This window comes from Acanthaster planci, linkage group LG01 (assembly GCF_054643075.1).
Source record: "Acanthaster planci isolate LZ-2023a linkage group LG01, COTS_SCS, whole genome shotgun sequence".
NCBI classification, from domain to species: domain Eukaryota; kingdom Metazoa; phylum Echinodermata; class Asteroidea; order Valvatida; family Acanthasteridae; genus Acanthaster; species Acanthaster planci.
The window spans coordinates 17,372,608-17,494,503 of NC_141777.1; the positions used below are offsets into that span (position 1 = coordinate 17,372,608).

Consider the following 121,896-nt stretch of genomic DNA (forward strand, 5'->3'; position numbering starts at 1 on the left):
TAAAAGAGAAGTAAAGTGCTCATTCATGATGAGGAAGTAACGAGTAGCCCCACTCAAGCCAGTGACAATATCAAGAATGGAACTGACAGCAGCGACAGTAGCTGTTAGAGTTGACCATATACTCAACAAAGAGCTCAAAATTAAAGTTGACGATACTTACTTCTGGACCGATAGATTGTCTGTGCTACGGTACATCAAAAGTACTCCATCGAGGTTCAAGACATTCGTCACCAACAGGCTAGCAGTAATCTTTGATGGTTCGAACCGAAAGCAGTGGTGTCATATTGAGTCAGCGCTAAATCCTGCTGATGTCTGTTCGAGAGTCAAGAAAGTTGAGAAGTTCCTACAGATGGAAGAATAGGCCAGAATTCCTGCTGAATCCAGAAGATGAATGGCCAGAAACATCAGAGCTTGGCACGGCCGAGGTGTCAGAAGACCCTGAAGTAAAAAGGGCTATTCTTGCCCGTAACGTCAAGCCAAATGAAACAAGGGACCTGGCACTTGACGAGGTCATCGAGCACTTCTCTGATTGGATGCGACTAAAGAAAGCAGTTTGCTAGCTGTTGAGATTTGGAAGATGGCTAAAAACCAAGCACCAAAGCAGGAAATCTGAACAAAATCTACCTGGAGCTCTGAGTTTGAAAGAATTACAAGAGGCAGGAAAGAAAATCCTGCAGTACGTGCAGAGTCTAGCATATGCTAATGAAACCGAGCTCTTGCCCAGGATAAAGGAGAGGGAGAAATCAATAAGAATGGAAGTTCACCAAGTTCTCGATGGAGAGCTGTTAAGAGTTGGAGGAAGGCCGAGCTGTGCCACAATACCAGGTGACGCTAGGCACCCTGTCATTCTTCCCCAAGCCAACCATGTGTCAACCCTGATCCTAAGACACATTCATGAGACATCTGGGCATAACAGAAGGAATTGTATACTTGCATGCCTTCAGAAAAAGTATGATGCCTGGTGCCAACTCGGCAATCAGAAGAGTAGTTGGCAAGTGTGCGATGTGCAGACGTCACAGATCGAAGGTCATGGAGCAAAAGATGGCAAACTTGCCAGCACATACAGTCAAACTTGGTGAACCCCCCCCCCTTCACCGGGGTAGGAATGGATTACTTTGGTCCACTGGAAGTAAAGAGGGGCCGGAGTGTGCTGAAGCGGTACGGCGTAGTCTTTACATGCTTGACATCCCGTGCCGCGCACATTGAAAAGGCTGATTCCTTAGACACTGAGTCATGCATTGATGCCATTCGGCGATTCATTGCTCGTCGGGGTAATGTAACAGAGTTGAAACCGACAATGGAACCAATCTAGAGGGTGCTGAGAGGGAGCTCAGGAAAGATATCGACAATTGGAACCAAACACAGCTGAACAATGCCTTGTTACAGAACATTCAATGGACCTTCAATCCACCAGGAGGGTCTCACCATGGAGGTGTATGGAAAAGGCAGGTAAGAACTGTGAGAAAACTGCTTTTCTCTCTGTTGAAGCAGCAGACGTTGACAGATGAGAGCTTGCAGACTCTACTTTGTGAAGTTGAGCCCATTATCAACAACAGACTCCTGACAAAGGTGTCAGATGATGCAAATGACCTTGAAGCATTGACCCCAAACCATTCACTTTTACTGAAGTCCACACTCTAGCTACCCCCAGTAGTCACCCAAGACACGGATTATATGCACGGCGGAAATCGGCAAGTCCACTATCTGTCAGATGTGTTTAGGCGCAGATGGATGAAGGAGTACTTACCGCAGTTGCAGGAGAGAAAGAAGTGGGCCGGACAAGGAGGCTTCGTTCGGAGCGTGGAGGTGAAGACCAAAACAAATGTCTACATCAGGCCGACCCGTGAATGCAGTTTATGGTCCAGACAGATCGCAAACAGTGCAACTTTTGTGTTTCAATATTCCACAGATTACTTGAAGAATTTTGCAGCCAGTAGCAGAAACGTCTGTTCTTGTAATACAGCCAGTTTGAGGTGCGAGCTAAGTGCTGCTTGGTTTTCAGTAATGATTTATATTGTGCAAGTTGCATTTTATGAAACGAAATTTTATTGGTTTATTGTGATCAGTTCCAGTGAGTGAGTCAAACGTCTCCTTGTCTATGTACCTTTGTGTAGAGGGAAATGTGGATTCAGAATGTAGATTTTTAAGTTAACACCAAAAAAATAGTTTATATTTCCATCACTCAGATGATGCTAAGATGTTGACTGTATCAGCGTTAAGAATCAATGTAAAGTGGTGTTGAACTTTGTCATTGGAGTTCAGGTCTTAAGAACTGGAAAGCGAATCTCTGATTCAGTAACAATTAACTGCAGAATACATGTAGTTGTGTATGGAATTCATGATGAACCATTTAAGTAAATGTTAATTGTGTTCAGCTTACATGTCTTGTTTGCCAGTATGTAAATTTATTTGTGTTAATTCAATTCACATGAGTAGTAGGAAATGGCCGATTCTGGACCACACGCCCTTTTCACCCCCTTTCACCCATCACACTCACCGGGGATTCCCACTCACCTTTTGACCCCGGCGCACTTTTCCTGTAAACAACTCGTGACTAGCACCGGGGATTTCCACTTCACTGACCTTGACCTTTTGACCCCGGCTGTAAACAACTCGTGACCGGCACCGGCCTGCACCAGCAATCACTCACAAACAAAAAAGGGACTTCCCGTCGCTACAAGTCGAGACTTGCCCGACCTGAACTCGTGACCTCTACTTAAAACATGGCTCTGTTCAAAGCAAAACACGCTATATTTACAACCGCCTTAAATAAATGACCTATATATAAAAATAACAATATATAAAAAACATGTCAAGTCAAGTTGATAGAAAAAATGATGAAAATTTTAGAAACCTATATATAAATGGAGACATGAGCAACCTTCTACACAGACCAATACTAAAATAGGTGTTTTTAGAAGATTTTGTCAAACGGTATAACATTCTGCTACCGGCACCTAAAAATAAACATCATACACGAATTGAACTAATAAACGCTATCAAAGAGGATCAAAAACAATTTAGGTACCTCCCGCGTCAGTCATATCGGCAGCTGTTGAAAACGGTACAAAAATATAATATTCCTTTTGCAAAGAAAGACAGATACGTCAAACAGGACTTTATAGCTTACACTCAGCCCGAGAAAATTGCGGAAGTCAACATTAGAAACGTAAGGCGCTTTCAGGGTAATTTTCGCAATTGGGAATTGATACCCCATTTCTTTGAATACGACCTAATACACTTTTTTGATTTTTACAAAACTTTCATCGAGAAAAAAGCTTTGGAAGAACTAAAAGAAATTGGTTCGTACAAATTGCAAACGGCTCTGAAAGTTCAGTTTAGATTGGAAAAACCTGAAAAAACTGAATTTGGCGTATTCCCCTTTCTGAGCGACAACGATGCCGTTGCAAATAAAGCCGATGTTAAAAACGCACTCACTGAACAGAGGAAAAACAAATAAAAGAGGTGGAGGCTCATACGCAAAAAGGCTCGGGTTGGATCTTTGACAAAGTTGTCGCTTTTTACATCAACGTGGTTAAATATAATCCAGTGGGTTCTTCTTACATTCCGTTGCCTAAGGAACTGTTAGACAAAAAAGCAATCATAAACGTCAAAAATAAAGATCAAGAATGTATCCGATGGGCGTTGCGGGCATCTTTAAAGTTATATTCAGACGACGTCAAAAGACAGTTGGAAACAAATCCAAAATATAAAATACATGACGAGCGGCCTTCAACTTACATGCCGAAGGCGTCAGATGGTTAAAATTTTACAAACATAAGCTTTCCAACACCCATATCTCAGATCCCACGTATCGAATCGCAAAATAAGTTGGCGATTAATGTGTTTGGTTACACCAAAAAAGACGGTCTTTACATTCTTTACAAAAGCAAGCGCCCAGAAGAACCGATCAATTTACTTTATTTTACCAGAGATGAAGAGAATCACTACTGTTGGATTAAAAACTTTTCTCGGTTGACGAGTGATATCGATCATCACGAGCATAAGAAACACTGGTGTTTTAATTGCATGTTGCATTTCCAAACGGAACAAAAGTTAACCAGACACAAAGAAGATTGTCAAGGATTAAACGTTCCCACATGTACGGTCGAGTTGCCGGTCAAAGGCGAAAATATACTCAAGTTTAAAAATTATAAAAACAAACAAGATGCTCCTTTTGTCATTTATGCCGATTTTGAGTCTGTTTTAGAAAAATTACCGCCGACCGATACAAACACTCTCAAAACACAGATTCACAAGCCTTGTGGCTACTCATACGCGGTCGTCAGATGCGATGGAGTTTGTACCAGCCAAAAGACTTACAGAGGTCAAGACGCAGCTGTTAATTTTGCAGGGTCACTTTCTCAGGAAGCAGAGAATATCAACGAAACGTTTAAAAATAAAGCAAAGTTGATCTGGTCACCCAAGTTACAAAAAATCTACGAAAAATTTAATAGATGTTGGATCTTCGAAAAGTTGATAGATCGGGCGAAAGCGAACAACGAGGGAAGCGAGTGCCAATGTGATATTCCAAATGAACCAAAAACAAAATCTGACAAAATTGATTTCTGTCATGAAAATGAAGCTGGGTTCAGAGAATGGGTATGTTTAGATTGCAAAAAGCCCATCAATAATTTTAGACAGGTTCGCGATCATTGTCACGTGACAGGGAAGTACTGAGGTCCAGCGCACGCCAGTTGTAATCTCAAGTTAAGAAAAGTGGTCGATCAAACACCCATTCCGGTGATTTTACATAATTTAGAAAAATACGACGCAAATTTAATCATGCAAGGCGCCCGCAAATTTTACGGGAAATCAATTAAGTTGATCGCTAAAAATACTGAAAATTACATTTCGTTTTCTTTTGGCCAACTCAGATTTTTAGACTCATTTCATTTCATGGCAGCTTCGCTAGATCGGTTGGTTAAAAATTGTTCACCCGATGATTTTAACTTACTTTGCAAAAGGTTTCCAAATAACAGTCACTTATTGTTGGAAAAGGGAATTTACCCCTATGAGTATATAGACTCATTCAATCGGTTCCAAGAGAGAAAACTCCCGCCTATAGACGCTTTCTATAGCTCTCTGGAGCAGGGAGGAATAACCGAGCAAGAATACGCTCGTGCAGAGACAGTATGGCAAGCCTTTGGCTGTAAAAACCTGGGAGACTACCACGACCTATACGTGGAAACGGACGTGTTATTGCTAGCGGCTGTTTTTGAGAACTTTCGTAAAGTCTGTAAACAACACTACGGCCTTGACCCAGCCAACTATTATACGTCACCGGGCCTGTCGTGGGATGCACTCTTAAAGCATTCGGGTATACAATTGGAACTACTGACAGACATTGATAAGCACTTGTTCTTTGAAAGGGCAAAAAGAGGTGGGATTTCGAGTGTGGGAGCCAAACGATATGCAAAGGCCAATAATCCAGAACTACCTGACTACGACCCCAATAAGCCAGAGTCACAGATCATGTACCTAGACGCAAATAATTTATACAGCTGGGCGATGAGCAAATATCTGCCTGTAGGGGAATTTACCTGGGAAACAGACTTAGAAAAATTTACTTACTATTACATCCAAGAGTTGCGACTAACTGACGACTACGGTTACATGTTTGAGATTACTATGGATTACCCGGAACGTCACCATGACAAACATAATGACTTTCCACTTGCACCCGAAAATATGTCGGTCCCGAATGAATGGTTTTCGAGCTATCAACAGGATTTAATTGGTAATGGCGAAGTGAGCGAAGTGAGCTCGGTAGACAAACTCGTTCTACTTTGGACACCAAACGAAAATATGTGTGCCATTATCGTACATTGCAAAAATATCTCAAACTCGGGTTGTGGATCAAAGAAGTTCACCGAGTATTAAAATTTCGTCAAAAGCCGTGGATGAAAAGCTATATTGACAAAAACACAAAATTGCGCAAATTGGCCAAGTCTGATTTTGAGAAAGACTTTTTCAAATTGATGAACACTCGGTCTTTGGCAAGACGATGGAAAATGTCAGATATTGAATTGACGGTCATTTATTGAGGGATGTACAGGATTCCGATAAGTACAGAAAATTAACTTATAAACCAAATTACAAATCGACGGTACCATTTGAGGAGTGTGAGCTTTCGTTTGTGGAGATGTACCGAACCAAAACAAAATTAAATAAGCCAATCTATTGCGGTGTAAGTATTCTGGATATCTCAAAAACGTTGATGTACGATTTTTATTACAACGAACTAAAAGCCAATTTTGGTGAGGGGGTACGCTTACTTTACACGGACACTGATTCTCTATTAGTTCAAATCGAGCGAAGCGAGTATTCCTTGGTCGACTACCTAAACGAAAAGCGCAATTTATTTGACTTTAGTAATTACCCGCCCGATCATCGACTTTACAGCACCAAAAATAAAAAAGTCATCGGTAAAATGAAAGACGAATTTGGCGGCAAAACAATTTTAGAAGCCGTTTGCATCAGACCAAAAATGTTTTCGATTCTGACGGTCGATCAAAAGCGAGCGGCAGCGAGCAACGAGCGAAGCGAGTACTTTTCTTTAAAGAAGGCGAAAGGGGTTTCCAAAGTAGTAACCGAGAAACGGTTAACCCGTGAGATGTATAAAAGCTGCCTATTTGACCGGGTTTCTTATTTCAATAAACAGCAATTATTTAGATCGGACAAACATCAGATGATTACTCTGTCGCAAAACAAACTTAGTCTATCACCTTTAGATACAAAGCGCTACATATTATCAAATGGAATCGACACATTAGCTTACGGGCATAAGGACATAAGCTAATTCGGTAATTCGGTGTCTTCGGGTACTACCTGAAGTTCCTCTTTGACGAAACTCCTATTTGGTCCGTTTAATAAATAGTACAAAGTTGGACCCGTTTTGACCCTCTTGCCTTTCACTCGTTTAAATTGACTCGTGCGCTTTTCAATTTGGTAGACGTCCACTGACCAGATCGGACCTTTTGCCCTTCTGACGGTGCCGCCCTCTTGCTCGCCCGGGTGATAGAGGTACCTAACAACCACGTCTGGAGGAAGTTCTCTTTGGGTAGTTCTTACAGGTGCACTCGGTTTTTGTTTCACTCCGCTCGGTAATTTGACGGCTTCTGCAGGAACGGCATCTATTAACTGTGTTTTTTCTTCGTTTAACGATTTTATAACTTGAGGCAAACGTTCTACCCATTCCACGTTTCGCTCACCCACGTTTATCATTTCTTGAGCGTATTGGTGGCCGAATAAACGCTCGGCTAAGGTGCGGTTAAACCTTTCCACGATTCCTTGAGATCTGTGTACCCCAGGTTCACCCACTTGAATTTCTACCCCTTGTTTTGCCATTAACTTTTTAAACTCGCCTTTGAATTCAGATCCCAAGTCTACCATTACGAATTTGGGCCAGGTTAGAGGTGATTGCTCGTAAATTTTCTTGGTCGCTTCACTCACTTGCTCGGCGGTTTTACTGGTCAAAGGCTCGGCTTCTTTATACCAAGAACCCACGTTTACCACGGTCAAAGCGTACTTAAACGTTTTTCTTTTAACGCGGTCCCAGGGTAAATACAAAACGTCCATTTGATGCGCGTAATTAGGTTCGACCGATTCTGATTGCAACATTGTAGGTCTGGGTACATAATGTGGTGCGGGTAAATATATTTGCCAAACGGCCTGCTTTTTTAGCCAGTTTCTGATAACTGATTTGTCAGCACCGGTCTTTTCGTGTAGATGATCGACCGCGCTTTCTCCTCGCCAGTAACCCTGCGGGCTGTAAAATAGTTTTTTAAAAGTTTGGTCCATTCTAAAATAAGTTACGCAAATCGATAAGCTACCAACCCCACCAAGGCCGTCCCGGATATAATCCAAACAAACTCGCAAATTTTTTGATCTTCGGAAGGCTCGTAAAAATCGGACAAGTTAGGCTCTGGCGGTAACGGCGTGATACTCTTACCGGTCAATTCCGAATAAGCCCGTAGGGCTTCGTCTACGTTTACAAATGTCTGCTGACTCGTGCGTTCTTGTCGCATTCGTTCGTTTAAAAACATGTGTACGCGGTTTTGTTCCCACTCTTGTTTCGCTTGATCTAATTGCTCCAACGCGAGGTCGTGCCGCTTTCGTTCTTCGTCGACTTTACTTTTTGATAAACTGCTAAATAAAAAATTTGAGCCCGTGAATGCCAAGGCGTTTACTATCGCTCCTCCCACCATCATCAAAGCACTAGCCATTTTTAAAATAAGGTTAAATTAAATTAAATGAACGAGCGAAGCGAAGCGAGCAACGAGCGAAGCGAGTGTTACCGAAAATAAAGATCAATTGTCGGAGATTCAAGCAGACCTAAGCAACATCGAGCAGATGTTTGGCGACATGCGCACCGATATAGATCATGTCGGTGATATGGTTTCAGAGTCCCAAAGTGAAAAATACGAGGATCTGTTTTTTGCAGCGGGTTTAACGTTAGTCGTGTTTTCTTTTCTTTTTAAAATGATAAAATAAGAATCGTAAATAAGAATAGTATTAATAAAACTACTATATATTAAAAGTAAATATGTCGCAACAATACACCAAAAAGCTAAACCCGAGTCGCAGACTTAAAGTTCCTCGCGCGATCAAAGGCGAAAGGAGGGAGGTAACCACTACGCACAACCTGAGCACCATAGCCGCAGGTCACACGTTAAACGTAAAAAATTCCAGCACTAGGCACGGACGAAGTCATGGTACCCGGCACGGCAAAGTTGGCTTTTAAACTGGATCTAGACGGCGCCTCGGACGACAACAGGACAGTTTATAACAACGTGGCGCAAAACCTGGTTTCGGAAATAAACGTGAGTCTACAGGGAAACAAGATCGTAAGTTACCGGGATGCAGACGTATTTCACAATTTCAAGGACAGTTGGTTGCCGTTGTCGCAGACTAAAAACATGGCGTACTTTGGACTAGAGAAAGAAAACGTGGCCAAGATACGTCTCGGTGCTGGTGATAAAAGCGAAGCCGCAAACAACGGCAAAGATAAAGCGATTGTCGATGCTTTTAAAAACAGGTATGCGATTTCGCTGGACACGCCGATGTTGACGGATCACGCTCTGTTTTATCCTTCGTGGTTTAAAGAGCCTCTGACGTACCAACTAACTTTTAACGGGCACGACAAAGTGGTCAACTCGTCAGATACCGCGGCTGAATACTCCATTTCAGACCTGACCTTGGAATACGAAGTTGTTACTAATCGAGACTTGGCCCAAACCTTGAAAAACAAAAAAACGATGTATTACCTATTTGACCGAGTGCATTCCTGGAAAAAACAGGTCGTAAACAAGAGTGACACGCTATGGAACATCAGCATCGACCAGACGATCAAGAGCTTGAAAGGAATTTTGATCCTGTTTAGAGACCCGACAATCAAATATCCCCAGAGATTTTATAATCCGCATATCACTAAAACGGTCGTCGCGGTCGAAGGTAAACCGAATCAACTTTATTCGCAGGGTTTGTTTGAATATCAACATATTGATATATCGGATAACGAGTCAGCGAGAGCGGTGGCCAAAGATTTAAACTTAACCGGAGTAGATATGGCCGAATATTTGAAAGACAAATATGGTTTGTGGCTCGACTTCCGCAGTTCTGACGACAATTCTGCTCACGGATCGGGTAGGCCTCTCGGCGGGGGTGGAGACATTTCTATGCAGATGGAACGAACGGCCAAAACAGCGGGGGCGCTGACGATATACGTGTTTTTTGGTGATGGATTCTCAACTCACGGTGGAAGACGGAAACTTTAAGAGTTTGGTTTATCAAAATTAAATGAACGAGATGTTTAAGAATCCGCACTGTGCCTTAATCGTGGGTAAGACGGGCAGCGGGAAAACCAACTGGATTTTAAATCTTTTAGAGACTGAATATAAATTCGCACTTGAAGCTATCGTAATTATATGTCCGACGCTTTTTAAGAATAAAACTTATTTAGAACGGCTGTGGATATACAGCGACGAAAATGTTTACTTGTGTAATTTAGATCGGGAAAGACTAGAATTAAACGAAGCAATCGAGCTTTATCAAAAAATATTCGACGGGGTGAACACGTTGTTTATTATCGACGACTGCGCGGCCGATCAATTTATTAAGTACCGAAAGAGGTCCAAGGCGAGTAACACTTGCGCTCTCAGTAAGATGGCGTTCTCGGGCCGACATTACAACCATTCGTGCTGGCTACTTACGCAAAAGTACAATTCGGTGCTAAAAGACTTTCGAGAGAATACGGCTTGGACCGCGATATTCCAAGATAGATCGTCCTTTGACCAATGTCTCGACGAAAACAACGTAGTTTCCGACAAAAAACGAGAGGAAATTAAAAGGTATTTACGAGACGTGAAATTTAGCAAGCTAATTTTAAATACAGAACCGCCGGTTAGCTATTTCGTTCATTAACTATATAAGCGAGCGGAGCTTATTGGAAGAAAGCTTTTAACTAGTTACTAATTACTTACTTTTTGTTATAACTGGGCTATGTCAGCCTGGTTATAATTAATTTTATTTTAGTTATAACAAATGATAACTGTGCTACAATACGTACAGCTAGTTGCTCAGCTAGTTATAGCAGCTAACTTAACTTACTACACAGTTGAGTACCTACGCCTAAAGCACACCTACAACAAATTTAAAGCATTCTCACCGAGCGAAGCGGAGCGAGCAGCGACCCAACTGAAACCAACCACAAAGACAGACTCTGCTCGATAGTTGCGTCAGGTGAAAGTAAGAAGTACCTAGGTAAAGAATACTCGATCAAAGAAATTGAAGCTCTGTCACCCAAAGACCAAGAGAAGCTTTTTAATTTGTACGAAGTTAAATTTGGCAAAGAGATCGTTAAAACTCTAGGTAACGCTATTTTGAGCCTCTACTCTCGCTTACTCGGTATAGCTACTCCGATCGATCTACTCGGTTCAACGTCAACTTAACGTCCGAAGAAGCGCTGACCAAAGACCTAAGCAACGACCCGATTATCAGTCAAACGATGGGACACCTACTCACTGAAGTTTGTTATAAGTACGGTGTATACTTGTCACCACTTACAGCCGCGTTGATTACCACTAAGCATCTAGAATTCAACAAAAGCTCTGTTATATTAAAAGAGGATGTCAACAAACGAAGCGAACCCGACACCAGCGAACACTCCGGTAAAGACGAGCGAAGCGAGACCTCAGACGGTAACTAAAAATAAAGTAAACGTTAAAAATCCGAAGCGTGTAGAACAAAGTAAGAAATTAGCCGAGCATAACAAAAACATGAAGCAGCAGCTCGCCAAGATGAAACAAAGCGAAGCGAGCGAAGCGAGCGAAGCAAACAGCGAAGAGATGAACCAAAATAAAATTTATCAAACGGTTACAGAGAACAGAAACTTGATATTTGGTGGATTGGCTATCTCTGGGGTTCTTTTCTATTTAATTTGGAAAAACAAGTTGAAAGCCGAAACGAACAAGAACCAATTAGTTCAACCAAAAAGCGAGCGAAACAAAGCAAACTCGAGCCAAGAGAATAAAATTGAAGAACAGATTTTAGACATGGAATAAATTTAAGATTCCTTATTATTAAATATGAGTATCGCTAAATCAATCGACGTAAACGGAATTTCAAATACGGTTTACCACGGTGCGGTCGTTTCGGTACTATTGCTAGGTTACGCCATGCTATCGAGCAAGCTGTTCAAAGTCAAACCGCCGGATTTCAATAAGTTGTCTGCCGAAGACGCCTTGAAATTGACCGCGTTGTCTAGCGGTGCATTGGCTACCCAGGGTTGGTTGGTAGCGCAGGGTATCTTGCCCGCGAGTTTTCATATGAGTAGCAGTTAAGTTTTCTTATTTTAAAGTTAAAGTAAAATGGCAGAAGGTGGATTCGATCTGGAGGAATATCCATGTTAGAAAATCAAGAAAGCGAGCAAAGCGAGCGCGACCAAGATTTTGTTGAGAATGATCGACAAGAAACGTCCTTTATAGAAGGTACAAATGAACCTGGATGGGACGATACTAACACTTCATTACATGAACTAAGAGTAGAAACAAAACCGATTGAACCAAAATTGACCATAAACTCAAGACCAGCAACATCATCCGGTAATACATTAGAAAGAGGGAGAGCGGCATTAATAACTAATCCAATTGTAAAGACTTTTACCGATATTCTAAACTCGCCGGAAGAAAAGATGTACCATCAGTACCTCACTATGAAAGGTTTGATTACCGCAAAGGCAAAGGTTTATTTTACAAACGTGAAGGCGAATACGGTGATGTGCTATTAACCGACAAAAGAAACCCAGATGTAGTTGTCGATCTTGACACAATCATCAAAAACGCCAAAGCTGCTGGATACACCGGAGGGGGTGAAGACACCATGTCAGCGCAAGATTTAATTAGATTCAAATTGGGATTTGGCAATTATGGAAGATCGGTGCAAAGAGCTGAATCAAAGTTAAAATCCATTAAACCAGAGAGCATTCAAATGGAAGAGCTTCCCCAAATATCAGACCAAGTCAGTGACATCGTGGAAGAGCTCACCCAAGATACAAACGTTCAAACAGAAGGATTAAACTATAGAGAGCTCTTAGGATTAGACAAACAATTGCGAACGATTAGAGGACAGATACGATTAAACGAAGCTAAAATTACAGAAATTCAAGAAGAAATAAGTAGTCTCGAGACTTCTGAAGATTCGGGTCGTTTACGTGACTTGCAAGATCAACTCGAAGGACTTCAAGCTCAAAGAGACATATTAAACGGTCAACTCAAAAGCCAAATATCGCGAGTTACAGATTTAATTAATTACGCTTTACATTCGGATGACACCCTGGGTGATAAGATTCGAACGATATTTAGAGAACAAAGCGTCACGATCGTAAGTATTTTAACGGCTTTTAGTTTAGCCGTGAGTACCATCGTTAGTAGTATCGTGGCTAGCGTCAGAGCTGTTGGAACTCCTAGTGTAACGCCTGAACCGACACCTCCTTCCAAAGGTGGAATTACCGATTGGATCAAACGTCAACTGTGGAACCTGGCAAACGTGTTGAAGAAACACGGGTTGAAAGCTTTAGGCGCTTTGCCCCGAGGTCATCGGTTGCGTTTTGAGTTGGATTTTTAACGCGGCGAGTAAAGCGGTCGGGTGGGTGGCAGAGCACGTGTGGACTTTGTTTGTAGGCTTGGGTGTTTTGATTTTGACGTACGTGCCAAAAAGGGTAAAAAGGACAAAAAAATTAAATCTCACCTCAAATTTGGGGTGAGATTTTTTTACGCCTTAATTCAAGATTCGGCTCGTTTCAGTAATACTCGCTTCGCTCGTTGCTCGCTTCGCTCGTTTAAGTTGAAATTTTATGTGAAAACCTTGTATAACGTAAAACCGATGACACCCACGGCAACGGCTCCAACGGTTAATGACAGTTTTTCTTCGTTGTGCGCGTCTAAGGGTTTGCTTAAAACTGGCTTTACAATTGGCTTTACAATTGGCCTCGGTAATTCCTCTTCATTAAAATCAGCTTCGCTATTTAAACTCGGTACGTATCCAGTCTTCATATCCGCAGTCGCGACTTGTAAATTATTGTTATAACCCTCAAACGTGCCGATGCGTAAGTCCATGACCGAGGGCACCAGGTACAAACCCGGGGCAACAACGAAGTTTAAAGGCGTTTTTGCGTATTGTAGCGAATCTTGAAATTGGTCGATCGACTGTTCGAGATCGGGGTCCGAATTAATTAAAGATTCCACGATCGTAATAAATTGCCGTTGCGCGTCGAATCCGGTGCCGGTGGCCAAAACGCTGGTCTTGGTCTGTGCCTGTGCCCCGAGTAACGCGTAGACGTAAGCTCGAATTGATTCGTTTACCTTGGTGATTCCCACGTCCGTCAACCGAGACTTTTTAGGAACGAAATCCCACCAGGCCAAAGTAACCGCGTCCGACTGTGAAATCCAGGTGACCGTGTAGGTACTCGCGTGACCGAAGCTTTCCCATCCAAATCCCATGTAAGTCGGGTCTACTCCGTATTATAAAAGACACGTGTCCGTAAACTTCCGATGGTCGTAATTATTGTGTAACGCGTCAAATACGTCGTCGTTCGGAATGGGCATCACGCAGTCGTAAAATATTTTTCATACGGTGTAATACACGTGAAAGTTAAATAAAGCCGAGACGTATGGATTAGGGTCAGACAGCAGATCAAAGCCCACACCGCAGGCCGCCGTCGCGCAATAGACCGCGAAATTAAATTGATTTTGGTAAAACGATATCGACTCGGTAGACCAGCGATTTACCGCTTCGTCCGTGGTTACTTTCGGTCATTTATACGCGTGCGTTAAATTTGGAAACTCGGCTGTAAAGGAATTGTCTTCGTTGACTACAATATTTAGACTACTAAAATTGCCTCCCATTTATTTTAAAAGACTTTTAAAAAGGAGGGGCCGTTGGAAAGACCAAGTTTTGATAAGTGGGTGGAGATTCTGGTTTCTCTTTGTATTTAACCGACTTTGTTAAAGTTACTCGCCAAGTTTTTTCATAAGATCTTTTTTTAAAGACGCCGCCCGTTCGTTGGCTAGCGCTTCTGCTTTTTCGTTGACTTGACGTTCGAATTCTTCTTTAGTGCACGCTTCGCTCGCTTCCAATTTTGTAGACGTACGCGATCTGATCTTTTTTTTCATCTCGTTAAACTTTTTCAGCTCGGATAAAATAAGGACAAATTCTTCCTGGGATATGTCACCGTCTTCAATCGCGTGAGATACGTATTCCTCGATGGTGTTTAATTTAGCGTCTGCCAACATTCGAATTTGGTCGTGTTTTTTAGTTTTGTGGGTGAGTCTACGGGAGGCGTACTTTAGAACCGCGTAAGCGCCAAACGCACCGATAGCAATGCCTTCCATCATAGGTCCGACGGGCCCGGTAACGACTCCCAAAATGGCGGGAATGCCGACGGCTGCCGAAGACGCGCCCAGGGCTTCCAAGCCGTACTCCACGTATCCGAGCGCGGTTAAAAGTCGTTTAATCTTTTTATAACTAATTTTCCTCGCGTCGCGTTCTCTTTGGATTTGAGATTTAATTTCTTCAATCTTCCCGAGTCTGCATATTTTGGTTTCCGCTTGTTCAGCCGAGTTTAAAGTCAACTCCGGGTGTTTACTTAAATCCGGGTATATCACCTTTTATAATTAAGATTTTTTAAACGATATTCACCTCAAGCAAAATTCTATCTCCTTTACCGCTTACTAACCTACCCGTGTCGTTTTTTAAAGAAAAGGTGAGTTCGTCTATGTTCCGATCTATAAGCCTTTTACAGGTGGGGTTGACCTCTAAATTACATAAATCTGTATCTCGGGTAGCGAGTATCGTTGAAGACTTCCCATCATAAAAATTATAATGTGGGTCGAGCTGCTCGCAGTGTATAAACAGATATTTGATACTATCAATGTCATAGCTGCCTTTGTGTACAACTAGGCTTTGTAGTTCGTCTTTGGGCAGGCCAAGCAATTGACCCACGTGTTTGTTTACTTTTAGTTTAAAAAAAGGGTCAAAAAGGATCAGGGTAACTATTTGAGACTCTTTGTAAACTTTGTAAAAATAACACCCAGAATGGCGTTTAAAATAAAATCAAACTAATCGATTCCGTAGTACCCGGGTTCAAGGGCAATACTACTACCAGACAATCTAGAGACACTTACTGACTTGTAGCGGAAGGGTTTCAGCAACAAATAAGTTCCAGTATTAAGCACGTACACATTTGACTATTGAACTCGTTGGTAAATTGTATTTATATCACGAGAGGGCGCTCCGTTGTTCTAAATTGAGTACCTGGTATCTGTATGTATGTTCTAAAAATAGACCTTGTATCTGGGAAGACGGTGTGTGACCTCAGGTCAGGGAGAACAATAGAATTGGGGTCTTCCGTTGGAACGTACGTAAAAAGTTGTCGTTTTGGGGAGTTGGGTTGTTGTTACGTGTTGCTAACACTGGAAAACGACATGGCGCCCTGAGTGTCACGAGGGAAGACTCACCACTATATGTTTGCCAGGGGATAATTCTTGAATCAGGGGGGACACTCATCACTTTCACATCATTTATTACCTGTACCTGCTGTGACTGACTGGAAGTCTACTCAAATTTTGGGAGAGCTGGAATAAATGCCAGAATCATCAAAATCAGACAGCCGTGTCTCAGGGCATCTGTTCGTCTGTCAAGAGACAATTGATACCCCAGCTCTACGCGGAGCCCCCTCAACATACTACAGACTCAAACGCTTGCTTGGCGTAAAGTCGGCCAAACTCAAGACTCGCTTGGTCCGTAGTAATGGGTTTCACGGTAGAAGTCACAGTATCCCAAATGAACACCTGGTTTTCTTCGGTTGACGGTGGTGGTCCATCTGTGAGATAATTTCCGTAGTCTAATCTATAAAAAATTACATTAAAGACTTGAAAAAAGGACGCTAGTGTTATTTGATAAGTATAAGCGATACCACGATTTATTTCTATTTCAACAACATTATGTGGGAAATGAAGATAACTTGTCTTAAAAAACCGTCATAATGACCTTCATCAACCATTTTTAACTTCAAATCTTTTTCCGCATGTATATAATCTAAACGAAATAAAGTGTCAGAAATATGATCTTCTCTTAGTGGGTAATTAAAAACTCCGAGTACATAAAGTATTTCACCAAAATAAAAAGACAAAAATCAACAAATTTGAGTTTTATTGCTTGTATTATAGATAACATGTGTGATTTATAGATTTTTATTCGTTTAATGTTGTATTCCCAATTTGAGGTATTTTTTTGTATGTTTCTAAAAAAAAATTTCGGTAACATGATAAAATCCCCAAAAAACATCTAGTAAGCGCAAAGTCGGTTCTTCAATCTCATATCTTTTACCTGTATATATATCGCTATATTTTTGCACAAAGTCAAAATTAATTAACCCATCATCACCGGGTTCGTTAGGTAAGAACTCCCTCAACTTCCACTCGATCTCTGTCTCCCTCATAATGTTTAAAAACTTTTTTTCAAGCTGAATATTTCTAACACAAATACATTTGGTCCCTTCTTCATTTTTGATCTTGTTTTTAAGTTTAAATGTCTGCGGATTTTTAGTCAAGTGAAATGTGTAGGTCTCAATATCTTTCTCCATTTTATTAATAGATATTTAATTCAATCAAAATTTTGCTGGTGTTGTTCAGGAGTTCATATCGCTCGTTTCTCAAAGAAAAGGTCAATTTGTCGATGTTGCGAGATATCAGCTTTTTAGGTGTTTTATTCGTTGAGCCGTAAGGGATAACGTCAAGCAGGTTAGAAGACTTTCCGTTATAAAAATTGATGGAATGCTCCAATTGTTGGCAGTGAATAAACGTAGGAGTTGAGTTATACTCACCTATGTAAATAACGTTAGGTGAAAGTTTGTTTTAGGGCAAGTTTAACAAGTTAGCCACCTCTCTATTGAGTCGCAATTTGAGATTGGGATCCGTAATGGTTAAGGTCACCCTTTTCGATTCCGAGTGCACCTTAAAAGATACTCCAGGGATGGCGTTTAAAATAAAATCAAACCAATCGATTCCGTAGTACCCGGTAGACACCACGATGCTTCCTCTTTGCGGCTCGGGCAACGGTTGAGCCAAACTTGGAGCTAGCAAAGCATATATAGGTTCTTTCATTCCCGTCAAAATAAGTTTGGGAGTCGTCTCTTTTCTTCTTTTTTGTTTCTGTCCAAATTTGTATCCCATTGAATGTCGGTGTCTTGTGTTACGTATGAATATTCAGCTTCAAACTGAATGTTTTTGACTCGCACTACTTTATCGCCTTTAATGTTGTTAATCTCGTTTTTTAATTCAAACGTTTGAGGATTTTCAGTCAAGTAAAACGTATGTGTCTCAATATCTTTCTCCATTTTTATATTAAACTATTTTTAAACTTCTCCATAGCGTTTTCCCAGTGCTTATCCAAAACTTGAAATAGATCTTTCACTTTAGATGCAGTTTCCCCAGTTGTGTCTTGATAACACACCGCGATTAAAGCCTTCAACGGTTTACCTCTGGAGATCTTACCATTTAAAACTTGGTTTAACTTATATTCTATTTCACCAGCTTCGCCGTTTTTAAAACAAATGTTGTACTTCTGCAACGTTTTTCTCGATTTTGGTGGTGGTGGCTTTTTCCAAACGTGATGTTTGTAGTATCGATCTCCCATGTCTGCAGGGGTATATGAATTTAACGAATCAAACCCAAAAGTTAGACCGCAGTGTTTACAAGCGTATCTTTCATCTATTTGGAGTATTTGGTGGTTACAAACGGGTATCGGTTTACTTTGTTTTTGAGATCCCGCTATGTGTACTTCCTTTAGATTCAGCAAGTGACAAAGTTCCGCATCAGTCATTTTATATAAGTGTTTATTTATTTAAGATAAAAAAATTTAACCCTGAGATAACTAAGGTTAAATTTTGATAATACTCGTTTCTCCTTACATCTCTTCATTATCCCCTAACGCTTCCCAAAAGCAAGGTTTTTCTTCAACCGTGAGCATAGTCGACGTGACTCGATATCTAACGCTCGCTCCGCAAGAAAGTGAACCGTGGGCACCAAAATAAATATCTTTAGGAGAGATCAAAGAGACTGCGTGACATTTCTTATTTGCAAAAAGAGCGCGGTCGATTTCTTTAAATGACTTATCCAACAAAGAGGCATCATAGTCGATCTTAACATACATCCTACTTTTATCGGTAAAAGCCGGTTTAACTAAGCAATTGATCCTGTCGGGTAGGTCGTCTAGTTTTTGTGACACCTTAAAAGAGTTACGCGTACTCGCGGGGAGATCTTCTAGCATCTTATCCGTTAGGTTTTCAAAATAATTATAAACTTCGTCAATTACACGTAATAGCAACGACTCAGTCTCGGGAGATATCTGATAACAAATTTGATCTTGACCGGTAGGTTCCTTAGTACCATATTTATAAACTGGGTTGACTCCGTAACAAGGGTCTTCGAGTCTAATCAACAGTCGTTTGTTTTGCCCCTCGTGGTGATAGGCGATCTTAGAAAAAGACTTTGTTGGTCTTAAGATGACTAAATTTTCAGAGTCAAAGGGACCATAGGTAACTTTTGGGTTACGGTTGCCGGCATTTAGACGCTTGTGGTCATTTGTGACGATATATATTTGAATTGACATGTTCTATTTATATATATGTTTTTAAAATTTTTATCATTTTTATTCAAGTAAAATTTCGACATCTGTGTCATATTTAATAATTAATCCAACTTTATATAAGTCCGCGTCGATTTTAGTCGATGAATCGGGCAGTGACTCGTTCTCTCGTGTGTGTCTTAACTTCTTATACTTACCGTCAACGCGCACCTCGTGATCCATTCCTTCCAACTCGACGCAATTCACGCAGCAGGTACAAAAGATACAACCAAAACATTTCATACAATGAGCACACTCATAACAATCCTCGCAACTGTCCAAGGCATTTGAATTTCTGCAGTCGTATGAATTAAAACAAGCCACACAATTAATGCATCTACCACCATCTACGCTGTTAGAGCAGTCCTTACATCTAGCGCAATCGTTACATTGGCGACAATTGCGACATTCTTTACAATCGGCGCAATTGCGTAAACCTTTAGATTTTAAACAACGAAAGCAATCGTATGAATCTACCAATTCAATCGAATTTCTCGTGCCTTTGCAAAAATAACAATTCACGTTTGTAGTTTTATCTACTATTTATTTTTATGTATTTTTATTATTGTTTGTTTATTTATTTTTTCGTTTTTTATAACGGGCAAGTCTCGACTTGTAGCAAGGGGAAATCCCTTTTTGTTTGTGAGTGATTGCAGGTGCAGGTCGGTGCCAGTCACGAGTTGTTTACAGCCGGGGTCAAAAGTTCAAGGTCAGTGAAGTGGAAATCCCCGGCGCTAGTCACGAGTTATTTACAGGAAAAGTGCGCCGGGGTCAAAAGGTGAGTGGGAATCCCCGGTGAGTGTGATGGGTGAAAGGGGGTGAAAAGGGCGTGTGGTCCAGAATCGGCCATTTCCTACTACTACATGTGATACAGGATTGATGTATATGTATTTAAGTATCCCAGCCTGAAAATGAGTCTGAGCTAAAGCTTCATTTTGATGTGATTCAGAATATTGTTTTTTAATGACCCATCTTGATCACACGTGTGAAGTGTAGACTCGAAATTGTCTAGATAACCAGTCTATTTCAGTAACATAGATCTATGTGGCCAGGTGTTTAAACTTGACAAAACTGCATGCACTAGCTGAATGTGTGGATTGTTAAGGCATTTGGATTTTGGGTCCACTTCAATAGGATTTACAATGCACAGTGAAATTGTTAATCTTTGACATTCATGTGCTGTGAGAACTATATGTTGATTGTGTAAATAAGTTGATTCATAATTTTTGTTGGGAACTTGGGCATCTGTAAGAAGTTTGTATTGATGAATTGTTGGAATGAACAGAATCTGGGATTTACAGTCATTTGCAGTTTTCACCTAAGCAGTTTTTTCTTTGGTTCTCAAGGAATAATTAGAATGCATTGTGTAAATATGAAAAGGGCTTGTATGAATTTGCTGTAATTCTCTGTAATTTCCAGGACCAGGTTAATTTTGTTGGATTGTTAGTTTTTCAAATTGTAGCACACGTAAGAACTGAATGTTTGTTACGAGATCTTGAGACCTTCAAGTGTACTTTTTTCTCATGGATATATAGTCAGAGTGTATAGTACATGTACATTTGATGATTGGTGGATATTGCACATGCTCAGCTATAGCTTGAATGTGTTCGGTACTTGGATGCTCACTCCGCACATGTAACTACTTAAACTGAAGTATCTTGCATTGAAGTAGATCAAGTACATGTGTTAATTTTTTGGCATGAACATGATTGATTGCACCAAGCATTGAGCTCAGTTTCATACTTATGAAGTTTAATCGGAAGTGTGGAAAGACTATTTGGTAACTATAATATGTGAAGTCAGCATTACGTGCGTTTTGATAATGTGACATGCAGATGATGTCAATTAGAATCCTTAAGTATGGTGCATATGTACTAACTAAAGGTATCTATTAGGTCTGACTAGTGAAGTGCTATGCAAGCTCCAATTTGTTGTTAGATGCGAATTTGTTTATTCAACTTTGCCTTTAATTATTCATAGGTAAAAGGGTTATCACCAGGATGATGTATAAGCTTTGGATCTTATGAGACAGGTGTCTAAAGTTTTTGCAGTTTACCATAGCTTGCAGAACCACATTGTTTTGAAGTTAAGCTCAGGACTTTTGCATGTTAGTTGCATGTTATAGTTGAAAGGAAACAAGTGTTCAGTGTGTTTTATCCATATTGTTTATTGTATCTAAGAGGGTAATTGTATCACTGGAGTTTGTACAATTAAGGGGCCAGGACACCCTCGTATTTAGGCCAGAAATATGTCTGCCGAGCTCATTAATAAAAGCTATAGACTCAAAATATTCTATATTAGAGGGTCCCGAGAGCCATGGAACTGGGGAATTGAAGAAATATGAGACTGAACCTCTGGGCCAGACTCGGGGCTTCCAATTCTGAGCAATTTGGATGCAATAGGGTCCGAAAGTGGCAGTATTTGAGCCATTTTGCAGAGTGATGGCTTTTCAAAATGGCTACTTTTCTGGACAGGGGCATTTTCTTCATTTTCGGGGTGGTCAGCTTCTGGTGAAAATTTCTCAAAAATTCATTGGTCAACCCCCCAAAAATTGAAAGGAAAATGAAAGGAGACATGTGAAACATCATTTTTCTGTGCAGCCTGAACACCTGTGAGAGTTGTATTTTTAAAATATTTGTGAAGTATGGGGATTTATCACTGCTGTCTATGGGAATTTATTTGTAGTGGTACACCCTTAGTGCCAAAATCAATCCCGTGAAAGCATTGTAGCGCCCTCTGTTGTTCATAAGCATTTAGGCTGTAATGACGGGGTGTCAACATCAACACAGGCCATTGCTCGCTTTTTCATGAGTCGAGTGGAATGGAGGAAAAAAGGTTTTTTTCAACCTCTGCATCTTTCATCTAGGTTAATTTCTTGAAAGGAATTGAAGGGAAAATTTGGAAGCCTCTGTAAGACTAAGAGCTTTGTAACCCTTTGTACAAGGAGTTTTATAAACGTTTAACTAGTGTTTATCACGTGTATGGAGTTTTGACAAGTTACGTAGAATTACAATTTTGTAAGAGACAGTTGAAACATACACCAGCGTGAACTCTTGCCTTTACTTGAGTGCATATTGTAGGCTGACATAGCTTCAAAGAACTACTACGAGCGTTGGAAACTTCTTGATATACTTTGAGGCCCAGTGCATTCTCTCAGTTACCAGATGTACATGAAATAGTGAGAAGGTGGGCAACAATAGATGAGACGATAAAAGGGCCCATGAACTGATAACAGGGCACGTACAATTGTTTTTGCTGTTAAGATTTTTATGCTGTTTTGGTTTAGTTAAATCGCATCGATGTTGTCTTTACGCTTATAACGTCATTTTTTAGAAATAGTGATATCATAATTTTCTATACACATTTTAATCTGTAAGCAATCGTTGTGTTTGTTTATGATTTGGGTACGGTTGTACTATTTTTATATAGCACAACATAAGATTATAACATTTTTATTCACTTTAAAAGCAATTTAACACCGTTTCAACGCGAAACGGGGGTTAATTTTGTTCAGGCTTTACACAACTTACATTGCATTTTATATCTTTATGGTTTGCACGACAATCATTGCAATTTCTTTTCATTTGTCCATGTGGGCAAATTGGTCTACACTCTTTGCACAGATGTATCAATCAACCGTGTTTACAACTTGCGAGCCACTCAAGTCGCTTTTCTAAGCAACGTTTACAATAAGACGTGTATTCACCCGTTTTAACTTTAATTTTAAACTTGGTGAGCAGCTTTTCTTGGTGGCAATTTTTACACTCAGTATCGAGTTGAGTCTTCCATTTGGTTTGATTTATGGGGGTCTCTTCAATAAGTGTCATTTTTCTCATTAAGCAAGAGACCACAGAAACCCTTCATTTGATCAACATTTTTAAACTTGAGCGGGTTCAAAAAGTCAACAGTAGGTATACAATCTCGCCCTACATGTACCCTCGACCCGTCAGTCTACAGAGGAAACCGTTAAAGAGATTTAAAGACTAAAAGTGATTTAAAGGTTTATAGGGGTTGGGTATGTACCCAGGAAAGGGTCCGGTAGGTGAAGGACCACTAATAGTCTCCAAGATTGGCATTATACATGTACATACTACACTGTACTACTTGCAACCAAAATGGATATTTTCAACCAATGAAGGGGGAGGGGGTTTCCACTCAGGGCGAACAATAGGGATCACTAGATACAAGACAGTTTAATCCATTCCTACTGACCAAGAGTGTGTTTCTGGTATTTCTTGAACTAGGAACACCACTTTCAGCTGGCTTTTTGTAAAGGTTTCCCTGACTACTCGCCTTCCCTTTACGACAGATGACCCCTACCCCAAAAATGCCGCAAAACTGCTTTTTCGGAGAAGGGTAAAAGTCCTGTGGACATGTGTCAGCCCACAGAACGTCTTCCTTTCCTGCATTGTGTGGACATCTTTTGTTCACAATTCCACACTAGGTATGTTAGGTTAGTGCACACTGGAAAATTTGCATTTTTAATGTACACAAATGATTTTTGCAACTCCATTTTTACAAATATTGTTTACACATGGTTTGGGGGAAAACAACTCATAACAAAAACATCTGCTATCTTCGTGTATTAAATGCTGTGAAATGCTGTAATTATTTTTAGTCATATTAGGCCTTCTATTAAAGTAGACCCTGTTACTAAGCTTTATCAAAATATCACAGTCATAACTTTTACAAGCCAGTGTAAATAAAATGTAATTTCATGTGTGTGAAGTTAAAAACAAAAAATACTATAGTCTTTCACTTTTCAGCAGCTCAATTTGCTGAAAAAAGTGGCAATACACAGTTTACAATCCTCAAATGACAGGAACGAAATGACTAAATCCTTACCAATTTCGTGCATGAAAATCATAAGTACATGCAAAATTTATTAAATTAATCAACAGCCTCAACTATTATTATTTCACTGGACTGGTCTTGATGGTCAAGCATGAGGTCTAACAAAATCCATGAAATTCTATCCATTTTGGTTGCCTTAAGACTGAAGAAAATAAAAGGATTGTGTATGTATGTAAGTCGAATGTGGATAAAAAAATTCTTGTCACACCATGTTGACATACGACCTAGTACACAGCGTGAGAGTACACACTGTCACACTGAAGAATTGGGCATGCAAACACTACTTCCTTGGGCTCCAAGCCTCCCGCTAACGGAGTGCTTCGGAAAATGTCTGGACAACAGTTGGACCTGCATCACCTTGCTGTTCATCACATGCTGGACAATATCACGAACATGCCAGTACTTCCTTGTCTTCACATAGACCATCTTTCTAGTGCCATTATGGGTTACAATGACCTGATTTTCCTGTGTTCAATGAACAACACATGGGTCTTCACTGCAGAGAAAAATCCAAAACCTTCAATCAATTCTTGGAAATATGTTAACCACTTATTTACACAAAAGTACAAGCATGATTACTCTTTTTTAATCCCTCAGCCCCAACTTTTGAAAAAACAGAATTCCTTCTTTATACACTGTGGCCATAGGCATGCAGAGCCTCAATCTTGTAATTCTGCACTTGCTGTGTCAGTTCTTATGCAATGCAATTTGACAAATTTGAAAAGCTGCATCAACGCGATTATGACGCGATTCTACAAGCTGCCAGATTGAGGCTCTGTATGCCTTTAGCAGCAGCGTGCAATGAGCAAATAGCCTGTTCCAAGGTTGTAATAAGAAGATAAATGTTACAAACCTCAGGTTTTTTTTAATTATTTGTTTATGGTGGACAGGTAGACAGGTTGATTGATGATACTAGATTCTGTGACTTGTAAAGTTATTACAGAGAATTATACACACTTAGAATTCTTATCTCTATGTATGTATGATTTTTCAACACATTTTTGCAACAGCTTTTCCACATCAGCTATTAAGCAACAAACCCCCGGAGCATAGGTGTATGCAGATCCCACATAGCGAGGCAACTGCTCAAATGTATACAGAATACATGTACATGTATACCAGTACGCATTGGGAAGGAAGAACCCAAAACAATTTTTAACCATTTCTAAGCATCTTTGGCTGCATTAACACAATGTAACTGTGAATGTCTTACCAATATGGTCATAACTGCGAAGAACCAACTTATCCTTGAGGCGATTTCGCTTGGCTACTTTTTCCACGCCTGTTCCAGCTGAACTCCTCAACATTACTAGTATGTTCCTTGTTATGTGCAATAAATAAGTAAATGAAGATGAAATAAAGGGGTTGCAGTTGAAGTTCCAACAGAGAGCCATTACAGCAAGTACCAATTGCTTCAAATATTGTTCCCTCTGACCGTGCTGACTTAAAAACCAACTGTGACTGCATTTCAATTACTCTACATCAAAGCTGACCCTTTTTGCAAAACAAAATGTGCACATTTCTCCTTTTTTGTGAAACAAATTTTAGCTTTGAAAAACAAATTATGGTACAAATTGACAAGAATTTTTTTTTCTAGTTAATTCTTTCATTCTGAAAAAAACATACTTACTTGCTTTTTGCCACTGTTAAAAAGAGAAAAGAGAAATGAGGGGTGAGCAAATCAAACCGATATTAAAACTGTAAATTCTTTATTTCAAAGTGTAAATAATATTTCACAATACTTCACTGAATTAATGTGTAGAAACATAAGTTGGATACCCAAAAACTCATCCGGGTCACATGTACATGTAGGAAGCCACCAAAATAGTACAATGTTCGCTTCAATGTAGTGCTACACGTGTACTGGTAGAGTACATACATATGTAAACCTACATGTAGATTCAAAACTGGTTTCTGGATCCTATTATTACATACATGTACATGTATATCTTTCAATAATACATGTACTGTATATTGGCAAACTTTTCTTCTTTGGGGAAAAATAATCAATTGGTAAAACATACAGTTTGAACCGAGTGCCTACCAGTATCATTGTAAATTCCAAAAGAATGCTATTTTCCAATCAAACTCTTCTTTAACATGGGCAATTCACAATGCAGTGCACCACCAAGGAGAGAGCCCTTTTGACAGTGCATTATGGGACAAATAGTGGACGAAGTCTTATTCTCTGACTGCACTGTGTGTGGAAAACTGCCTTAATTATTAAGGCAGTTTTAATTATGTACACATGAAGTGCGCTTAATCATGGCAGGGAGTCAACCGTGAACTTGAAAAGTGGCCTGTCTGCAGGAACTCTTGGTGGCACACTGCACTGTGAATAGCCTGTATTGCTGGATTTTTCTTTTTCTTCGGGGATGTGTGATTCTGGAGGATTTTTCATGAGAAACGAAATCCAATAGTACACTCGGCCTGAATTATATAATGATTCTGTGTCTCTCTTGGACACAAATTCACTATGACAATGTCAGCATGGAAACAAACAAAGAGTGGTCACAGAAGAAACTTTTGTCCCCCAAACACTCACTGTCTATGCTATGCACATACATGTAGTATAGGCTCTAAAGGAGTTGCATTTTGATACCAATATTTGTGATAAAAATACTGTGATACAAATACCCTGGTATTCTTCTGGTTAGGTATGTAAGCAAAGGTACATGTCATAATATTTTATTAGAATTTATCAACTTCTTAAATGTTTTTGTGGGATTTTCTGATATTTCTTCAAGCTGATTGTTTCAGAAGTGCGAAATGAATTCTTTCAAAATGCACCAAAAATTACAAAACCATTTTCTAACAAACTTCTGGTTAGGTACATGTATGTAAGCAAAGGTACATGTCATAATACTTCATTCGAATTTTCCAACTTCTTAAATGTTTTTGTGGGATTTTCTGGTATTTCTTCAAGCGCGCCTCTTTGTAACTTTGGGGAACACTCACCCAGTTGAATTCTTGCCCAATTTTTGGATGCCACTGTTTTTTAATTTCAGACAAAATTTCATGACTCTGAACTTTGTAAAAAACTGACAAAGCAGGTCGAGAAAAAGTATGTACAGCATATTATGAAAAATACAACCTGTGGGCATAGTTCAACCAAAAATGAATTTGACGTTTTTTAACCAGACACGCTTAGCATGTTCAGCAACACTGAGGAAAGTCATATAAAAGTTGTTAGGCATGTTAGGTGACTCTATTTACCCTAGCCAAAATCATAAATGTACGGAAGCATATAACAGCCCCTTGCAAAAATATTTTTCCAAGATACTACATGTACCTTGCCACGGCGAGTTACTATCTTGCAGCGGCGAGTTAAATTATTGAATGTGTATTTTCATTTCACTCTTAAGACACATTTGTACGGCACGCTGAATTGGACTTAAGAAACTATTGAAATATTTGCAATGGCAGGGTATCGATTTGATGCCATGGCAAACTCTTCTTACTTGCTGCGCCAAGATAAAAACAGTTTAACTCAACACGATGAGATAGTAACTCGCCAGGGCGAAAAAGAAACTCACTAGGGCAAGATACATGTACATGTAGTACTAGTAGTTCGCCGGAGCGAGACGGTAACTCACAATATTTTTTCAAGGGGCCCTTAATGCACTTCTGTATAAATGCACATGTACAAGTAGGCTGCAGTCATAACAGTCATAAGCACGTTGGCGTACAAGCCTGCATGCAGTACATGCCGCCTTGTAAGTTGTATGTGCAATGTACATGTAGGCCTACTGTACTGTATGTGTACATTGATATGGCATGATAGAGGAATGTTCTTGTTCTTATGCCTCCATGACATTACTGCACATTCATGCCGTTACTAGGAGAACTACAAAATACTCACATCTGTAAAGCGACAAAAACATTTTGACAAACTACGTAACTTATGTTATTTTTTCCGTTGTGGAGCTATGTTTGACCTGCTTCATTACACAGCCACCCTCGCTTATAGCGCCCTCTATTGCACAAATTGAGCTATTGTAAAAAGGTGAACGGTCAATTACATCATTTTAAGTGAGGGAACTCATTGACAGCTTGCAAAAAGGTTAGCGGCCAAATAACTAATTAACGGAAGGTAAACATAATAAACAAGATCATATTTGATGTGAATGATATTCTGGTTTTTATATTTATTGAAAGTTTAACTTGAACTTGATGACATCGACAGAAAAGTTATAGGTATATGTTTTAAAAAAATACGTCTATTTCATATCAAATTATTGAAAAATAGTATTCCTGCAGCTGCAGGCCTTGATAGTTACACATTGTTTAGACGATTTCATCAATGAAAGTAGTGAATTATTTGGTAGGAGCATGCTGCATCACTGACATTTAGGCCTATTTAAATATTCCTTGCTGAGAATTTACTAGTGAAGAATACAGATTTTTTTTCTGAGCATTCCCTCCCCCTTTTTCCCCTGAAAGAATGCCAAGAGTACTCCAGGCTTATGCACATTCAGGCACATGAGCTATATACGAGGATGTGAAATGTGGTCGGTCATACTAATTACCGTCAACACACCATCAACACACCGTCAACACAGTGTCAACACCTCCAAAACACGTAAAAAAAAATTCAATAGTAAAAAGTGTTCGAAAGGATATTTTGGCTAAAGATCAACAAGTTAAACTCTGGAAAATTGCCGTTTTATTTTTGCCGAAATCGAAATCAGCAGTCATGTTGCCTCTGGGGCAGCTGGGACCGTACCATTACGTTGGAGGGGCGGTAATATATGTTAAAGAAACATAGCACAGTCAGTCGGGTCATCCACAAAACGTACAGATTTCATAATAGGAAGTGATCGTAGTCACAAATAAAAAAGATTGAAATTTACAAAATACTAACTCACAACATGATCCAAGCAAGGCACAAACCATCTGCAGCAGACAAGATGGCGGCGAACCGCTACGCTGCTAGAGATTTTTTTTTTTTTCGTGTGGAAAAAAACTCTATTTCGAAAATTAATTTGTGACCCCTAATTACTGGAAAGTCTCTCTCAGTCCAAGAATTACACTTCTATGCCTCTTTTGTCGATTAAACTTGTGTGTTGGAGGAGTTGGCGGTGTGTTGACGTTACTATCGGGTGTTGACGGTAATTAGTAAGACCCCTTTATGGGAATGGTGCGATTCGGGAAAGGGAGAGGAAACCACTCTCCAAGTTCCAAGCAGGAATACTTCAAGGTGATGATCTGCTTAGGACTAAGGAATTCTGCTGTCGTACGTGGAAAAATATGATGACATTTTGTAAATAAATTCATGTATCGTGCCCTATCTGGTAAACCATTTAAACAAGTCAAAAGTTTGTCAGCGTTCTTCAAAATTATTGACAATGGTTTCCAACAAAACATTGTGAGTGATAAGCCTGATTTTTTTAACCTTGAGAACAGAATCTAACACGTGATTTAAATGGCGTTTTCTCCCTCCCATTACTTTTTGAATGCCAGTGTACACTTTCTGCAAGTCATTTTCTGCTTCCTTTAGAGCATTTTGCTTTTCTGTCGGTTCTCTTTCAGCATTGCATAACATTCACCTTGCCACCGGAGGACATCGTCTTGCTGCTGCATTGAATGTTGACACCTTGGGCACTTGAAAACAAATTCTTCTGCTGAACAATCCACCCCCCTCAGCCCTACACAATCTATGTGATACCAGCAACCGTCAGTTGCAGAATCAACTTATATATTGTGCATGTAGATTAAAGCCCCTTTCATTGGCAGGTTTAACCAGCTCATCCCTCTGTACATAACGCCACAAACATGGATATAATGCATTTGGCCCATTGTGACCCAGCAATTTGGTCGAGAATTCATAATCTCCAAATAAGAAAAATGCGTACATCCCCCCCCCAACTTCTACATAGGTGTCAGTTTGTTGATCACTAAACTGCTTTCGGTACGGTCCAAAAATCTTAGCCATTTTTGAATATGTGTCAACAGCTTCATACAAAGCCAACATTTCTGTAGTTTTTGCAGAATTTGGTTTGGATATGTTTACAACTTGTGCAACTAACTTCGTTGAAACCCCTCCTTGTCCCCCCCCCCCATTTTAACCCAGACTTCATTGTTGAAATTACTGTCCGTTTGTATGTTTCCATGCTCCTCATGGATGGCCAGCATAACGCTGAGATACGGCAAGATGTCCTTCACCTTGACATATAAAGCAACATACGAAGGTTCTGCCGATGCTGTCTTCGGAAGGGTGATAGAGCCTACCACAACAACATCGTCAGATAGCCTGCGGCGTGCTTAGAAATAAAAGTGTAAAAATTGTTCCAGTAAATCAAAACACTGTGACACTTATGTAACCCTTGCACCTGGCTGCTGGAACTCTGGCCAAATTCGAAGCTCAAATTCATAGAAACATGTACGTACCTCTCAACTCCTTGTAGATTTGCCTGTCACTTGCCAAAGACTGCGATACCATGATTTAAAAGGTATGGGGAAGTTCGCAAATCTCTAAACTTCTGCATAGGAAGTCTCAGCAGCAAATTCATGTCCAGTGAATCGCCTGCAGACATCTCTGCACTCAGCAAGGAAAGGAATACAATTGCAAAATAGGTCGTGTTTTCAATAAATGGCTTTCATTCGCCGTATACATTTTAGAATTTCCTCAGACCGCTTATTTTAGTTTCATTAAAAAATGAGTAAAATGCAATTGTCAGATTGGTGATTTGTTGCCATTCAGCATATCTTGCCGTGCATTGTTTTATCCTTTATTTATGTTACTCAATTTTGAAAAGGGTAGAAACAATTACTGTTTGTAAATACAGTCGAACTTTGTCAATCACAGTTCCTTCGGACTTGGTAAATAACCTTGTTATAACGGGAACCCAGTATTATCAGGAGTGAAAACAAAGAAAAACAACAGCTCGGGACTTAAAATTTCCTTGTAAGCAGAATCTTGTATTAAAAGTGCTCATATTAATGAAATTTGACTGCTGGTGTTTCAGGCTACCACTATGTGGGATCAGGTCAACTCAGACCCAAACCAACTCGGACCCACTCCAACTCGAACCCATGTCAACTCGGACCCACAACCAACTCGGACCCAACTCGAGTCAACTCGGACCTACTGAGCTTATGGTTGCAGTACACCAAATACGTGCCCATAGACCGAAATAGCGCTGACTCTTTAACCTCATGAAGAGGTTGGCCTCAGTTTTTTTTTCGCTGGAAATTCAAGATTATGGCCAGAGGATCACTTTTCGTTTCAATTTTATTTTTTTTTAAATTATTCGCCATTTCCCGAAGATAACCCCCAAATAGTTGTAAAACTATGCGTCCAGCTCTGAATCAATGTACCCGCTCGCCTCTATCCAAAAGAGGCCCGGAATGCGGGGGGTTTTGTGAGAGAAATACCCCGAACTGGGAACTATCAGTCCCAAATTCGGGATTCATATAAATATTTCTATGATCCGTCCTGATTACAGCATGTCTTATTGTAAAAACCCCGTGGAATCACAAAATATTAATGACCTTGCGAGCATAAATACAACCATTATTTTGGTGGAATACAGTCTTTTGCGAAAGCTACAAGAGATGAAAAGTGTCATTTACAAAATGCGAAAATATAAAGCGGACTAAATTTAAAATGCAATAAGTTAATCACGCTCCTTGGGCTGGGTCCGAGTTTGGTTGTATATTGTGGCGGGACAACTGACACCTTTTGTGGCGGACCAGCAGACTGGCCTGATTGGAGATAGAATTGACCTGGCCTAACCCCACAAATAGATTTATTTAACCTTACGCAAGAATGAGCGGCTGTCCAAACGCAAGGGGGGGTGCCTCAGAGGCTGTTCGTTTGGTGGAAGTTTACCACTGCTCTGTGGTTAGGTAAACTGATTCCAATGTCAATATAAGGTAACAATAAATGTCAATTCAAGTGATACAGAACTGAACTAAATCTCACGGTGACCAGTGATTTCTAAGGCAATTATATGATTGATTTATTCATTGTCAGTGCTTCAGTTATCCCTTATATACAAAAGCAATTAATTATGTACAAAATGATCCTCACAGGTAGGTAGTCCTACGTGGTCAACTGCACCACGAACGAGATCAGTTAAACCTATCCTCAGCCTACACCAGGGCAACCCTCCCAGTGATCAGGGTAACCCTCACGGTGATCAGGGTAACCCTCACAATAACCAGGTAACCCTCAATGACCAGGTAACCCTCACGGTGATCAGGGTAACCCTCACAGTAACCAGGTAACCCTCAAAGACCAAGTAACCCTCAAGTCAACAGGTAACCCTCACAGTAACCAGGGTAACCCTCAAGTCTAAATAAATAATCTACTGATGGCTTATAACTGATAAGTCTTGACTACACAAACAAAGACAATCTTCGTAATTATATAGCACAATGGGCCTAGGGTAGACTTATACAACAATTATCTCTACTGCCTTACGAAGCAACACTGTTCCCAAACTGCAACAAGGTTCAAGATGACTTAAATAGCCTCACTCACTTCAAGTTATTATGAATTAATACAGGTAAGTTGATTAAGAAGGCGATTAACGGAAACCTGCACCCAGTAAACCTCAACGAGGAAAGCAAGCTCTCAGACCAGGACTGTAACCAACCGTCGCTATGTATACCAACAAGCATGGAACAACGGCACGCAATCCTCCTAGTCTAAAATTCGCTAATTCCCCAATTAACTGGTTCACACGGGTTCCCTAACCCTACAATCCAACACTTCTTAAATAAACGAGACTGTCTTACAATCCCCCAATCTTTAATGAGATCTGATATAATCGGCAGCTCCCGCAACTGAGAACAAGCACCACACTGGACGATCGCACCAGGCACACTTGAGGTAGATCCCCAACCATCAGCGGTCGTTCGTCGGATTTACACTTGCAACTCAGTATACTACGGAAGCGTATATAGGACATAACTGAAAAAAATGGGCCTGATATTTTTATTCGTATTTCGCCCGGGTGGATTAGTATTTCGCCCGGGCGAAATAGTGATCCACCTGGGGAGTGGCGTAGATTTGTGTGTCAGAATGCAGGATGATTTCCTTTTGAAGAGGGGTTGACTCAGATAGACCGTTCTGACATTTTTGCGCGCCATTGTGTCGAAGATGCAAAGTGACTGATGAAGTGCGCTCTCACTCCTGCATTTAGCAAAGGCAGAGATACTCTCCTAATTAATCACCTTTCCCCCGCAGATTCAGTTAATGGGAATGTCAATAGAACTCACTGAAAATTACCCTTATGAATCTATCAAACATTTTAGCCATAAAACCTGAACAAAAGCGCATCAATCCTCTACTCTGATCGAGTCCGGTCAAATAATTTTCTTTTGGAGAAATGGAGAGAGTTTAACTTAGGCTAGTTTATCACATTATATCACGGACACTTTTATCTGAAGAAGGGAGGCAGTTTCATAAAATGAAGCCAATTGTTTAAAAGGATATAAAGCACCTTAAATTGTTAGTACTTATATTCAAAGGGACTGGAATTGACAATTTCACTAAATTTATATGAATCAAGTTTCTAGACTTTCAGGATCTTTTTTAATACTTATATGGTAATTTTAATGCAGTAATTGGTAACTTAAATGGCAATGAAATGTACACTTGGTGCTTTCGTTTTTTGTTAGTTTGTAATGAACTTGTTTAGTTTGTGGAGTCCCCAGGAAAATAAACATGTTTGGGGCTATCCCGGATTAAATCAACCCACTTTATTTAATGTTTATGTTTTCCTTTTACGTGTATCAATTTCTTCTGAGTAAAATCTGCATTATTTTGGGTGGCCGCGACGGAACGAATCTATTACTTGGATAAGTCTTTGACGCATCAGAACAAGCTATGTACATATTGTTTAAGAGCCTTTTGTTTATCCTAAAAAGGGGGACTTACTCGTGACAGACAGAGAGTTTCAAATCGAGACTGAATTGGCATCGTAACGCATGGGTAAATGTGCGCCGCAAGGAGGGAGGGCTCTTGCCTTCCCACAAGAATAATAAAAATATAATTACAAAATACGAAAGATATGACAAAAAATAGATTATAGGAAATAAAAAAACACTATACCTAGCTTTAAAAATCAAAGCTTTTCCTCCCTGTTTTCTCGTTTGTTTTTGTCCCTTTCCCCATCTTCAGCCGTTTTCCTCGATAGTTTACAATGGGAGGACCAACTGCATCCCCCTGACGTTCATGATCGATTCGTAGTTTAGTTCTATGTACCCTCCTGGAAACCCCTTTTCCCCTCTTAGATAAAGTGCAGTGGCGTATTCAGTATTCAAGCGGGGAATTAAGGGACACGGGAACAGATTCACCCCTCCCACCATTTTGTGACAATGTTTAAAGCCGTTCTTTTTCCTTGCAGCCAAGGGGGCGGATTCCACCCCCGCCCGAACTCGGCCATCCCATACACGAGTTTAATGAAACTCTGCATGCATGTAAAGACAATCATACTCGATACGAATAATCAATAGATCAGTACGTTTTCAGTTCAACTGAAAATGTTGCTATGGCCATTTGAAGTTTGGGCAAAGTGTGCGCGTGGAAAAGTGTACTTTTAGGCTGCTTCGGGAAAATGAACACTGGGTGATGCGCGAGAACAGCAGGCCCGATTCTCAAAAAAAAAAAAAAAGTGAAAAATGACTGTAATGAGTTGCTTAAAAAGTCTGGAAGACCCAAAGCGTGCCTTATTTTGGGGCGGGGGACAGACCAAAGAAAGATTGACTGCCATTTGTGGGAAAAAAGCATTTTGCCCTTTCCCCAAACCCCAATCTGTGGTCCTCCCCCCCAAAGCAAACTTCATGAGAAACTTTGCAATTGAATTGATTTTGAACGAAAAAGTTTTTCCTTTATACAAAAACGTTGGGGATGACCCATTCCCCCCTCCCCCTCAAAAAAGTGAGCGATTATATACGCCCAGTCTCCTGGGATAATAATCCGCCGGGGCGAAATAGCAACCTGCCCCGGCTAATAGTTACCCGCCCGGGCGAAATACCAGGCACAATTTTTTTCAGTCATGTCCTATAATTATACGCTACCGTAGTATACGCCATAACTCCGCAGAGCTCTTGTTAGCAAGCTTCCATCTTGAGAAGTCCTGGCAACCCACCACGCGCCAGCGCCCGGACCTAAGGTAATGTGCGCTTCTGATTGGTTGCCGCGGACATGTTTAATGCATGTTTACACGCGCGTGAATTATTAATTACAAGTCTGCACAGTCGGCAGTAACTGTATTTGGCTGTCTTAGAAGTGCAGGTGGCGTGTTTCGCGTAAACACTGATTATTGGGGGGTCTGGAAAAATACACTTTTTTCAAACGTCAGACTTCTTGCCAGCTGCAAAATACCCGTAACGATACCAGCAAGTATTGGTCCTTTGGGCAGTATGAGAAATATTTCAAAAGGGAATTTCACATGTTGCATACTCAACGAATTAGTTGAAACGATTAGTTTTCGTGAAAATCCACTTTTGTTTTAATTTACTTTTTAGGCCGTTTTCCAATACTCGAATTGGGCTCCGTCTCAGGCTTCAACTGTTTTTTACTTCCCGACTTTGAAGTTGTAAGTGCAATAGTAAGTCTGATAGCGCCGCCAATCATCAAGTAAGATGCAAAAGAGCCAAACATTACAGTATTTCAAATTAAGTTAAATGCTTCAGGCCCAAGTGACAATCGAGGATTGGTTTCCTACACGAAGCCTCAGATGGAGACAAAGTTGAGTATTGGAAAACAGCCTTATATAAAAAAAAATCTGGACTCGCAATGCCCTTAATCAGCTTATAGAGATCATTGAATCCACTAGCAGCCATTTTACTGAGCCGAATACAAAGCTTGCCGGCAATGCCCGCCTTTGTTCTCCCTAGAGTCAATAGAGGCAACGGCTCATTGGTATTCGGCTCGGTAAAATGGCCGCTGGTTGGCTCCTTTTTCTCAAGGCGTTGCAAGTCCAGCTTTTTTTTAGCTTACGTCCGTGAATAGACGTCCCCAATTTCAGTCATATTCTCAACGTAGTGTATTTATTTGAAAACGTTAAATTCAAAGAACCAGACCACATTCTACTATTTCATTCCAAAAGGGTCCGTCTGTGTACCTCCACGACTGGGCCCCGACTCCACAACGGGGACCTCCACGCTGGGGCCCTTTACTATGTGATACCGCGGCTGTAGGCGTCGCAAGGTGGCGCTTCTGGCACATGCTGTGGCATGGTACGCGTTACGCGAAAGATCTCGTCAATTAAGTTGTTAAATTGTCGGATTGTATTCTGTCATGGGTCCCTGTCCATTTGAAATGTATAGACTTTCGCCATGGGTCACTGTCCGTTGAACAAAATTAGGAGGCGGCCAGGCAGCAGAAATTAGCATGTAAAATCCCATTTTCATTCAATTTAATTTTTCCCGTCGTTTCATGTTGTTTAATTAAAATAAATTTTAGGACACTGACATGGAAGCAACTAGTTTATTTTCAGATTACAGGCACAAAATGGTTATGGCAGCACCCTGTTAATCCCATTTTTTACATAATTACAATTTCTGAATATCATATTTCCCAAACAGTGTGCATTTTTGTACCTAACAAATCTTGTTGACTACTTGGTAACCAATTTAGAGAGGAATACCATTGAGAGGAAAAATAGCTATTGTTGAGAATAAGTTTATGGGGTTTTTTGAGAGTAATGTTGATTTTTTTTTTTAGAATTCTTTCTAGGTGAATCTTTAAGTTTTGTGATTTGCAGTGGGTATATTCCAGCTACCTGTATTTTTTGGGGTGTGGAGTTTTTTCCTGGACCGTTGTCTGGTAGGGAATTTCAATTGCCGAACTGTAATGTTTTGGTTAATGTGCTATTGCTTGACGGCCATCTGTGGTATTTATAAACATTTCTCAAACCTTCCTGTTCTTTACTTTTGTGGCTTATTTGACCATTATTTTTGTTCAGAAATATTATAGGTACCATCTGGGTACGTATAACATTTATGTGAGTTACAAGAAAACGAGTGGTGGAAAGAATGAAACATTGCATTTTTACAAAAGCACTTTATTCAAGAACCATATTGTAGCAGAAATTGTGTATAATACATGTATTAATCATTTGATATTCATCTTTTGGGTTCCATTTGATTATCCTTAAAATCTTGTTGAAAATTTAATCTACTTTAATTTCATGCAGTTTTAGAACACTGACAATTTTTGTTGTCTAGTAGATCCCTTGGCCCTAGTCCTGATCCGTAATGACTTTGCCTCCTGCTCCACATTCGTTTCTGGCCTGGGTGGCAGTACTTACAGCAAACTTCCTTTACTCTTGCTGACCAAGTGTTCCCCTAGGGTATTAAACCCCTCTCCCCCTTCAAGGTCCCTGCATATGCTAACCACAGTTGCCACAGTTTCTCAATTCTGTTGCCGGACATCAAGTTCGACACAATGCACCATTAGTTACTCTGATACTTCTGTGCTTTATCCATCCATGTGTTCTTCATAAAATAACCCAACTAAATTTGTGTTAGGCAACACCCCCAGCGTAGTGAGTAGAATTTCTCTTTACTATTTTTCTTATGGCTTAATTACTAGTTGTTTACTCTTTTGTATTTCAATCTAAACCTTTCAAATTCCATTAGCTTATAGTGTACACATTTTGGTATTTTCGGCAAAACCTTCCGACTTCCATCTCAACTTCCGAATTCCATTTCAAGTTCCGGATTCCATCCTCTAAACTCCATCTTCCAAATTCCAACTTTTGTTTCAACCACTTCAATTCTACCCTATCTTGAACTACAACAGTTATTCAATAAATCAGTAAGTGTGTGTGTACAATGGGAAAAAAATACTAGCATTAGTCTATAGCAATAGTCAGCTATAAATATTACTGCACTGACATGTAACATCCTTTGCAACCTTGATGTGTCACTTACATAAAATACATGTTTCACATGTATTTGTAATAGAACTCAATTGATGATGAACTTTACAACCTTTTCCATCTTTTCTAATCACAAATTGGTAGTCTACTTCAAATACATCTACCTGTACATGTACATAAACAAAAGGTGGTTCCATTCAGGTGTAAATCTTTGTTCAAGCTTGAAAATGATTGGTTTTAGATAAGAACTTGGGTTTTATGTGCTAATACATGATTTCACACCTCTAGTAAAGAGTCAGTCCTTTCCCAAACTGTTTTGCTAGAGAGTTACAGATTCATTTTTTTTTTCATTTTGTGAATTTAGCCACACAAGCTTTTCCTTAATGTCCTCTACATTAATAGCTACTCATCTTCTCACTTACTAGTAGGAATATGTTGCAGGTTAAGCTGGCAATAATTTTGTTGATGGTACAGCTAAAAGCTACATCTGTCTGTAGTTTTGTTACAATCCTAACAAATGTTTCCATTTAACATACACACCAAGTCGTACAAAATGTTCATTTTTAACGCTGGACAAATTAAGTTGACCAAATTTGCTGCACGTTCCGTTTGCACAGTAGCGTAACTGTTCCTTTCAGAGTTTCAGACACTGCTTTACAACTCCAACTGTGAATTGCATTCTCTTAAATTGAGAGCTTTTTAAAATATTTGATATGGCCCTACTTCTTGAACACTTGAAAAATACTCTAACGATTGAGGAACATTGTGACATGTAATGCTCCTGCTGTGACTGTACCAGGACAACTTTCATCCAGTAACTTCACATTGTGGTGTATTCAATTCATTTTTTGTGTAAAATGCATAATATTCTAGTGTACCAAACATTAATTTTTCATTCAAGATTTGACTATGCTGGCTTACTGAAATGGCTGTTAACATCTGGGACTCTGTTCTTCTGGTTCCATTTATAAAATAACAAAGGTCATCATTAACATCTTCATATGGAAAGCAGGATTTACACCAGCCGAAGTCTGAGGTCGGCAACCTAATCCCATCTTTGTGATAAGCTGTGAACATTGGAGGTGTAATATCTGTCACCATACAGTGCACAGAGTTTAAAACTAAAACTTTGAGAAGACCTGTTAATTCAAATCAACAATACTTTTAAAGTCACTGTCAGATAATATAAAATATACTTTGTACAAGTAAAATGAAGTGCAGGAATCACTCATTTTGCACAATTTCCCAAAGGCAGGGGACTGCATAAAACAAAAATCTCTACATGTATACCCAGATGCTTTCCAAAATTTGATAAGCGACTGCAGAAGGGAGATTGTAAGTCTGGCTAAGATGAAGATGATGCTGAAATGAGACACACTTCCCTATGAGTGGAAAGCACAAGGTACAAGCCTTGGTGAACCCTCTACAACAGTCTACATCAGCAAGATGATGAAGAAGATAAGGGAAAGAGGAATGTCACGGTGAAGAAAGGTTGCTGCGCCAGTCTTCCATGCTGTGCTCATACCAGAGCCTCTGATGAGTCGATGACAGTGGTGTTTGAAGCAGAGATGAAGAACAACCATGGTCAGATGGCTTGGAGATAGCAGCTTCAGTTGTGAAGCTTGTGTCACTTTACATCCTAGTGTGTAATTCTACTGGCCTTGACATTACCATTGGAAGGAACACCAGCCTTGGTACTCTACAGACAATAAGATTAGTCCTCTCTGAGGTCCAAGCCATTCAACAACATACAGCCACAACGGACCCTGACAGAGGACTCTCCGTAGATGGGTCCAACCTCAAAGCTGACAGTACATGTAGTTGGGACACTCTTATTGACCTGTTGGAGGAAAGAGGGGGAAAAATCATTGCCATATCGATATTTCAAAAAAAATACAGATAGATGTAGATACAGTCATGCAAACCATACATGTACTTTGCCAAAATATTACATTATAAAAAGGGATTCACTGGTATACCGAGTAATTGTACTGGGGATTTTTCTCAAGTTCAATAAGCACACACATGTGGCTGATGAAAGGGAGAGGACTGAGCACGCAGTCCGAAACGTTGAGTATACTCCCCGTTCTTTTCAGAACCACGCATACTCATAAGAGATATTCCTTCACATGGTGCTACCGCAAGCCTTTCCACCTACGGCATAGTGTTGTAAGTATATGTTAGGACTCACCTCCACACTAGGGCCCCTAAAAACATGTACATGTACTTTGATAATGCAATGACAAACTACAAGATGTACCGCCAAAGTGTTGTAAGTACATGCTTGGACTCGCCTCCTCACTAGTAGTAGGAAATAGAAAGTTCAAGCGCACCTCCCCTTTCCTCCCCTTTCACCCACCATCCGCGCCGGGGATTTCCACTTCACTGACCATGACCTTTTGACCCCGGTGCACTTTTTTGTCAACAACTCGTGACATGCACCGACCGCACAAACAATCACTCTCAAACAAAAAAGGGAATTTCCCCTCGCTACAAGTCTCGACTTGCTCGGCCTGAACTCGTGACCTCTACTTACGGCTCTGTTCAAAGCAAAATAGGCTATGTTTACAACCGCCTTAAATAAATGGCCTATATATAAAAATAACAATATATAAAAAACATGTCAAGTCAATTCGATAGAAAAAATGAGAAAAATTTTCAAAACCTATATATAAATAGAGACATGAGCAACCCACAACACACACCTCTACTATCGACCTTTAATCGATTTAAGAAGGCGTTTTTAGAAGATTTTGTCAAGCAGTATAACATCCCATTACCGGCACCCAAGCGTACATTTGACACTAAACCCGAGCTCATTGAAGCCATACGGGCAGACCAGAAACAATTCAGGTACCTCCCGCGTCAGTCATATCGCCAGGTGTTGAAAACGGTTCAAAAATATAATATTCCTTTTGCACACTAGACAGATATGTTAAACAAGACTTTATTGAAGCGATTAAAGCTTACACTCAACCCGAGGAAATTGTGGAAGTTGACATTAGAAACGTCCGACGCTTTAAAGGTAACTACCGCAATTGGGAATTGATACCCCATTTCTTTGAATACGACCTCGTGCACTTTTTTGATTTTTACAAAACTTTCATCGAGAAGAAAGCATTGGAGGAGTTAAAGGAAGTGGGTTCTTACAAATTGCAAACGGCTCTAAAAGTGCAGTTTAGATTGGAAAAACCTGAAAAAAACTGAATTTGGCGTATTCACCTTTCCGAGCAAAAATAAAACAGTTGCAACCAAAGCTGACGTGAAAGAGGCACTCGTTGAACAGAGGGAAATCGAGGACGTGGAGGCTCATACACAAAAAGGTTCTGGCTGGGTGTTTGATAAATTAAAAGCTTTTTACATCAACGTGGATAAATACAATCCGGTGGGTGCAACTTACATTCCATTACCTTTGCAATTGGGGCACAAAAAAGCGATTATAAATGTGGAAAACAAAGATCAACAGTGTATCCGACGGGCACTGAGAGTGGCTTTAAAGTTATGTTCAGACTACGTCAAAAATCAGTTAGAAACAAAACCGAAATTTAGAATAAATAACGAGCGCACCTCGACTTACACAGAAGCAGATGGCCTAAATCTTACGAACATAAGCTTTCCAACACCCATATCTCAGATCCCGCGTATCGAATCAAGCGATCAATGTGTTTGGTTATGACAAAAAAGACGGCCTTTATATTCTTTATAAAAGCAAAAAAATGTCTGAACCTATAAATTTAGTTAATTTACCCAAGGTGAAAAGAGTCACCACTGCTGGATTAGAAACTTTTCTCGGTTGACGGGCGATATCGATCAACACAAAGGCCAAAAACACTGGTGCTTTAACTGCATGTCGCATTTTCAAACAGAAAAAAGTTCAGCAGGCATAAAGAAGATTGTCAAGGGTTAGATGCGGCTCCCTGTTAAGTCGAATTACCCGCCAAAGTCGAAAATATTCTCAAATTATAAAAACAAACAAGCCGCCCCTTTTGTCATTTATGCTGATTTTGAGTCGGTTTTAGAAAAATTACCGCCAACAGATGCAAACACGGTCAAAACACAAACCAATAAACCTCGTGGCTACTCATACGCGGTCGTCAGATGTGACGGGATTGTCACTTTATATCAAACTTACAGGGGTGTTGACGCGGCGGTTAAATTTGTACAGTCGCTTTCTGAGGAAGCAGTCAAGATCGACGAAACGTTTAAAAATAAAGAGCCGATGGTCCGGTCACCAGAGTTACAAAAAATCTACGAAAATTGTAATCGCTGCTGGATCTGTGAAAAGCTTATCGGAAAAACAAAAGAATATCAGTGTCAGTGTCCAATTCCAAATGAATCAAAGACAGGTGCCGAGTTGATTTGTTTAACTTGCGAAAAACCCATCAACAAATTTCGAAAGGTAAGAGATCATTGTCACGTGACGGGAAAGTACCGGGTCCAGCACATGCCAGTTGTAATCTCAAGTTAAAAGTTGTCCCGAATCAAACGTCCATTCCGGTGATATTACACAATCTCGAGAAATATGACGCTCATCTGATAATGCAGGGCGCTCACGAGTACAACGGGGAAGAAATAAAATTAATTGCGAAAAACACAGAAAACTACATCTCGTTTTCATTTGGCCAACTCAGGTTCTTAGACTCCTTTCATCTGGCGGCTTCGCTAGATCGGTTGTTTAAAAACTGTTCACCCGACGATTCTAACTTGCTTCATGAAAGGTTTTCAGAAAATACAAATTTAATGTTGGAAAAGGGAATTTACCCTTACAAATATATCGATTCCTTTGATCGGTTCCAAGAGACGAGCAGTAGACGCTTTTTATAGCTCTCTGAAGCAGTCCACCGTGACCGAGCAAGAACATTTAAGAGCACAAAAAGTATGGCAAGCCTTTGGTTGTAAAAACCTAGGTGACTACCACTACCTATACGTGGAAACGGACGTGTTATTGCAAGCTGCTGTATTTGAGAACTTCCGTAAAGTCTGTACACAGAACTACAGCCTTGACCCGGCCAACTATTACACATTACCGGGTCTCTCTTGCGATGCATTGTTAAAACATTCAAGTATACAACTGGAACTACTGACGGACATTGATAAGCACTTGTTCTTTGAAAGGGCAAAAAGAGGTGGTATCTCTAGTAAGGGTGCAAAGCGATATGCAAAGGCGAACAATACGAGTTTACCTGACTACGACCCAAATCAACCGGAGTCTGATATCATTTTCCTAGACGCCAATAATTTATACGGTTGGGCCATGAGTCAGTATCTACCCACGGGTGAGTTTCAGTGGGTTGAAAACTTAGACAAATGTACTCTCGAGTTTATTTCCAAGTTACGAGCCGAAGACACGTGTGGTTACATGTTTGAAGTGACTTTAGACTATCCGCAGCACTTACACGATTTCCACAACGATTTCCCACTCGCCCCTGAAAATATGTCAATTCCCAATGAATGGTTTTCAGGCTACCAACAAAATTTAATAGCAACGGAGAGCAAGTGACCTCGGTAGACAAACTCGTGACCACTTTAAGCACTAAACAAAAATATGTGGTTCACTATCGCACGTTGCAAAAGTACCTGGAACTCGGCCTTCAGTTACAAGAGGTACACCATGTCATGTCGTTTAAACAATGACCTTGAATGAAAAGCTACATCGACAAAAATACCGAGTTACGCAAATTGGCCAAATCTGATTTGGAGAAGGATTTCTTCAAATTAATGAATAATTCTGTTTTTGACAAGACGATGGAAAACGTGCGATATTGTATGGACGGTCATTTATTGAGGGACTTACAAGACGCTGAGAAATATAAAAAAAATAACTTTTAAACCAAATTACAAATCGACGGTACCATTTAAAGAGTGCGATCTTTCATTTGTGGAAATGTATCGCGTAAAGACCAAGCTAAATAAGCCGATCTATTGCGGAGTAAGCGTGCTTGACCTATGTAAAACTTTAATGTACGATTTCTATTACAGCGAACTGAAATCAAATTTTGGTGAAAAAGTAAATTTACTTTACACGGACACTGATTCTCTGTTAGTTCAGTCCAAACTGACGATTTAAACAGCTACCTGAGTAAAAAGCGCACATTATTGGACTTTAGTAATTATCCGCCCGATCATCGACTTTACGATTCAAAAAATAAAAAAGTCACCGGAAAATGATAGACGACTTTGGCGGCCAAACAATTTCAGAGGTCGTTTGTATACGTCCGAAATGTATTCGATCTTAACTACCGATCAAAATTTAAAGAAGGCGAAAGGGGTAACAAAAGTAGTAACTCAAAAAAACCTAACCCACGAGATGTATAAAAACTGCCTATTTGAACAAAAGCAGCACTTCAATAAACAGCAATTATTTAGATCAGATAAACATCAAATGTACACCGTGTTGCAAAATAAGTTTAGTCTCTCGCCGTTAGACACAAAGCGCTATATATTACCAAACGGGGTTGATACGTTGGCTTACGGGCATTGTCAATCGAGAATTAGAGCATTTAAAGCAACTGACCTCGAGCGAGCTAAGCAATCTGTTAAGCTTAAGTGAGCGGAGCGAGCACAACGCGAATCGTTTATTTATCACTGGGTTTACAACTCTAATTTTAAAGACAAAGAAAAAGCCCTCAATTTGGTTTTTGCGCAGTTAAGACTCGGGCGGTAATTTGGTATCCTCAGGTACGACTTGAAGTTCCTCTTTGACGAAACTCCTATTTGGCCCGTTTAACAGATAATACTAAGTGGGACCCGTTTTTATCCGCTTGCCTTTCACTCGTTTAAATTGACTGGTGCGCTTCTCCACTTGATAAACGTCCACTGACCAGACAGGATCTGTCGCCCTTCTGACGGTGCCGCCCTCTTGCTCGCCCGGGTAATATAAATACCGAACGACCACGCTTGGAGGTAATTCACGCGATGCGCTTTTAACAGGTGCACTCGGTGCTTGTTTCACTCGGTCTAATTTGACGGCTTCTGCAGGAACGGCATCAATTACACGCGTTTTTTCCTCGTTAACAATGTTATGACCTGGGGCAAGCGTTCTACCCATTCCACGTTACGAACTCCTACGTTTAACATTTCTTGAGCGTATTGATGAACAAATAAACGCTCGGCTAAAGTGCGGTTAAACCTTTCCACGATCCCCTGCAACCTATGAACACCCGGATCGCCCACTTGAATTTCTACCCCATGATTAATCATAACCATTATGAATTTGGGCCAAGTCAAGGGCGACCTTTTATAAATTTGTTTGCTCGCTTCGCTCACTTGCTCGGCCGTTTTTAACGGTTCTGCTTATTTATACCGCGAACCCACGTCTACTACGGTTAAAGCGTATTTAAACGTTTTTCTTTTAACACGGTCCTAGGGTAAATACAAGATATCCATTTGATGCGCTTCGTTTGGTTTGACTGATTCTGATTGCAACATTGTAGGTCTCTGTACGTAATTTGGTGCGGGTAAATATATTTGCCAAATAGCCTGCTTTTTTAGCTAGTTCCTAATAACTGATTTGTCCGCACCGGTCTTTTTGTGTAGATGATCGACCGCGCTTTCACCCCACCAATAGCCCTGTGAACTATAAAACAACTTTGAAAATTATTGCTCCATTTTTAAAATAAGGTTACTCAAATCGATAAGCTAAGAAACCGACCAAGGCCGTCCCACCTATAATCCAAACAAACTCGCGAATTTTTTGATCTTCGGAAGGCTCGTAAAAATCGGCTAATTTAGGTTCTGGCAGTAACGGCGTGATATTTTACCAGTCAATTCGCTGTAAGCTCGTAATGCTTCGTCCACGTTTACAAATGTTTGCTGACTCGTGCGTTCTTGTCGCATTCGTTCGTTTAAAAAATCTAGCATATGTACGCGGTTTTGCTCCCAGGATTCCTTTGCTTGCGCCAATTGCTCTAACGCAAGGTTGTGACACTTTCAATCTTCGTCGACTTTACTTTTTGATAAACTGCTAAATAAAAAAATTGAGCCCGTGAATGCCAAGGTGTTTACTATTGCTCCTCCCACCATCATTAAAGCACTAGCCATTTTTAAAATAAGTAAATTAAATGAATAGCGAAATTAAAGATCAACTGTTGGAAATTCAAGCCGACCTAAGCAACATCGAGCAGATGCTGGGTGACATGCGTGCCAATATAGATCACATCGGTAATATCCAATCCGAAACGTTTAGAAAGGAATACGAAGACCTATTTTTTGGCAGCGGGTCTAACGTAATCGCATTTTCTTTTCTTTTTAATTAAAATATTTCAGTAATATAAAAACCGTATAATATAAAACTAATATGTCACATCCATCACATCCAGCCAAAAAACTAAACCCGAGTCGCAGACGCGGAATCGATACGCAATTCTTTTAGACACGCCAATGTTGACGGATCACGGGCCTTTCTATCCGTTGGATTTTAAAGAACCACCGACGTATCAATTGACTTTTAACGGGTACGATAAAGTCGTCAACCCGTCAGATACTGTGGCTGAATATTTAATTTCGGACCTTACCCTAGAATACTAAGTCGTCACCAGTCGAAATCTGGCCCAGAGTTTGAGACAAAAGCATAAGGGGCTCGTCTATTACCTATTCGACCGGATTCGTGAAACTCGTGAAAAAAACAAGCGGTAAACAAGTAGGACACGTTATGGAACATTAGCATCGATCAAACGATCAAGAGCTTAAAAGGCGTTTTGATTTTGTTTAGAGACCCGAATATTAAAAACCCCCAAAGATTTTATAATCTGCACGTCACGAAAACGGTCATCACGGTCGAGGGTAAGCCAAATCAACTTTATTCGCAGGGATTGTTTAAAAACCAACATTGGAACGAGGTGACAAAGTACTTTGGCGATTCGGATACCGAGTCGGCGAGAGCGGTGGTGAAAGATTTAAACTTAACCGGAGTAGATATGGCCGAATATTTAAAAGATAAGTACGGCTTGTGGTTGGATTTCAGAAGTTCCGACGATAACTCGATTTACGGGTCGGGTAGACCACTTGGGGGTGGGGGAGATATATCGATTCAAATGGACGTCAAGCCAAAACCGCGGGACCATTGACGTACGTATTCTTGGTTATGGATGCCCAACTGACGGTGGAAATGGGAATTTTAAAAGTTTGGTTTATTAAATCGGGGTTAAATTAAATGAATCAGATGTACAAGAACCCTCACTGCGCCTTAAATATCGGTAAGACCGGGTCGGGTAAAACAAAATGGATTTTAGATCTTTTAGAAAATGAATACTGGTTTATATTTGAAGCTATCGTAATTATTTGTCCCACGTTATTTAAAAGCAAAACTTACTTGGACCGTTTATGGGTTTACACGGTCGACAACGTTTTTCTTTGTGACCTGGATCGAGAAAAGTTGGAGTTAAACGAAGCGATTGACCTTTATCCAAAAATATTTGACGGTGTAAATACGTTATTTATTATCGACGACTGTGCAGCCGATCAATTTATTAAATATCGCTAAAAAATCGAAGGCAAGTAACACGTGCGCTTTGAGTAGGATGGCCTTTAGCGGTAGACACTTTAATCATTCTTGTCGGTTATTAACTCAGAAATATAATGCCGTATTAAAAGACTATCGGAGCAAAACTGCATGGACCTCGATCTTTCATTGTCAAGATCGAAATTCTTTTAACCAATTTTTGGACGAGAACGATTTAATCCCAGACGAGAAACAAGAGGAGATTAAAAAACACTTGCGTGACGTTAAATTTAGTAAATTGGTGTTAAATACGGAACCGCCGGTGTCGTATGATTTATCGTGCGAAAAAATGAGAAATAATTTATCGATCTAACCAAAGATGAATATGGTAGAAGACAACAAAAAAACGTGTAGCAGATGTCGTTACATTAGAGATCTCTCAAACTTTAAAATTCAAAAAAGACTGGTAAGGCGAATAAACTCTGAAACGACTCTTTAAGTAAAATGAAAGCAAGTAAACAACGAAAAGTTTGTGCGCATGGGAAAGAGAAATATCATTGCGTTGAATGTAACGGAAATGGAATATGCGAACACGGCGAATAAGATACCCTTGTAAAGACTGTAACGGTTCTGGCATTTGCGGGCACGGTAGGCGAAAATCACGGTGCGTTGATTGTGACGGTTCTGAAATATGCCCTCATAAAAAAACATAGATTAGCGTGCAAAATTTGCAGCGACTCTATTCAAGTTACGATTAATCGTTGGTTATGTAGTTATAAACATTACGTTAAAAAAATAATTTATTTAACCCCGAAAAATTTATCGACCAAGAATTTGTACAGGAATTGGTCGACGACCATGAATTTTGTTATTACGATGACTGCAACGTAAAATTGCAATATATCGAGTCAGGAGACGATCAAGCAACGATTGAGAGATAACATACAGACTTTGGACACGTGAAATGGAATTGCGTATTAGCTTGTCGTAAGTGTAATTTAATGCGCAAGTGCAATATGGTTCCCTAGTCAACTGACTTGTAAGCTAGTTAATAATTACTTATTAATTACTTATCCTTAGTTATAGCTGGGCTAACGGAGTCTGGATATAACAATTTAACTTATTACACCTACGTGTATGAATATCTGTGCTTTAAACAAACTTTCAACAATTTTAAAACGTATATAGACATTAAATCAATACCGGCCAATTCAAAAAGCGAATCAACAGCAGAATCAACAGCAGAATCAAAGACCAACGTCAAAGATAGACTTTGTTCAGTTGTAGCATCAGGCGAAAGTAAAAAGTACATGTATTTCGGCAAAGAGTTTACGGTTACAGAAATCGAGTCTCTTTGCCCAAAAGACCAAGAAAAACTTTTCAATCTGTACGAAGTTAAATTTGGTAGAGAAATCGTGAAAACCCTCGGTAACGCGATTCTAAGCCTGTACTCACGTAATTGCAACCTTGATCGATCTCCTAGGGTTTAACGCCAACTTAAAATCCGAAGAAGCGCTGACCAAAGATCTAAACAACGACCCGATTATTAGTCAGACGATGGGTCACTTACTTACCGAAATTTGTTATAAGTACGGCGTGTACCTATCGCCATTGACAGCCGCGTTGATTACGACTTAACACCTGGAGTTCAACAAGAGTCCCCTTATTATAAAAGAAGATGACAACAACCGAAGAAGGGAGCCCGAGCAAAGCGACCCTAGCGAACAGCCCGGTAAACACTCAAATCCAAACGGTGACTGAAGTCAAAAATCCAAAACGAGTGGAACAGGGTAAGAAATTAGCCAAGCACAACAAAAAGATGAAGCAGCAGCTCGACAAATGAAATTAGCGAGCGAAGCGAGCGAACCAAATTTAAAACCAGAAGTCTCAGGAAATAAAATTTATCAAATGGCCATAGAGAACAGAAATTTAATCTTGGATGGATTGGCGATTGGTGCGCTTGCGGTCTATTTAATCTGGAAAAACCGACCAACTAAATTACAAGAACCAATTAGATCAACCAAATTACAAGAACCGATTAAAAGCGACCGACCCGAAATTTTGGTTATGGATTAAATTTAAAAACTCCTTATATTAAATCAATCTAAATCAATCGACGTAAAAGGAATCGCAAATACTATCGAGTAAGCTATTTAAAATTGAACCGCCAGACCTAAATAAATTATCTTTCAAAGACGCGTTAAAATTGACCGCGGTGTCAAGCGGTGCGTTTGCTACCCAGGGTTGGCTAGTGGCGCAAGGTATATTGCCCACGATTTGCCCACCACTTAAAGTTGTTTTTTAAATCGTAAATTTTAAAGTTAAAGTAAAATGGCTGAAGGATTTGATCTGGAGGAAATACCTCTTCAAAATCTAGATAACAAACAAACAAATTAAAATGATTTAGAGTGGGATTATTCGTTGTTTGAAGAAGATCCTATTGACGTTGGGCCGGACGAAGAAGAAATATATGGTGGTTTAGATATCGAAGAAGAAATATATGGTGGTTTAGATATCGAAAAGCGATATAACGAGTTAAAAAAGACGTCCATCCTTCATACGAGCTTAGGCGATGGATGCGCGAATCTAAAGTGAACGACTTTTACTCAGCTATTCAAAAAGAAACTGGTTACGAAATAGAAATTAAAGACCCAAATATTTTTAATTTAGATAGTAAAGATCGCCTGTACGTAAAGTTCGAAGGCAAAAAAGTTCTTTTAACCCAAGAAAATAATAGTAAAGTATTTCTTAGCCTAAATACTGTTAGACAAAGAACAAACATGGGTTTTATAAGACGCGTCTTATCTAGTGAGCGACATTGTAGACGACCTCACCCGTGACATACATGTAGACGTTCAAACCGAAGGGTTAAATTACAGAGACCAAGTGGCTTTAGATAAATCGTTACAAACAATAAAAGGAGAATTAATTAAATCAAGGTAAATTAGATCAGTTAGACGTAAAAATTCAAAAGGTCGAAGCCGAGTTGGAAGAAGCGGCATCTGAAGGAGAACGTACGGAACTTCAACGGCAATTAGACGACTTACAAGTCGAAAGACAAGGTAGATTAGAAGTCATCGATAGAAACACCGATCAATTGAGGAGCCAAATTAATGACTACAATTGAAAAGATCATGAATTCCGACAAAACTTTACGCGAGAAAATTCGAACGATATTTAGAGAGCAAGGCGTCACGATCGTAAGCATTTTAACAGCTTTTAGTTTGGCTGTAAGTACGATCGTAAGTAGCATCGTAGCTAGCGTCAGAGCTGCTGGAACGCCTACGCCTGAACCTGAACCTGCACCAGCGCCGACGCCAGCTCCTCCTTCCAAAGGTGGAATACCGATTGGATCACACGTCAATTATGGTATTTGGCAAACGTCTTGAAGAAACTCGGGTTGAAAGCTTTAGGCGCTTTGCCCGGAATCATCGGTAGTGTTTTAAGTTGGATTTTTAATGTGGCGAGTAAAGCGGTCGGATGGGTAGCAGATCACGTGTGGACTTTGTTTGTAGGCGTGGCTGTTTTGATTTTGACGCACGTGCAAAAGATGTAAACGGGTTTAAAATAGGCAAAAAAAATAAACCTCACCTCAAATTTGAGATGAGATTTTTTTAAGCCTTAAATCAAACCGTTTAAGTTAAAACTTTAAACAACATAAAACCGATGACACCCACGGCAACGGCTCCAACGGTTGAGGACAGTTTTTCTTCATTGTGTACAAGGTTTGCTCGCTGGTTGTTGAAGTTGCTTTGGTTTGGGTAACAGTTCTGGGTTGCTCGGTTCGCTCTCTGGTAAAAGTTCTTGGTGCCTTGGTTCGCTCGCTTTGGGGCTTTCTCCCAAATTTAAACTCGGTACGTATCCAGTCCTCATATCCACAGTCGCGATTTGTAAATTATTGTTATAACCCTCAAACATACCGATGCGTAAGTCCATGTCCGAAGGCACCAGGTATAACCCCAGAGCGACTACAAAGTTTAAAGGCTATTTTACGTATTGTAGCGAATCTTGGAATTGGTCGATGGATTGTTCTAAATTTGGTTCTGAGTTGATAAAAGACTTCACGATCATAATAAATTGCCTTTGCGCGTCTAATCCGGTGCAAGTGGCTAAAACGCTGGTCTTGGTTTGTGCTTGTGCCCCGAGTAACGCGTACACGTAAGCTCGAATCGATTCGTTTACCTTGGTAATTCCCACGTCTGTCAACTGAGACTTTTTAGGAACAAAATCCCACCAGGCCAAAGTGACCGCGTCCGTAATAATGTAATGTCGTAATAATAAGCGGTACCTAATCAGTTTGACAATGTATCGCGGGTTTGTTTATATGATTTATTCGGTTCGACCCCGTATAAAAGGCACATGTCCGTAAACTTCCCATGGTCATAATTATTGTGTAACGCGTTAAATACGTCGTCGCTCGGAATGGGCATTATGCAGTCGTAAAATATTTTTCGTACGGTGTAATATACGTGAAAATTAAATAAAGCCGACACGTACGGATTGGGGTCGGATAACAAGTCAAAACCTACGCCGCAGGCCGTCGTCGCGCCATAGACCGCAAAATTAAATTGATTTTGATAAAACGATATCGGCTTGGTCACCCAGCGATTAACAGCTTCGACCGTGGTTACTTTCAGTAATTTATACGCGTGTGTTAAATTTGGAGACTCGGCTGTAAACCAGTTGTCTTTGTTGATTAAAATCGTTAAACTACTTAACTTGGCTCCCATTTATTTTATACGTATTTTAAAGGAGGTGCCGTCGGTTGGGTCGCTTGATAAGCAGTTGGTAGGTCTTCGTATTTAACCGACTTTGTTAAAGTTACTCGCCAAGTTTTTTCATAAGATTTTTTTTAAAACCGCCGCCGGTTCGTTGGCCAGCGCTTCTGCTCTCTCGTTTACTTGGCTTTCAAATTCTTCTTTCGCTCGCTTGCAATTTGGTGCTCGTGTTGGACCTAATTTTTTCTTTCATTTCGTTAAACTTGTTCAGCTCGGACAAAATAAGTACAAATTCTTCCTGGGATATATCATCGTCTTCAATCACGTGAGATACGTATTCATCGATGGTGTTTAATTTAGCATCTGCCAACATTCGAATTTGGTCGCGTTTTTTGGTTTAGTGGTTGAGTCTACGGGAGGCGTACTTTAGAACTGCGTAAGCACCGAACGCACTGATAGCGATGCCTCCCATCACAAGTCCGATGGGTCCGGTAACGTCGCCCAAAATGGCAGGAATGCCGACGGCTGCCAAGGTCGCGCCCAATGCTTCCACGCCGTACTCTACGTACCCGAGTGCGATGACTACTCGTTTAACCTTTTTGTAGCTACTTTCCCGCGCGTCGCGTTGTCTTTGAATTTGGGATTTAATTTCTTCGATCTTTCTGAGTCTGTAAATTTTCGTGCTCGCTTCGCTCGCCTCGCTTGTCCCTTTCTGCTTGTTCGGCCGAGTTTAAAGTCAAATCGGGATAAATGTTAGTCGTCATCTTTTTATTATATACGCGTTTTAAAAAATGTCTGACTCGATTAAAATTTTGCCGATATTATTCAAGAGCTCACCTCGATCGTTTTCAACAGAAAAAGTCAACTCACTGATGTTCCTGTCGATTAACTTTTAGGCGTTTCACACGTCATGGGTGTTGAGGTGCAAGGTTCGGTCGCAATTATGTATAGCAAGTCTAAAGACTTGCCGTTATAAAAGTTGTCAAATGTATTTAATTGTTTGCAATACTTAAGCACAAGTTTCAAGGGGTTTAAATTGTACTTGCCTTCATAAATTCTTCTCCTGAAGACGAACAGAGCACACTGTTCGAAATGTTGAGTGGACCCCGGTTCTTTTCAGAACCTCACACACTCAAAGAGAGAATTTGTTTACATGGTGTCACCGCAAACTTCACATAGTTAGATAGTTTCATAAATAACGTTGGATAAAAGTTTTATTTTGGGTCAGTTCAATAGCTTAGACACTTCTTTATTTAGTCGCAACTTGAGATTGGGGTCCGTAATGGCCAAAGTCACCCTTTTAGATTCTGAGTGAGCCTTAAAAGAAACATCCGGAGTCGAGTTTAATAAAAAGTCAAACCAGTCCATGTTATAATAACCGGGAGATACCACGATGTTTCCTCTTTGACACTCGGGTAATGGTTGAGATGAGCTTCGCGAATGAAGTCTGTCGTATATAGGTTCCGTTAGCCCCGTCAAAATCAGTCTTTTAGTTAATTCTCTTCTGGGTCTTGTGGGTTGTACGGGGGCGTTTGTGGTAGGTCGAGTTGGGGGATTCCCTTCGTAAATTTCATCCAAGGCTTGTCTTTGTCCCTCGAACAGTGAAGCTGATTTGACGTTTTTATCGTTGACATCATAAGCTAAACGAGCTCGCGTTTCTAATGGTTGTCTTTGGTTTAACTGATCTTCTAAAGTTGTGATTTCTTTGTTTAGCTGCTCAATTTCATCAGCGATGATGTTGATTTCTCCGGCTAAATTGCCTCTTTTATTTGCTTGGATCAATCTGTTTTTAGCTGTTTTTACTAATTCTGAATTGGGAGATACATCCGTTCTTTCCTTTGAAGGTATTCCAGGCGGTCGTTCGCCAAGTACCCCCACGGGCCTACCATCCAAGTTTGTATCCCACTCAATTTCAGTCGCGTTTGTTACCTTAAAATATCCAGCTTCAAACTTGAATATCCTTTACTCGGACGCCTTTGGTGTTGTTGCTCTTGTCTTTCAATTTAAACGTCCGCTCGCTCTCGGTTAAGTAAAATGTGTGAGTCTCCATTTTATTATATACGTTTGAAAAATCTTGTTTGGCGAGGTTTAATTTGTCGAGGGCGTTTTCCCAGTGCTTATCTGAAACTTGAAATAGATCTTTTACTTTAGATTCGGTTTCCCCAGTTACGTCTTGATAACATACCGCGATTAAAGCCTTCAACGGTTTACCTCTAGAGATCTTGCCATTTAGAACTCGGTTTAACTTATATTCTATTTCGCCCGCTTTGCCGTTTTCCAATTGAACGTTTAACTCTTTTAAAGTTTTTCTCGATTTTGGTGGTGGCGGTTTTTTCCAAACGCAATGCTTGTAATATCTATCTCCCATGTCTACAGGAGTGTGTGAGGAAGCCCACCCAAAAATTAGACCGCAATGTTTACACGCGTATCTTTCGTCCATTTCTACTACGTAATGATCACACGTGTTCCCGGGTCGTCGTGGTGGGGTTGGCCATTTAGGTAATGAGCCGGTTAAACGATAAATCTCTGCGTCCATCATTTTTTATTAATAGTCCATTTATTTAAGGAACGAGTGACGTAAAAACAACCTCAGTTATTCCGAGGAATAACCGAGGTTTAAGTTAAGCATGCAAATTTAATCGACTTCTAGTTCCACGGGAGATTCAAATCTAGATCCGTTAAACGCTTGCAACGCCGACTTGTTTGAAATTAGTCCGTCGTTTCTAATTTTTAACATTGCCGCTGTCACTCTATACCGAATGCTAGCGCCGCACGACAGTGAACCATGGGTACCGTCGTATACGTCTTTTGGACAAATGAATGATTGTGCGTCGCATCTCTTATTGATAAATTTATCGATATTTGACGAGTCAATGGATCTTTTTTGGTCATCAAATAGGGAAGCATAGGGATCTATTTTAACGTACATTTGGTTTTTAGCCGTATAAGGTGGTTTAACAACACATTCGATCTTGCTCAATTCATCAATATCGCGACTGGCTTTGTAGGCGTTTACGGTGTTAGACGGGAGATTAGACTCTTGAGACTCGATAAATTTATAAACGGCCAAATTTATGTGATCAGGTATGCTTGTCGTAGGTTGTTGTATCTGATAGCAAATTTGACGGCCTTTGATGTTTTCGGGGGGTTTATCTCGAGTGCCGTATTTATAAAGTGGGTTTATGCCGTAACATGGTTCTATCGTCATAATCAACAAGCATTTATTTTGGCTGTTGTGATGGTAAAAAATGGGTGAAGTGTAATGAACCCCTTCTTTAAACAAGGGTTTTGAAATAATTAATTTACTCGGGTCAAAGGGACCGTAGGTAACATTGGGGTCGCAGTTGTCGGCATTGCGACGCTCGTGGTCATCTGAAACGATATATACTTGGGCTGACATGGTTCTAATTTTCCCGGCTTTGTTGTAAATTCTTTTTCATTTTTATTCGGGTGGGATTTCTACTTTAATTAAATGTTCAACGTCAACGTCGTATTCAATAATTAGTCCAATTTTGTATAAATCCGTGTCGAGTACAGTCGCTGAATTGGGCAGTGACTCATTTTCTCGCGATGCCGCAGCTTTTTATGCTTACCATCTACGCGCACCACGTGATCCATTCCTTCCAACTCGACACAATTTACGCAGCAGACACAATCTGTACAACCAAAACATTCGATACAATTGCCACACTCGTAACAGTCCTCGCAACTGTCCAAGGCATTTGAATTTTGACAGTCGTATGAATTAAAACAAGCCACGCAATTTATACATCTACCGCAAAAGTCTCAAGTGGAGCAGTTATTACATCTGGCGCAGTCGTGGCATTCCTGACAATCGTGGCATTCTGTACAATCCATACATTTGCATAAACGGTTGGAATTTAAACAACGAAAGAAATTGTACGAATCTATCAAATCGATTGAATTTCTCGTGTCTTTGCAAAAATAACAATTCACGTTTGTAGTGTGATCTACCATTTCTTTTTATGTAGTATTTATTTTTTTTGTTTTTATAACGGGCAAGTCAAGACTTGTAGTGAGGGGAAGTCCCTTTTTTGTTTGAGAGTGATTGTTTGTGCGATCGGTGCACGTCATGAGTTGTTTACGGAAAAGTGCGCCAGGGTCAAAAGGTCAAGGTTAGTGAAGTGGAAATCCCCGGTGCGGATGGTGGATGGCGGAAATAAGGTGAAAGCGGGGCGAAAGGGGAGGTGCGCTTGAACTCTCTATTTCCTACTACTACACTGGGCCCCTACAAACATGTACATATACTTTGATAATGCAATGACATACTACGTGATACAGTAAAAAGATAATCGATGACTCGCGGTGTCGTGTTGCTGGTAGCGACGTTTTGGCTGCTGGTGCTGCTAGCCTTCATCAGGCAACTGAAGTCTGGATGCTGCAGAGTCCGCTATATACCGCTGGACCACGTCCTCCGCGTGTCCCCCGCCGTGTATTGCGGACGCAGCACGGGTGACCTCAGCGGGCGACGCACACTCCACTCCATGGGCGTGAGGGGGCTTGTCCTCGTGTGGCTCCATTGCGCTCCGGTGCTCCGGTGGTTGTGTTGGCTGATGGTGGGGAGCCAGAATCCGGGGATGTCGATGCCGCTGTCTCTGTTGATGTTGTGTCCATTCAGGCGGATGTAGATGGCCTCCTTGACGCGTCTTGTGTACCAATGCTGGTCTTGGTCCATGCACTGCACGCTGTCCCAATTGGGGTGGTGACCAGCTCCCCAGGTGTGCTCGGCTACCGCTGACGACTCCACACGGGAGAGTCTCACGTCGCGCTGGCGCTCCTTGATTCTCTCGCCGATTGGTCTGCCAGTTTCGCCGATGTATACCTTGCCACAGTCACCGCATGGTATCCTGTAGACCACTCCTCCGCGTCTTCCGGGTGGGATGGGATCCTTAGGGCGCACGAGTTGGTTCCTCAAGGTGGTGGATGATCGGAACACGGTACGGACGCCGTGGTCCTCCAGGATCCTCTTTAGCCGTCCGGAAATACCGTCCACAAAGGGAAGAATGGTGAAAGCCTTGTACATGTACTTCGGTCGCTCCACTTTGGCGCTGGTCTTGGGTCTTGATGATTGCCGGATGAAGGATGCTGGATACCCGTTCGCCGTGAGGGCAGCGGTGACTCGGCGTCTCTCGGCGGCTGTGTGGTGCGGTCTGGTGACTAGGCGTGAGGCGCGGTCATGTAGGCACTTGGCCACGCCCCTCTTGACGGACACTGGGTGGTGTGAGTCAAAGGCCAGGTACTGGTCGGTGTGGGTAGGCTTGCGATACACGGTGCTGGTCAGGCTGCCGTCGGGTTCCCTGTGCACCATGGTGTCAAGGAATGCAATCCTGTTGTCTTGCTCAATCTCGATGGTGAAATGGATGCTGGGCTTGAGGCTGTTCAGGTGGTTGAGCAGACGGCTGGCTTGATCTCGTGGTGCAATGACAAAGGTGTCATCGACGTACCGCTTCCACAGGGTAGGACGGCAGTCGGGTGGGCAACTCTGCAGGGCTTCCTCCTCGAACGATTCCATGTACAGATTGGCAATAACCGCTGACACCGGACTACCCATAGCTGCTCCATCTGTCTGTTCATAGTACGCTCCATCGTGCAGGAAATACGTGGAACGCACCAGCACCAGCAGCCGAAACGTCCCTACCAGCAACACGACACCGCGAGTCATCGATTATCTTTTTACTGTATTTGTCATCCACCGCGGTGATTATGTTTATCTCTTCTATATGATGTAAACATCATCATCTTTGATGTAGGCCCTAAACGATGCTTATCTGTCAGTAGGTCTACATGATTTCAAGACATGACTGATGTCTCTTTGGATTCTTTTTTCCCAAACAATTTTCGGGTGGTCATATTCATAGCCTGTATAATAATAATCAGTAGAAAAAGGTGCATGCCTTTCCAAAATGCTAGATCACAATTTCAATGAAGTAGTTTTTCAGGTAAAACTGGCAGCAGGTACATGTAGGTTGAACAAATTGAAATCGGATACTGTTACGATCCCAGTTGATCCAAATCCTTTTGTGTCTCCCTAAAAAGGTGCGTGTGGAATTTACACATGTTCCAAAAACCTATAAAAGACTCCGTAGTCATTGATTTCGCTCTCAGTCAGTGCCTACATGCTTTTAGCATGTGCGTTTCGAAATAGCCGGCGTTGGGTCAGCACCTCCTTGTCGTCTATGCCTCGATTACTGTCACACCGTGGCCAAGGCTAACACCGCTGAGGGACCGTGGACCCTGGAGTGTCGTGGCTCCATGTAGAAGCCGAATCTCGGGGATCGACACTGACCTGCCTGTCTGAACTGGGCTGTTCTGGCGCGGAGTGCGGAGGTGCTTGGCCCGACGACTGCGCTCTTTTAGCCATGGCACTGACTGGGCGGGGCCTAATTTTCTTCTGTTCTTGTGTTGGCTCCTTAAGGTAATCATACTCGGCCGAATATAATTTGCCTCTTCGCATATTAATATATTTTTGCCGGCTTGCTAATTTTCAGTGTAATTAATTCTGCTTGGCTGTGCTAATGTAAATAATTTCCTTTTATACTTTTGACTGTTCAAATTCACGATGTTCTCGCATGAGAAGTTTAAGTTGCAGCAAACCACTAGATTTACTTTGTTTTAATTTACTGCTTTGCTGATTTAAGTTAATAATTAAATGTTATTCCAAATTAGTTCCTTTATTGTCCTTTGCTCGTATGTTTTAGTGTCCTGATTCCCGTCTTTTGATTTTTCTTCTGCCGTGCATTCTCCGCACGTAACAGATACTAATTGACAAACCTTCAACGGTCGAGTTGAAGCGGAAAGGCCTACTCGACAACTCGGCATGGCCCTTAACTTGTACAGTAGGTCTTTAGTAGCTGTTCATGTATCAACTATCATGTGTATGGAAAGGAAGAGCCAATAACGTTCGACGTATCTAAGGCTTGAACAATATTGTGAACATGCCAAGCACAATCTTACCTCTTGCCTCTCGTTTGACATTTAGTCCCCCACTCCTGTACATGGAAAAGTTCCACGCCCCAATAACTTAGTTTTGATGGCGATTGGGCAGCTTAGTGCCTCCGATTTTTTCTTATGTTCCAAATATTCACTAAATTCAGACTAAACTGTTTGCATGGTTGAGTCGGAATCAAAGATAGTATAGCGTCCTGCGCTGCGCGGGGATATACATGTACTATCGATTGTAGGTCAACTCACCCCCATGGTTGACTTGCCCCTTACCAGCTCACCCTTTACCGACTCGCCCCCTGATCGACTCGCCCCTGATCGACTCGCTCCCTAGCCGACTCGCCTCTAAGTTATCCAAGCACGTATGGCCGGCCCATTCACCATTTAATAAAAAACACAATTTCGGATAAAAAAAATGGTACATACATGTATTAGGCACAATGTCTGGCGACGCAAACCTGTGGAAGTGTTAAGGAGACATGATTTATGACAAAGGGGTAAGTTATTATTATTCTAGTCAGGTATAACTAGATAGAGAAACACCAAAAGGAAATTGACAAGATTGGAATGTCTTTTCAACTATATCACATCGTTTAATTAAAAAGCTACCGGAAGAATATACGTTAAGTTACTAGTAAATAAATTAAAAACACTCTAAAAGATATTCAATTCCAAAAAAGGAAGAAAAATACAAATATCACGAGTTAAAATCACTCCCAAAAATATTACGAAAATAAATTTAAACATTTTGGGTTGACTCTGCCAGCGCTTGTCTGAACTGGGTACATAACAACAGAAATGAATATCGGGTCACTACAACAAGATTAGTCTACTTGTGATTAGTGGTGATGTCCAAATATTTATCACCGTCCGGGAGACGTTCGTGTCGCGTCGTTGGATAGAACCATTTTTTTTAATACATTGGGCCGGCCATATTTGCTTGATGTTCCTAGGAGGGCAAGTCGACCAGGAGGCGAGTTGGTAAGAGGCGAGTCGGTCAGGGGGCGAGTTTACGAGGGGGCGAGTTTACGAGGGGGCGAGTTGGAAAGGGGCGAGTCGGTCAGGGGGCGAGTTGACCTGACACCAAGGGTCCAGTCCACTAATTCAAGCCCATTAAAAACAGTGTAAAATCAGCACTGTTCAGGGCCCAGTAGCATGCACGCTAACATCCCTGAGATTTCTGAAACACAAATTAAATTCTTGTTTGATCACTTATCTTTCAATTTCTTTTCAATTTGTTGTGGGTTAACCAATTACATTTTTAATTATTCCCACAAAACAAAAATCACCCCCCAAAAAGTGATTTTTCCGAAGTCTGGTTGCAGCCATTTTTCAAGTGGCAACCCTCAACTTTCTCTGGCTCTTAGGACCATTTTTCAACCGTAATTTTTAGCCCTTCTGCTCTCATATGAAAGCTCAAAGACCCAGGGAGTTGATCCCGGCAACGATTTACACAATTTCATCATTTTGGGGGCCAAACAATCTCCTTTTTTAAAAGATACTGTGGGGGCACTTTTAATGCTAATGAGCTGGCCAGAAATTCTCACTTGAATTAGTGGTCTGCACCCCCAACAGTGGTCGTCTGAACTGCAGTGGAATCGGGGCCTAGTTGAGGAGGTACACTGACGGACCCCTATCTCTCATTCCGACCTCTGAAATCACTTGGTACCATCCCATTTCGGGTTTCAATTTTAAACTGCACGTTAGGAAATAGGAATACGACTGAAATTGGGGACGCCGCAAGACAGCCTGAAGACAGCCTGAAGACAGCCCGCAATTCGGTTAAATCAATAACAATCCATGCATTAAAGGGAGGCAGTAATTTTCCACTATTCGGTAGGGCCTACTCTGTTCCAAGATAAACTGAAGAGAATGCTTGAATTTCTTCCATAAATATCATTTTTTTCATGATGAAATTGGGAAAATGACACTCATTGAAGGGAAAGGTGTTATAGTCAATCTGATTTCATCGCTTATAAATCAGTTTCCTTTTTTTCAAGTTGGGAGACATACATGTACTCTACGCCATTCACAATCTAAGATATTCAACAGATAATATTATTCCATTGTTGTGACTTGATTTGAGAAAAGGTTTACCAGAAATGTAATCAGTACATTTTTTTATTTTTATTATTCCAACGGCTTCAGCCAAGACCCTCATTATTTTCAGCAAGCCTAGGGCAGCATACAATGGCTATTTCTGTGTCAAAACGCGTCAAGATGTTCCGTTTTCAGCATTGTAACGATATTCACATTTTAGACAACTTATATTGCATATTACTTCAGACAAAAATGTACCCTACATGTTGAAAAGTATTGGCAGACCACTAGCCACACTTAATTTCAGTAAAGGCTTTATGGAATTCCTTTTTCTGTGTCAAAACGCAAATCCTGTGTTTAGGATACAAAAATTTCATTTGCCACAATTTGTAATAACACCAGTATTAATTCAGACGAAAATGTACCCTGCAAGTTAACTTATATTTTCATTTTCGTTGCATGACTGGAATTGTGATACCACTAGCCACACATTTAAAGGGCACGTATAGGGTACACGTGCACAAAGAGCAATATTTTTATCTTTTTAGCATATACACAAATGCACATTTTAGACAATTTAAAATTGCGTCTCACATTCAGACAAAAATACGTGTTTTAAATATTGTTACTTTCTTTGTATGAGTCAAATTGGTAGACCCCTATACCACACTTAATTTTGTGTCAAAACGCCTCTCAAAGATATCCCGTTTACAGGAATGGTCATTTTGCCACTATTTGTAATTGCGTGTACTTTAGACGAAAATGTACAGTACATGTTAAGAAATATTTTCATTTTCTTTGCATGATTCAAATTGGAATACACTCAATTTCAGTTAGGGTTGTATGGAAAGCCTATTTTGTGTCAAAACGGTTCTCGAAGATATCCTGTTGTTAGCATACAAGAATGCGCATTTTAGACAATATATAATTCCGTATTACTTCAGACGAAATTGTACCCTACATGTTAAGAAATATTTTCTATTTTTTCCATGACAAGAATTGTCAGACTAGCTGTCACACTTAATTTCAGTAAGGGCTAGGTACTATATGGAATTCATATTTCTTTGCCACAATTTGTCATTGCGTACACATGTATTAATTCAGACGAAAATGTACCCTACATGTATGTACACTTAAATTTATATTTTCATTTCCGTTGCATACATGTAACTTGAATTGTGATATATACCACTGGCCACACTGCATGTACCCTAACTTATAGGTACACGTGCAGAAAGAGCAATATTTTTACCTTAAATTCACATAATCATTTACATTTGATGAAGCTCCATTACTCCCGTGCATGAATCTCCAGTTTCTCTTTCTCTTCTAACGTTCCGATGAAACTTCACTCCAGCCCCATGCTTATTTTGTGTTGGTTTTTTTCTCTCTCTCCTGGAGCTGTGTTATATGCGACAGGAGATACTGTCCGTGTCCTTTCTCTATGGTGTGCATGAGAGTCCTTTAAAGGCCTGATGAATATTCATCATACTACAATATTTTACTGCGGTGTGGGTATGTGTGTACATGTACAAGGAACATGTTTAGTGCAGCGGTGAAAAAATCAGGATACTTTGCATTTGTTGAGTTGATAAGCTTGTTATCAGAAAGTTTAAAGTTTTACAAGACTATTAACCCCCATATAATTTTCAAATCCATTAGTGAAGAAAATTGAGGTTGATTTACATCTTGTCACCTCCAGGACACATTCAAAAAAAAATTATTCTGATGTCCATGCTCCTCACCGGAAGTTATAGGTATTGTTATTGACACACTTTTTGACAGTATTGAATTTATAATTTCTGCTAAATTACAGACAAAACAAACTGCAACATTGAGTATTAAAGTAGAAGGTCCTTCTAAAGTTTGTTCTGAATTGGAATACTTTCAATCTCAGGAACAAGATTTTTAAACAATGTCATTCTTTGAATACTCATTAACTTCGACTCCATGTCACTCTGGAAGAACAGGCCAAGCGATCATTCTTTAGCGATTAAAATTCCAATATCCACAATTCGCATGTCCTTCCCATTAATGATGCCAAAAATGGTCGTTTCTAAACTTGATAAACATGTACAGGTATATGGTGAAAGTCTAGTGAAGTAATACATAATTATATCACACCGTATGAACAGGGTTGCAGTTTGTTAAATGTCAACTCTTCATCCTGTGTAAGAAATTTATGCCCACATCGTACAAAAAAATTGGCCCTCTGAGGATAAGACCAATCCCACTGCAAGAAAAATTTTGCGACTACCAAAGTGACTTACCCTGTACACGTCACTTACAGTAGCGCCAGGCGTACAGTTCACCCCAACAGAAAACTCTTCTCGTGTCGTTCAGTGGTATATGTCCCTGCGTGATTGACCTCCATTGCGAATCACTGTAAACAAATGCAATCTGTACATTGGTAACGAGGTAATATTATGTATTACCTCATTATATTATGTATTACATGTAATGATGTATTACTAAAAGAATTCGCTGTTATAGATTTTAAAAATGTTTAAGTAAAGAAATTGTATATTCTAAGCCTTCGCTATGGCTGCGTCATTGTTGCCTTGTTTTGGGGTACATGCAATAGTTCAGGGGATGTCAAAAGTCCCAAACCTACTGTAGAGCCGCGCCTATTGTGAACGTCTTCATTTCTTGCAAAATTCATAGGGTGCTGAAATTAAAAGGTCAATAAAGAGGGACAACAGTTGTGCTCGTTGAACAAACATTGGAAGGGTACTATAATAAATCATTAAATGCGTTATAAAACAGGAATACAGTATGGAATGCAGCCTCTTACGTAGTTTTGGTTCAAAGTGTGATCCGATATGCCATTGTGACAGAGAAATATTAAATTTTCTTCAACTTCCAGATTCTCGTCGGAATACAAAAAGCTTCGACATGTACCAGTGGGGCAAAGATCTTTCTTCTCTGTGCCACGTGAAAATAAGATGTTAGCCGGTCGGGCTGCAGGCTGGAGTTCTCCTCCCCCAAATGTACAGTAGTATTTTTGTTACGTGAAATGTAACAAAAGGTTGACAGTTGTAAAAGCTACGTCCAACATGCACGTACGAGTCAAAATGGGACTGGCGCCCTCTCGTGGTGGCTTTTTGAGCAACCTGACAGAAGGTTGACGTAGAACAGGCAAATTTTACATGTAATTCTGCACCCTAAAAATGACCAAGAGCCCTCAGTACACCGCATGCACCTGCCGTTCTAGTGCAGGTAAGATTTCTGACAATAGAGTCCAAGATATAAGATGTATATAATATGGAATTCTATATCTGCCGTCGCCCGTCGTGCGTCGCCCGTCGTGCGTCGCCCGTCGTGCGTCGCCCGTCGTGCGTCGCCCGTCGTGCGTCGCCCGTCGTGCGTCGCCCGTCGTGCGTCGCCAGTCGTGCGTCGCCCGTGGGTTTTTTTGTCACGATTGCGTAGTGGTATTTTTAACTTTGACCCTTGATCGTGTCACATGTACATGTCCTTGTTCGATCGATCCACCATGCCTGACTCTCATTTTAGCAATGGAACTAGAAGATGTACACGTATTCGTTTTTGCAGTTGCGTGTATATGAAAGAATACCATTTTGGTTACATAAATAAATCAACAAAATAGACTTTTGTTAGGGTAGATTGTTTTTCTTGATAACTTAGTTACTCTAGACGTAACGTTACTCGTTATATAGCCTATGTGATGTATTTCTGTCTGTCCCTGCACGATATCCCACAGAACGGAATATAAATAATAGATTATTTAAAATATTTGATTCTCAATAGTTTTCATAAGAGACGAACTGATTCAACATTATTTTGAGGGCGGGTATACACTGTACGTATGATGAAATCTGCTGTATACTCCAAATTAGACATGACTTCAGTTGCAGGTTGGCTCACAGAAGTCTTTTAAACAGTAACGTTACTTGTTAGCGCCGTAACGGGGAGAAAGTAGACATTGACCAATTATATGGAAATACTTCTCCTCTTAAGCGAAATATACACATGATACTTTGGAATTAACCATTTTTTATTTCATGAACTACTGTATATCGATTTCTTCAAGAACATCAAAGTTTTGAGCAAACGAATTTTTTCAACAAATTGGGTGTTAATTGAGAGACTAACGAGGAGTCCCGATAACAGCCACACTATCTGAGTGCTCCTTTAAAAAACGTGTACACCGTATACTTTGACATATTCCATTTTTCATTTTATAACCTATTGTATTGATCTCTTAAAAGCCTACAATTTTGGAGCAGGTGAAATGGGTCGACAAATTAGGTTTTAATCGAAGGATTAATGAGGCGTCTCAGTAACAGCCGAATTATCACAGAAGGAATACTGCTCCTTGAAAAAAAAAAGTCGCAAGATTTAGGTGACTGTCAGGACAGCTTATTCAAACCTTACATCATGATGTCCACGTGGAATTGAAGTATATAGCCAACTTTTCCATCAGTGCTCAGCGATGGTAAAATATGTGAAGCCGAAATTGTTTCGCCTTAAATCGATCACTGCGGTTCCTTAGGCGGCGTCGATAAAGTACGTACGAAGGAAAGGGGCGAGCGTTGGTGTCATAGCGTCCAAATAGCAAGCTTACCGGGGTAAGGCCAGTCCGTACCGTACCCAGACTAAGAACTTTACTTTCAATGAATCCTCATAATATCAGTACTTCTCGTACAAACAAATATCAGAATTAGCTTTTCTGCGTGGGAAAAAAAACGTTCAAACACTATCAACCCACCATTGATCCTACATGTACCATGCCATACCATGAAGTAAATATTTCCTAAGCCGTAAGTCGTCGGTGTTTTCACGAAGTGACAAAAATATACAAATATTGCCAAACGGGCAATCTGCTGTTAAGTCTTTTAGGATTGCATGGTGAAGAGGTATAATAGAAAGTAGGTTTGCGGTAGCACTATGGACGTATCTCTTTTGTGAGTATTTGCGGTTCTGAAAAGAACCAGTGGTACTCGATGCTTATGGCAATCTGCTATAAACGCCTTTGAAAATACCAGCCTTTCCAAAGCCCTGAAATATAAGACTTGCAAAATATTAATTCATACTTAAATGCAGATATATTGTCTTAATTAAAGAGCAATTCGATAATATAAACTACTAAAATTTTTCTTCACTTCGTGGTAAAAGGTGAAAATTCCTTTCCGGCCCAGTAGGCAACTGGGCTAACCTTAAAACTCTAAAAACGTGTCCGAATTCTGCAAAGATTTACTAGTTCTCGATGGTATTTCTTACAGGTGGCTGAAAGGGGAGCAGGCGGGTGCACTTGCAAACGAATTGAAATATTTAATCTGACCGACCGGCTGGACTGCTAAGACGAAACTTTGATTTCACCAGATCGAACCCCTGCAGAAAATTCAAGCTGCATGGCCCAAATTTCATAGGTCGCTAATCTTACTTTGATGTGGCCGGGGGGGATTTTAATTTTTTCATCATCAGGGGAACAACTTGTGTTATTTTTATGGCAGACTCAGGGGAGGTGGAAATTGGATATTCTTTTTTAAATTGCAAAGACCTTGTCCGTTATTTTGTAAAAGAAGTTTAATGTTGCAGATCCAACAACTTCCAAAATATGAGCGGACATGTGCCTTACTTATTCATGAGGTCTCTGGTAAATATTCATTATACAATTACAGTTGAAAGTGGTGACAGCAAATGTAACGTCCAACATTGGTTTATTTGGTCTTCTCTAAAATGTGATATTCTGAATAGATCGACAACATACTTGCCAATTGGATTGTTTTTAAAGTATGCGGAATACTGTTTGAATCAAAGCAGCAGTATTCTCGTCTGTCTAACTCTCGATAGAGTGGCTGTTTTAGAGACCACTCAGTATTCCTTTAATTAAAACCTAATTTTATTGATCCATTTGGCCTACCCCAAAATTTGATGTCCTTAATAGATCGATGCAATACTTATTATAAATCATAGGATTTTTTTCAATAATAGTAAAGTATACTTTGTTATAAAGGAGCAGCATTGCCGATGGTCTTCTTTTTTTATATATAGTGCAGTTGTCGTTCAGACTCTCATTACTCCTTCAATTAACTCGTAATTTTTATTGATTTTGTTTTTAGTGTTACGCTCCCACAAAGTGTTCCCCTATATGCATGTAGGTTATTGTACTCGCACACGTGTTAATTCGAGTTACAGAGGAAACTTGTACATTTACAAAACTTTTGCAGGGTTCTGTTGTTACACGAAAAAGTCACTGTTCATTCACGAAGTGCGTCCGTTACAAAGATTCCCTGTTAGTAATTTCCGACACATTTTACGGAAAACGCATTGTAGCACAACCCTTTTTTAACATAACAGTGCACACACACCACTTACCCCACAGCGAGCGCGCAGTGACCATCTACACGTAGATTACACGCATTGTACACACCCCGTTGCTCTATGCTGCCCTTGAACCACAACTCTGAAGCACACTTCCAACTTTGTCATTTTCCCCCAAATCTTCTTCGGAGTCCATCCTACTTTCAGTCGCACATATAACCCGTACATTCGACCCACACAGACCCCCAACTTATACCGTATGTGTCCCGCCAAACCACACACCGAAAGCCTGTGTCCGGTCCCGGCACAGCGAGGTCCATTACCTCCGCTCACCCTCAGTTTTACCCCGTAAGAACGTGTAAATTTCCCAGCCATCCAGAGATTAAGTGTTGTACACAACCCAATGTACCCAGAAAGGCTCCCCCTTTCCTTTCCCTGGTTGACCACGTCCCCCGTAGCTCACCCACAAAAAGCCTTTCACCCTCCCGCTCCCAAACTTCTCGGACCTTATCGCTCTCCAGTAACTGTTAGCGAAGACCAAGTGTGTACAAAATCCCCATAGACTTTTCTTCAATAGACTTTCTACATTATGAATTATTCATAACCACCCCAATCCAGTGCTCCCATTGGCTAAGACGCGGCCCCAAAAGTCTATAAAAAGCGACCAGCAAAATTGATCATTCCCGAGCGGGCAGGTTTGGAGAAACAGCTCCCTGACCGTTCGTGAGTGTATAGCTCCGATATGAACAACCTTTCTATCACTCCCGAATAAATAGCTCAGTTTTGGACTAGCAGTACTTGAGTAAAATCCAGCCTTACTAGTAGCAGTTGCTCATTGTAAATATGGAGAAGAGGTAAATAATTCTTTGGAATAAAACAGTAGTAGGTGGGTGTCACAAGCCCGGGTCCCCCTACCCTCTGACACGCAATGTGTGCACGGTAAATTATGCAGTACACTCAAGCAGATAATTTAACTTCAAAATTCAATGAAAACTATTTATTTACAAATATACAAACCACAAAAACAATTGAATGAAGGGGGAGCAAAATGCAGAAGATCAACAGTTTAAAAACAAAATGGGTTTCATAGAAACTAGAAGGCTGGTGGGCTGGTTAATAGTGTGGCGAATGCAACTGACACCTCTTGTGGTGGACCCAGTAACTGGCCGGATCAGGGATGGAATTGACCTGGCCCAACCCCACAAATATATTCATTAACCTTGAGCAAGGGTGAGCGGCTACCCTGACACAAGGGGGGTATCAGTTAACGAACGGCGGACTAAGCCTAGGGGTAGTTCGTTGGGTGGAAGTTTACCACCAATTAGGAAAGACTGGATTTATCTGGCAATACAGTAATGAAACACAGGGAAACCTAAATAAACCTCACAGTGACACAGGATTTCCAAGGACAATAATCAAGTATTTGATTTATTGCAATAAAAATCAATAAGGTATGTAAATCACACAAGATTTATGTACACAATACACCTCACAAGGCAATACAATATGCCTCACGTGGTTAACTAACCACCCGACTAACTTAAACACAGCTAGCCTACAACCCAAGGGTTACCTCACTAAATAGTGATAGCCCTCACACAAATAACACAGAGTGTCATGCAAAACAGGGTCGATCTAACGAAAGGGAAATTACCCTCACAGCGATCTGAGTACATCAAGTAAACCTGAAGGCTAGCTAGCACAATGACAAGATTGCCTTCCAGCCGTCACCCCACTATCACTGCTTACAGACGACAAGCAATCCAACAGCAAAGACCACTAGCTCCCAGCCTAGGTTCACGACACTCAGCTCTATCACTAAAGTAATCTAGACCCAATACGGTTCGCTACTACAACTACCAGTTACAGTCACTACACGCAGCGCCCCCGGTGCAACGTCCACACTATACATATACCTCGCACAGTCACAGCACAGAACTGTAGAAAGCGTCCTCGCCTCCACGATCCTGCCACTCTGCGACCCAGCAGCGAAACCCACAAACTGATTGTGCGCGCTCTATCAAAGCACGCCGCAAGCGCCCAGACCTAGTGCTCTACGCAACGCTGATTGGTCAACGCAATGCTTAATAATTCATGACTTAGACTGGCATTCATGCCTACCCCTGTTTCGTCACAATAGTTACCACTAGCCCAAATTCGGACAGTTCAAAGGGAGAGTTGGTCAATTGTCCGATGCGCCGCTGTTACATGACTCTCAGCCGATCCTCAGCGAGGATGATGCAGGTGAGTCGGGGCTGGACTTGGCAGACCAACAGGCAGGTAGGTAGCCGTGTCCCCCTGCGGCAGACTTGCTGTTCCTATCCAGCCAATGCAGGATCTGGCTTGATAGGAAATCTGGCATATAAGGAAATTTGGCCAACTTGGCAACATACAGGTAGTGTCTTTAAATTAATCAAACACTTGGCGTAAAATATCACTGACTTGTGACAGTGTGTATAAGTCAGTCCAATGACTCTCATTCTTTATGATAACGACTCCCTACCCCAAGAGAGACATTACATTATTGTTAGTGTTTTAAATGAAATGTGTAATTTTTGTAAATTTGAATGGTTTTGGCCGTAGGACCATTTTATGCAAATATTTGATGTTAATAATAAACCAGAATATAATTTTTTTGACTCATTTGTATGCATCAAAATTTGATGTTTTAAAAAGAACAAATAGTTTAGAAAATAAAAATTGGAATGTAGAGCATTATTTTCAGCCCATTTAGTAATACAATTGTGAAGCGTAGAAAAGGGGTTACCCCAATTAGGCTTTTAGTTATAAGACATGATTAGTAGGCCGATTTAATCCCTTCCAAACTTTGATCTCCACAGGGGATTCAATTCAAATATGAAATATAAAATTGGACAATATCGAAAGTATGTGGTCTACATTTTGTTTTAAAGAGGCAGTATTTCAGTGTCTTCAGCCACGTTCAATATTGCGCTGTGTAAGCGAAAGGGAGTTCTCTAAATGGGGTTTTTAATTAAGACATAATTAATTTGGCCGATTAAGTCCCCTCCTAAATTTGACCTGCCTAGAGGACGGATCAATTGAAATATAAAGTAAAATTTGACAATATCAAAAGTATGTGGTGTATATTTTCTTTTAAGGGGGGGGGGGCAAACTGTCCACCTTTGTAGTATTCTGGTGGAAATCGTGAAATTTAATGGATAATTACCTTTAGACTTTTTGGGACGGAATTATGCCTTCTGGACGGCCACACTTTGTAATTACTTTTAAAAAGTGGTTTCAGTTGTAAAAGTTTATATCTATAATTGAGAACTTGAAAATTCTTTGATTAAAAGCAGTGATGGTTTACAGTAATGAATTAGACTTTGACCACCTTGTAGTGCACAGAAGTATTTTATTTTTTTTAACCGCGTGGAGAGGGGAGCAAAACGCGGGTGAAACCAAATGGTTGTTCGTGTATTTCTGCGCGCGAGCTCATTAATATTTTGTGATCCCACGGGCTTTTTACAATAAGACACGCCATAATCAGTAGGCACCACAGAAATATTTTTACAAATCCCGAACTTAAGACTGATAGTTTCCAGTTTGGGGTGTTTCTTTCCCCAAAAGCCCCATATTGGGACCCTATTTTGGATAGAGGCGGTCGGCTACATTCAGAAATGAGCGCTGAGTTTTACTGCTATTTGGGGGGATATCACCCTTTAATAGGCGAATTTAAAAAAAAAAACGTGGCTAACCCCCCATGAAATTGAAACGAAAAGTGATCTCCTGCTAACCCCCATGAAATTGAAACGAAAAGTGATCTTCTGGCCATAATCTGGAATTTCCAGTGAAAAAACGGAGGCCAACCTCTTGACGAGAGTCAACAGGCGGCGCTATTTCGGCCCGATTTTGCACTGTTTTCTATGGGCGCGTATTTGACGTACGCAACCTGTGGGCCCAATCCGCGGCTGGATTAAACCAAGTGCCTTGTTCCCCACCGCCGGCCTATATCTACACTAATCTTGACTAGTGTCCTAGTCAATGCGGTTGGTGCCAGACGGTCCATTTCGCAAACAATGCCACGTACACTTAAGCCGCGGTCCAACGTGTTCGCACCATCTGGAACTTGTAAGTTTCACACACTCAGTGATACTGCACTTTGTGGATCGCAAAAATAAATTCAAATACCCGAGTATTTAGTGAGGTATCTTTGGAGTTTAAAAAAGATGAAAACGAATGTATCTTATGTACTAGCATCACTCACGGCCGTATTTAGCTGTGCGGTAATGCAAGTTCGATGCCTATCGTTCATGCTGTCACCAAATGTTAAGAAATGTCTGCAGGAAGAAATACACAAAGATGTTCTTGTGACAGGCGACTACAAATTGAGTGGAGCACCAGGCCATAAAACGCTACTTCTCGTAAGTGCAGTCTTTTGTTTGAATGCTGGGGGAAGTCTGCCAGTCTTAACTGCAGGAGTAAGCTCGTTACACATGTTACATGTAGACCTACATGTACATATGTAGTCCTAGACCCACTACTGTGGCATGGACTCTCACTCCTGCTCCACCCTAAGCCACACATCCGTACATGTATATGCATGCAATTTCATGTACATGTACCGCTGCCAGTCGGCGCCGGTCGGGCCCGACCAGCATGCAGAATTGCCGACCGCCACAATCTGCCAAATCAACTTTTCCGACCGGCATGTATTCCCTATAAGAACCCAAATAAAATAGCATCTGGGTCGAGGGATCGATCGTGAAGATATGAAGATCATGAAGAAACCGTAAAATTTCTTCGTAAATTTCACTTTGCACTGCCATGCATATCGTCTGCGCACCCACGTACGTGCATATGCAACATATCTGGACCAAATATGAACATGAACCAATAGGAGGCTTTGGTACGCGCAATGCACGTGTACATAGTGGGTAACGAATCTTTCCATTGGTTGGAAGGCCACACATAGGCTTACATATGCAACGCTCTCAGTGCGCGAAGATCGGAAAACCCCCTCTCCATGATGTACAGCGTTGTTTGTCCAGTTCTGCATTTTACCCAGTTCCACAACTTGAAAAGAAAATTTGGCTTAACTTTCAGAAAGACAAAATTGCAAATGACCCCATTCACACTTCGTTTAAACACTTAAAAATCTGGCAGAAAAACAATTTTACATGTACTTGCAAAACTGACAATCGACCGTGACTGTTTTTCGCCGCGCCGACCACGGTTAGCAACATTCGGTGCATGTATTTTCTGCTCGATGTTGCATAAAACGATCACTGCGATCGTTTTTTAAACCAACGATCGCACTGCATTCGTTAATTGTTGTTTATCCCACGGTGAAAATATTAACTCCGCAATTTTTTTATTCAAAAGTAACAGCATGATTTTGCCTTTTCCGTAAACGAGTTCCATATGGCAAGATACACGCGCTCAGTATGCACGTGACACATGGCCAGATGTGTCAGAAAAGCAAATGGCCAATCTACATTATGTTCATGTAGACTTTAAAATGACTGTTCAGAAAATCCCTGCACACATTTATGAATGTCGTTATCCCATATGCATACTGTACGAACTTTCGTACAAAGAAAATAAGGAAAATATTCCGCCAAGATTTTGCATGTTTCGCCTTATTTTCAACACACAAAAAAAAATGAAAAATGATTTGAATAGCAATGAAAAATTATGGGCATCATAGAGATAGAAATTAATTCAATATTTAAGGGATTTACAGAATAAAATCAATATTTATTTCTACTCTTTTTTTTCTAATTCAATTGCCCGTCTAAAATTATCACCTCGTCCTAGTTGACCAAAATTACAAATTTTCAATTTTTTTATTAAATTTCAGAAATTTCAGACATGAGATCCCTAATTCTAGGCTGTGTATACACAGCTGAAAATGGGGGTGTGCATTTGCGGGTATTTTTAGAACCGGGTACCCGTTTTTTGTTAACATCAGGTACCCGGGTACCCGGAAAAGAGATCGCCTGATAATGGCATTGCGCGCAACCCGGTGGATCATGTGCCCAAAACACGGTTCTTTTTGGTACCTAGGAAGCAAGCAGAACATTGTTCTAAACGTCGGAGATAATCTCTCCTACCTTTTTTATCAAACGAAATTGTTACCTTCAGTTTTCAAATTTTGTGTGGGTGTATGAAACAGAAAAACAAATCTTCACGGGAAACGTCAGAAAAAAGAACAGAGCTGCAAACCACGTACATGATATACGCACCTGCAAACGCTCAAAGGAAATGTCCCGGATGCTGCATGACCATGGACACGCGGAACGCATGTGGCGTGCACGAATGGTGAGCGCTGGTCGTGTCACGTGCGGACCAGATCAGTGCTATGTACGTCACGGGTTAAAAGGCTCAAAGTTTTATGTACAAAAATACCACCGTAACTCGAACAATGCCCACACCATTACATCCACTTATTTTGAAGTTTCTGATTCAAAAAACCGCCACCAAAATGCTTCAAACGGCGTTGAAAGAATCGGAAGTCTAGATAGGGTCAGGAGTCATCGCAAGTTCATTTCTTTTCTGACGAGGACCAGCACGTTGCATAAATCAACGTAGCTGCAACTGTGTAATCCTGGCTTTCAAGATGCTGAAACTAACCTGATTGCAACGCGGGCCCAATTGTAGTCCCCTTCAGGCAGTCCAATCGCTGACACTGCAGCAGCCATGTGACCGTAAAAAGAAAGGTCATGTGACCACACATAAGGAAGCCCAAGTGAAAAAAATAGCAGCGCTCCACGTTGTTAAATGACTAAGCGATACGAAAGTTTTGCCACACGAAGGTACGTACCACGATGAAGTGGTTTAGTTTTATAAATACTTTTTCAGGATAACTCCATTCCCCTGAGGTTCAAATTGTCGAGATTTTAATGCATAAGTACTTCGACAAATGATATTTGATTGGCCGACTGTATTATGACTTGCACCTGTCAAAATTTCCTTTTTTTTCGAATGAAAAAATACTTGGATTTGAAATGCTTTAGTACATACAGAAAAAATCATTCCTGCTTTTTTGGTCAATTCCTCATCCACAGTTCCGCTGAATCACTGAGGAAATTCAAGTTGCTTTAATTTAAAAATAATTTTGAAACATAATATTTCTTAGTATAAAACTTAACTAAACTGGTTCTCTGACTCTTTGGGTTTGTAGCGCACATATAGTGCTTTGATTATAAAAGAGGCCGATCAACCGCACAATTTGTACGTGATCGCTACTTACCGCACGCCGTGTGGAGTCCCAGTACCGCAGGAATATTACACAATCCGCTCTCGCTTCGTCGTCAATCCCGACATAAAGTAATTTTCATTCATATTGTTTTATTTGACAAAAATACTCTTAATTCAAACAGTAAGCACTACTTATTCTGCACAAAAGTCATTTAGGCCGACAGGGTTTGATAGTTACAAATACAGTCATGCAAGTGTACATCAACAGCGCTCCCCCCTCATAAGACAAAACTCCTTCGGTCTCTTGTTCATATAGGTTTGGTACAGTCATTTTCCTAGTTCCAGATCGCGAAAATTATTCAGTAAGACTGCAGCTAAAAAATCCTCAAATTCGAGTGAAATATGGTCAGAAGTCAACTTTGTGTTTTGGATATACTTCAATTTTTTTTTCCGAAATCTAAGCTTTTATATTTGGATTCACAGGATCGATCGACGAAAGTGATGATGACACCTTTCCTAGTTCTGGATCGGTTTAGGATCCAGACAAGAACGTCTTCACAAATAAAAAGTAACCACACGAAAAATCCATTTTCAGCCAAAACCATTGTAAAAAGTTGCTTTTCTAATAGAGAATCTTTTAATTTTGAGAAAATTAGATGAAAAATAAGAATTCTAATGAATTAAAAAGGTAGAAATTGCGTACGGTTTGACTCGACTTTTAAACTGTACAGTGAGCTATCAACGTTATCCTCCCCGCGCCGCACAGTTGACGAACCCATTACGTCACATACATTTCTGCTGCGCCCGTGTAGTTGAGTTCGCAACGACTTTGCGTGGTAACGCCGCGCGATCCGAGAGTGGGGAAAAGCTTGCAGTTTTCGCTAAATTAACAAAAACGGAAACTCTAAAAAAGTCATTTTGATTAAGCGGACATTAGATGCAAAGGTTTATATGACTATTCAATTTAAAGAAATCTTTAAAATCACACGTAGCGAGTGACCTATCGCTCGTGAATTTTAGTGTTTTTTTCGCTCTTGTGAACTAGGAAATTCCGGAACTAGGAAAACGACTTGCGGTGCAATGGGCGGAGTGGGTAAAAAAATTAGCTGTCGATCTCCGAATTCAAGTTTCATGTATGACTGCGGGACCGGATTTTCATCGGCACGGTGGTTTTCCATGAAGTCTGTCCTTCAGTAAGAAATTTCACAGACATTTTATGCATGACTGTTTGTTCCTAATTTATTTACTTTTTTACGGGTACCCGGCCCGGAAAAATGGAACCAGGTTTTGAAATCGACGGGCGGGTACCCGGGTACCCGGCACAGGCCTAGCTGAAAACAACCAGAAAGTGCTGTTTCCGGCCATCAGGGGGCTTTTAGATTCCAAACATTTTCTGGTACGCTTGCGCCAACCGATGGTGGCGCTCTGCTTAGATAGTCCTGCCGGCACTAAAACCATCCTGGGCAGAACCCTGGATGACTCATACCTTGTGTTAAGACCACACGTGTCTTCATGTTTGGTTGTAACTTTCTTGCTCTTCCTTTTCAGCATGTTTGATATCAGATTTGGCAAACATATAACGGAAAAATCTTCATAAATCTCCCATAGAGATCTCAAGTGCCAGCATGATTTTCTGCATACATGGCATAGTGCCTGCCGTGGGCATTTGTGCCGTCGGTTTATTACATGTAAGTGATGGATTTTTAACAACCTGACCATTTACCAACTGGACTTCATTCTTTTTTTGGGGGGGGGGACTTTACTGAACTCTAAATTCTGGGTTTCTTTGAAAGGGGGACATCAATTTATTCTTTTGGCTCTTGGAAAACATTAGTGGACTTTTTCATTTTGTGGGGGAATGACGGTTTTGTTTAGTAACTTTTTGGGGGTGTAATAATGAAACTTGTTAAATCTTGACTTCTTTTGGAAATATTTCTGGTTTCATTTTTAATTTTTTGGGGGGAGTGGTGGTTGCCTTCCTTATTAAAATTCTTTTTAAAACTAGTTACTACTGACATGAAACATGACATCACTCCATCATCACGGTGGATTGCATGGCTGGCCATGTTGACCAGCACCAGTTTCCTGACTGCGCGTGCACATGCACGACGTCTACGTGTCTCACATTAATGTCACCCCACCAGCGTGTAGGGAAGGCAGTGTAGCCAAACGGGCAACATACTAATGTACATGTAGGTGACAAACTGTGGGGAGCTGCCTGTGATTGATTATGAGTGGAGCATGCCCTCAACCTTTCACCTTTGTGTTTATATTGTTGCATGGCGCAATGGCAACATACATGTACATGTATCTTATCACTTTCAGACTTACATTTGTTTCTATGCCTATATTGGAAACAGTTCTATTTTCTTTTATGATGTATATGCTTGAATTGCCTGGGATTCCCTCAAAGAAACTTTTAGTTAGTCCATGTCAAATTTCTGGATTTAATTACAGGGCACATGTACATGTAGTTTCCTACATGTAAGTGATTGAAGGGGCATTGTATGTTTTTACTATTTATACTGTGCATGGTTACGCCATTCCCTGCACGTTTTGCTGAGCCCACTGTGTCCCATGCACTCTTCTTCCATGGCTGACACTTTATGAACAGAAGGTCTGACTTTCTGTCCAATTTTTCGTCATACTTTTACTGAGAGGCTTCAGGCCTTGGCCTGTGGACCACACTTTTGGCACCAAGAACCAATGGTGTACGGGTGAATTGGGATCTATAAAGTTAGGGTATCCTTGTGCAAGTGCAAGTACATGTAATTTATATTTTGTGTTCTCAATTATTTGTAACCTTCAGCTGTGTACAGAAGGCCTGTATGTCTTGCATGATCATGTGATCTACTCATTTGCTGTGATAGGGAAATTGGTCACTGCTGTAGCTTTAAATTATTCGTTTGCAGTTGGCTTGGGCGGTATTTCGGTATTACCGAATACCGCGGTTTTGATTTTAATACCGAACAATACCGACTAACAATCCATGAATACCACAATACCGACTTATTCGGTATTGAATTTCAACACCGCGGTATTCTGGCTAATTTGTTCACAATGTTCCCACAACCCCCATAAGATGAAAGCAGACAATTATATCCACAACAGTGACTGCATACTTTGTGGTTTCAGTCATCCAGCATCACATTTGTATTGTGTCTTTTGGTGAAGAGATAAGACGTAACGTGATACTTCAGCATGCAGCCATCAACCTGCCTGTCAAAAGGTTTTGTTTCCCTATCGCCGCCGTCAAGTTTGCGGTTTTGGAATAGCTTGTAGGCAGTGCTTCTTGTATCGCTCGTTGGCACATGTATACATGTACATGTATCACAGCCCTACAGGTTGGGAATTAAAAAATCAGCTGGTCTTCCGTGTCCGCACTGGACTTTATTTGCCGCAGATTTTTATTGGCGGATCAGAAAATGCGAATGCTGCTTGTGCTAGCCTTGTGCTCTCTTTGGGTCTTTTTGTCCTTTGTATACAACATGTACAAGTATTGTGTGAAAATCTATCTAACCGAAGCCAGGAATGTGTGTTATAAACTATAAAATGATCCCATAAATCTGCATCTGTTCGACATCCATGGCAATCAACGATCTTTTTTATTGTTCTCACATTCCTTCAAACCACACGAAACGAGAAACAAAAACCCGATTCCTCACTTGTCACTGCTTGTATTTCAGTTTTTCCGGAATATAAAATTAGGACAACGTGCAACGGTTGATCAAAAAGATGTCTCGGTGATGATTAATCAAATACCTTGTGATGTGTTTAGAATAATAAACTTCACTGTCATAGGACAACATGTTTAATGTGCATGTGAAATTTAAAAAAGCAAATATATGTGAAAGCATCGATCCAGGGATTTTTAAAAGACTTTCATCGCCATGGATGATGATGAAGCCAACAGTAACTAACCTGAATGCACATGTAGGCCTGGATGTACCTGCAAGAATTTGAAGGCTCATCAACTAAAGCCCCCATCCATGTAAGTAGTCTTTCCAACACAAATTGTGTCACGGAGAGACATATTTGTTTAATTTTTCGCCTCTCGTTTGATTTTTGACACAAGCTGCATGACACGATTGATTGGTAGTCCGAGATCACTCGCCCACTGCGGCGCAGTCGCCCGCGCCCGAGATGGTCGCTGAAGAAGCATAATGTCATGAATGAGTACTGCGATTGGATAGCTGTGTCTTGCCAAATGTACGTCATGAAAGCGCACAGTCTCATTGGCGGGCATGCTAGATCTCTTTGCAGCAATATGAATAATTCAGTGTTGGGCAATTAGTTGGACTCTTGAGATACGAGAATAGTCATGCGAACTTATTTGGGGTGTATTTTGTCGGAAATGGGATGGGAATTTTTGTTTTGGTGTTTGTGTAATGAATGTAAAATATCATGGATTTTTTAATCGTGCACTATGTGTGTCACGACGACAGGAATCAGGCAACCGATGTCTGTATATCGCGTTGTAAGCGTGCGTGCGATAAGCCTTGTGTTGCACGACTGGAAATTTTGTGGAAGCACGCTCGCTTGAGTACAAGCAGCACAACTTCAAATAAAATTCATAAACACAGAAAACGCAAACATAGACATGAGATAATTTTTTTTGTGAATGAACCTGCAGAAAAATTTGTGACGGCAGTGTTTTTCGACTTGCAACTATAGAGCTGCATTCGATGTAGTGGAACGTACGACCCTTTTTGGCAGAATCTGTACATTGACTGCTTGCCGCATTTCCATCATGCCTTCATTGGCAACGGTTCGGCCCAGCGGGAAGCAGTGTGGTGCACTGTGCACATGTTTTCACCACCGCGATTCACAAATGCTTTATGAATGGGTCGCCAAGAACGGTTCTTCAGGCAACGGAGTCACGAAAACCTTTCGTTGTACCAAGAATTCCGTACAATGCTATTTCGCTGTAACATATTTTCTCCCCAAATAAATATGCACGTTTTCACCGGGACCACAGATTTGTGCTCGTAATCGGACTTTTGTTACAAACCGATTTCATAATAAGAGTCGACTGCCACGTCGCAGAGTTTTCTGAAAGCCACCTTACCATTGCACACGCGCAGTGTTCGGGCGCAGCTAAAAGGAGCAGCCACTGGTGACCCGCACGTAATCATTACAATAACGCACTGTCTCAGCGAGTACCAACTTGACTGCAGCACATGTGCAGATTTTGACACTGTACGAGCATGGAGGAATGAAATATGTATGAGTGACCACACAGATATAGGAATCGCAGAGCAACAAATCGGTATTTAAAACGCCGTCCTTTTTTTAAAACATAAGTTTTACTTGACATCAAATGGACAGATAAATTATAATAGTTATTAAGTTTAGGGGATTTTGTGTCATTAAAAACCCTTTTTTATGCTGGCCCCTAGTGTTGTTTGTGGTTTGCCTTTGAATGCCAGCATCGCCGCTGCTTTTTGATGACGTCATTGCCTTCTGCAACGAATACCGCGGTATTAGTAAATACCACGGTATTTTTTTCATGGATACCGCGGTATCGAAAAAGGCAATACCGCCCAAGCCTAGTTTGCAGTGTGCATGTACATGTAGCTTGTGTGTTGTACACATGCATGACATGATCTACATTTCACCTAACATTTTTTCATGTACACGTATACAGTAAAATCTTGATAAGGGGCGATCCAGAAGGGGGCCCGGGGGGGTTGCGCAGTAAAACTCGAGGTTTTTTGAGGTTCGGCTGTATGAATGGCTCTTGAATATACATGCGTAATCCTTGAGCTGCAGGTCAACTTTGCACGCATGAATGGTCTCAGGATGAAGCTTTCGGCCCGGGGAACAATAGAGCTACAGCAGACAAATTCGTTTGATACTATCCTATCTTTCTTTATTTTGCATGCACTTTGTCGAGGACTAAGATGACACTTCAAATCTGTCTATTGTCTGTTGATAAAGGATTACCAGGAGATTATCGTGAGGCTTAAATTAATCTTTTGTCCGTGCGTTGGGGTCGTCTGTGTGGCGGTTAATCAAAAGTGTTCCTCTACCGAGGCTGCCCGTTGTGCGCTGACCTGTAGATAATGAGTTCATTATAGGGCGATGAGAGAAACTTGCAGGAATTGGCCCAATTGTTACCGTGGGCCCATTGTAGCCAGTGCATCATCAGGCCAACTGATGGCTCTTTGCGGTGGCTCCGGTAATGATTGGAGATCTTTGTGTATGCTGCATGCACTACACAAACGGATGTTAAGTCTGGCCTAATGGGCTTGCCCGACTGCTTGCGCTCGCCTGTGCGATGGCTGTCCAATTAGAGCCACAAACCACAACATGCTCACGCGCAGTTTACCTGCAACGTAAGCTTTGAAGATGCTTTGTGAGATGCGTCCCCGTCGCGGTGCTGGAAATGCACAGAGCTTTTGCGTAGCCAAATCTCACTCCCAAAAAATAAACAAAAGTTTGAAAATAAAGAATGAAGAACAAAAAATAAAAACAGACACCAATAGCTTTTTTTTTAACGACATTTTATTGAAGAGTAAAAAGGTGTGCCCTCGTGTGATGAAAAAAGTCTTCTGACTTATCGGGAAACCCTGCCCGAGTACGTACATGTATGTGCAAGGCGCTGCGTTGCGGTGCGGTATCAGAAATGGGACCACCACAATGCGTCACACATCCACAATGCAAAAGAAAGATTTTCTACTCAAAGGTACACAGTTTAAAAGATTTACAGTACATGTACATGTGATGTGTTATTTATCAGCGGATTGACAACAAAAATCCACCGCAAAAATGTCTTTCTATGAACAAAAACTTGTGGCACCAAAGTATAAAAACCACAATGTCATTTCAAAAGTCATTGTAGGGAGATTGACAGTAACTGTGTGTCAGTGTATAGCCTAGGTACATGTTATGATACACTTTGTAATATTGACTTACATGTAATAACTTCTAAAGAGATCAGGACCTTCTTTTAACTCGAATTTCGGATTACTCAAACTTTTTGTCTATTCCCAGAGATTCGAGGTATGGAGATTTTACTGTATATATATATACCAGGCATGAAATGGGACAAGAGGAGTACCCCTCCAACAAGTCCAATCCTTATACATTTACACACTCCAGCCTATTGTCCCTTAACACATCCCCCCTGTAATTGTCATGATTGTTTTAGAACATTACAGCCTTATACAGACTTTAAAGTAGAAAATGTAGGCGGTAAATACAATCAGCGTTTTGTTTATAAAAACTCCAAATCTAAAACAAACAAAATGCTCAAACAACTACTGTAGACATTCAATTAGCGGACGATCAAGCGGATCGCATAGAGCACAAACTAAACCAAATTTTAAGAGGCAAGACCTCTTGGGGCAAACCACTTCGTGCCCTTATTGCAGTCAAATATCAAGAATTGTTTACAGGCCAAACGGCAGGCAAAGTAAAAGACTTATTTCTAAATTTTGGATAAACACTGGAGTGATACCGATATGAAATATATACTTTATGAAGAAGGTCTTATTTAAAACTGTTTATTATAAAACAGCTATGGAAACTCATTCTTTGTATTTGACCGAAAGTGAGCAGATGTTTGAATTAGAAAATGCCATCGATAATTTAAAAGGTGACAAATCCGTTAAAGTAAAAAAAGTAACCTTTTACCCAGGATATTTTAACATTACAAAATCTACTGAGATCGAATGGCAAACTCAAATCGAAGGAAGTCCGGCACATACAAACGGTAGACCGAGAACCATACAGAGCGGAGTTAGAGAAGCACCAGAGCCAAAGCGTAAAGAGCGTGAAATACCGTACCCACCAGCACCAGCCCAGCAAACACAATACAAGTTACCGGTATAAGTATATATAAGTTTATTAGACCAGTTAAACCTTAGAGTGCCGTTCTCAGAATTAGAGGTACATGTAGACACTCTGGTTTTACTTTATGACATAATAAGAGATTATATTCGAGCTTATGAAGCGGGAAATTTAGAAGAATTTAATGATACTATTACCCAAAAAATAAATGACCCCAATGAACAAATAACATATTTAAGAAGGGAAAATGGAATTTTTAAAAATTATAAATTTTGATAGAATATCTGATGCTTTTAACTCGAAAAAAAATCGATATCTTCATGTATGAAGAAGCGTGCCAAATCGCCTTGGAATTCATTCGAGAAGGATTTTTAGGCAATAACACAGACAAAAGAACGAGAACCATAAGAAGCGCACAAACTGAACCCAGAGACGCCTTGCTTGTTATGGGTAATAATGTCCCGGTCATGTGACGGTTGCACAAGAGAGAAACACCCGGATATTTTTGAAAGTTGGAGAATGCAGGAATGTCATTATTCCATCGGGATTTTATAAAGTAGATTGGTTTGATTTTATTTTAAACGCCATTTCAACTGTGAGTTTTAAAGTTTACTGCGATTCCAATTTAGTTACAATTATGGTGACAGATTTAAATCTCAGATTGCAGTTGGACAAAGAAGTTGGCAAGTTATTGAATTTGCCAAGAGGTAGGCTCGTTCCAAACGTTATCTACAGCAGTGATCTCAAGGAAGTGCCCATCGAGGTTCGAGGACTCGCGAGTCCCTCAAGAAAATGAGCTTCCCTTGAAGAATTTTCATCGAGCGAGATCGGGCGAGGTCGGGTGTGTGTCAAGTTTTATCTTGTGCTGCAGCCGGACGCCAATCACCAAGGGGTATGTGACCTCCACAGAAATTTCATCTCCACCCGATTGACGCAGGGTGTCATAGCCCAATTATAAACACTGCTATAGGACAACGGCGGCAGACTAATTCATATCATAGAGCTATCATTTAGTTCAACCTGTTCGTACTCGACAATGTCTTGTTAATTATTTCGTAAGATTGAGAATATGTACATGTACGTAAATTAAAGTGAGGAGGTTTTCAAAATCCAAGTAGCAAAATTAATATAGTATTTTGGGTGAGAAATAAAATCTGCCATGTCGCGGTGTGTCAAGTGGATAAGTACATGTAGGTCCATTGTGCAAGAATCACTCAAACAAAGACACATGAGAATTGGCTACTCAAACTCCGTTATTGCTGCTTCATTTTGTGTGTCCTCCTTATTGTAAATATTTTGACTTTTGCTTTTCGGTTTTTTGTGTGTAACTGGGTGGGTTGGGGGTTATTTTTTGGAAAGAATTTGCAAGTCGGAAGTCAGGCTTATTTTTTTCCATGACAATTATCTTGTGCTTTGGAGACAGCTTTCCTGATTAGCCAACGTTAGTACATGTATGTGCGAAGACATTTTTTTGTGTAATTTCTTTAAAAGCGAGATGTTGTTTCCTTTTAATGTGATGGAGTTTGCATTTACAAATTGGCAGGACCATTTTTAAAATTTATTTTTAATGCAGTAAAAATGTGACCTGGTACATGGTAATCTGGAATAGTCCGCTGAGGCCGTTTTACGTAATGGCCGAGTAAAGTGGGGATGTGGGTAAATGTTGAAAAACCGATGTGTCGGTTTCTGCATATTTGGAAGTTACGGTATTTATGAAAGGTTTACTGTCAACACAGTTGTAATTTGTACCATTTGAAAGCTTATGAAATTCTCTTTCTGACCAGGCACATGTCACAAAAATTCAGTTTGCGACTTATCCCTGTACCGGTTCACATCCATGTATTTTATTTGGATCACTAAGACATATGAAAAAAAGGCTAAGAGGGGGCTTGCTGCTGCTCTCCCATATCAGAAAAGATTGCGGCCAAGTACAGAAAGTTTTCTGCTCATACATGTACCTTTAAAGTTGAAAAAACGGCAGATCAAGTCACAGAAGCCATAAAACAGATTTATTGTAGATCTCTGTTGACTTGGCCTAAAATAGCAATGGTAGATTTGGGGTCGGAATTTAAAGGCGAGTTTAAAAAGGTCTTGACCAAAAATAAGGTTGAAATTCAAGTACATGTACATGTAAGTGAACCCGCTGTTCATTGATCTCAGGGAATAGTTGAAAGATTTAATAGAACGTTGGCCGAACGATTGTTTGGTTTTCAGTATGCACAAGAAATGTTAAACGTTGGAACGCGTAATGTAGATTGCCCCAGGTCATAAAAGTGCCAAACGAAGAAAAGACTAGGTTAATCGACAAAGAGCCCGAGGAAGCTGTCAAGTTAGACCTAGTAAAACAAAAGCTGTCTGCCCCTGTAAGAAGCAAATGGCAAGAATTACCTCCCAATCATGTGCCAATGTACATGTACATGTAGTAGTTCGATATCTATATTACCTCGGTGGTAGTACCGTTAAAAGAGCGCCCGATCCGATCTGGAGCATAGACATTTTTCAAGTGGTAAGCGCACGAGCCAATTTAAACGAGTCAATGGCAAAAAGGGGACATCAGGTCCTATGCTGTATTATTTGCTAAACGGGCCCAAGTGGAGTATTGTTAGAGAAGAGCTTCAAGTGGTGCCAGAAGACACCGAAATACCGCCTTCTCCCAATATTCGGTAATGACCATAGGCTAAAGTACATGTATCTACATGTATCCCATTGGGCAGTAAGTTACGCTTGGTGTCTAACGGAGAAAGGCTCAGTTTGTTTTGACTAACCGTAAATAATTTATGCCTGTCAGATCTAAACAACTGTTGTTTAAAAAATCCTTGCTGCTGGTTTAACAGACAGTCTTTATAGGCGGCGTGCGTTATGATTTTGGTAATGCCTTTCACTTTTTTAAATTTACGGCTTCTGTCATGATGGAATACATTTTTGGTCTAATGCAAATGACTTCTGAAACAAGTTGGCCGCCAAATTCGTCTTTCATTTTGCCAATGATTTTTTAATTTGTTGGATCGTAAATTGGATGATCCAGCGAGTAGTTAGACAAATCAAATTCTCGTTTGTTTTGATGGATATATTTGTATATGTCTTCAGTTTCAATTTCTAACAATAAAGAATCTGTATCAGTATAGACCAGGTTTAATTTATCTCCCGAAATGTTTCCGCTTGTAATAAAATTCATGCAGTTGAATTTTTGATAAATCTAAAATACAAACCCCACAGAAAATAGTCTTGTTCAACATGGTCTTGTCTTTAAACATTTTAACAAACGAAAGATCGCAATCAGGAAATGCTATCACAGTCTTAAAATTTGGCAATGAAGACAGCTTCGTAAATTTATTTGTGTCTTGGTCCCAAAGCAAATGACTTTCAAAATGATTGTGTGTGACCTCCATTGATTTACCAAACACAGAATTGTTCATCAATTCGAAGAAGTCTATTCAAAATTTGATTCGGCCTGTTTGCGCATTTCGGTGTTTTTGTCAATGTAGTCTTTCATCCATGCTTTCTGTTTAAAAGACAGAACTCTGTGAACTTATTTCAATTCTAAACCCAGTTGTAAACACAATTGCAAATTTCGATAATGTACATTGTAATTTATATTTTTCTTTTCTACCTAAAGTAGCTACAAGTTTATTTACCGAAGCGAGGTTTTCATCGTTTACATGTAGTTGTGACACATCAAGACTGTACACTGTTATTGCGCTGCTCAGGAATTAGTTGTTGGCATGTGTGTGCCGTCATATTGCACATGCTTTTTGTGAATGGTCCGCCAGGTCGTCTCTGGGACACTAACATACATGTACCGATACAGTTTAAATCACTTTCTGAACAAGATGGCGACTTCAAGCTCGAAGACAAGAGTGTTTCCAATGTAAAAGCGGAATTTCTCTTTTTCTTCCCCCAAATGTGAGTAAACCTTACCATCGTTATTGGAATCTCTGATTCTCACTTAATCCTAAGCTGGGTGCCTTAGACTGTTTAGGGACAATTTGGAGGTGAATTTGGAGGATTTTGATTCAGGGTACAAGCTATTTTGAGTGAAATGAATTATAATGGGATAGAAAGCAGGCCTTGCGTTAACTTTTTTAATGGTTAGCCCACTGGGCTAGTTACAAGCATGGGAATCTTTCCGGTTTAATCGGAATTCTGTTTTTTTTCTTTCAAATTCATGGTCTTCGAGTACAGTGTAAAAATGGAATAGAATTTGGGGGGTAAGTTTTAAGGGGGGTTAATGTTGGTTGACTACGCAGGGCTCAAAATTTCCCTAATTCCCAGTGAAATTTGTATGTTGAAACAATTTGATTCACACGTTGCTTTGGGAGGAAACAAGGTACGGATTTAGTGGATTCCCATAAACCTAAATTCTCTTTACATAGCCAAAGGAGGGAACCAGTGACAAGTCCAGTTGCTTGCACTTTGCCTTAAACCCACTTCGAGATCACGTGAATGCCCAGTGTCACATGAAGATCCGACTCCCATAAAAATCAGACTCTTACCTGTTATTTGTTAATTCTTCTCACATGACTGGTCATTCTCCTAATTATAAATATGTATGCATGCACATTACTCCCAATGGGCCCTTTTTTCATGGAGAGGTAAACACATCCGTGATAGGAAGAGGGCTCAGCAGAAAGCACTGGAACGCCTAACTGCAAAAAGAAGGAAGATGATTCAAATCAACATCCTCATATTTAAACGGCCATTTCAGGTTTTACGAGTCCAAGTACATGTAATAAAACAAATTAAGAGTTATTTAAAAGATAATTTTGCTTCAATAAATTAGAGGCAAAGGGGCCATGAATTGCCTGAGATTGCACCACAGAGCATTTACAATTACAAAATTTTCCAGGAGCCCTTAAGCAGGCCCGGACCCCACGCCATAACATGCTTAAGGGCTTTGTGCTCCGCGCTTGCAGTAGTCTCCCCATGATAAATTTCGTCACAAATTATTTTCAGGTTTCTTCTTCATGCCCATTCACATGCCTGTTGTTAACTGGATATTTTACCAGCCCGTAGATAAAAAAAAATTATAAAAACCCAAGATTTGTTTTCAGCTTACCAAGAAAGAATTTGACATTTCGGAAAATAAAAAGCTGATGGTATAATAAATACAGAGGCATTTATGTTAAAAGTCGCTTGAGTCATTGGTCACGGAGTTGGGATAAAAATCATCTCTTTGTTTCGTCTGTTTTCTCATTTGGGTTGCTTACATTGGGCAAAAATTGCCATCTTTTCCTTACTTTCTGACCTCCGCACGTGCGCGGTGAACAAGAGAAAACTTTTTCCAATCAGAAGAGGGTACTGTTTGCACGTGACTTTTTGTAGACTTCATATCAAATGCTTACAAGGACTCATGCAATGCCCAGTATAGTTAGCTGTGAAGGTCAGAAAAATTGATTATGCCAAAATAATACCTCTGGTTTCAGTTTCCCGACCAACCCTAATTTTTCGGCGCGACCCTAACATTTTTATTGGCAAAAGTATGTAATACAAAACTGCTGCAAACTGCTTGCTGACTACAATAACTAACCTAAAATACAAATCTCAAAATATGGAGGGCCTGACGTTTCGATCCCAGCAGAATCTTTCTCAAAGGCAAAATGACAAGTGGACAGGACAAACAAGCATCAACCAACCATGGATGAATGCAACAGGACAAAAAGAAAGGTCAAGAGAGCTGCAGGCTGGATAAAGGGGCAAGGAATGAAGGGATTGCAAGAAAGGCATGGTTGAACAACAAAGGAATGTAAGGTGGGAAGAGATTAAAGAAGAAGTACTGTACAATGGATGGAACTGGACCCCAAGTGGGAGGGGGTTATAATCTGCTGACAAAAGAGAGGGAAAGAAAAGAGTGTTAATTAGAAGTTTCCCTCTTTGATGTTCAGGCCATGGGGTTGTATGGTGCGGGGACATTTGATCCAAAGCTTCTCCCTGTTGAAGTGAACAGACTCTGCTAGGATCGAAACGTCAGGCCCTCCATATTTTGAGATTTTTATTGGCAAGTTAGAAAAACAAATCTACAAAATCAAAAAAATTTAAAATTAATGCTGATTTTTTTTGTCTTCTCAAAACACCTTTCAACAACCCTTTCTCATGTTAAAATGCTTATTTTTATATGTTTTTCTACTTACATTTGCAATTTTTAAAAGGAAACTTCCGTCATTTTCACGAGTTTCACTTGTGCTTCGCTGTCGCAGTGGTGAAAACACGTGCACAGAGCTCAATGCATGAAAACATAGCTGCGCTGGTTCCCACCACGCCGTGCCCTTGCAAAAGAATACATTATGGAAATGTCTTTACATCCCGGTTGATTAAAACTACATTGGTGTCGTACAAGCATGCAACCATACAGCTGCAGGTTGAAAAAGCCTCATTGTTGCAAGAGAATTTCTACAAGATGGGATCGGGTCAACTCGGACCTACGTAAACCAACTGGGAACCTTGCCAACTTGAACCCAAAATCAACTCGGAGCTAACACCCAAAAAGTGACTCAAACCCATCTGCCCATTGAGACCTTTTGACATTATTGGATGCTAATAATTTATTATTTACAGCACTGGATTCTAAAAACTGAAAGCACTAAACCCCAGCAGAATGGGATTCAGAGCCTGCATAAGATCCCAAAATACTCTGGCTTTTCTAGACATTCAGTTGTGCAATTCAAGCGATTTCTACCCACTTCCACCAGTTCTTTTGAGCAGAAAATCATCAGTTTAAACACGATCATGCATCATAACATGCATGTATACCTGTAGTGCCATATTGCCCTCTTACCACAAACTTCATAAAAAAATTCACAAAAATTCATCTCGTTCTGAACATTTCCTTTAGTAATTCAGGAATTTACCCTCTACAAAGTCTCAGTGGAGAAAGAAAATTATTAGCAGTTTTAACAACTTCAAAATTTATATCTGATAATAATTAGGGATTTCCCGAGTCATTGTGAGATATGTTCAAGTGAACTTTGCACGGTGCACTGAACAGTCCGCTGATTTCTGTTAAATTGATTTTCAGACTAAATTTCATCATGCTAATTTGATGCAAAGGCTTAAAAGGGTGTATTTTTCTATGATGCAGAAAAAAGTCAAAAAGATTGGAACATGTTTGTGTGTAAACTGAATGCCTTTTCTTAAAAATCCGATGTTGTTTAAACAGGGCGTACATGTACATGTATTTTAAATATTGAATGCATTTCCCAAACTAAATAAAAATTTACAGATGTAACGTATTTGCCAGATTTGTATGAATTTTTCCAGACCTTAAATGTTTCAAATTCAAATGAAATTTTACAGACCTCACATGTTTTCGAGAAAGTGTTTGATATGTGAATGAAATTTGCCTACATGTACTTCATCCAAACTTGCATTTCCTCCAAATTCAGAAAACACTCAAATTTAGAAAGCATCCGAATCTAGAAAACATCCGAACCTAAAAGCGTCAGATTCGAGAAGGCATCCTATTTTAGAGAGCATCTGATCTTTTGACCCTGCTCGGCCAGATGAAACTCGAAGGTCCCAACCATTTCTGGCTGTTAGGCACGCACATACATTTATGTATCTCAAACTCTATCCTGCTTCCTGCCGCAATACAATAAGCCATTGCTGGCAGCACACCACTAACGTAAAAATCTAGGCCCACTGTTACAGCATTTGGCATGCGGATGTTGTTGAAGCTACCAGAAGTAGAGTGGCGGCTTTTTTACCATGCTGAAGTTCATGAGAGTTGTGCCAAGCATTTATTTGATTTTGGTATATGCACATGCACATGTACATGTGTAGGACTCTCAAAGTGAAATCTTTCTCCAATTACATGTAGGTCCGAGTTGGTTATGGCTTCGAGTTGGTTTGCGTCCAAATTGGCTTGAAATCTCCATGACAGTACATTATCCGCCCTGAGCTGAAGTGCACCCTTTCCATTGAAAGAAAGATAGACTGGTATGAACTTTTCCAACCAGGCTCTTGCATGTGTTTGGCATGCACGCGAAGATCATTTAAATTTTAAGGGTTGTCTGATTTAAATCACTGATTTAAATCAAATGATTCTTTTTTTGGAAAAAAAATTATTGATTTAAATCAACATGCATGTATTTACTTTTTTGGGTAAAAAGGCAAAAATGTTTCAAGTTTTATTATTTTTTTTTTTAACTGATGGAAATGTTTGCAGGTTTGGCACATCTTAAACAGCAAATCCCCCCTCTATTTACCAGTAGTATTAACCCTTTAGTCCTTGTTTCACCCAAAACAGCCCGGCCTATTTCTCACTGTTGCAGCCGAAACCGGTCCCCTTTCAGTTGCACGATATTTTTTTAACACATGCAAATAGCGACCTCTATAGTGATATTGGAATGAAGCTTGGGACTTCCCCTTTCAGATCCAAGAAAGAGGACTGTTGCTATGGAAAAAATAAACATACAAAAATACATGTAGATGTAATGACCTTTAAGAGGTCAGACACCCACTACTTCTTTAAAATTTTCGTGCGTCTGACGTGTGAGCATAGACGTACATGTACAATAGTGTGTTTATGTGTGTGTACATTTATATACATGCTGTCTGCATCATGGTGACTTGCAGTGGTTGTTGGAGCTCCACAGCAAGACTAACTTTGCAAGAAGTTCTGCAAGAAAATGGTGACAGCGATTCTGAAATTGAAGCCTGAGATGATTTTGAATGTGACATTGACGTTGCACTGGTACCATAGTTGCAGCAATATTTAGAGGTATTCTTACAAACTAAATGTCTCAAAGTAAATCCAAGATGACAGTGAAAAACATCATGTTTACAATGGTGCTTTTGACATGTTTGATCATCACTAACAACTCTAACACAGGTGATCGGGACTTCTGATCCCTTGATTGTTCAGTTGTTGTAAACTTGAATAAATTCTCTATTGTTTGGAGGTGTGGTTGTGTTTTATGTAGTGTTGATTTCATTATGTTTTCATGAGATTTTTTTTCTAACAGGCAGTTTTGATTTGGGATGCAAAATGGAATTGGAAAAATTCACCTGCAACAGAATGCTGTCTCCCCAAAAGAATGCATTTTTTTTTTTAGGATACTTGAAACACTTTCAATTCCTTTCACTTCATCTCAAATTAACAACATTGGCCTCTCTTCAGCTATCGCTGGAATATGCTGCTGTGCTGGCGTTATCAATTTTACCAGCCCTGCACTTCTCAAAATAACTGTGTTCTTCAATTATTGCAGATTTACCCCAACCTACATGTACATGTATGGTACATGCACTTAGAGTTTCAGTTGAAGAGAGATTACTTGTCATGTAGATGTACATGACTTGTGTAACTGAAATTTTTATGTGTATTTTGGAGAAACGAGAACATGCTGCGTGGAAAAAATTACACGTCTTCGATACCGGAACATATTAAAACTGTTTGTAACCATCCTGAATCATGGTGTCTTCTTGCAAGAGTTCCTGCAGCAACCATGGCAATGTGAACCGAATATTGACACTGATACTGGACAAGTTTTGACAGGTACAGAGTTGTTTTATTACATTTCGTCTTTGAAAATGTGAAAGGGTTCCATACAAATGATACATGTAGGTAACAAGAAAATGTAAACATGGTAAAGCATGATACCGTACATGTAGTACTATCATCTCTGCATGCTTTATGAGGTTTCAATTACTTTCAATTCTCAGGGATTAGTGTTTCTTTTATAGGCATACATGTACATGTATACTAACTCAAAAACACAGTTTTCAAAATTTGTTTCTAATAACAGGAGTTTGCTTTGGTTTTCTATTTCTTTTTGTTTGGGTGTTTTATTTTCTGGTATTCTCAGAAGTTCTTTATTTGTGAATACTTATAAATCCAAGCGAGCAGAACAATGTGAAAGTTCTTGGATTTGAAAAGGAATTAGCATGTTTGTTATGTGCAGGCCTGCTTAGACACAGTTTTTCTTGAAACCACTGATGGCATTGTTGGCAGATTGGGCAAGATTTTATTTTTCTTAATGTTTTACAAGTTCAGTATAGTTTGGAAAAGGGCCTATGACCAGTCGTGGCTGTTGTAAAATGAGAGTACACATTCCTTGAATTTATTGCTATACCGTTTTCTTATCTGTCTGTTGTACATTGTAACACTCATACATGTAATTTGCAGTCTTAGAAAAAAATAGCATTTTTATTTTCCATGTATACATGTACATGTAGATGAGTAGCAGTGAAGATAAAGAAGGTGATGCTGAAGATCAAGGCCATGGTGATGGAAGTCCTTGTGACAGAGGTCATGATAGCAGAAGTCAAACAGACACAGACAGAGTTGGAAGAGGTCCACGTGGCAGAAGCTGTAGCAACAGAGCAGAGGTGGGAGAGCTCCAAATGAAAGAGGCCGTGATTGCAGAGGCCGTGTACAAAGAGTTTCAGGTACTAGAGGCCGTGGTGGAGGTCCCAGTGAATCTGTAGCTCCTCCACCTGGATGGACAGATACACTGTCCCCTCCAGTGATGCATGCTTTGGAAGAAGAGACAGGTCTAAAGTGCAACTTATCCTTCAGTGATCCCGAGCTTGAATTTCTAAAGTGCCTTGTAGGTGAGGATTTTTTTGTCACATTTGTACACAACATTAATGTCAATGCCGCATGCAGAAGTCCTCAACAGATGCTACTGAGATGAGAGCCTTTGTTGGCATGAGCGTCCTCATGGGGATGAAGCAGTCACCTGTATACAGTGACTACGGGAGCAGTGATCCAGCACTGATGCCTAATAACAGATATGAGAAGCTTTCTCAGCACCTGTACTAATGGAGAATTATATTCTCAGGTGTCACCACTTGTATGCTGATAACTTCTCATCTATTCCCCTTGTTGGGGATCTTTTCAAAGATGATACATACTACTGTGGTAAGTTATAGGGCTGGTGTGCCAGAAGAGACAAGCCAAACATTAAATTAATATTGGGTCAGAGAGATGGACGCCCTCAGAAAACTATTTATGTGCTCAATGATAACAGAAGTTTACTTACTTTACTCACCATAAATGTACATGTATGTTTTTGAACCCTGAAAATTCTGTGCAGTTCGTTGATGTGATTGCGATTGATACAATGGGCCTGCTAAGGTGCCGCATTGGGCTGCATCGCACACAGCTGCGTTGCGCACACAAAGCACACGCTGTGCGGTACGTGAAGTGCACTCTCTACCTCATGAGATGTGCGGTTGTAACAGGTACAAGGGTAAAATGCATATCAGGTTTAAAACCAAATGACAAAACTAGAGTTCACAGGACTTTGTTAACAAGGAAGTCATACATGTACATATACCCAACAGGTTAACAAACATGAAAAAGTGCCATCAACCACATGTACTTATTTTGCATCATGTACTTTACCTTACTCTAATGTTTTGTTTTTGATCCAGCTTGTTTGTGATTAATATAGTAATGCATGTATCTCAGGCTGAACTTCAACATTTTGTTACTGGTTTTAGTTTCACTGCAAAATGATCGACATTCCTAATCTTAATAAAATATACTACTTGTTAGAATGGACACTGATGCTCTAAAATGTTAAATCAGAACTACACTCTTTATATGAAATGAAATTAAATCATGCTTATAAATCCATTAGATGTGAAGTCAAAATAGAAATGCTTTTGAAAGCGTTCAACGCTTTGTAAATGCGAAGCCCCACCGACAGCCAACATTGAACCGACGAATACTTCAGCGAGGCTGGCCAAACCGTTTGCGGTCGAGTGCACCGCGCACTCTGTAGCTTGCAAGTTCCAGTAAACAATGGATACCTTATCACATTACTGCATCAAGGACTTCTGCGGTCTGGTGTATAAGTCATGACAATAGCTCTTTACTTAGCAGCTCTGCAGTGGGCATACTGTTTTAACTTCCTATGGAGTAGTTTTGTCACAAATAAAGTGTGAAATATCTGTGCTGTCAGTTTACAGGCCAGTCTTTTCAGGTCTTTATACTTGTAATCTTGGTATTTTGTCTCGGTATCATGAATTAAATACACGCTTAATTGTATACCTGCAGAATCGATTATGCTCACTCAAAATAGCATTTACCTGAATTGTACATGACGTCGTGTTCTGTTCGTTCTACGTGTACAGTGTAGCTATAGATATAACCTCTTTTTTGGCCATGTGTGGAAACTGGGACTCAGCATTACGCATTCGCAGGTGTTCAATAAAAAGTGTTTATTGAAACCAGTGATTGAAACGTCATTTGATTTAAATTGCAATTTAAATACAGTGATACCCCTGGAGGGTAAAATCTTTGAAAATAAACATCCAGTTGTGATCAGAATTATAAATCATGTACATGTACTTGGCCCAAATTGTTATTGCTGGATTTATATCAGCAAACTCAGTGAAAACTGGAAAAAACTTACATGAACATTTGAGTCACCATACAGCGCTAAGAACATCTTACGCAGAAAATCCTCACTTTATTCCTGTATGCAATGTGAAGTTTTCCTGATTACAGTCTTAAATTTAAGGGTTGTGCTACATGTACAGTACATGTATGTTTTGATATACAGTACATGTACTGTAGTTCTGACCACAACTGGGTTGTTGTTTATCAAGATTTTTGTGTTCCAAGCGTTTTAGTGGTGGTATTTTTACTGTACTGCGAGATAAAGCAGTCAGTATTTGTTTATAACACCTCCCCACAGATTCTAAAAAACTTAAACTAAAATCAATAATGAAACACCAAACTGGGATTTACATTCATTGATTCAATTTAAGAATTCCTAAGCGGAACAACCACGTTTGAATACATTCATTAACCGATGCTGTTCACTATGAGCCGAAATACACAAGATGCCTAGGCTTTAGTTGCTATGGATATCCGCCTCGACTAGAAGTATCCCCTCAACAGTTGAACAGAGCCAGGTGGTCCACAGTACTCAATCGATTGCCATCTTGTTTGGTGCATGCATGCTTGACTGACGCAATGCACTGTGATATTAGCACGCATACCCGCCTTGCCTTCATGCTTACAGTACGTGTACTAAGTTTGAACTCTTCAAAAATGTTAGTGTCCGTGCGTGCATTCTCAGGCTCTAGGCTTTCTAGCCAAGGTCTTTCATTTAGCTTTGTAGAAGGTGAGAGAATGGCTGACTCATCGTCATGTTCATGGCAAACGATGCAAAAATGCACCATTCATGGGTGTTCTCACAAAACCTGTTTCCCTTTGAAACTATGGGTTACCGTGTCCGGAAGGTTGGGTCATCGCAGGTTAGTAGCAGCCTAGGCTTTGTTTAGTATTATTATTTAAGCGGTAAGAGTTCCATAGGCCTAGCCTACCCCCAGAACTGTGCGGTCCGAAGTCCGTCCTAACGTCGGACCCAAAGTTTTGGAGGTGCAGTTGGCCTAGGTAGGGAGTCCAACGAAATGGCACCTCTACAGTTTATATCTGGAAGCGTGTAAAAGTGTTTGTTTTTAATCAATGATTTCTGCCCTTTTTGTGCATCAAATTCTATATTTTAAAAAGCAGTTGTGTTGTAAAAGAACCAAAATTTTGTCAGTACCATTTATTATGTCTTTGTGTCGAGTTTTGGGTGTAAAGTGTGATGAAAATAATGTAAGATCAGAGCCATTTACACTGCGTCAGAAACTGTGCGGCCATCTTTGTTGTCATGTGACATAGTCTCTTCTAAACTTAATATCTCGTGAAACTCAACCGGGTTTGGAATGATGATGTCATCATTTTGTAGAGCTTAAAATACTCTTTCATTTGATGTATGACTTGAGGCATTTGACTGAAGCACTGTAAAGCCTTGTTTTGATTTGTGAAGACGGGTCAGCAGTGACGTTAGGACATACGTGTAAGTTTCAGTAGGGACAGTTTCTGAATTCTGATGGATGCCACTACTTATGATTGTACGATTTTTGCGTGATCGGTCGATCAACCTTTAATTGTCAAGTTGTTGACATTTTCAATCCAACTAAAAAACTCAGTTGACATTAGGCATTTGGTCATTTCTCACATGCTTTCTAAAATTATCCCTTAATTTGGTTTTTATTCTATGAAATACATGTACAGGCATGACAGCTCCCCATGGAAACTAGGTAAATCCAACAGAATGTGTGCTTGCAATTTTGAGGATGAGAAGAAGCGTAACGAACCCACCCTGAACACAGGAAGTTACTACAGTAAGGAAATAAGCAAATATAAGACATGTTACATGTATGTTTAATGACTGGCACCAAGGCTAGTACCTAGACATCTTTCTACAAAGAACCCTGCATTGGACACACAGAGACAAAAGACCAGTGCGTGGAACCAGATACCGTGCCGGGAAAAATCAAGTGCACATGTGGATTTCATAGGTGGGATGGCACATATAAAGACAACATCCATGACCTGACAGGGGTGCAGCTGAGTGTGTTTCTCCTCCTCTTACTGCTTCCAACAAAAACAAGGGGTATGAGTCTAGAGAATTGCCTGCTGTGGTTTCTTATGCAATGAGTTTTTTAATCAGCATTGTCAAACATTATTTTCAGTGGAGATTTGTTTCTGTTTAAAATTCTCAGTTATTACATCAAAAATGCACCTTTAATTTCTGCATTATCCATATGTATTTTTCAGTTCAGAAAGTTGTGTAAAAGAAGAAAGTAAGAGAAGCATTACAATTCTAATAAATGAATGCATTATCGCTTACATATGTGTATTTTCTGCAGATTTAACAAAGACCTTGAAAAGTACTTGACATTGATACTGTCTCTTAAGGAGAACCCCCTGTCAACAATTCAGGGAGAAAAAAATTCCAAGTAGAAATTCTGTACCTTAGAAATTGATGTCTGGATGAAAGTAGGATTGAATGGCACATTTACAGTGACCAATTGTTTGGGAGACCACACAAACAGAATGCATACTTCAACTCCTGTGACATACATGTATATTGTTACTTGAGTTTGTGTATACATGTAGTAAGCATGTGAATTTTTAAAGCCAATTTGCCCATGTTCGTTACAGTTGAGATATGGAACATTTGGAAATGTACAGAGCAAAAAGTAACACAATAAAAGTTGTGTTAATCTGTCAACAGTTTTGATTGATAGGTTATATTTAATAATTAATTCCTGGGATTTTTTACCTTGCCTTTTCTCAAAATAAAATTAAACCCAGTCTGAAAGCATGCACGTCTGCTTCTTTCAGCCTCTGATAAGACTTGCCGACAACACAACCTCATAAGGACAGTTTGAAATCCTGTGCTGTGGTATCACTCTGCCTTTTATTGTGCTTTCCCCTCTTGCACAAATTCTGTGACATTGAAAACGTGTTTAAATTCGGATAGCGACTTTCCCTTCCGCAGTTCCTCTGCTTTGTTGTTTTCATATTTTATTTTACAAAATCCGCAATATATTTCTCATGCCATGATTATATACGTTCTGTCTCATTGATTCAATCGTCAAAAGTTTTTAGCTCCTCCCAAATTCAATATTCAAGAGTCTAGTTTCTGCCTCACTGTTACCAGAAGCTCTTGCGTGCAAAAAACCTTCAGGAACAGTCTCTTTGCATTACCTGGTATACCATGCAGTAAATCAGTGATGAAACGCCTTCGTTAACCAGCGAAACGTAGTGAGTACCACAAGCAGAGTAACTGTATCTAGGAGAAGTGCGCTCTCTCTTGGTCAAGCTCGAGGCCCATAGTTCTTTGGTTGCTACGGGTATCTTTTTCAGAATGAGGCTGCATGGTATAGTCTTTTTGAAGCGGTGGTATAAAAATAGTAAAACTAGCAAGCGTCACATGACACACTTTCGGCCAATCAAGAAACAGAATCTGCATGTGAGGTGTTATAAAGTAAAATATTTCCTGCTAGTTTCCATAAGTGCAAGTAATTACTAGTGCATTTTCAGGAGTACATGTACCGGTGAGTGGCGTGAGTCATAACTAGTACTTTTCACAAGTATGAACACAACTTAAGTTGTTTGTTAAAAATGGTGAAGAACAGAGATTTATGGAAAATGCTTGAAAATTTCAAAAGCAAAGGCAAAAGTGTTTGTGTAGACATTCTCTTAATACATGCTCAGATTTCTTGGTTCAGTTTATATTTGAAGTTTCAACAAACTTGTTTTTACTGCACAGTATAGGCAGACTGTCCAAGACTTTGATATCTTCATTTGTGTTTGGGTAAAGAATTCCATACATATACGGACATCACTAGTTTCTCCCTAGTGTGGTACATGTATATCACCCGCTGGAAAGTGATAAAATGTTCTAAAGTTGCAACTTTAGCTGGGAAAATATTAAAGAGTTTACTTAGAATATACACGTTTACTTTAAAGGAATTTTTCTGTCCAGTCTCATGGGGTTTTGCACAGGGTGTCAAGTTACCGGTACATGCACATCTGGAAATGGAACTTTTTTCCCCTATTTTTTCAAGTACTGCTAATACATGTACATGTGTATGTAATCAGGCCAGCCAGCATTCCAAATCGCCAGGTGGCACATGAGGGAAACATGAAGTTTGCTGGCTGGCTCAAATTTTGTTTTGTTGTTTTGGAAGTTTTGACAATGGAAAAATGTTTGAAAAATGCTGAAATAGAGTATTGTCTCACTTTGTTTTGTATCGTGTACATGTACATCAAGAAACATAAAGCCATATAATATATGCATATGTATGCATGGGAGATGTACCCCATATGTATGCATACTCAGCTGGCCATACATGGGGAAAAATTAAATAGAAAGTCTCTTTTTTATACATCATAGATGGTCATTATAGCACACCTGTAACTTTGGTACAAAAATCAAAAAAGTTTGAACTCAAGTGCTGGAGCAGGTTGAGAACAGTTTTGCTGTTCAAAAATGTACATACAGGTGTAAGTGTATTAACTACGTGTAGGCCTTTGATTAGCCCAACCTCCAAAGTTGGCTTCTAAAATAATCCATTCATACATGTACATGTTCTGGTATGTGTACTTGTTTCTTCTGAGGAGTGTCCCTCATTTTTACTGATCTCTGCAGAGATTTAACAAATTCAGTGCAAAAGCCACATAGCATGTACATGTGTGTGTGTTACCATGAAAAATTAATTTTCCAACCCTATTTTGATTCAGTATTTTGAATTTTGTTGATAAAAAAAGATCTGTTGAAACCTTTCTCTGCCTGTGTGCGTGTATGTACAGTACATTTTTGTCCACGAATGGACATCAGATGCTCTCATTTGCATAGGTGCTTGCCTTTTTTAAAGGCCAAAATGGCATCTGAGTCAAGTTTGCTAGCCCTGTGTATGTACAGTACATGTACATGTACAGTACACTGTACATTACAGGTACATGTACATGTACTTGTACATTGAACATCTGGACATGTACAGTATGTTTCAGGCTGGATCCTGTCTATGAATATTCGTTGTTTGAGGACATATATTGTAATGTACATGTATCACTGTGACATTAACAGGTCAAAGATGATAAAAGTCATATCTTGTACCAGAAAGAGGATGCACAGTTTGGGCAATTTGCCTTTACAACTGATGTATACACTGTGTGTAAAATCTGCTTTTTGACAAAGCTGCCACAAGGTTAGTCCATATTGACATGTTTACATGTCCCTGCTCCCTTGAGCAGCATACTCTTCCATCATACATCCTGGTACATGTATGTACATGTAGGACAGTCATTGATTTTGCAACATTAAATTACATGTACATCATGCATTTTTTCTGTATGAGATACTGCAACTTTATGTTAATCTTTCGTTTTTGTCCATGAATGGACATCAAATGCTCTCATTTGCCTTGGTGCTTGCCTTTTTTTAAAGGCCAAAATGCCATCTGAGTCAAGTTTGCTAGTCCTGTGCAGCCACGTTCTCATTAGAAAAAGCTCATTTCGCTCTTCTACTTTTATCTTTGTAGGTCAGTGATAGTAAAGGCCACATTCTGTATACAAAGGATGATGCCTCAGAAGGCAAGTTTGCTTTCACCTCGGATGACTATGATACCTTTGAGATTTGTTTCTCAACAAAGCTGCCTGCTGGTAAGTGATAAGAATGGGGTCTTGATATTTTTGTGTGTTTGTGCTGACCTACAGACATGTGTTTACAGACATGTGTAAGTAAAATACCTTTTGTTTCAACCACCTTTATTATCCCTGCCCCTCACCATGTGCTTATGCTTACATGTACATGTAAGATTGAAACATTTTATTTCCATCATCATACTTACGTGTACATGTTCAGGTATCATCCATTATCAATCTGTTATCAACATTTTTTGTGTAAAATAGTCATGACGCACATGCCTCTGTAGTATTATGTAAACGACCACACTTTCCAATGAAGGTCACAAAAGAAATTTTGTCAGTGCAATAACAGGAGTTCAAATTTGGTTTGTGGACTACCCTTACTAAATATTAAGGAGCTTATTGCATTTGGGGTGGAAAGTCAAAGGTCAAGATCGCAACTCACCGCTTAACCAAGTGGAAATCTTGTCAGTACTATAACTTGAGAAATACTTATCATATGAACATTCAAATTTGTTCATTTTCATGTCCCTGTGCTTTTGTAAAGCGGAAGGGTCATTGGGGGTTTGTTTTGTCTTTGGATGCGTGTGTGACTGTGTGTCGGGTAATAGGCTTTGTATGATGAGGTGGAGTTTTGGGGACACAAATTGGTATGCAATGCATTGTGGGAAACTTCCAACAAATTCTATTCGCAAGGTACTTACTGGGAACTTATGTCATGCCCTGATGTTTAGTTGTCAGGGAAGAAAATTTATAAGTCTCCTGTGTTCACATACCCCTGCCCAAAAGACTTGATTATGCATTCTGCCCCTTGACCCTCCAAAATGCACTGTGATTCCACAGCCGTGTTCATCCTTCTTTTCTCAGCGCCTGTTTACTGACGTGTGTCTTTATGGCATTTTCAGAATTTCAAGTTCCGTAACCTTGCGCATTTGTGAATTGAGTTGATCGCTGTTTACAAATAGAGTGATTTCTTATCTATTGGTAAGAGTGCTTATTTTCATATCTTGTTTTTGGCTTTTTCGTTTGTTCTGCTTTTTAGCTGTTTTGGCAACAGCCGGAACAGCCCATGCTTTTCTGATTTTTAATTTTTTTTCCCAACTTAATTCTTTCCATCAGTCGACTTTGGCAGTTTACTAAATCTGATCGACTTCAAACTTGGCAGACCTTGGGACAATCATCCAAGGATGGTCTTAGAAGAAATTCACAGTGATAACTTAATTAGTTTTTTTATTATTGATTTTTGAATAATTAGTTTTTCCCATAGACTTTGTACACAGATTGCACACAGTTTTCGGACTGTCCTATATCAGGCTATGAGGACGCTATTGCAGAATTATGGTTACACCTGCCTGGGGTTTCAATTTTCAACAAACTGTCCTATATTGAACCATAGATGGCATCGTTGCACAGCATAGGGTTTGTACACACAATTGTCCAGCATAATGCATGAGCAGTCCTCAACTTCGACCGAGAATTACTAGCAGAACGAAAGAGAAATCAGGCTAAATTTTCCATTCCGTTCGATTGCAAATATACCCAAGGTCGAGTTTGGGCGGCCTGTTCTTGACACATGCTTATTGTTTTCGAACTCGAACCGCAGGAACGCGACTCAAGAACACTGTTCTCGGAACAGGATCACACACTACCTCCTCGTCAGGGTTTTACAGGAACACACGGAAAAACTTGTGAGAGTTTGATGTGACTCGTGCGTTTGAATAATAATGGCCCAACGCTGTATGGATCTGGCAGTGGAGTGGGGTTTGGCAGGTTGCCCTGCTCCTTTGTGGTGCAGTTTTCCATTATCCGAGATTAACGGCCGTGATGGAGAGAGACCCAGTGGAGTGAATAGGCTGGGGTTGAACATGCTATGCCACAACACTACCTTTGATCACTGATGACTGATCCATACACCTACTGACCGGGCGGAGCGTACTGTGCCGGGATACTACCTTTGGACTTCGACGCCCACTCCACATATCTACAGATCATGTTGAGCGTGCTCTGCTGCAACGATACCCTTGATCTCTGACGGCCACTCCGTATACCTACTGATAGGGTTGAGTGTGCTGTACTGCAACACTGCCCTTGATAACTGGCGTCCACTCTGCATAATCTACGGATCGGGTTGAGCGTGCCGTGCCACAACACGCCTCTTGATCATTGTTGACCAGAACATAGCAAGCTGTTCCTCTTTCTTTATGCGGCAGATGCCGAGTGTCGTAACCTACCACATCCCTGAGCGACCTTGTGTACTGATGGTCTAGCGGGGCTCGCAGGGCAACAGCCCGCCCTCTGCCAGGCCCCTTACCGGCTTCTGCTCGCCGTGCTTCTTCCGGTCAGAAATCGGGCCAGTCTACCCCCTCTGAGTGGGCAACAGGCTCCACAGCAGGTTCTACCACGGGTGAGTCTACAGCACAGCGCACAGCCTCGCATTGCGCTGACAGGACTAGTCCCTGCTCAGTTAAGGTTAGCTATGCCACTTTTCAAGCGTTGGGCTAATGCTCAGATCCCCGTCACCTTCATATCACCTCGCAGTCAACATCAGTGCAGAGTGGCGCTGTACTTGAGGAGATTAAGCCTACTCTCCCGCTACCGGGTCTGGGCGGCTAACTTTCAACCCTCCCACCCCCCCACCCCCAGGTCCCGTGCTCTGAAGTCCTTTGGCAGTCTCCGTACTACCAGTGTCTATTGAGGAAGACGTCTATTCATCGATATGGTTCACCAGGCTACACACTGGGATGGCGCCCCGTCTCCCGGGCCAGCTACAATGACCACCACATGCCATGAAGTACAGCCATCAGATGAATTCCAAAGCGGTTCACTCAGATGTGACTTGGACGTTACAATGCCTCAGACTGACACCCCATTGTTCCCGGGGGCAGCCCATTCAGAGGTGGCACCGAACTATGCGGGCTATTCAACGACTGCTACAGACCGCTTCAGATTACAGAACCATCGCCATGGTTTTCGAACGCCATTCACCGCCATGGCTTCTGGCTACCAGCTGGGGCTATCCGACCAGGTTGCTTCTATCACAGGTCCCCGGTGGCACAGCCCACTTCAATCACACCCTGCATTCTGGACATGCTGCTGATGCCGCAGGGTTTCAGGTTCTTCCTTCAGGTTCTACAGCCAGATCACCTGCACATAAGAAGTGTAAACACTAATCGTCTTCTGCGGGGTTCAATTTAAAAAATGTTGCTCTACACCTAAGCAAGATACATGTATTTCTTCATTTATTTTGAGCAGTCCGCTCCCCCAGAGATGCTGTCCACTATCTGGTTCGTAAGTGTGACTTCACTTCAGTTTAAACCACGCCCACTGCACATGAACTGCTCACAGAGTTACGTGTATTGACGTTGTTTACTGGAACCATGGAACCGGAAGTTAACACACAACTTCAGCGATCGTCCAATGGGAGCCTGTAAATTGTGACACATCTTCCTTGGTGATGAAGTCACTAACGTTACGAACCGGATAGTTAGCCACCTCAAGTCAGTCTCCACTCCCCCGCTGACTGCTCCTGACCCGAATCCCCCGTATGAGGATCTCCATCTGGCAATTTTTATAGCAGCAAATGCTTTATGGCATCATTATCGGTGTGAGCCTGTATTAAAGGAACCTGTACTATGGTCCATTATTTTACCTTTACGTAAATTTTGAGTTGTACTTCACGCGAATGCAATATGAAGTAAAATAACTTCCCGTGTACAAAACCTTTGGCACAAAATTGTGCCCATATTGAGCATGTGAGTAGATCACATGAATGCTAATGAAATGATTTTAAAGATTCATAAAGATTCAAAGCCCGCTCCAGTCAACTTCTTTGTTCATCTTCTAATCATTCATAATCACCTAGTCAGTTTCCCTATGTGATTTGTTTCATGATTTATGTTCAAGAAGCCATATTGTCTTTGAATGATCCCTGTTCACCACTGCCCAGGTTGTATCGAGCGTAATTGGGGTGTGATCCCTGGCTACATGGTGTTTCAGGTTTAATGGCTTCTGGCTAGCGCCCCTGAACAGAGATATAGTCGACTCCCATTATCACGAGCTTGATCATAACGATAACCTGGATGCAACGAGCATATTCTCCCAGTCCCGAACAAGTTGTGTTCATTGCTATCAAGAAATGTTTGGTTATTATGTGCACAGATATTGCGAGACTCCGCCTGCAACGACGATTTGTGCCGACCCCATTCGAGCAAAAGTATTGTTCTCAACCCATTTACAGCGACTTTTTTCTAAACTGTATTATCTGCAGCTGTCAACGACAAAATTTTTGTCCCCATTCGGGCATCATACATGTACGTTTTTCCAGTCTGTCAATGCCTTATCAATGAACCTTTGTAAGAACTTCAACATAATGTTGTTTCATCTCACCGATCTTTAATCAATGACATTGCGCCCTCTCTTGTCCTATTTCATTAAATGTAAATCTAATGTTAAATATATCCCCCTTAAAACAGGTGCAGGAAAATATGCCCTCCAAAAATCATCAACATTATCTGAAGCTATTATTTGCATGTATAAAAGAAAAATTCAACTAGAAAAATAATCTCATCTACATCTCAACAAACCCCCAGACATACTGGTAATAGTGGCGCCCTCTTTTGACTGCTTTAGCCAATTCATGACGAAAGCCAACTCACCGGCACGGACTTGAATGTTTCTTCTCACTCGGCTATTCTCGGTTTCTTCTGATCCAGGTTGTCAAATATTTGACTTCTAAATGTACTTTATATCAATTTATTCATCAACATTAGATAAAAATTCAGCATCAATAAGAGACACATAACATTGTCTTGTATGTGTTTGGCATGTGGTATCGGTGTACCTGTACATGATTACAACAGACATGTACGTGGCCATAAACTTGTGCAAAATGAGTGTGAAAAATTGCACTTTGGTTTTAACGACGCGTAATAATGGGAGTCGACTGTATTGACAAATGGGAAGAGCCACCAACATAGGGCTTGGTAGCTCAGTTGGTAGAGAACTGGTATGGTATTCCAGAGACTGCAGGTTCAAATCCTGCTCCAGTTAACTTCTTTGTTTATCTTCATAATCATTCATAAGCACCTATTCAGTTTCCCATATGATTTTTTTCATGAATAAAATATTCAATATTCATTTGCACAGAAAGTAATCACTACTATATCAAACAACTTTTTAATGTCACAAATGTTTATACATTAAAAATTCAAATACAGAAAACAATAAACGATGCCTATTGGGTGAATGAATTAAACCGAACACCCCATTAGCCTTCCAACAGTTTGGAATCACACAACACAAAATTAAACACTGATTTGTAAAATAAAATTTCTGACAAATAAAGAAGACTCTATCACAGTGTGTACATGTACGTTCACACTCACATGCATGGCCCCTCTCATGAATAAAAGAGTATTCATATTTGCAGATTAACATACACCTTTCTTGCAGCGTACAGTCATCTTTGTCAAGTGCTCTTTTGTTAAAAAAATTCGTAGATTCCAGCGGGCTTCCCCCAGGAAGTAAGGCCTTGCTGGTACGCCCCCTTAGTAGGTTGTTCTGCTCAAGTCCAGAGTGACACCTCAACGACATGTGGTGTACATCAATTGTCAGTGTGGTATTCACCCTGCTCAACTCCTGTGCCCTAGTGGCATCTCTTTATGTGGACGATCGATCAGGGGATCTGCCTTCAAGCTGTCCGCATAGCAAAAACCAGCAACAGCACAGCAGACGCACTCTCTCGAGCACTGTCTGACGGACAGAATGGAGTCTTCATCCAAATGTTGTGAGCCAGATTTTTGCAGAGATGAGCATCCTCAATTTGACCACTTCTCTCCAATTCGACAATGTTCTGCTCCAGGTTCCTTCATCGGAATGTTGTCAGCCAGACTTTTGCAGAGAAGAACATCCTCAATTTGACCACTTCTCTCCAATTCGACCATGTTCTGCTCCAAGGTTCCTTCATCTGAATGTTGTCAGCCAGATTTTTGCAGAGATGAGCATCCTCAATTTGACCACTTCTCTCCAATTCGACCATGTTCTGCTCCAGGTTCCTTCATCGGAATGTTGCCAGCCAGACTTTTGCAGAGATGAGCATCCTCAATTTGTCCTCTTCTCTCCAATTCGACCATGTTCTGCTCCAGGTTGCTTCACCCGTGGGCATGGGCAACAGCCACCCTACAGATCGACCGGTTGGGCCCTCTGGCGTGCACCCTCCCTCCAGTCTGCCTCATCCTGGGGATCCTTTCCAAGATAGAATGGAGCTATTTCAGATTCTCCTTGTCGCCCCATTCTAGCCTCGCCAACTGTGGTTTCAAAGACTGAAGAGACTCCTGGTATGATGGCTGCTGGTCCTTCCGGTCAGAGAGGGCATCCTCCGTTGGCCCAAGTCAGGGATCCTCCACCCACCGCTGGAGAGTCTTCACTTGACTCGCTGGACGTTGTCCAATGATCTGTCAGGGCGTCAGGTTCTTCTACAGATGCATCTCTTTTGGCCTGGGGTCGACGGCGGTCCACTCCCAAGATTTACATCAGCCACCTACATTTTACTAGATGGTGCAATGACCACAATGTTTATCCAACTTAAGCTCCTTTGAGTTCCGTCGCAGACTTCCTCATGTATCTGTTCCACTCGGGTCTTCAGAGTGCCACCATCTGCAACTATTGGTCGGCCTTTGCGACTATTCACCTGGGCTTCAGCAATGGATTGGCTGTCTGTGACAACGCTGCCATCCACCATTTCCTTCAAGGAATGTTTGTCGAGCGTCCCTTTGTCAAACGCCTTGTTTTATCCTGGGACCTTGGAAGCTTCCTCTGCGTTCTTGCTGGCCCCCCTTCGAACCGCTGTCTGATGTGTCTGACCTCCATCTCAGCATCAAACTGGTGTTCCTCTTTGCTGTCGTTACATTGAGATGATTTAGCCAGCTTCATACCCTGTCGATTGCCAATGGTCACATCCACTGGGAGCCACACGAGGTTCGTCTCATCCCAACTAGACACCTACCTTCTGGCCCCCCAACATATTCGTTCCTGACATCTCTTTTGGGAGATGACTCTCAAAAGAAAATGGTATTCGGCTCAGACTCTTAAATGGTATCCTGCCAGGACCAAGCATCACCAAGAATCTAAATCCCTGCTCTTTGTCACCACGACGAAGCCCTGTCACCCAGCATCAAAGGACACTATTGCCCGATGGAGCGTCTCAGCCATTATCTTTGCTAACCAAGACTGGCCGGCACAACATGATGAGACGACCTGATCTCAAGTCATGGCTCATGATGTTTGGCCCACCTCTGCATCCTGGTCGTACTTCAGAGGAGTCCCTGTAGGTGAAATCTGCCAGGCGGCTGCTGAAAATCTCCCTTCACCCTCACTGAGTGCTACCTGAAAGATGTTCTGCAGAGCGAAACAGCCCATGGCAGAGTGACCCTGTGCTCGGCGTTCCGGACAATGTCCAACACTGTTCCGGGCCGAGCAGTGGATACTTTGACTTAGGAGGTTCTCCTGATGAGTGCTTGCTTTCGTGACACCTGCGTTATTTTCCTTTTAGTGACTACACTCCCGTCGCCGACCCACCTCTGGGGTTTGGTGCCACTCTTGTATATGAATGCAGGAGACTCCTCCAGCACATGGATTGGGTTGGGTCTCCAAGTGATACTTACCCCTGCCCAGCCACTCCCACCCGTCCTTCCCCACTTCAGTTCCAGTGCTTTTCACCGCTTTAAAAAGAAGGACGAACATGGCAGTGGGACCGCTGTGCATTGTGGAGGGTCAAGGGACAGTATGCATAATCAAGTCTTTTCAGCGAAATGTAATAGGCACATGGGGTAAGTATCACTAGGAGACCTGACCCACCCCATGTGGGGGAGGAGTTTATTCCAGGAAGCAGTGTTACATGTAATTAATCGTTTGTTCTTTCTTTTGCAGGGAATGCCCCAATCTACCAAAAGTTTCCCAATGTGTTTTCTGACGTGTTCAAATGAAAAATCATGAAAAGGCAACAAATACTTTTGTCCACTGTAAATTTGCAAATGGCCCTCAGTGCCAACATTGTGGTGCAGTGTGTTGTAAATCTCACCAGTTGTACAGATGTCTTTCCATGAGACTGTAGTTTCTTTATAGAAGCCTAAAAACAAGCTAATGAAAAACACTTGCGATAAAACAGATGAGAGGATAAAAGGATAGCAAAAAAACAACAAAAAGGCACAAATTTTCAACCCTTACTTATGGAGATGTGGGGAAATTATTTTGAAATTTGAGGATTCAGGACTACTAGTCTGGTACATGTAGGTTTAATGAAAAGATTTATGTTTCATATTCAGGGTTGCAACATTAATTATTCTTTTAGATTCTTCTGCTTACAATGTAATTATCCAAAGCCTCTTAAGTATAATGAAGGTTTCTTTTCAGGAGGAACAGCCCCAAATCCTACAGTACTTTGCCAAAACTGCCAATTGACATTCCATGTACAAAGTTCTTAACAAAAAAAAAAGAAAGTGATTAACCTGTTTTTTGAGGTAAGGTTGTTCAAAAAACTTTATTACATTTTCATTTGCATTTGTTTGTATACTTTTTCCTTTCCATTAACTGTACGTTCAGGAATGAGAGGAGCCGATCGTGAAGTGTATCTCAATGTGAAACGTGGTGTTGAAGCTAAGAGCTATGAAGATGTAAGTGCATGTACATTGATCAAAGTAAAATTTGTTTTTCAATACAACAACGTACCCAGTAAAATGGGGAGTGTGTTTCATTAATAAATGTGAACTCATTGAAGGTGTACATGTTAATAAACATCTTGAGCTTGTGAGCAATCTTTCGTAATATCCATTGTGTGCATGCACATGATGATACCACAATGACTGTGATTTTCCACAAAGATCATTGTGAATTTGCATTTACCGTAATTCTTGGTACTTGCAAGTTTGTGCATTACCATTTCTCTGAAAGGAATGTTTCATTTTCTTGCATTACAAATTTCTTACAGGTATTGCTCATTTTGCTCTTGTTACACGTGCAATTTATGCAGATTGCTAAATCTGAAGCTTTGAAACCGATGGAAGTTGAGCTTCGGCGCCTGGAAGATCTGTCAGAAGCCATAGTCAATGACTTTGCCTATATGAAAGCCAGGGAGGAAGAGATGAGAGATACAAATGGTAAGAGTAAATTAATTTTTTAGAACTCACATCAACATATATGCAGTGTTTGATCTCCCCTGTGTCACATCATGTTTTGCAACACAATATTGACCAAATGCTGTGCACTTTCAACAATAAGTCACTCTTTGTGCGATGCAACATGCACAGGGCTTGTGCTTGAAACAACGATTTGATTTACACATACGTGTACAGTGGGGCACATTATCCTTTAAAATACACATACGTGTATGCTGAAGTTGAGTCTATGAGGAGCTGACTTCATTGGTTCCTAGACAGCTTGTTTTTACTTCAGATAGCCAGAGTAGGGAACCAGTTATGCCTATGCATTTCGTTCATGAGCAGCGTGGCTTGCATGGCACCAGCACAGTTTACAATGTAGCATGTGCTGTACTGTACTGTACTGTACATGTACATGACAGGCAACACACAAGGAAAAACTGCGTGCACAAGTGAATGGGGAAGTCTGTACTCTGTTCTGAAATTTGGGTATATCAAATATTTTTGCCAGGTCTCATTTCTTCCATACTAATAAGGGATAAATTGTGCTTGGCTGGTCTTAATCGTACGTTTAAGACTGGCTCAAGAGAATGGACACAACCAATGCCCAAGCCACAGGCCAGGGCATTATCAACGTTCGGTCTCCATAAGTACCTTTTTACTCAGAGTCAAAAGAACAATATCTCGAGGATTTCCAGCATTTTTGTTTCAGAATTTTCCTTTCATTTTCCCAAACATCGCTGTCCATGTCATAGTACATGTATATTCCTTGTGCAAGTTGTCCAAAAGAATCTCCTTATATGGACTTGGCACGCACATGGCAAGCAGTGTGCACATAGACTCTTGACCAATCAAAATCTATGAAACTCTCTCATATCCAGGTTCCAGCATGTGATTTATGCAGCAGGCATTACACGTATCATTTTCTCAGGGGGTATTATCAAACGTGAATGCATGGTCATATTGCACATTGTTGAATAGGGACACTGTTGGAGGTATTCATGAATGGCAGTTACATGTAGCAGTGTTTGTAACATTTTGACCACTTACTCAGAGTGAGTTGCAATTAATGCATGCTGCATATAACCAACCAAGAATCACTTTAATTTGTGCATTTTATTCAACAGAATCCACCAATTCAAGAGTTCTGTATTTCAGCATCTTTTCTATGGTTTGCCTGCTTAGTCTGGCAACATGGCAAGTCTTCTATCTCAGGCGTTACTTCAAATCAAAGAAGCTCATTGAGTAATTGTTTTAGTATGTTTTGAAGTTTTTTGATTGATGTATTTTTGAGTTAGGTGAGCAATCTAAATTTTTCTTTACCATTTGTCTGCATTGTTGCTTTGAAGCCTTTCTCGTTAGTAAGCTCTTTGCTTTTTCGTTTGAATGTTGAAACGTTTTACCCCTAGCCTTCCAAAAACCTCCAATTCCTCCTTACATAAGTGGGGAATTTTGAAGAATTGAGGCTGTGTAGCAAAAATACATGATGGCTGATTTCGAAGGATATATTGTGTAAAGATGTGGGATAAAACCCAGTGTTGTTTACTCTCAGCCAAGGGTAAACACTCGCCCAGAACATACATGTACTTGAAAACATCCACACTGCCTCAATGCCATTTGAAGTATTAAGGCAGTGTTTACCCCTCCGTGGAAAATTTGCAAGAAATAACAGAGAATTTGGAGGATTTGGGTTCTATACAGTTTTTCATTGAGGCAGTTAGGGGACTTTGTGCTTTGCTTATTAGGTTGCATCCTAGTATCAGTGGACTTAGGGTTAAATGATACATTAAAGGATGGCTTAACAAATACGCAAGACTTAAAGTATACTCATTTACCATGCAGTAGAGTGACAGACGTCATTATACATAGTTCTTTTTATTTAAGTACTCAGATTAAGTGGTTACCTACCAGTCTGTTATGTATTTGCTCTTATACTGTCATTTTGCGGTATTATACAGTTGGTTTGTTTGGATTTACATGTATACATGTACCAACTGCCTGATTTTTATCTGACTGTGTAGTCTCTGAATGAAGGTCTCCTTGTAATATACTGCCTTTCACAAATCTGAATGTTGGGGCTGGAATTTACTGTACATGCACATGCATTTTCGTTGCTGTTTGGGAGTTGAATTTCTGTGTTTATGAGTAAAGACAAGGAAAGCTCTTAAATTCAAGTTAGTTACATCATTCTAATGTGGTGCACAGTTCCTGTTTAAAATTCTTCTACTTGCTTTCAAACTGGTTCCTAAAATGTTAACAAATACAAATTGCCTGTGAAAATCAAGCATTTACTGGCACATGCAGCTATGTATTTTTGAATCAGTTTATTGAAACTGCAGTAGTTTCATCATGCATATCAAAAGATAAACAGGAATTACACACACAAATGGTTCTGAAGGAACTTACTTTCCTTATGTACATGATTTACTATTGAGAATAGTGATAGAGTTTTGGTCTTTGTGAATTAAGAAAACAGTACATCAGCTGGTAATAAAGTGATCAAAGTTTAAGCAGACGATATAGCCATTTGCAAAGGACCACCTAGAATTCTGTTGGTATTTCTGACACTGGGCTTGCATTACATTGTCTCATTGAATGATTACTTACATGTAACTACATGTAATCCGAAATAAAGGAGGGCACACTAAATATTAGACTGATAACATTTCAAATTATAGAAATGGAGTCAAATAGCTTTTTAATCAAGATACTAAGGTTACACATTGGAAATAAATATAACTTGCCATTTGTGATTGGTTTAAGTTTGGTATTTCTTCAGGGCAATGCATTTTCTATGGGTGGATCTAAACTTTCGCAAATGACTGTAATGTGATGTTCATCCACTGCTACGTACACCGAGAGATACTAGATTTTGGCCTGACCCACCTCACATCAATTTTGTCTTGTACTGGTATCATAGTAGCCCCAAAGTGCATTATAACTTTTATGTGTTTCATTTGAACAAAAAAATTATTTGGATGCAAATTGTTACCATAATTATTCTTTGTCACATCTGGAAAGGGAGATGGCCCTCATTAATATGGCAACAGAAAACATGTCTTAACATCATTTCAAGGATGGATTTGCGCCGGGGAGATGTATATTAATTTTGGATTTTTGCTGAATCAGGCAGGCAATCTCGGTGGTCGAGTGTTTGAGACGTCTGCACAAGTAAGCAGGAGGTTATGGGTTCGAGTCCCATCCAAGTACGCCTGTTGTTTCTTCACAAGCCCTTGGGGGTATATACTGAGTATACAGTGTTAAAATACACGTCAGGCAGGGCACAAATCCTAAATTAATATCTTAATATTCAAGTTATGCAACATTGATGAAGCCAAAAAAGAATATTAATATTATAATGACCTTTGTTTTTGGACAGGTTCTCCTCAAAAGTGTTTGCACGAAAATATTAATCCTTTAATGCAAACCCCCACAAGTAACAGGAAGAAATGTTTGGGTAGGAGTTTGTATGATATGAATTTGAAAGAATTCGGAATAAACATTTCTGCTCAGATGATGCTTCTTGTGCAGTGTATTTCTGTTGGTAACAGAAACTGCATTATACTGTGCATAGTAAATGTGTAACCGTAAGCAAATATAATGGAGTTAAGGTTTTTTGCTTTTCTTGTTTTGTCTCTACATGTGTGTGTGTGTGGTGTATATTCTTTAGTTTAAATCAAATAAGTCTACAAATTACAGGGAGGTTCCATCAATCACATCATGTCACTCACGATACCCCTCTTCACGGTGCCCAATGCTGATTGTTACCTAAATTTTGTCACTAAAATTTTGAGGCTCTCCAAAAAGATTTTGATTCACTACTTACTGGATTTTATACAGTGAGCCTCGCGCGGCGTGCTCATAGGGCTGCCCAATCACGTGTACTCTACATGTACCTGTAATTGTTGGAAGAATGAAACTGAAAGCACCCCAGAAACACTCGTCGGAACTGTATGTGGATTTTACAGTGATTATTGCAGGGAAAGTCACTGGGGAGGGCTGGAAAACGAATTTTAAACGAGTAGTTATAAAACGGTGTGTTGTGGACCAGATCTGGTTTTCTGCTGCCCTTCCCGCCCCCCAAAAATGACATAAAATTTGGCTTTTGGACCCCAAACCCAAAAAAGGCTTCCCATTTGGCCCCAAACCCCAAAAGGGGCCTTCTATTTGGACCCCTAAACCCCAAAAGGGCTTCCCATTCGACCCCAAGCCTCCCGACCCCAAAAGGGCTTGCCGTTTGGACCCCAAAGCCGCAAACCCAAAAAGGGCTTGCCATTTGGTCCCCGACCCCCAAACGAAAAAAAAGGGCTTGCCATTTGGTCCCCAGCCCCCAAACCCCCCAAAAGGCTTGCCATTTGACCTTTGACCCCCAAACCCCAAAAGGGCTTGCCATTTGGCCTCCAGGCCTCCAAACCCAAAAAAAGGGCTTGCCATTTGACTTTCGGCCCACCAAACCCCAAAAAGGGCTTTCTCTAACTACCAAATAGCCCATAATTCCACCACAAGGCTTCTACTAAACCAAGGACTTGCCATTTGGCATTTGACCTCCAAAACCCAGCTTGGCACCAACTTAGTTATGAAACGACGTGTATTGGGCCAACTACTATTTTCTGCTAAGACCACTCGTAGCTCTTCCCTGGAAACGCCTCGAGGGAAAATAAATGAATTTTCAACTTTTACTGACAATAAAAGATGAAAAATAAATAGAAACAATACAAATATTAAAACATGATAAATAATACAAATTTAAATTGTCAATTTTTCAAAACAAACTCATTTTACTCGGTAGATTCGTATGGTTGCTTTCGTTGTTTAAATTCAAGTTTTATTTGAATGCATCGATTGTAGAGAATGTCACGACTGTTACAAATCTAACGACTGCAGAAAATGCACTCAGTGCTATACTTGCGACGAGTGTGGAGAATGCATAAATTGCGCAACTTGTTTAAGTTCATATGACTCCCAACATTCAAGTAATTTGGACAGTTGCTACAGTTGCTATGATTGCGGCAATTGTATAGAATGTAATGGTTGTAATAATTGCACCTACTGTGTAAATTGCTCAAGAGTTGAACGGTATGGATCACGTGGTATTAGTGGACGGCAAGCACAAAAAGATGAGGCTCAAAATAGACGACGAGCCACCGCCTAATTTTGCGTCTAAGCTTGATTCTGGTTAAATATAAAATTGAGGTAATAATTGAATATGACGTTGGCGTTGAAGATGATTAAGAAAATAAAAATTTTAAACCTCAGTTATTCATTATAATAACTGATGCTGTTTTTCACACTACTTGAACAAATTTACTATATAAAGTAAAAAATGAAAGAAATATAATTATGTATATATAGTCGCATGAATATAGAAACTAGCCCATACAAATGTAACTTTTGTGAAAACGTGTGACTCATTCCACAAACGTGACAGATTCTAGCGATTGCATCTATCGTTTTGATTCTTATAATATCAGTAAATGTTACTGTTGCAGAAGATGTAGAAATTGCGAAGATTGTTGTAAATATTGCGAAAAATGCAAAGATTGTAGCAAATGTAAATATTGCAAAGAATGTGATGATTGCAAAAACTCAATTATCTCCGCATGCACAGGACCAGAGAACTGAACTCAGGGACAGGTGGACACTCGCATTCTAACTGTTTGTTTCGTTTCTAACATTTGTTTCGACTGGCCTGAGCAGCCGTTTATTGAACTTGACACAGTTCAGGTTGTTCCTGCCCGAAGCTGGTGACGCGGAACTGCAAAAAATTACATTGCGCACAATCAAAGTATAGCTACCCAGCAATATATGAAAATAGTTCCCGCCCAAAGCTGGTGAGGCGGAACTGCTAGTATATCTTACATTGCGTTTCAGGCAAAGTGTATCTATTCAGCAAAAATTACAGAGATTGTTCCCGCCCGAGCCTGGTGACGCGGAACAGCAACACATATCAGCAAAAGTACCGGTACTATGGCAAACAGCAATTGTCAGCGATTCTTCCCGCCCGAGCCTGGTGACGCGGAACAGCAACTCATATCAGCAAATACATAGAGCTATCAGCAAAAATGTATGAAAAGCAATTATCACATCAGCATTTGTTTCCGCCCAAATCACATTGAGCGGTAAATTAATTTTTGAATGTACCTGCGCGGTACAAAGCCTTCGATGTGCAAATTCAAACAGCAATTACATCTGGCAGAATACAAAATTAACCAACTTTCATGAACAAATTAGCAAGGATTTACAACAGCATACAATAACTTTGGGCCAGCCATCAAACGCTGGGATCGGACAGCAATTGGCTTGGACTTACACTGGGTTGCTGGAATAATGGGCAACTAATGAGCATTTTCAACAATACAGCTATTGGTGTTAAACGACAGAAATTAGTGAGTACAAAATGGCTTTTCTTAATTTGGCCCTTAATAATCTAGTGACTCCCCCGACAAAGGAAGGGGTCAGGCCTGTCCTTTTTGCACATTCCCATAAGTGTCGTAAATAAGAATACAGTGCCTTAAAACCAAGGTCAGTTTGCGGTCCCTGAATGAAATTCACGCCAAACGGGCTTGTTGGTGAATGAAGTCGGCAACATGACCGCCGCCAAATAGACCTCAGGTGGTGGTATTAAGGGGAGATGCCACAGGCAAACAATATGGCGCCAGGGCTTGGTAGAAGTTGTCGAGAATTAACGAACAACTATCATCAGTCAAATGGAATTCGTCCGCATGATATTACGCCGCGGACAACCACTGGATCTGGGGGTGCCAAACAACACCCCCATGAGCGTTTCGAAATAATGAATGAACGTACGCGTTCAGCGAACGTCGTGTACGCTCGAGGGAACTCTGCTTTAAGGCGTGAGGGTAAGTTTGGCGGGGTAGTAACTCGGAATAAAAAATGACAGCATGCAGCAGTGCTTCTCTGGTCAAATTGATGCACCGCCGAGCTAAAATACTCTGTAAATGTTTGTGTACAAGCCCCATGTCGTTGGCGCCAAACTGTAGGATGATGACGTCACGTAAGATCGGAACTGCCGACCACGCTTCCAACAGGAAATCGGAGAACTGGAACATCTGGAGTCTTCGCCGTCCCATCCAGTGGATATAGGCCAGCCGATTAAGACGCTCTGCCCAGGGCGGTGACTCCGCCACCCGAGCACACCAGCACACAGAGCCGTCCCCAATGACCAACACAGTTGGTTTGGCAGGGGCCAATTCTCTCAAGAAAATTTGAAAAGAAAATCGGAGCAAAACACGAGCAAAGTACTTAAGCTATTACAAGATGTAGCGTTCAATGGAAAATAGTTGGAGGAATCCGGATGTAACGTCAGTAAGCCCCAGACTTCCAACGCCCCAAAATTTTAACATCATCCTCAGACACACCTGCCATAGCCGCAGACATAGCTGTGTCAATGCGAAAAGAATCAGAGGTAAATCTGGCGTCGTAAAGCCCTGTAAGCTCAAGGGCACGACGGAGTGCCGCCACAAACTGGTAATGCGTGACAGGACGCCCATCGAAATGTGACAAAAACGGGCCATGGGGGATGTGGAACAGAAAATATAGGACAAAGTCGCCCGGACAGGGGCACATCATTTGTGCCGGCTATGGGCTGCTGGGATGGAAACTACATAACCATGGCCATATTGATCTGTTTTCGAGTGACGTAGGATAAGTTCGACCCTTAAAAGGGGATCTTTTGACGGTAACATCAGACCGACACAACGGGCTAGAAGATTGGTGGGACTGGGCAGTAAATTCCCCAATGCGAAGGAACCCAAAAAACGCAAGTAAGACAGCCACTCGGAAAAGCCGATCCTCGAAGTTACTCGAGCAAACGGCCTGCAAGGCTCGGACCATACGACATAAAATGTCATAAGTGATAGGGCGCCGTCGGTCGCGACGACTACTACACCTACGACATTTCTCCAGTAAACGTTTGACCAGAAAATGCTTAGTTAAATCAGGATAACTCATTAACTGCAAATTAGAGGAAACCCCCGAGACGTAAGAGGTAATCGTTGTGGGTGCATACCCAGATACCGACAAAATGCAATAAATCGAACTATCTGAAGCAGGGAGGGGGAGTGCGCGGCGTCGAAACCATGGGTTTGACTAAACCATTGAAAAAGATGCCACGCCCTCTGATAGGACAAGTTCGTGCGGGGGTCACCGCGTCATGCAAAAGACTCTGGACCTCTAACTGAAGACACTCCACAGGTTGTCGGGCAGGGGGGTCATATCGCGGTCTGCAATCTCGTGCGAGATGACGAAATCTGGTAATCTGAAAACGTTAAAGAGCATCAGCAGTGCCATTATCCAGGCCTGGAACATGCTGAGATCGAAACTGGATATTATATGTGAGACATGTCACCACGAGGCGGCACACCAAACTCATCATTAAGTGACATTTAGACGTTTGTCTGTTGACAGCCTGATTGTCACACCAAAATTTCACTGTACTCGTAAGGCGATGACCACGATGTTTCTCCAACTTAAGCTCCCGTGAGTTCCATCGCAGACTTCCTCATATATCTGTTCCACTCGGGTCTTCAAATTGCCACCATCCGCAAGTACTGGTCGACCTTCGCAGATATTCACTCTGACTTCAGCATTGGACCAGCTGTCTCTGACAACGCTGCCATCCACCATCCCCTTTGAGGAATGATTGTCAAGCGTCCCCACCTCAAACGCCTTGTTTTATCCTAGGACCGTTCTTGCTGGTCCCCCTTCAAACCACTGTCTAATGCGTCTGACCTCCATCTCAGCATCAAACTGGCATAACTTCTTGCTGTCGTTACATCGAAACGATGTAGCGAGCTACATACCCTGTGGATTGCCGACGGTCGCATCCGCTGGGAGCCACACGAGGTTCGTCTCACCCCAATTATCCGGTTCATGATGGAAAACCAGACGCCTACCTTCTGCCCCCCCCCCAACATATTCGTTCCTGTCATAGCCTCTCTTTTGGAGATAACTCTAACACGAGAGGGTGTCCTGTTCAGAGTTTTAAGTGGTATTCTGCCAGGACCAAGCATCGCCGAGAATCTAATTCCCAGCTCTTTGTCACCACTATGAAACCCATTTCATCAGGCATCAAAGACACTATTGCCCGATGGACGGTCTCTGCCATTATCTCTGCTAACCGAAACTGGCCGGAACACTATGATAGACGACTTGATCTCAAGTAAGGACCCGCGACTTTCGGCCCATCTCTGCGTCCTGGTTGCCAGGCGGCTTGCTGGAAATCTCCCTCGATCCACCCTTACTGAGTGCTACCTGAAAGATGTTCTGCAAAGCGAAACAGCCCATGGCAGGGCGACCCTGTGCTAGGCGTTCCGGACAATGTCCAGCACTCTTCCGGGCTGGGCGACTTTAGGAGGTTCTCCTGATGAGCGCTTGCTCTTGCGACACCCGCCTCATTTTCTTTTTAGTAACTACGCTCCCGTCGCAGACCCACCTCTGGGGTTTGGTGCCACTCTTCATATGGACAGGGGTATGTGAATGCAGGAGACTCCTCCCCCATGTGGAGTAAGTTGGGTCTCCTAGTAATACTTACCCCTGCCCAGCCGCTCCCACCCGTCCTGCTCCACTTCAGCTTCGGTGGTTTTCATCGCTTCAAAAAGAAGGACGCACTGGCAACAGCGCCGCTGTACATTGTGGAGGGTCAAGGGACAGTATGCATCAAGTCTTTTCAGCGAACTGGTAATAGGCACAATGGGTAAGTATCACTAGGAGACCCGAACCACTCCATATGGGGGAGGAATTTATTCCAAGAAGCAGTGTTACATGTAATTAATCCTTTGTTCTTTCTTTTCCAGGGAATGCCCCAATCTATTGTAGCACCCCGACGGTCTACGGGTTCCACACAGAGGCAAGAAAGCACACTGGGCTAAGAACGTCTGTTTACGAGGGCAAAACCTGTTTATTTCGGCAACACAGTCAAACAAGCAATGGTTTAGAACAATGAGTTTAGAACAACAAGGGGAAACCACTACTGGGAAAACAAAGGGTGAAAGCGATGGTGGGAAGCTGAAGTCTCGATGTTCCCCTACTGGCAAGGCGGTCCCTGTGGTCAGGCGGCTCCGGAACCTTCCTGGTGGGGCTGGGCACAGGGCGGTTGCTAGCGCTGGAACTCTGTCTACCGGAAAAGGGCCTCCCAGAACCCAGCCGGGACGTACTGGGGATAGCGTGGCGGTGGGGGGGGCCCTGGGTGGCAGGAACCCTCCCAAAGACGGCTGGTCGGCCTCGGAAGGATCGACAAAGAATTGGCTTTACTGCTTCCCATCGTAGGTGGTGAGCACGCGTCCCGGCACTTCATACGTGTTGGTGATCTTGGTTCTTGTCAGGCAGTGTCCAAGGTCGTCAACCCTTATCGGCGTCTGCTCCAGTCTCCACTTGCTATGCAGGTGCTCGCAAAGTGGGGCGGGCATGCCCATCCCAACCTCCCCGGTAGTGTCGCATGGGTGTAGGGTCGCCGTGTCGCCCAAGCACATCCATTGCCCCGTCCGGCAGCGTCACTGTGGTACCCGGAGGCAGACGCCAACAGTTCCCACTACGCCGTGGAATGGGAACGTCGGAGGACACCGGGGGTCGGTCTGCACTCCGGCTTCCTTCGGGCACCGCCGGGAAGAGCACCCGGCCAACGGTTCATGGCAGGCCTGGCTGGGAGGCGGAGCCACGTGGTCACGGCCCCCCAACCGCTCTCGGTGGCACCGTCGCCCCTGCCTCTCCTTGGCGAGGGGCTCCTCTGGAGCGGCTCCGGTTGGGGGTGAGGTGTCTGAAGGTCTCCCTCAGGGACAAGGTGTGGTGGCGAGGGGGAGCGTCCCGGAAGCTTGGGGTCCCCGTCCAGCTCAGTGTCGCTAGCATGGACGTCCAGCACGTCCGCATCCTCCACCTGGATGGTATTGACTGCGACCCCCTTGCAGAAGTGGTAGTACCGGCTACGGATGTCCTCCCTGTAGAAGCTGACCACGCAACCCTTCTCGCACTGGAAGGGAAGGGTGGGCTGCAGAAGCAGCAAGCCGTACTCAAGTGGCGCCTCAAGCTTCTCTGCTGGGTGAACCCCCGCTGACGGTAGGGACATGTCACAGAGTCATTCCTTTTTGGAAGAGAAAATGGGGTATCAGTGGTTAGGGATAACAAGTTCCGGCTTGGTCGGACCACCCCTTCGAGTCAGGGGAGTGGGATCTGGTATCGTGGATTGGTTCTGCTTGCCCACCGCGCCCGTACTGTCAACTTCTCCGCAGTCGAGGGGGGTTCTGTCCCCCTCACCGTCCGACTCGCTGGAATCGGTGGCTCCCCGGCGGGGTCCTGCATCGCCTCCTCAGTCTGCGAGGGGGACCAGGACCAAAGGGCCGCGGCTCCCTGATCTCCCCAGGTGCTTTTGGTGCCTCCTCCGCCAACTGTGAGGCAGGCCGGGGGCGGACCCGAGTGGCCACGGCTTCCCGACCTTCTTGGATGCTTTGGGCGTGGGCTCTGTCGATTGTGAGGTAGAGCACGGGGTGGGCCCGGTTGGCCGCAGCTCCCCGTTCTCCTCGATTGCTGGATACCACGCGCTTGCACGTCTCCACCATCCCAGGTCGACTACGCCGAGGTAGGTCTTCAACCAGTAATGCACGATAGGGGGTTTGGCTCGGGTTGACTTCTGGATCATGTAGGTGACGTCAATGCAGTCCAGTACCGCGAATGGCCCTTTCCAGTAGCGCTGCAGCTTCGGCGCTCGGCCCACCTTCTTGGCTGGATTGTAGAGCCAGGCGGCCTGCTTGGGCTCGAAGCCAGCTCCCTGAGCCCTCCGATCATATTGCCACTTCTGATACCGTTGAATGCGCTGGAGATGGCGCCGGGCGAACTCATGGGAACGCTCGATCCTCATCCTTAGTCCGTCCACATACTCATGGACCTCCAGGGCCTCCGGCTGTCCTTCCGGTGAGCCCACCACCACGTCCAATGGAAGCCCCACTTCACGGCCAAGCATGAGCATGTTCAGGGTGCTGTCGTGCTGGGAGGAACGGTACGCCATCGTGACATAAGGAAGGTGTTTATCCCAGTTTTTCTGGTTCTCATCCACGAACATGCTCAGTATGGTCTTAACTGTCCGGTTGAAGCATTCCACCATTCCATCTGACTGGGGATGGAATGGCATTGTCCGCGTCTTCTGGATGCCAAGGAGCTGGCGGACCCCCTGGAAAAAGCCAGCCTCGAACTCCCGTCCCTGGTCAGTGTGGATCTCCAACGGTGTGCCGAAATGGGTGATGACCTGCTCCACCAGTGTCTGGGTCACCGTCTCTGCTGTCAGGTCCGGGATTGGAAAGCCTTGACCCATTTGGTAAAATAGTCGGCGACCACCACGATTGCCGAGTTCCCTGACCTCGTCCGTGGCAGCCTTCCAGTGAGATCTATGGCAATGCGCCGGAGACACTGCTGCAGGTGGGCCCTCCCTGGATGGACGCGGCGGGGTCTTCTAGGACCCACATAGGTGGCACTTCTGTCACCACTCCTCGGCTGCCTGCTGCATTCCCCTCTA

The 121,896-nt window shown here is 41.1% G+C and overlaps 3 protein-coding genes and 2 long non-coding RNA genes across 7 annotated transcripts; 2 read left to right on the forward strand and 3 right to left on the reverse strand.

Annotated features, from left to right (window-relative positions):
- Window positions 1-23,048: 23,048 nt before the first annotated feature.
- On the reverse strand, window positions 23,049-28,018 carry LOC147800494 (large ribosomal subunit protein bL33m-like). 2 transcript variants are annotated; one of them, XM_087142610.1, is made up of 4 exons: window positions 27,902-28,018; window positions 25,670-25,682; window positions 25,253-25,359; window positions 23,049-24,535 (listed from the first exon to the last, which is right to left on the reverse strand). In XM_087142610.1, exons 1-4 carry the CDS (start codon window positions 27,921-27,923, stop codon window positions 24,486-24,488), a joined length of 192 nt encoding a protein of 63 aa, XP_086998736.1. In that variant the 5' UTR covers window positions 27,924-28,018; the 3' UTR covers window positions 23,049-24,485. The 2 variants fall into 2 exon arrangements, 1 of the variants encoding a protein (XP_086998736.1); XR_015426889.1 differs by lacking the exon at window positions 25,670-25,682.
- A 9,022-nt stretch (window positions 28,019-37,040) lies between these two features.
- On the reverse strand, window positions 37,041-64,124 carry LOC147800495 (uncharacterized). The gene is made up of 3 exons (XR_015425737.1): window positions 63,835-64,124; window positions 63,311-63,423; window positions 37,041-39,720 (listed from the first exon to the last, which is right to left on the reverse strand). It is a non-coding gene; the product is annotated as an uncharacterized LOC147800495 (long non-coding RNA).
- A 7,157-nt stretch (window positions 64,125-71,281) lies between these two features.
- tmed10 (transmembrane p24 trafficking protein 10) lies at window positions 71,282-113,015 on the forward strand. 2 transcript variants are annotated; one of them, XM_022232925.2, is made up of 5 exons: window positions 71,282-71,414; window positions 100,119-100,239; window positions 108,823-108,893; window positions 109,250-109,376; window positions 110,504-113,015. In XM_022232925.2, exons 1-5 carry the CDS (start codon window positions 71,328-71,330, stop codon window positions 110,623-110,625), a joined length of 528 nt encoding a protein of 175 aa, XP_022088617.1. In that variant the 5' UTR covers window positions 71,282-71,327; the 3' UTR covers window positions 110,626-113,015. The 2 variants fall into 2 exon arrangements, with proteins under 2 accessions (XP_022088617.1, XP_022088616.1); XM_022232924.2 differs by having other exon boundaries at window positions 71,329-71,707.
- Window positions 71,714-94,272, forward strand: LOC147800496 (uncharacterized). The gene is made up of 2 exons (XR_015424459.1): window positions 71,714-90,996; window positions 92,451-94,272. It is a non-coding gene; the product is annotated as an uncharacterized LOC147800496 (long non-coding RNA).
- Window positions 113,016-120,696: 7,681 nt separating the features above from the next.
- On the reverse strand, window positions 120,697-121,695 carry LOC110978178 (uncharacterized). Its single transcript, XM_022232960.2, has one exon. The coding sequence runs from the start codon at window positions 121,693-121,695 to the stop codon at window positions 120,697-120,699; it is 999 nt and encodes a 332-aa protein (XP_022088652.2).
- Window positions 121,696-121,896: the final 201 nt, after the last annotated feature.

Coding starts and splice junctions, on each gene's coding strand:
- LOC147800494 (XM_087142610.1), bottom strand. CDS start 27,923: ATGTTTTTGTCGCTTTACAGAT. Junction 24,536..25,252: donor TCGCAGTTATGACCATATTG/GTAAGACATTCA, acceptor TTTTCTCTGCAG/TGAAGACCCATGTGTTGTTC.
- tmed10 (XM_022232924.2), top strand. CDS start 71,513: ATGAAAACGAATGTATCTTATGTACTAGCATCACTCACGGCCGTATTT. Junction 71,708..100,118: donor GCCATAAAACGCTACTTCTC/GTAAGTGCAGTC, acceptor TTATCTTTGTAG/GTCAGTGATAGTAAAGGCCA. Junction 100,240..108,822: donor CTCAACAAAGCTGCCTGCTG/GTAAGTGATAAG, acceptor CTGTACGTTCAG/GAATGAGAGGAGCCGATCGT.
- LOC110978178 (XM_022232960.2), bottom strand. CDS start 121,695: ATGGGTCAAGGCTTTCCAATCCCGGACCTGACAGCAGAGACGGTGACC.